The sequence below is a fragment of the Muntiacus reevesi genome, chromosome 1 (assembly GCF_963930625.1).
Source record: "Muntiacus reevesi chromosome 1, mMunRee1.1, whole genome shotgun sequence".
NCBI lineage: Eukaryota > Metazoa > Chordata > Mammalia > Artiodactyla > Cervidae > Muntiacus > Muntiacus reevesi.
The window spans coordinates 109,926,966-110,071,144 of NC_089249.1; the positions used below are offsets into that span (position 1 = coordinate 109,926,966).

Genomic DNA, 144,179 nt, shown 5'->3' on the forward strand with positions numbered 1-144,179 from the left:
TTTTTCTCTCCTGGCTGCCCTTAATGATGATTGGAACCTTATTCCTAAGGGATAATCACGTTTCTGATGAGAGGAAGAGAACCCAAGGTGAATTTTTTCCCTGGGATCAGACTCAGTTAGGGGTTCTCAGGCATCATCAACATTTTTCTAGGTAGCTTTAAAGGTGATGCAGAAATGACCACATAGGCAGGGCACAAAGCTAGTGACTTCAATAAGCAAGGAAGGCCTGGACATCCAGGCATTGGTGTCTCATGACCTGCTCCCAGAGGCAGGCTTGCAGAGTGGCATGAAGCAACCTGGACTGCGTTTGGGGAAGTGACACCCCACGGAGGAGTCAGTTCCATGGTGGAGGCGGCTCCTGTACCCCACGGTGGGAACGGAGCTGCAGAAGCCCTCGGGGGCTCTTAAGTAAAAAGGAATCATCAGATAGAGACGTGTGGAAATACAGGTGACTCCAACAAGCTCCGTCTTGAGCCTGGGTATTTGCATCATGATGACATGAATTTGTAAGTGCGAAAAGGCATGTAGAAGGCAGAAAAGTGGAGGTGATTATGGATTAAACAAACATGTTATCTCCATTATGCCATAAGCAAAAAGTAGGTCAGAAGTACCCTCCTGACTCAAACTCTTAATTTATTCATCATAATCATGACCTATGTTTCTTAATTGGCATCAGAAATGCTGAAGAACATTTAAATTCATGCCGTCAGGGCAAAATAAGCCATTTTGAGGTACAGTTTCTTTTTATATTGGTCTAGAGAGGAAAAAAAAATTGAATGTGGAAAAACGTTAAGGACAAAGTGAGTTGGAAATAAAGCAAAAGAAGCCCTTTATTCTCAAAGAAGGCCAGATTTTGGCTTGACTTTCTTTGGGAAATGCCCCCCCCAACATTTCCCCCCCCAACATTTTTTAAGCCTGGAACCTCAGAGAGGGTCAGCTTTCACAAGGTAGAAAATATTGAGGAAAAAGAAAAAAGGACTTGAATCCAAGAAGTGTTTTCCACAGAGCCTTCATGGGACATGTGCACATTTTAGTGCTGTCCCTGGGGAGGACAGCACATACCCCATAGCTCAACTGCCTGTGTTCAAGTCCCAGCTCTGCCTCTTGTCAGCTGCATAACCATGGACACATTCCTAAACCTCTCTGGGTTTTGAGTTAACTCAAGTTATAAAATTCTACCTACCTCTTACAGGGTTGTTGTGAGGATTAAATAAACTAATACCTAGAGGATGTTAGAATGATATTTTACAGACATTTTTACTAGTTGCAAATAACAGAAATAGATTGCTGATAAGGGCCACTGAATATTTCCAAATACTCATTTGCTTCTCCACTGGCATCATGACATCACCTAAGAAGAAATAAAAGGCTAATTATAGAGGGAACAAAGTTAAGTTGCAGATTTCCTGGATTCTCAGAAAGTGACATCATGTCAGAGCTATGTCTAGTGTGTTGTCCATTCATCTGGCAAATATTTGATAGGAGCGTCTAAGCGTTGGAGGTCCTGGCGGAGCAAGGCAGACATGTTCCCACCTGCATGATGCTTAGACCAGGGCAGAAGAGAATAGCATCCTCATAACCTCAATCCAGGGCAGTGACAGTGCAAGAGGGTAAGTATGGGATCCTGACTGCTGACCAGATGGAAGGCTGTGTCTTGACCAAACCCAGCTCCCTGGGTGCCCAGCATAGGCCAGACACATCGTAGGTGCTCAATAAACATTCAAGGAACTAATGGATACAGCACTTACTGTGCTGTACTGTGTCTCATGTTGTCCTTTATTTCCTAATCTTCAGAGCAAATCTCCTTCATTTTTTCGACCCCAGCTTCTAAAATCATGCCTAGCACACAGGTGGTGGTTTAATCACTAGATCATGTCTGACTCTTGCGATCCCATGGCCCCTTGTCCATGAGATTTCCTGGGGAAGAATACTGGAGTGGGTAGCCATTTCTTTCTCCAGGGGATCTTCCCAACTCAGGGATCAAACCAGGTCTCCTGCATTACAGGTGGATTCTTTACTAACTGAGTGTGCCACTAGGGAAGCCTCCTAACACATAGGGTACGGGGGTGATAAATGTTTGTTGAATTGATGTGAATGACGAATATGCCTAATGCGTCTCTCTCCCTGTTCAACTGTGGAGGCCTTTCTTGCTTTAATCCAGAAGTGAGAAACTTGACAAGATCAGTAGCCAAGTTATTCTCAGGAGTTGAATCTTTTCGTACCATTAAAATTGCATACCTTACTGGTTTTCTGTTCACTCTCAGCTGCCATGACCTCTTCTTTCTTACGAAAACTCTCCTCCTTTAGGGTTAGGGTCCCACCTGTTCTCTTGGATTCCTCTGGAAACTTTTCTATCTCCCCTTGCTCCCAGGTCATCAGCCTCCCCAGCAAAATAGCATGATCACCTCCCAGTCTCAGTCCTAAGCCTAGTGGTAGCCATTGTTGCTGTCAGATCACTAACATTATCAGCCTGCTCCCTCTAGAAGCAGACCCACCCCTTGACCCCAGGAGTCGACAGGCAGCCAGCCTTGTACTCCTCTGGCAACAGCGCTTGGTCCAAGGAGGAGGCATGTGCCTCAAGCAGGGACAAAGTCCTTCCCCGTCATAATGGCTGGACCCTGGTGTGATGAAGCTGAGAGGATGTCACCCTGGCAGCAACTAGGCCCTACCACATGGAGTCCCCCCGCAGAAACAAATGGAACCCAACTGACGAGTGGGAGATGGGAGAGAGAATAGACAAGAGCGAGAGTGAGACACAGTCTCAGACTCTCGTTTCTGCTTCCGAGACTCATAAGCCCGTGCATTCCCCTGTAACATGAGCTAGGCGGGGCAGGGTGCTACTGCTGGTCAAGAGGTTTGCTGTCACCATAGACCCTCCTTCGAGACCTTGTCCACTTTTACACTTTGACCAAACTCCAACCCTAACCCTAACCTAACCCTAACCCTAACCCTAACCCTAACCCAACTCTCCATGCATGGCATTTTTCCTGGATGTCACTGCCCACCTCCCAACTTCAACTTGTGTAAAGCTCTTCATTGCTGAGCCAGCAACTTTCAGACGCTATCTTAACCTGTGGTACCACGTTCCTCTCCCCTAAGACCTTCCTCTCTCTCCTTCATGCCCCCACCCACAATCAGGCACTGCAGTTTCTTCCTTCACACTGATTCCTATAGCTCCCCTTCCTTCCTAATTGTCAGCCACCACTTGGGTTATGGGCTTAGCTTCCTGATGTGGCCCCCTGACTCAATTCTTCTGGCACAGAGTGACCAGGGGAGTAAGCTTCCTGAGGTTCTGTCTGCCGAATCAGGTCCAGGCTTCTTAGTGGAACCCACAAAGCTGCCCAGGAGCCATTGTCCTAGCTTTCGTCCACACTTCTCACCTACAGGATTTAGAACTATGAGTTGCTAAAACATTGTAACTTAAAGGGTGATGGTTTAGGAAGGCAATCATAACTAGCCAAACATTATAAATATGCTCCCAGTGTAGAAATAACTTGGCTTATTCAGGAATTACTTCCCAACTTGAAAGTTCTGTTTTGAAACAGGAATTGATAGAAGAGGATGGAGAATTATTCACTAAAGTCAGCAAGAGATTGGATGCTGCTGCTGCTGCTGCTAAGTCATTTCAGTTGTGTCCGACTCTATGCGACCACATAGACAGCAATCCACCAGGCTCCTCTGTCCCTGGGATTCTCCAGGCGAGAATACTGGAGTGGGCTGCCATTTCCTTCTCCAATGCATGCATGCATGCATGCTAAGTCGCTTCAGTTGTGTCCAACTCTGTGCAACCCCATGGACAGCAGCCTACCAGGCTCCTCTGTCCACAGGGTTCTCTAGGCAAGAGTACTGGAGTGGGTTGCCATTTCCTTCTCTAAGAGATTGGATGAGGGATGGGCTAAAATTTTAGAGTGTCTGTCCCCTATACTATTTTCTAAAATGTCTGCAAATGAATTATTTTTTAAAAATGAATCTTCTTATGCAAATGCTTTTAAACTGGTTATTTTGTTATTTAAAAAAATATTTCATCTGAGGTGGTTATTTCAAATTTTTTTTGCATTTTTCATCTGAGGAAATCCACACCTAATTATTTTTTACTATTAGACTTACCTTTTTAATAGAATTGTCTGGACTGCAATTCATTTTCTTCCATGTACAAAACTTTGAGAGTTCATCAACACATCTAACCTGATAAGTATATGTACTTCATTCAAGTCCACAGCTAATTTTTTGAGTTAAAGACACCTGTTTGATGGACTGACTATGATATATCTAGTTTTTTTTTTAATTTGCATGAAGTGAAATTTGTTAATAAATAACATTATTAAGGTTTTTCATATTCAATCCAAAATGCTGACAGAAAACCATACAAAACCATTATACAGGAGTGATTATATATATATATATATATATATACACACACACACACACATATGTATACACATATATATGTACATATATGTAACAGGAGAAGGATTATTTTTGTTTTATACCCAAAGTCTAACAGAGAACTCAGCATCAGGTAAGATACTCAAGCATTTATTGACTGACGAGATTTTCTATTCCTCAGGTTAGTGCATCTGTTACTGTAAGTCCAGGCCACTCAAGATGGCAGGTCTCTTGCTCTTGGTACATCCCCTGCTTGATCAGTACTTGCTTCTGTGCATGCTAAGTCTCTTCAGTCGTTCCCAACTCTTTGCAACCTCATGGACTGTAGCCTGCCAGGCTCCTCTGTCCATGGAATTCTCCAGGCAAGAATATTGGAGTGGGTTGCCATGCCCTCCTCCAGGGGATCTTCCTGACCCAGGGATTGAACCCACCTCTCTTACCATCTTCTACATTGGCAGGTGGGTTCTTTACCACTAGCACCACCTGAGAAGCCCCCAGCACCTGCTTGATCACACGACTATCCAGTCCTCTGAATTATAGGGCTTAATTAGTCCCTGGAAACTGATGAGACAACCTGATGTCAATTTCCCCTGTAAATAGTACCTCCTCCTCCCACAGGAAATGCTGCCATTTCCTGCTCACTGTTTGCCAAACATGGTGGGGTGTCTCCCCAGGACTCTTCGTGTAAGATTCCCCCATCCATTAAACCATCAATGTCTTTGTCACTGTCTCCTGGCTTTTTCATCAGTCTGCATCTCCAGGCTGGGCAACTGCAAGGCTTACAGTCCACACTGTCAGGTATAGAAGTGAGGAATTCAGGGATGTTTCCATAAAATGATACTATATAAAAACTTTTAAATCATCTGTGTTATATTAAGAAGAACATGTTAAAGGTTTAAATTTTAAATGACTGTTTGTTACTAAAACAATATCCACTATTTACATTTATGATTTATTTTGTCAACATGGTATGTAGAGAATGTATGATGAATATTTACTGTTTCTCAAAATGAAATATGTCAGGTAGTTTGATAAGCCTTAAGCTTATAAAGAGAGTTGTGTGCTGAAAAAATAATCTAGTCCAAGGTTTGAACTGGAAGCTTTTTCTCTAAAATTATACTTTTCAGAATACTGGTGCTATGGGATAGTTTATTTGGTAAAGTTGCTTGTAAGATATTCTAGACAGCTAATAGATGTATTTTTGAATGACCAGGATAATATATTCCATTGTATGGGCTGTCAACTATTTAATTTCTGTCTAAATGTTAACTGTTGGACTAGTATATATTTTCACAAAATGCAAAATCATGACTGTCAGTTTTTCCATGACTAACTATTCCCTGCCAGATGTTTTTTAGGTTCCGCTAAGTCACATTTTCTTCCCCCCAGAACTCTTGTGTTCCCACTCCTATTCCCTTTGGTCTTTTTCCTATTTTGCCTTTTACCTGAATTTTGGGCAAAATGGTTTTATTTCTCTTTTTACTATTTCATATGAATATAATAGTTTCACACAAATTACTCTCAATTTCACCTCTGTCATAAAGTTTAACCTATCCTTTTCCAGGGGAGAGATACATTTTGTGCAATTTATTCAAAGCAGTTATTAAGCCTTTCTATGCAAGAAAAGCTATCAGATGACTGAAAATCTTCTGAATCACTCCAATATTAAATCTTTAGGAAACTGAAAATGAAAACCAGTTCACAAATTTTGCATTTGCTTTCTGGTCTTCAGCTGCTTCTCCTAATTAACTTTTCTGGCCATAGCAAGGATCATTACCCATTAGTTAGATGGTTAGAGCTCACTGTAAAATGATGCTTTACAACACACGGTTGATTTGTATTTTCTTACCAAGTTGAGTTCCTATGGAATATTCATGTAGGCCAGTAGACAGAAAAATTCCAATGACAAATTTCATCTCTAGAATGCCAGTGAAAATATCTGACTGCATGCGTGGTTTCAAAAAGTGTTTATTGATTCAAAACATATTAAAAGCCTACCATATGATTGAAATTGTAAGAGAAATGTAAAGAAAAAACCTAGTCCTTATTGTCCCAAGGAATTGTAATGGGAAAGAAAGACAACAAACACAAGTTGAAATCAAGTAAAATATTTGATGAAATTAGGTCTGTGAAATCAGTGGGAAGTGCCATAAAAGTACAGAGGAAGCACTGGAACATTACCCCAGCCACTCTCAGACTCCTCATTGCCCACATTTCATCACTGGTTATGCAAAGGCAATGCAACCTCTTCTACATGACTCCACGCATGTGTGTTTGAAGGAGAAACCACCAGAATATTCCTGCTGGAGAACAATGCGGTCCCTAAACTGCAAATATTTTATACACCAACTGCAGAGCATTATTGGATGCCTATGGATGAATAAAATAAAGTGAGCCTGAGTTTACGACCTAATCTCACTTCCATGCTTTGAGAGAAGAAAGTGTGGTTGTAAAAAGCAAGCTCCTGGGGTCAGAGAGCAGATCTGCATTGTGAGATGACACAAGCAGGTTCACGCAGGCCAGCTGAGCACTGGATCTTCTGTCTGTGAATGGATGTCTGTGAGGTTGCATGTCTGTGAGGTTCCCTGCCCCCCTCCCCCAGTCATCTGACATTCTCAAATCTAATCATAAGTGGATTGGTCAGGCCAGCCTGATTATCATTATAGCTTAGGAACTTTTCTAACTACTGAATTTCCTAGGTGTATCATATAGGAGGAAACTTTGGTAACTGTTGAGCTCCACTTTATTGAAGGGGATAAAAACATTGTTTTAATAATTTCTCTCTGTGCAAAAATTACCAACAGTGAAATTTTAGGAATGTAGTTTGTGCACTACATTTAGCCACAGTCTGATCAACCAGGAAAAAAACTTTACTATGCAATGTTAATTTACCATAGCCAGTTGTCTTCCTCTTCTTGAAAATGGTAGCTTTTTTTTTTTTTTTAGCATTTTCCGAATCTTAGAAATTGTCATTCTATATTCACTCAAAACCCCATGCTGACACCCAACAAATTCATCTTCCCTGCCTAATAATTTTAGTGAACATGCAAAATATTCATCTACTTTACCAACCTTTATGGCACCTTTCGTATCACAATATAACATTGAACATAATTTTTCTTATCAAATTGCTGATCTTGACATTATTGAAAGCCCTTCATGATTTCAGGAGAGTCGGTGGCTCCAAATACAATCAATCACAGCGCAGGCAGAGCAACAATTCCTTGCCCCTTGTATGGCAGTGGTCCCCAACCTTTTAGGCACCAAGGAATGATTTTGTGGAGGACAATTTTCCACTGATTGGGGTAGGGGGTGGTTTCGGGATGATTCAAGCACATTACATTTACTGTGCACTTTATTTCTATTATTATTACATCAGCTCCACCTCAGATGATCAGGCAGTAGATCCTGAAGGTTGGGGACCCCTGTTGTAAGGCATTAGGTTGAAGTGCAAATTTTCTCCCAGCTGTTTTCAACTCCAGAATACAAAGAATCACAACTCAGGTGGCCAAAGATCTGTTAGGGAAAATGCCTCAGGCCGAAGACTGCAAAAAGCAGACTAGCATGGCTTAGTTTTGCAAATACAAGCTTTGTGGGTTTTAGAGGTGGAAGAGAGCTCAAAGAGGAAACCAGCAAGTGGAGCTTTCAGTTTCTAGGAAGGAAGGACTCTGCTAAACCTGGACGTGCTATTTCAGTTCAAGGATAGGAGAAAATTAAATTTTGCAAAGTTGTATGTCTTTTAAAGTGAGTTTAATGCTATGCCTCAATAGGCTACATGATAATGTGTATACAGCGTGCACTAAAATGAAGGGCTAATTTCCCTGGCAGGGAGGAAAATGGGAGAGGAGAGAAAACAGATCTATTCTAAAAACTCTCCAGTCTGTCTCGGAGGCAACTACAGAGTAACAGTAATGATAGATGGCAAAAGTTTGACAAGACACGGTACAGAGACACTCTACCTTCTCCTGCCTTATAACTTTACAGCAAAACTCAGAAGAGGAAGCCAGGAAAATCAGAAAGCTTGACTGATTACATTAAAATTTTTCATTTAATGGTTTCTTTAATTTGAGCGGAACTAACTCAGTCCCACAAATGTCTTCTTCAACGTGAGAACAATCCTTTCGGGAACCACAGGGCGGCACAAGTCCCGCCGGAATTCTCCCTGAGGCAAACTGCCAGATTTAGGACAGTCCCTCGGTCACTAACACGGACTGGCCTGCGTTGTGCCTGGACTGGCTGACCTTCGGACCGGCCGCAACACTTGCATTGGCCCCACCTCACAGAAGACACCTAGGCTAGGGGCCCCGGGAGGTGGGCAGGCCAGGTATCATTGCCTTGAGGGCGAACGACGAAATTGCCGATGCTGGCAGAAGGCTCTGCTCCTCGTCACGCTGTTACTTGGCTGCAGATTCCAAGCTCAGCCCGACGTGGGCAAAGCGCCCCAGAAATGCTCCCTGGGGCCAGAGAGGAGCCCGCGGCCAGTACTTTCCATTAACCTTGGTAGGTGCTGCGCTCCCGCCGGCCTGGACAATGCATCGCCAAGTGGAAGGGAGGGAATCCCCTTCTTCCTCCCCAAACTCCTTCCAACCGCCTTCTATTCCTTCCCCACAGACCTGCCGCCCACTCGAGCGGGACATCTGGATAGGTGATCCCGGGGCCAGGAAGCTAGGGAGTCAGGGGATCTGAGCGGCTGGGGACCCTGGTTGCCCTCTGCACCTGGACTGGTCAGCAGCCGAAGGACACTCGCACTCGGCGGCGGGTTGAATCACGGGTGAATCAGTCCTTGCAGGGTCTCGGAGTTTCCTACTGGGAGGAGGCGGGGCGGGGTGTGGACTCGCCGGGGGCCGCCCACCCAGGCGACGAAGGCGGGCCGGGGGCGGGGAGTCGGGAGGAGAGACGGGGGCGGACTCCGCGCAGGCGGAGGCGCAAACGTGCGCCCAGCTCTTTAAAGCGCGGCGGGGACGGGCTCCCACAAACTCTGGGCTCCCCGCGTTCCTCCCGCTTCATCCCGCAGCCCCAGGTGCCTCCAGCCCAACCTCCGCAGCATCCTCGCTTCTCCAGCCTCCGGGGCGCAGCAGAATCTTTGAGACCTCGCCATCAGCTCGGGGACATGGCGACCCCCAACGGGCCTCGGGTACCCTGCTCCCAGGCCGCCGTCGCTCGGGCTCTTCTATTCGGCTTAGTCCTCATCCAGGTGGCCGGAGTCGCCGGTGAGTGGCACTCGCCCCGCAGAGCCCTGGGGCGAGCCACGGGGAGGAGGGAGGACAGGCCTGGCTGACCGCCGGCTCTCCCTGCCGCCCCGAGGTGCGGCTCGCCCGGGACCCGCCGCCCCTTCTGGTCGAGATGCTTGTTCTGGACATCCATTGTTGCTTAAGTGCCTTGGAGGCTCTCGCTTTAAGTTTAGTAAACGAGTTCCCCAGGGAGCCGACACCTTGAAAGTGACGGGACCGGCTCCGCACCTGCAGGGGTCGACACACAGTGTTTGTGGACTTTCCTTAATGAGAAACGGCTCTCGGCTCGAGGTCTTCTCTTGATCGTCAGTATTTTAGATTGGGTTAGTCAGTCCTTCCAAAATGTCGCTTGGATTGGAGCAGGCGCCACATTTTGCATTCCCTATAAGCCTGTTCTGTGTGAGACGCAGGGCAGAGACTAACCTTCTGAGAACTGGCGAAGAAGACCTTAACTAAGGCATCCTAACTGAATACAGCCGACGGTGTACAGGCTTATTGTCTGCAGGGGTGTCTGTGGAAGTTAACGTATAGTGACTGAAATTATTGATGAGGGTTAGATAAGCGTGAAAAAAGTCAAGGTTTTTTTTTTTTTTTTTTTTTTTTATTGGATGCAGTCCTAACTCTTCTGACACACGTGGGCCCTTTAACATCATTTACAGAAACCCATCCTAGCTGGCTTTCCCTGCTGTTAAACCTGGAATCCTGCCCTCCCCACTTCTCCGGTTGGTCGGTGGATAGCCTGGGCCACTGAAGGCCCCTGAGCTATGCTTCCAGGTCATTATCACAGGGCTTTCCCCGTGAATTATTTCAAACAAGGACTTCAAGATCCTTGTGTGTTTCCTTAGATCACCAGGTCGTCTTGCCAGGAGGAAACTCTGGGTTTAGGAAAATATTGCCGATTTTTTTTCTTATGGTAATTCAGTTAAAGCTTTTGTGGTTAGGAAAATATTAATGTGAGGTTTATGATGATGTTGGGGAGTGGGAATGTTTTATACCATCAACAGGAAATTGTGTGCTGAGAAGTTCATGTAAACATTAATAACTGTTTCTCTGTTGTTTAAAGGCACTACAGATGTAGTGAAAGCATATAATATAACTTGGAAGTCAACTAATTTCAAGACCATTTTGGAGTGGGAACCCAAACCCATCAATTCTGTCTACACTGTTCAGATAAGGTAAGCTAGGTACCAAAAAAAGAAAAATAAGATTGTTGTTGTTTCCACTTTCCTGTGCTGAGTACAGATGTCTCTAAAGCTGATTGATGGATGAAATTATTTAACAGGTAACAAAGAAAAAGAGAGCATTCATGGTAATTTGCTGGCTGGAGTCATAGTCATCAAGTCTGTAACACTGACAGACCTTAAACTGATAGAATGTTTTGTTTTCAGAGATGATTGGGGAAATTTGTAAGTAGAGTATAAGCTGTGGAGATGAGAACTTTCTTGAGCAAGCCATGGTGGCACTGATAGATGTGATTGTGGATCACTGATAACTCATCTCTCTAAGTACACACAGCCTTTTCCGTGCTGTCTAGACTGCCAGCCGGATCTAACATGTTAGAAAAGATGTAGGGAGGAGTTCGGACACATATGTTGCCCTTAAGCAGTGTTTGATTCATTAATCTTTGGATTCATGATTCAAAATTCCGTTGCATACATGATCTTGGAGGAGGTTAACTCCGTGACTCACTGAGCGGGGAAGGAATACACCACCAAGTTTTTGATTTTAGCAAGTTTTTTGTTTCTGAAATGTTCTAGGAGGCTTGGTAGAGATCTTATTAAGTATAGGACAGCAGCTATGGAAACTAAGACTCGTTATAGAAGGTACAGACATGTCACTGACTAAAAGGCTTTTTGTTGTTTTGTTTAACTTGTACCAAGTCTTTTATAGCGTTTAAAATGCAGTTCTTAAGTATGGAGTGGGTCTTTTAGGCTGATGTTTTTTTCTTTTTTTCCCCCAACATCAACTTGATGACAACTATTGCCAAGCCAACAGGCAAGAAAATTTGTGTGTGCATGCATACATGCTTGTATATATACATAGAAAGATTTAGAGGAATTTAAAAGTCAAAATAATAATTACAATTATGGCCAAACTTGTCAAAACACATTCCACTTGATGAAAGTTATTAATTCTACAGATGCAGGCAGGGTTCAAGTTTACCTTACTAGACACTTAGTTTCTGGGTAGTGAAAAGAAGATTTTAGGAAGGATGCTTGCCTCCCAAATATATTGAATCTTAAGTTTGGTGAACATGAGAAAACATATTTCTGATTTACCAAATTTTTAAATATTTAGACTTTGTCAATTCTAAGTTCTCAGACTGCAAGGCTACTGCTATTTAAGCGTGTCAAATCTAAGTTCTCAGCTGCTGCTGATAAGTTGCTTCAGTCATGTCTGACTCTGTGTGACCCCATAGACGGCAGCCTACCAGATTCCCCCGTCCCTGGGATTCTCCAGACAAGAACACTGAAGTGGGTTGCCATTTCCTTCTCCAATGCATGAAGGTGAAAAGTGAAAGCGAAGTCGCTCAGTCGTGTCCGACTCTTAGCGACTCCATGGACTGCAGCCTACCAGGCTCCTCCGTCCATGGGATTTTCCAGGCAAGAGTACTGGAGTGGAGTGCCATTGCCTTCTCCTCTCCGCTGCTAGGCTGCTATTATGTAAGCGGACATGGCCCCTGTGTGCAAACAACTTAGCGCAGAGCTGCAGCTCGGGGGCGCCCGCGGGCCCTGGGTGGGGGTGGCTCCCGCCCAGCGGTCCATCTCTACACTTGTGCTGGAGGAAATGTGAGTGGTCCCTCCCTCCTGCCGGAGACCTGCACTCTTCCGTTACCAGCCCACGGGTAAATGGGATTCCTAAGTAAAAGGGACCATAGTAGTCATTTTATAGACGAGGAAACTGGCCCTGGAAAGGTAAGGGACTTACGTTGGTGTGCGCACAGCAGGGTCAGGGAGCAAGCGGCAGCGCGCACCACCGCCGTCTCTGTGGGTCTGCGTGTGCCTTACGTGAGACTCCAGAGCCGGGAGGAGGAAAGAGAGATGGTCCCAGCGGTCCCCTCAGTGCACCGTTCTCCCTTCCGGCCGTCTTCCCTAGAGAAAGCATCTTGACCCGCCGCTCCTCCAGATCCAGCCGCCCCACCACCAGCCTGTCCCCAGACAGGGCGCCACAGCTGTGCCTGGAGCTCCAACTGCATTTTTCCCTTTTGGAAACAGTTTTCAGTCGCAAAGTGTTACTGGCTCATGCCTTACCACCCAACCATCCCCTGAAATACTGGTTCCATAATTTCTAAATGGAAACTTCCAGAGCTTGTAGAAAATAACCTGCTCCGTAATTGATGGGTCTGAATTCTGTTGGGATTTCTTAGAAGTTCAGGCGGGACTTTCATTATTTCCAAATCCGGAGATTTTGCAATACCCAGAGGAACCTCAGAGGCGTTTATAGTGTTAATGCTGATCATAGCAGTCAGAGGAACTGACTGCAGAATTGCTCCTTCCCAACCAGTTTGCAGCACTTAATAGCTCTATTACTTTTGGTGATTGTTACTTGTGCTGAACTTTTCCAGAGGTCTGTGGTTCCTCGTGTGAGCTGAAGGAACCACAAATGCTATCTCTCAGATGGAATGTAGCCACAGTACCCAGAAGGGTTTCTCCTGTTATCTGAACAACTTGTTTGCCATAGCAGTGGAGAAGAATCATCAGGTTCTTGTTCACTTTTTAAAATAGAAATGATGCAGTTTGAAAAAATGCATTCTGGTCATTCTGGAATTAAGGCTGCATCTCTACTTTTATCACAGAAAATTAGAGAAATCTAAGAATATATAAACATATTTCTGTCTTAATCTTAGTTTGTGAATTTAAGGACCAAGAGTGTGTCTATCCCACACCCTCTTAGCCTGGTTATTTAGTTCAGACTTTTAAAAGATTTTTATTTATGATTCTTATGCCTGGATTTAGACAGTTCAATCCATACGGCAGCTTGTTTTGCCCCCAGTTCAACCTCTAAATGTAAACCATCTAATGCTGCACAAATCCTGGCCATGTGCAAGCCCTAAAGCCGCACTGCTTGATGGAGGAGCACAAGGGCGTGGAAGTGCAAGGCTCACTTAAGTGCTTTAATGAGATATCAGTGCTGGGGCCAGGGAAGGGAGAGATCAGTTCTGAGCAAGGAGATCTGGAGTTTCTTGTAGAAGGTGGGATTGGAGTGTGGCCTTGAATAGTGGGTAGGACACTCTGGGGGTTGATGATGGGAAACCACGGGGCAGCTGTCACCTTCCGTGGGACAGCTATGCGTGCATCAAGTGGCAGTGGCACTTTCCCAGGAGTTGTTTCAGTTCTGCAGAATAGTTTCATTTTTTTCATAGAAGTTCTTTGTATCATTTCAGGATAATTTCATTTTTAGTGGTTCTTTAAATCATTTTCTCTTCGATGATGTCTTACAAAAGGAAAATCTGTCTTTAGTCAGATCTGTCTCTTAGTCTAAGACTTTGACAGACACTACCTGTATTGTCACTCTATAATTTTTGATGACTCATCCTGCGAAAGTGAGAGAGGCAAGTATTGATCGTATAATGAGAGGAACAGACCCAGCTCTCATATCAAAAGCTGTAAGACCTTATACAAGTTACCTAGCAGCTCTGAGCTTCAGTATCCTCATATGTGAGAAAGATCCAGTACTTTCTTTAAAAGATCATACCAAATGAAGTAACATGTTTAAGGGTCCAGTAGAGCGTCTGGCTTATGGTAGTTTTAATAACTGTTAAATAACCACACCAATAATGGTCACAATAGAATGTAATAGAATAGAATGTATTATTAGATAGACTCTATGACTGCATTGACTATATTTGACATAGAATACAGAATGTGATAAACAGAATATAATGATATAATATGTAGACAAATAAATAATTGAGTCTTGATGGAAAACTGTCCCTTCTCCCACATAGTCATGACAAATCATCTACATTTTAAGAAAGATATTTAACAAAATGATTCAGAGCACAGACCCAGTAGTCAAACTGCTGTCTGGCTCAAAAATCCAGCTGTGTGACTTTGCGCTGGTCACCCAACCTCCCTTTGCCTCAATGGCCTTATATGTAAGGACAAAGACAATTACAGAGCACCCCCGCACCCCCCACAAACCAAAGGTTGCTGAGAGGACCTGAAGTGCTCAGCATAGCAAACACCTCCTCAGGATTGCTTGTGGAAGTCAGCGTTGGAACACAGCACCCCAGCCAAAAAACAGTTATCTTGTTGGATGCAAATCATAATGTTCCATTTCTCTTCCTTCTTTTCCTCAGCCATAGATTAGGAAACTGGAAAAACAAATGCTTTTACACAACAAACACGGAGTGTGACGTCACTGATGAGATTGTGAAAAATGTGAAAGAGACATATTTGGCGAGGGTCCTTTCCTACCCAGCAGACACTAGCATTTACGCTGTGGAGCCTCCATTTACCAACTCCCCAGAGTTCACACCCTACCTAGAGAGTAAGTAGCTCGATTTGTAGTAACTTTTCATTCTTGTTTTCATAAACTTCTAAATATTCTGTGAGCTTGTGAGCCTTAGGAATGATTACATCAAAATATGTTTATCCATAAACACATCTTTTTTTTCTCAGAAAGTAGTAAGTGCCACAGCCCTCTTTGCTCATTCTGGATGTGGTAGGAGGTTCATGGGACGTGTGTTAGAGTTGATAAAAATGTCATCAAGTAGCTTTCTCCTCTAGTCTGTCCCCAGACCCTACCAGTAACTGGCCGGATAGAGGGCAGAGAGTAGGAAATTCACAAAGGCTGGCAGTTCCAGTATTTCCCCATATATATTGGTGACCAAAAAGTTCCATAAGATCTTATGGAAAAGCCCAAATGAACTTTTTGACTGACCCAATATTTAGGAGATTTTATATATCTTCTGAATTTTGTCTCCCATCATCAGACCAGAAGTCCCAATTAGGGTTTTTCACAGAGGGTTACAAATCCACGGGGAAAGTTCAGCTTCCCTCCCATCTCGTCATTGGGCTTGCTGACCCTTTTCCTCACTTGACCAGGATTTGAGTCCTGTGATGTGCTGGCACTTGCCGGGCCAGCTCCCATCCTACTTCCTTCATGCTGGTCTTGAAAACACAGAATGCTTTTCTCCCCAGCCTTTGCTAAGGGAGTACAAAGGATTCCTGCCAAGTAGGAGATGCAGATTTTTCATCATGGCTATGTTTCTGAACTAGGTATTTTATTGTATTTTATTTTTTTGAACTAAATATTTTAAATAAACACACATGTAGCATGTTGAGAAGAGTGAAATCAGTGGCTCTAGTAGAAGATTTAGCATGAAAGTGTTGTGTTATTGGTGTTTTTATGTTTACCCCGTGGAGTTTCTCGAGGCAGGGGTGGAGAGAAGGGGGCAGAGGGACAGGCAACCCCCTTTCCCCTTAGTGTCTCCTCTGGAAATAGGGGGCAGCCTCACCCCAGGTGAATCGGACTACCTGCCCTGAGCCTCTGTCTGCCAGAACCTGTCTTCAAACTCCTTAGTGCTTTTAACTGTGTGCCTCTCCCGGTGCTGGACTTAGACCCCACCTACAGTAACTACAGGTTCATTGATATTTATTCTCCCTCCTTGGGCAGCATCCTCACAATTTCTTTTTCTAGTTCTTGAAGATTTTTTAAAATAATTTTTATTTGTTTTTATTTTCGGCTGTGCTGGGTCTTCCTTGCTGCATGGGCTCCTCTCTAGTTGCGGTGCACAGGCTTGTTATTTCGATGGCTTCTCTTGTTGTGGAGCATGGGCTCTAGGGTGCATGGGCTCAGTAACTGTAGCTTCTGGGCTCTAGAGCACAGGCTCAGTAGTTGTGGCGCAAGGGCTTAGTTACTCTGAGACATGTAGGGTCTTCCCAGATCAGGGATCGAGCCCCTGTCCCCTGCATTGGCCGGCAGATTCTTTAACACTGAGCCAACAAGGAAGCCCCGTTCTTGAGCTTTTTGTAAGCTACTTCAAATCCTTTTTTGGTGCAAGAGAGAAAATAATGTCTATTTCTGTGTGCTCATACACACACATCCTTGCCTATAACTCCTATTGAATTATGAGGATTTTTTTCACTATTATTCAACCAAAGCACATGAGATAATTGAACCATCTATGAGACCTGGTGGTTAAAAGTGATTTTTTGAGATACCAAGGACATTTCATGGGCTTTCCCACAGCCTCTATTGTATCTAAAATATGGAATCTTTTGCAGCTGTTTGGTTAACCACATGTGGCTGTTGAGCACTTGAAATGTTAGTAGCTAATGCTATACGTGTAAAATATGCACTGGATTTTGAGAAAGATCTCAAAGTTTTCATATTTATTAAATGTTAAAGTTATACTATTTTAGCCATATTGGGTTAAATGAAATAGATTAACTTCACTCATTCCTTTTTACATTTTCTATCATGACTACAAGGAGATTTAAAGTGACATCTTTGGCTCCCAGTACATTTCCGCTAGACAGCACTGCTGTAGAATGTCTCGTGGTTCAGCTCTGGTGCCAGGGAACTGGTTCTTTGAGGTATTTCATGAGGGATGACTAGGTAGCTATTAACCATGATAAATCAATGGGGTTCTACTTCATATAGAACTCTTTGGTCCCAACAAAGCTCATTTTCTGTGTTTTAGCAAATCTTGGACAGCCAATAATTTGGAGTTTTGAACAAGTTGGGACAAAACTGAATGTGACCGTACATGATGCACGTACGTTAGTCAGAGTGAACAGCACATTCCTAAGCCTCCGGGATGTTTTTGGCAAGGACTTGAATTATACACTTTATTATTGGAAAGCTTCCAGTACGGGAAAGGTGAGCATTCTTTTATTTTTATGACTTGTTTTAAATTGCAGATCCTTGATTTCACTTCTTCTCCAAGTATAACATCAAAGCAGGTGGTTGACAGGGCAGTGTTGTGGAGTGGGAGGCAGACTGCTATCTTGGTTCTGCCTGTGACTTCCAGCTGCTTTGGACTGGCCTGCCTCGGGTAGCCACATTCCCAGCCAAGGGGCAGGACCAGTCTCTCTAAGGTTCCCACCAGCTCCCACATTTCTTCTTCTATTGAGGATCCCAGAGACAGAATTTGTTTTTCATTCAACAATTAGTACTTCTTTCCTTTTTTCCTTTCTTGCAGATATCTTCTAAAGGGGCTAAATATTGGGTTGACTGTGTCCAAAGTGGATGTCTTCATCCTTGGGGAAAAAAATCGTTAGCAGTTATCAGGGGGAGCTTGATGAGCCAGCTGACTTCCAATCTTTATGTCAGATGTGTCCACATAGGCTGGGTTTCCTTGGTGGCTCAGACTGTAAAGAATCTGCCTGCAATGCAGGAGACCCAGGTTCTATTCCCTAAGCTGGAAAGATCCCCTGGAAAAGGGAATGGCTACCCACTCCAATATTCTTGACTGGAGAATTCCATGGACTGAGGAGCGTGGTGGGCTACAGTCCATGGGGTCGCAAAGAGTCAAACACAACTGAGCGACTAACGCTTTCATTTTACTACCGCAGTGACTTAGTAAAGGCAACAGCATTCATTGTGAGCCTGGATGAATAAAGAACTCTTATCTTTTAACAGAAAAAGGCCACGACAAACACTAATGGGTTTTTGATTGATGTGGATAAAGGTGAAAACTATTGTTTCCATGTTCAAGCAGTGATTCTATCACGAAGAGCTAACCAGAAGAGTCCAGAAAGCCCCATCGAGTGCACTAGCCACGAGAAAGTTCTGTCCACAGGTGAGAGGCTCTGCCCATGATCTGGGAGGCAGGGCTGCCTTCCACAGGGCTAGCACCACCCTCAGGACTGGACATACTATCTTCAGGGGAAAACTGCCTGGGTTTTTTGTGGTTTGGGGGTGGGGGGGTACTCATAATTTTAGACATTTAATTTCTGTGTCGTTCCCTTGTATTAGCAGATGTTTTTTTAGTTTTTTTTCTGTTTTTTTAGCACCTAGCATGCACTAAGCTCTCTGCTGAGTGAGCTCTGGGCCCATGGTAGACGTTTAGGATTTAGTATCAAATCAGAGATTTCTCTGGGCATTTTTTCATACTTCTGGTTTGTGGGGAGCTTCACCAGCTCACCTGGGGAACCGGGTTCAGCAACACCCCATAGACGTTTGTGAGCACCTATTATGGGCTGCTGTTACCCCAGGCTCCTCATAACCCGTGATGCAGAGGGATTGGGTCTATCAGATATCCCATGTGTACATGTGTGTGCCTCACTGGCATACTTGTGTGCACACCTGTGCCACACCAGAGCACAGATGCCAGGTGAGGAGTGGATCTTATCTGGAGGTTCCATGGAGGCTCAGACATGTGCACGAGGCTGAGAGCCCAGGAATCTGCCTCCAGGCTTGATTGGGGTGGTGCTCTGAGTGCTTTAAGGGAACGGAAGAGTGAGAGGATAGTAATAATGACCTAGTGCCCTGCTGAGAGGTAGTTTAAATATCTTAAAGTCACTTTAAAAATTCTCTCCTGTTAACTGGCCTTGACAGAAGGAAAGGGCTCTCCTCCTCCCAGGTCCTGCACCGTTTGGGCCATCACACCCGCCACCCTCACATCCATCTTCCTAAAGCCAGCTTGAGTTCCCCTACCTCACTGTCTTCACGCACACCTAGATCATTGCTTCCCCTGCCTCCTCTCTCTGCTGAAATGTGTCCTCTGAGAATCGTTTCACATGCTGCCTCTACCAGGAAGCCTTCTTATTGCCCCAACCAGTTCTCTCTCTTTATGTGAACCTGGGTAGCACTCTGTATCTCTCTTTGCACTGATAGTTCATCTACTATAATCATTGCTACCCGACTTGGCATCATCTTTAGCCACTTGTTTCTATCAGCTGTTCTTGCTTCCATCTACATGTGTCTTTCTAGACTGTGAGCATTATCCAGTTTGTTAAATGCTTTTTCATCGTTGTCAATTGCCTGCAAACACCTAGGGTTTGAGAGATTCTTTCCTAATAGAAATGTGTGGTGGAGAAGAGAGATTTCAAGTTACACAAAAGCTGGATGGTGTAATCTGGGGGTATGCCTTGGGTTCTGCCCACTGAAAAATGGGATTCAGGGTCTCTGAGTTGACTTGATACCTTTTATTTTTCAGAACTTTTCTTCATCATTGGAGCAGTGATGCTTGTGATCATCATCTTCATCGTTGTCCTGTCTGTGTCTCTGCACAAGTGCAGGAAGGCGCGAGCAGGGCAAAGTGGGAAGGAGAACGCGCCCCTCAACGCTGCGTAAGAGATCCTGCGCCTGGATCTTTCTGCCGACTCTGCAGAGCTCGTGCCGCACCGTGACCAGGAACTCTTACGGCAGCAGAACACATGGAAACACAAGTGACTGTTTTGGAGCATACAGACCCTGGGGCTCAAAGAAAGTTCGTATCTGACCTTTTCGTGCAATTAGCATCTTGGTTTCAACATCAGCATTAAGACACTTTGGAATGTAATGAGCGGTACAACCCACTCCAAGTTTTTTAAATTGCTGTTTTAACACTAAGGCACCTTTTGCACATATCATGCTTTCAGACTGTACATTTTCTACATTCAAGTTGAAGCCAGATTATCTAAGGAAAAGCAAGTGAACAAATGCCTTCAAAATTCCTGCGTGGACTTTTGGAGAACTTTTGAGAGGCTGATATCAAACCATGTGGGAAAGTAAGGTGGAAATTGGGTGGACTTTCTAACATATGTCTGTCTTTTTATAATATGGTATAAGGTCTTTTTGTTTTTTAGTACTTTTGGAGGTTTGAACAATTAGCAAATGTTTATATGAATGTGTTAAAAGCAGAAGACTTGTATTTGGGGCACATTCCTAATATGCATTACAGTTTAGCACTTTAACTGACAACGCTGTTGATGAAACACTTGACAGCTAACTATATTTTTATAAGACTACTCTACCAACAAATCGTACTGAGTTTAAGATTTAAGGTACTTCAAACTTTATGGTCCACATTTTATGTATTTATATAATTTGAAGAAAGGTTTTATATATGGGGATTTTCTATTTATAGAGGTAATATTGTTCTGTTTGTATATTTTGAGATAATTTATTTAATATACTTTTATATAAATAAAGGTGACTGGGAAATGTGACTGTTACATGTTTCAGTTATTATTTATGGTTTGGCCTTTGTATTATTGGTTGATTCTACTGTAGTACCAAGTGACACTGAAATTTTTAGTGGCTTATGACAATGATATCTTTATGTTACACTTACGGTTTGGTGGCTGTGGATTGACTGCAGCTCTTCTTAATGTCTTCTCATTCATTCTAGGACCCAAATCAAAGGTGAAACCCCTTTTAGGATCAGGACAGTGAAATGAATGTGGCTCAGTCATGTCCGACTCTTTGCGACCCCATGGACTATGCAGTCCATGGGATTCTCCAGGCCAGAATACTGGAGTGGGCGGCTCTTTCCTTCTCACAGAGGGCAAAGCAAAAAACAGAACAGGCAGCCATGTCTTCAGGCTTTATGCTGCCTCCTAGGGCTTCCCAGGTGGTGCTAGTGGTAAAGAACCCAGCTGCCAATGCAGGAGACTTAAGCTGCCTCCTAAAACTTCTGCTCCAGAGTGGCAATATGTCACTTCTGCTTACGTACCATTGGCCCAGGCAGGACATATGGCAAAGCCTGACACTACCCTGTGGGAGGCACCACAGGTCACACGGCAATGGGCAGGGATGTATAGTTTCCAGGGAAGGGAGGAAATTGCCTGCCATCCTCCGCCAACTTAGCAGGAGAGAGTTCTTCCCTTGGGCATTAGTTTAAGTTGCACATGAAGGTTGGAGAGGAGAACAGAAGAAAAACTTTTTGGATTGTTCAAAGAAAATTGAATAAAAGGACAATGTAAGGAAGAGAGAGAAGTGGAGTGGAGTTTCTAGAATTAATTAAAAGCAAACTAGATTGAGGGGCATCCCAGGTGGCGCAGTTGGTAAAGAATTCCCCTGCCAATGCAGGAGACACAGGAGACATGGTTTTGATCCTGAGTTGGGAAGATCCCCTGAAGTAGAAAATAGCAACCCACTCCATTATTCTTGCCTGGAAGATTCCATGGACAGAGGAGCCTGGTGGGCTACAGTCCATGGGGTCACAGAGTCAGACATGACTGAGTGCGCACGTGCAGACACGCGCGTGCGTGCACGCGCGTGCGCACACACACGATTGAGAGTCCTTTGTGAGCAGGATAGGGCTGCTCCTTGACGGTGGCCTTTCCAAAGGGCTGTTAGACACAGCTGTGTCGAATTGACTTCACTACCTCTGTCTGGAATATAGAAAGTGAGTCCTCCATTCAAATGCAAATAAATCTAACACACTGGTCCTGATCTCACAACTGTATTGACAGAGGATTCTAAGTAGAGATGAAAATGAGACTCCTGGCACCCCGTTGAGCCACAGCCTCTTTGCTTCCTGCTGGGGGGTGGGTGTAGTGCTGCCTAGGGAAGGTCTCGGAGGGCACCCCCGCCTGCACATGGCCCCACAGAGGAGACCCTCAGCAAACAGCTCACTGCCCACCTATTCACAAATTTTAAGTGCATTTTGTCCCTTTGCTCTAAAGAACTCTTAAGCATTGTCAGTAAAATTCTAAACATGAAATGCTCGATATGACACCATATTCTAAGGAAGCACAGGCCAAACAAACCTTTCACGTCTTCTTAAAGATGGCAGCCTGAAAGAAAGGGGAAAACAAGGTAGATATTTTGGAGAAATGAAGGGAAGCAGGCCAGTGGTTGGTTCACTGGGCTGGTTTGGTTGGGTTGTTTGCCGTAGTCAGTCTGGGTCAGTGCTGGAGGGGCATTCACACCAGAGAAGGAGGGTGTGCATTTGCAGCAGAGAGGTTGGCATGGGGGCACATCCCGAAAGAAGTGTGCGCTGGCTGTTATCTTGAATTCCTGCTCCCATGGGGCTAACTGGGACAAAGAGCTTAGCGCACGAGGTAGAACAAGCTCCCAGAGACGGCATCTGGCTGCTCTCTCCCTGCCAGGAATTAGCACCGCGTTTTGCAATCCCGTGGCCTCATAATCTAAGGAATGTGAATGGTCCCACTAAAGAAAGTACTGGTAGACTGAAAGCTAGTCTCGGTAGGAATGAGGTGTCTGGCTGTTCACAGGGAAGGAATTCATTATAGATCCAAACAAGGCTACAGTGCAATGACTGGGAAGCTTCAACACTGCAAATTCTAACCACGACTCAGGTTTCCACACCGGTCCTTATTGCTGAGACTAAAGAGCTACTCCGAACACCAACATCGTAGTTAGTGCTGGGGCAGAAAAATAAACTGTTGACTGTTCTCCAGGATCTGCTGCCCTCCAGTGGGCCAAATCATACTTCGTTATTTATTCTGGCCCCTTCAGTTCAGTTCAGTCACTCAGTTGTGTCCGACTCTTTGCAACCCCATGAATCGCAGCACGCCAGTCCTCCCTGTCCATCACCAACTCTGGGAGTTCACTCAAACTCATGTCCATCGAGTCGGTGATGCCATCCAGTCATCTCATCCTCTGTCGTCCCCTTCTCCTCCTGCCCCCAATCCCTCCCAGCATTAGGGTCTTTTCCAATGAGTCAGTTGTTCGCATCAGGTAGCCAAAGTATTGGAGTTTCAGCTTCAGCATCAGTCCTTCCAATGAACATCCAGGACTGATCTCCTTTAGGATGGACTGGTTGGATCTCCTTACAGTCCAAGGGACTCTCTAGAGTCTTCTCCAACACCACAACTTTTTGGCGCTCAGCTTTCTTCACAGTCCAACTCTCACATCCATACATGACCACTGGAAAAACCATAGCCTTGACTAGACGGACCTTTGTTGGCAAAGTAATGTCTCTGTTTTTTAATATACTATCTAGGTTGGTCATAACTTTCCTTCCAAGGTGTAAGCGTCTTTTAATTTGTCCTAAAAAGCTAACTGCTAGTAAACTAAACATTCGTGCTTTGAAGACAGGTTTTTACGATCTTAAATCATTAACCAAGTTTGACTTACATATAAAAGACTAATATTTGTGAAATTCAAAGATATTTTACCTTAGTTACAGTTGACAGCCAATAACCTAAGGACTTTTCTCAAATAAACAAAGGAAAAAATTCAACCACATAGTAAATAAACACATTTCCAAATGCAGTTTTCATCTATTCTAAGATGTGTATATTTAGCATGTGTGATTTTTCTCCAGTAGTTACCTGAGAAGCATCGACAGTTACAGTGTGACTTTCATTCATACCACACGCGTTCAGTGGACTCTAGTTCTTTCCCACACCCCTGCTTTTCAGCTGCGGACAGAGGTGATTCTGGCTTTGCCATTCAGCACATTCCTTCCTCGTGGCTACAGAAATTGGCACATGTGCTAACCTGGTCTAGGAACGGTGACTCTCGGGGTGCTTTCTGGGAATGTTGGGATGCTCTCTCTCTTGCTGAACATAATGAAGAAATGTGTTAGCCACAATGTTAGCTTAATCCAATGGTCCTCGAAGTGTGGTCCCATATCGCAGGTGATGGAATAAGAATGAGCATCACTTGAGAACTTGTTAGAGGAGTAAATTCATAACCCTGACCTCAGACTTACTGATTTAGAAGCCTATATTTTAACAAGAAGTCTTTCAAGTGGTCTAATGCCCAGTAAAATTTCAGAACCATTGACTTAATCTCTAATTTACTGCCATGAGAGACTAGGAATAGTTCCATTCTCAAACGGGACATTTCTGAGCCCTGAGAGAGGTCAGAACTCAGCCTGCTGTGAAGCCTAAGTCAAAGGAAGAATACATAGGGCCTAGATAAATCCTCAGCCTGCAGCTGCTGCACTGGAAGGTCTATCATACATGGTCTGTTAGGACTTTTCCTGTAGCAAGGTGCTGAAACTCAGGAGAACTTAAGCAAAATTGGGAAGCCTATTCTCTCTTTTGTCAAGTGAGCTAATTGTTTGAAAGTTCAATACTTTTTAGCTTAAATTCCATGATTATGTGTTATTAGATACAGCACATATAATTACCAACTGAAAGATAATTACCTCTGGCAGAAATGAAAATACTTTATAACAATCCAGGAGTTCTGTAACAGAAATTGCAATTCACCTTGAACACACAAAACCCAGCAAACATTTAAAACAGGGTTCTAAAAAAGCCTTAAGAAAGGTTTTTGTCATAATGCAGCCTGAATTTCAAAAATCACTGGAAAAATATGCTCCATCTACGAAGCAACATGTCTTCTCTAAGTTCTTAAGGTCAGAGAACAAGAAACTTTCAGAGGGGCAGGAAGACGCTTTTCGTTTGCATAACAGTTGCATAAAGGGTGGGAAGTACCCTTTAAGACCAAGATTGTGGCGCCATCTTCGGTTCCTGAGAAGGAATGCAACTTGACCAGAATGCATGAACTGGGCTTCCCTGGTGACTAAGCTGGTCAAGTGTGTCTGCCTGCAATGTGGGAGACGTGGGTTCAGTCCCTACGATGGGAAGATCCCCTGGAGAAGGGGACAGCTACCCACTCCAGTATTCTGGCCTGGAGAATTCCATGGACTGTATAGACCATGGGATCGCAAAGAATCGGATACGACTGAGCAACTTTCACACATAGATAGTAAATAAAACCCAGAACACCTATAAATGATTAAGAATGAAGGAACATGGGGGTTGGAGTGGTCAGAATCACCGGACCAGAGAACCTACTCCGAGGTGCTACAAGTCTACCTGTGATGGTCTCTTTAGTCCAAAGCTAGAGAACTCCAGTTCAGAATCTGCTTTCAACACTTAAAAGTGTGCTCTTGGGACATCGTTTGAGAGGTAGAGATAGAAATTTTCGAATCCTACCCCCATCCTACCAGAATCTGCGTTTTCCAGGCACTTTGTAGGCACATGAAAGTCTGGGAAGCTCTGCGCTCTGTGCTTTCCCCAATCATTTAGCCCACTCTTCTGATTTCACAAAGGCAGGGTAGGGGAAGGAAGGTGGAGAAGGGAGAGAGACACTTCAGCAATGGATAGAAGTGCACGGCCCTGACAGGAAGATGCCGTTTAGTAACCTTAAATATCAGCAAGTTATTAATACATGCCAAAACTAAAAGCAGAGACACGATCATATTCAAATACTACACATTTCACTAGGATAGTATTTTGAGGACCTCTGCTTTAATTCACAAGTTTCTTAACACCAAAAACTTTCCTGCCTTGATTTCTCGGACTCATGTGCCCTGTTTCTGCCTACCCAACCTCCAAGACTGTGAATAATAACTCCTGGTCTCACTCAGGTGCCTTTCTCTCCCAGATGCCTGGTATACTCTTCCTACCTCCTTCCCACACTCTCACAATTCTTTCTTCCCACGCTTAATGTTGTATAGAATAGATATTTACTTGTCATGGCCCCTTTCTATATGGTAATTTTTTCTGGCAAGAACCATGCTTATGGATTTGAATTCATTCATTTATTCTAATACTGTGTGTACTCAGTCATGTTTGACTCTTTTGCAGCCCCATGGACTGTAGCCCACCAGGAACCTCTGTCCATGGGATTTTCCAAGCAAGAATACTGGAGTGCGTTGCCATTTACTTTTCCAGGGGATCTTCCTGACCCAGGATCAAACGCACATCTCTTGCATCTCCTGCGTTCTAATATTAAGCACCTACTCTTTGATAAAATATAAATGGTACAATCTCAGCTCTTGTGGAGCTCATGTATTTGTGGGGTAAAATGACAAACAAGTAATGACAACCGAACATAAACATTATAAGAGAAGTCTAGGGTGCTGTGGGGAACTCAGGTGGAGCCCTCTAACTTGGACTTGGAAGGGCTATCTAAAAATATCAGTTGAAGGACAGAGTTAACCAAGTGGATGGAGGAAAAGGAGAGAAGGAAGCCTGAGAAGGGTTCCAAGAAGAGGGAAGGCTTGATCACAAACAGTATCTTGAACATAGGAAAAATGCCAAAAATAAATGCGTGTTTGACAAAATGTGTAGTTTTATATTGCCTTCAGCACCCCAAAGTCAAAGCCATTTGGCCAAATATCTTTGGCTAAATTAAGAGTTGGGCCAATTAATTTATATGTTTAAAATTTATCTTTCTAGAGGATATAACAGATTCACTTTGCTGTATAGCAAAAACTAACACAATATTGTAAAGCAACTATACTCCAATAAAAATGAAAGAAGAATACACAGCCTCTGTCCTCTAGGACTTCATAGTTTGACATGGGAGACAGATACAATGGTAAATAATTGTCATGCAGTACACAGAAGAGATTTTCTTCAACCGAGCAGGTGCAGAAGTAGCACTGATTAGGAGTTTCCTCCCCTGTAGAAGAGCATCATTACAGGGTGTGGTCAATTCTTAGTTACTTAGCTGCAACAGAGCTTCCTCATTTCCCCACACAATCTCTAATTAGAAGACTATTATCTAAAACAACAAAGAGACCTTTATCAATTCAAAAATAAAAATATCTTTTTAAAAAGTTTTAGAAAGTACTAGCTCTATTTTTTTTAATTTAGGATGATTATTAATACTTTAAGAAGCACTTTCAGAGAACCAGAATGACCAGATCACAGAGCTTGCTCTTCCATTCTAAGAACTAGCAAAAAGAGCTTTACCTGAGTCAGCAGAACATTCTAAAAAAATTATACATCTTGGGTCTGCTCTACATAATCACTGGAAATATGATACTCTAAAGAAAACCTCAGAATCATGGCCCAATTTTTCCTTTTGAGTTTTCTTAAATGTATTATCCTCTTCATTGCTAAAATAAGCAAACTTTTGTGGGAAAAAATGAAAATATTGACTTTTAAAAGTCTTTATGGACTTACAAAGATTAAACATGCTTGTCTTCTCCTTCCCAAGACCCCACTACCATGATACTAAGTAATATTAAAAGGTTATAATCTATAGGGACAAAGAAAAAAAGAGAGAGGAAATTAATGGACTCAGTTAACAATGCACTGAGGCATAGAAAAAGCTTCTACACAGAAAGCGGAGTCATACCCTACTGTGTGCAGAGAAGGGAAGGAGGAAAGGAAAATTAATTTGCCTTCATAGAACTCTCAAGAGGCTCAGACACTCCGACTTGCCAGATATGGTAGAGGATATTCTTGAGACTATATTCAGTGACTATAAATAGAAGGACAGTGACTATAAAAAATATTTAGGGGAAAATGATCTTAAGCTTAAATTCAAATATTATAGCTGAACTTCCCACCAAATATAACAGAACAAGGATATTTTCAGACATAAGGGACTTCACAGAATTTTCCTTCCATATTTTCTTTCCCAGGATGCTGCTGTAGGACATGTTCCACTAAACAAGTGAGTAAATCCCAAACAGAGGAAGACGCCGGATGCAACGCAAGAGAGCTCAGTGTCAGGCTGATAGCTCGGTGGGCCTGCAGAACCACAGTGAAGAGGGACAGAGGACCCAGGAGGACTCTCTCTGGCAAGTAATAGAACACTGACACGGTGGCACAGCTGGGAATAATTGAAGGTTGTTATCTGACAATTACGGCAGATGGGGCAAATTTCTTTTTTTAAAGGAAGGCAATCAGAAACTAGAGGGAAAAGACAGTAAGAAAGGGACACAGTTTTCTGCTTGGTTCTGCAGTAAACAGTATTACAGACTCATTAGAGAAAAACACTGGAAAAAAGCGAAAACAAACACTGATCATTAATTTTAAATGACTTAACTGGAACTTCTGCTATATTCTATCAATTGCAGAAGTATTCTATAAATGAGCCAGAGACAGCTCTTCAGTAATCACCTATAAGGGCTCCTGTGTTGCTTATTTCTTCACAGGAAGTTAGGATGATTAGCTAAAAGCCCACGTGTGACAAAGTCAACCCCTCACACATCGACTGCTTTAAATATAGTCCCAAGCCATAGTTTTAGCCGATCAGAGCCTACCTACTTTACATATTCCATGAAACTGTATTGAACATCTGCTGACCATAGAGAAGATAATCCTGTAAGACCTCAAACCACTGCTGTCCCAGAGCCATTGCTGCTGAGGGACATCACCCAGACATGTGAACCCTTCTCTGATTTCCACGATCCCCCTGGGAACCCCCTTGTCCTACTGCCTTACCATCTCTGGAACTAATTTTTTCTTAGTTCTGTCAGTTTTCATATGCTGAAGGACTTCCTCTCTCATGCAATTCTGTCCAAGTGCTGCCCAAATAAAGTTTATGTGTTACTGCCTCCCATGATCTTATCTCCTTGATCAACTGCCAAGCCCCCGAACTTACCACCAGAAGTTACAAAGGTTTACAGGCACAAGGGAAGGGAACAGAGACCTTACTTCCCGATGCAGTATGTTGATCCCACACTGCAAAGAACATGTGGGGTGGGACCATCCTTGGAAGACACTATCTGTCACAAAGGGACATTTATAAAAATTAACAATTAGGAAATAAGACAGATACAAGAATCAGAAAATAAAACAGGATCAACAAACATCAAATGCCTAGCAATAAAGCTAATGAAGATATGTAATACCTCTACACAGAAAAAAACAAAACATTCAGTTCAGTTCAGTTGTGTCCGACTCTGAGACCCCATGGACTGCAGCATGCCAGGCTTCTCTGTCCATCACCAACTCCTGGAGCTTGCCCAAACTCACATCCATCGAGTCAGTGATGCCATCCAACCATCTCAACTTCTGTCATCCTCTTCTCCTCCTGCCATCAATCTTTCCCAGCATCAGGGTCTTTTCAAATGAGTCAGCTCTTTGCATCACGTGGCCAAAGTACTGGAGCTCCAGCTTCAGCATCAGTCCTTCCAATGAATATTCAGGACTGATTTCCTCTAGGATTGATTGGTTGGATCTTCTTGCTGTCCAAGGGACTCTCAAGAGTCTTCTCCAACACCACAGTTCAAAAGCATCAATTCTTTGGCTCTCAGCTTTCCAAATAGTCCAACTCTCTCATCCATACACAACTATTAGAAAAATCTACCTTTGACTAAACAAAACTTTGTTGGAAAAGTAATAGCTCTGCTTTTTAATATGCTGTCTAGGTTGTCTAGCTTTTTTAATATGCTGTCTAGCTTTCCTTCCAAGGAGCGTCTTTTAATTTCATGGCTGCAGTCACCATCTGCAGTGATTTTGGAACCCAAGAAAATAAGTCTGTCATTGTTTTCATTGTTTCCCCATCTATTTGCCATGAAGTGATGGGAGGATGCCATGATCTTCATTTTTTGAATGTTCAGTTTTAAGCCAGCTTTCACTCTCTTCTTTCACTTTCATCAAGAGGCTCTTTAGTTCCTCTTCATTTTCTGCCATAAGGGTGGTGTCATCTCCATATCTGAGATTATTGATATTTCTCCTGGCAATATTGATTCCAGCTTGTGCTTCATCCAGCTCGGCATTTTGTATGATGTACTCTGCATATAAGTTAAAGAAGCAGGGTGACAATATACAGCCTTGACATACTCCTTTCCCAATTTGGAACCAGCTTTTTGTTATATGCCCAGTTCTAACTGTTGCTTCTTGACCTGCGTACAGATTTCTCAGGAGGCAGGTCAGGTGGTCCCCATCTCTTTAAGAATTTTCCACAGTCTGTTGTGATCCACACAGTCAAAAGTTTTGGAGTACTCAATAAAGCAGAAGTAGATATTTTTCTGGAATTCTCTTGCGTTTTCTATGATCCAACGGATGTTGGCAATTTGATCTCTGGTTTCTCTGTCTTTTCTAAATCCATCTTGAACATCTGTAAGTTCTCAATTCACATACGACTGAAGCCTAGCTTGGAGAATTTTGAACATTCCTTTGATAGCATGTGAGATGAGTGCAATTATGTAGTAGTTTGAACATTGTTTGGCATTGCTTTTCTTTGGGAAGGGAATGAAAACTGACCTTTTCCAGTCCTGCAGCTGCTGCTGAGTTTTCCAAATTTGCTGGCATATTAAGTTCAGCACTTTCACAGCAACATCTTTTAGGACTTGAAATAGCTCAACTGGAATTCCATCACCTCCACCAGCTTTGTAGTGATGCTTCCTAAGGCCCACTTGACCTCACACTCCAGGATGTCTGGCTTTAGGTGAGTGATCACACCATCATGGTTATCTGGGTCACTAAGATCTTTTTTGTATAGTTCTTCTGTGTATTCTTGCCACCTCTTCTTAATATCTTCTGTTTCTGTTAGGTACACCTGTTCCTGTCTTTTATTGTACCCATTTGTACCCATTTTTGCATCAGATGTTCCCTTGGTATCACTAATTTTCTTGAAGAGATCACTAGTCTTTCCCATTCTATTGTTTTCCTTTATTTCTTTGTATTGATCACTGAGGAAGGCTTTCTTATCTCTCCTTGCTATTTTTTGGAATTCTGCATTCAGATGGATATATCTTTCCTTTTCTCCTTTGCATTTGCTTCTCTTCTTTTCTCAGCTATTTCTCCTCAGACAACCAAATTTTTGCCTTTTTGTACTTCTTTCTCTTCAGGATGGTTTTGATCACAGCCTCCTGTACAATGTTATAAATCTCTGTCCATAGTTCTTTAATCCTTTTAATCTATTTGTCACTTCTACTGTGTAATCATAAGGGACTTGATTTAGGTCATATCTGAATGGTCTAGTGGTTTTCCCTACTTTCTTCAATTTAAGTCTGAATTTGGCAATAAGGAGTTCACAGGAATTGAAAAAGTCTTAAATAAACAGAGGAATCTATCATGTTCAGGAATTTTGCAGTTGCTGGGTGCACATGTTAATTAGGTCAATGTGGTTAGCTGTGTTCAATATTTATGTGGGGTTTTGTTTTGTTATTGATTGATGAAGCCTTTATCATTATGAAATGTCCTTTTTAATGTTTAGAAATGCTCATTGTCTTAAAAGTATACTTTGGGTTCTGAGACAAGATGATGGAGTAGAAGGATTTGAGCTCACCTCCTCTCACGAGAACACCAAAATCACAACTATCTGCTGAAGAACCACTGACAAAAAAGATTGGAATCTACCAAAAAAAGATATTTTACATCCAAAGACAAAGAAGCAGCCACAATGAGAGAGTAGGAGAGATCTGTGATATAATCAAATCCCATATCTTCCAGGTGGGTGACCCACAAACTGGAAAATAATTGTATCACAGAGGTTCTCTCACAGGAGTTAGAATTCTGAGCCCCCATCAGGCTCCCCAGGCTGGGGGACTGGCATCAGGTAGAGGAGCCCTCAGAGCATCTGGTTTTGAAGGTCAGTGGGGCTTGATCAAGGGAACTTTACAAGACGAGGGGAAACAGAAAATCCACTCTTGGAGGGTACACACAAACTCATGTGCATGGGACCCAAGGGGAAAGCAGTGACTTCCTAGGAGCCTGGGTCAGAACCACCTAATGGTCTTGGAGGGACTCTGGGAGATGTAGGGGCAGGGTGCAGCCATGGCTCATTGTGGGGACAAGGACACTAGTGGCGGAAGTACCCCCAACAGCCTGTAGGCTCTAGTGCTGGGATGCCTCAGGCAAACAAGAAATACCGTGAGAATACAGCCCCACCCAACAGGGGATAAGCTGCCTAAAGTCTTCCTGAGTCCACAGCCACCTGCAAACACACCTGTTGACACAGCATTGCCCACTAGAGAGACAGACAAGACTCTGCTCCACCCACCAGTGGGCAGGCACTAGTCCTTCCTACTAAGAAGCCTACACAAGTTTCTAGATCAGCCTCACCCACCAAGAGGCAGACACCAGAAGCAAAAGGACCTACCACTCTGCATTCCAAGGATCAGAGGTCACACACACAGAAAGTAAGACAAAATGAGACAGCAAAGGAATATGTTCCAGATGAAGGAACAAGAGAAAACCCCAGAAGAATAACTAAGTGAAGCAGAGATAAGTAGTTACCTGAAAAAGAACTGAGAAATGAGCATAAAGATGATCCAAGATTTTGGAGAAAGAATGGGGTCACAGACTGAGAAGACAGAAGAAATGCTTAACAAAGAGCTATAAGATATAAAGAACGTTGAACAATACAATAACTGAAATGAAAATATACAAAAAGGAATCAATAGAATAAATGAGGCAGAAGAATGGATAAGTGAGCTGGAAGACAGAACGATGGAAATTACTGCTGTGGAACAGAATAAAGAAAACAGAATGAAAATAAATGAGGACAGTTTAAGTGACCTCTGGGACACAATGAAATGCACCAACACTGACATTATAGAGGTCCCAAAAGAGAAGAGAGAAAGAGCCTGAAAAAAATACCCGAAGAAATAGTAGCTGAAAACTTCCCTAGCATGAGAAAGGAAACAGCCACCCAAGTCCAAGAAGCACAGAGAGCCCCATACAGGATAAATCCAAAAAAGAACATGCCGAGACACATGATAATCAACTTGACAAAAATTAAAGACAACATTAAAGAAATTAAACAACAAAAATTAAAGAAAAAACATTAAAAGCAGCAAATAATATATAAGGGAATCCCCATAAGGTTATCAACTGATTTTGCAGCAGAAACTCTGCAGGCTACCAGTAAGTGGCACAATATTTTTTATAGTGACAAAAGGAGAAAACCTACAACCAAGAATACTCTACCCAGCAAGGTTCTCATTTAGATTCAACAGAGAAATTGAAAGCTTTACAAACAGGAAACATCTAAGAGAATTCAGCACCACCAAACCAGGTTCTCAACAAATGCTAAAAGAACTTTTCCAAGTAGAAAAGAAAAGACCACAGCTACAAACAAGAAAATTATGAATGGGAAAGCTCATTAGTAAAGGCAAACATACAGTAAAAGCTGGGATGGTCCACACACAAGTATGATATCAAAACTAATAACTGTGAGGAGATTACAAATGCAGGATACTGGAAATGCCTTTGAAATTAAGAGACTAGCAACTTAAAACAATCATAAATCTAAGCACCTATGGTTAGTTAATCTAAAACAAAGGAGGCAGGAATGTACAGTGGAGAAAAGATAGTCTCTTCAATACGTGGTACTGGAAAAACTGGACAACTGTATGTAAAAGAATGAAATTAGAACATTCTCTAACCCCATATACAAAAATAAACTCAGAATGGATTAAAGACCAAAATGTAAGACTGGATACTATAAAGAGGAAACACAGGCAGGACACTCTGACATAAATCACAGAAATATCTTTTTGGATCCACTTCTAAGAGTAATGAAAATAAAAACAAACATAAACAAATGGATCCTAATTCAACTTAAAAGTTTTAACAAAGCAAAGGAAACCGCAAACAAAATGAAAAGATAAAGTATAGAATGGGAGAAAATATGTGCAAGCAATGTGACCAACAAGGGATTAATCTCCAAAATATACCAACAGTTCATGCAGCTCAGTATCAAAACAAACAACTCAATCCAAAAAATGGGCAGAAGATCCAAACAGACATTTTTCTAAAGAAGACATACCATAACTTGAAAATATGCATGCACCTCAATGTTCACTGCAGCATTATTTACAACAGCCAAGACAGGGGAGCAACCTACACACGCATGGACAGATGAAAGGATAAATAAAACGTAGTACATATACACAGTGGAATATTACTCAGACATAAAGAATGAAATAACACCATTTGTTACAACACAGAGATTATCATACTAAGTGAAGTAAGTCAGAGAAACACAAATATATATCATTAATATGTGAAATCTAAAAAAAATGATACAAATAAATTTATTTACAAAACTTAGACAGACTCACACACATAGAAGACAAACTTATGGTTTCCAAAAAGGTCAGGTTGGGGGGAGAGGAATAAATCAGGAATTTGGGATTAACATATACACACTACTATATATAAAATAGATAAGAAGGACCAACTGGTCTAGGTTTTGTAATCAGACAATTTAGGACTCAAATTGTTGGTCTGCCATTTACTTTTTATGTAAGTCCAGTAATTTACTTTGTGCTATGAGTCTTAACTTACCTTTCTAGGGATCATTATAACTATCTTATAGTATAGTTGTCAAATAAACAATAAACATGTAGATCTGGCAAATTTTAAGAGTCTACTTTGATATTTAAACATTCATCTACTAAAGGACTCATGTTCAGAATATATAGAAATCTCTAACATCAATAGCACAATTCATAAAAGGAGGCCCAAAGATTTAAATGGCCCCTTCAAAAAGGAGGCTATCCAAATGGAAACATGAAATGAGTTCAATCTTGTTACTGGTCAGGAAAATGCAAAATGAAACCACGATGATTTACTGTTGATGGCTAAAAATACGTAAATAAAAGAGAAAAAGAAAACATTCATAATACCAAGGACTGGGAAAACTGAGATTCTCATACACTTACAGTGGGAGTGTCAAAATGGCACTTCAGTGAACAGTTTGGTGGTGGTGTACGTACCAAAGTTGAATACATTACATTCCAAAAATGAATACATGTGTGCACCAAAAGATATGCATAAGGTTTATAGGAACTATTTGTAATAGCTCCAAAGAGAAAGCACAATGCCCATTGATGGTAAGATTAATGAAGTGTCATCTATTCGTATAATTAAATATTATACAGCAAATAAAAATGAAGGCACTATTGCCACTTCTAAAATGTATCAGTCATTTTCACAAGGTTGAGGGAATGAAAACACACACAAAGGGTATTTAATTACGTATGAAGTTCAAAAACAGGTAACCAAATTTATAAGTCTGAATAAAATGGTTTTACAGTCATGATCAAACAAAGACATGAAGGTGGCCTTGAAGTGTGACAATGTCCTATTTCTTGATCTGGGCGGGGATGGTAATGAGCATGAACACTTTCTAAAAATTCAATGAACCTAAGATTTATGGGTTTTTCTGTTTACATAATACATTGCAATAAAGTGTTTACAAATTTTTTTAAATGATTTAACTATATGTGTGGGTGTGACAGGAATAAGGCAGTAGGGAATGCCTAAAACTGATAAATTAAGGAACAGTTATGTAACACACTATCTTAAAAATAAAACCACCACAAAACAATTAGAAGTTAAAAATGGTTGCCCTCAGGGGATGGGAAGGGACTGTTATTAATTTCTGGTACTAGAATTTATTAAGTGACATGCATGTTTATAGGTTCAGTTCAGTCGCTCAGTCGTGTCTGACTCTTTGCAACTCCATGAATCGCAGCCCTCCAGGCCTCCCTGTCCATCACCAACTCCCGGAGTTTACTCAAACCCATGTCCATCAAGTCGGTGATGCCATCCAACCATCTCACCCTCTGTCATCCCCTTCTCCTCCTGCCCCCAATCCGTCCCAGCATCAGGGTCTTTTCCAATGAGTCAACTCTTCGCATGAGGTGGCCAAAGTACTGGAGTTTCAGCTTCAGCATCAGTCCTTCCAATGTTTATAGGTAGGAGCATTTCAATTCTTCACAAAGGAAAAATCACTGACGTAGGGAAAAATGTAAAGTTTCCTACAGTTAACAATGCTAAAGTCCATCCATTAGGAGAAGAAAATTCATTCTGCTTTTAGGCAAATTATGGTTTTAAACATCAATTTTTTTTTTTTTTTGGGGGGGGGGACCAAAACCTGAGATTTTATTCAACTTTGGGGCATCAGTTGACCCCATATTTGTAACTGCTAAGTCTAGTACTGGTAAACATCAAATTTAAAAGTTAAAAAATTATATAAGGAAATGACATGTTATAACATCACCGCAGTTTTAAGTCAAATGCTAATCATTAAGTAGGGTGGAGGTGAAGGGTGGCACGATTGTCATCCCAAAATACCCACTTTGCAATAAAGACTAGTTTGAGTTAAAGGCACTTAAAACAGCTGGTGCAGGGAGGTCACTCTGACTTTCCCCCTTTTCTTCCTAAAAACAGGAGGTCAAACCCCCATAGACAAGATATCCTTCCTACACCAGAAGTAAAATAACACTTTTATCAATGACAGGATGTTGAGGCTGAGAATTCTATACAAACCTTATTAAAATAATGCTTACCTTCCTCTAACCTCTCCACAGTTACATTTCCACAGTCACTTTTCCACAGTCACCTCTCTTTGCAGCATCATTGGCTTTAGTTTTGTCACTTCTTTGGGGCTTCCTTTTCTTATAAGGGCTCCCGTAAAACTTAAAATAAATGTGTCTGTTTTTTAATCTGTTAATCTGTCTTATGCCAACTTAATTCTTAGGCCCAGCTTAAGAATTTTACCTCTAAGAGGGTAGAGATAAAATTTTACCTCCTCTATAGAGGTGAACCCCAGGTACATGCTATTTTGTTAGTGCACAGCATACAATGCTAGTTGTTTACATCCCCGTTTTCTCATATAAAAGTAGAAGCTTGCTACGAGAACCAAGTGATAAACTTGATATGCAGTGTTGCTCATGGATGAAAGCCCTTTTCTTTAGCTTCAGTTAGTTTAGTTCAGTTGCTCAGTCATGTCTGACTCTTTGCAACCCCATGGACTGCAGCACGCCAGGCCTCCCTGTCTATCACCAACTCCTGGAGTTTACCAAACTCATGTCCATTGATTCAGTGATGCCATCCAACCATCTCATCCTCTGTTGTCCCCTTCTCCTGCCTTCAATCTTTCCCAGCATCAGGGTCTTTTCAAATGAGTCAGCTCTTTGCATCAGGTGGTCAAAGTATTGGGAGTTTCAGCATTAGTCCTTCCAATAAATATTCAGGACTGACTTCCTTTAGGATGGACTGGTTGGATCTCCTTGCAGTCCAAGGGACTCTCTAGAGTCTTCTCCAACATCACAGTTCAAAAGCATTAATTCTTCGGCGCTCAGCTTTCTTCACAGTCCAACTCTCACATCCATACATGACTACTGGAAAAACCATCGCTTTGACTAGACGGACCTTTGTTGACAAAATAATGTCTCTGCTTTTTAATATGCTGTCTAGGTTGGTCGTAACTTTTCTTCCAAGAAGTAAGCGTCTTTTAATTTAATGGCTGCAGTCACCATCTGTAGTGATTTTGGAGCCTCAAAAAATAGTCTTTCACTGTTTCCACTGTTTCCCCATCTATTTGCAGATTAAACTGCCATTAATTTCCCACTGCAGTCTATGGATGATGCTAACAGGAATTATGTGGAAAAAGATGTCCCATGGTCAATCACATCCTGGAAACACTGGATTCCTTTACTGTAAGCCTTCCTAGAACTATCAAATTAATGTACATGGTGATTCTCCAGGGAAGGGATCTTCTTCACACCTCAAATGTGAGGTGAGGCAATTTTTAATTTATAGGGAAGAAAAAAATCAAGGAGAAACATTTTTTTTTTTAATGCAATAGGAATAACTGGGCAGTTAGGAAAATACTTCTATTTAGTAGGTTTAGGGTAACTTAGAAATCTGATAATCTGAAACTTCCCCACGTTATAAAATCTTCCCTAGGACTGATATGATCTTTCAAGGTCCCCTGACTATTTGGCAGCATTTGTGAAGTATCCCTAAAGTTTTTTCATGACTTTTCTAAAAAAGGAATTCATTTCAATAAAGCCACATTTGACAAAACTTTTTGAAAATGAGACACTGGGTGCCAAAAAGGGCTTCTGAATTTTTATTTTTGTATTTTTCAAGTCAAGACTGTATGAACTCTGAACTATCTAGGATTTATGTACCAGAATAAAAAGAATGAGCAAAGATTGTATAGGATATCTGATTCTTTTTTAATCTGAACAGAAAATAAGTAAGTATACAAGTTTGCTAAACAGAAGTTGTAAAAACTGAATGTTATGTATTATGGAATCAGTACAAGTTTTACTTCGGTAGTTGGTGATTCTTAAGAGTTAATTCTGCAAAAAAACCAAAACCAGTTATGCAAAAACAAGAATATAAAAAGCCCCTTTCTGAATCCCAGTTTGATAAAACTGATTTCATATCTAGCTTATTGATAAGACTCAACTGCAGTTCTCCCTGTGCAAGTAATACACACAGTCATTAATGGTGGCTTGGTGAGATAAAATTGATTTCTCTTAGGACAGAGTTCAATATAATAACCCAAATATAAAAAAGTTATTAAAGATTCACAGAGATAAACCAGTGCCTCAGGAAACATAATTCACCCACGTGCATAATTGTATAACATATTTCTTAAACATACAATCACGGTCGAGGACAGTGATAACATTGCATACTCAGTGCTTCACTTCATGTAGTGCATTCTTATGGCTCATCTGGAGTTTAACACCATGTAACCACCATGCATCTAATGAATGGGCTTCTAACATACACAAATCCACTCAATTCATTAAAAATTCTAAAAATCTTAGAAGACTTTGAGCTTGACATGTAAGGACTTTGTGTCTTAGTATCCCAATCACTGAGCAGATTAGGTGGAAACACAGTAACCTTCCCCTGTAAAGCAAGACTGCACATGTACTTTCGTTGCATCATCACAAAGAACCCCTAAAACAATTCAATACTGAAGATTGTGAGGGGCATATTTATTACTTAGGCAAAGAAAATTCAAATGGCTTTCCTGGAGTCCAGTGTACCCCATGACATATGCCAGAAATGAGGATAACTGCGGCAGCCAACGGAATCTGCCAGAGCATCATAAATGCAATCATGTCAAGATGCACATTTTGATAAAACACTGTGATTTGTTTCCCGCTATCATGGGACACAAGAAAATGAAACTCAAGACTCTGGTTAGAACAGGACAAGTGATGACCCCAGTTTTAAATAGGGTTCTTCATTGAAGGAAAAGATAGAGCCATAAAAGTCAAAGTAGCTGACTTCAAATGGTTTACATCCCAGGATGAATCAGGTTATACTGATTTAAGCCCAATTTAATTTAGGCAGGTTTTTAACCACAAGAATAAGGACATTCTTAGTACATATTAATAATTAAACCAACATATACACAATTAGCAATATCCTATATAATATTAAATGTTTCAATAACTTGTTCTCGATTATTTTGTACCTAATTTGTTGCTTTGTCTTAAAAAACAAGCTCAACTTTATTTTACAATGTACTTTGTATTTCTAATTGTATTCTGTAATTATTTCATTGAAGCTGGTACAATACATTTCTCCAGATTCTAGGAGCCAAATTCAACTGTATCTTCTGTTATCTGTTTGAATTCATAATTGCCTCTGCCATCCATATGCAGGTAGTACTATGGGAAAGAAGGGAGAAAGAAATCAATAACTGAGAATCTTCTTTCAGTCAGGAATTTACGTAGAGGTTATCATACAAGAAAATGACTGGAAACAATCATTTTAAGCCACTAAAATTTTCAAAAGTTTATACTCAGAAATGCAAACCATTTTCCAAGGAGAGACTAAATGACGAAGTCTGCTCTTTTTAAAAAAAGTCACAAAATACCTCTGCTCATAGTGGATATAGCACTTTCCATTATGAGAACTAAAACACCAGACTTCCTTATTTATTTTAAAGGGACCAAATCTGTAAGCATCCCACTAATTAGAAGGCTTCTGTCACTCCACAACCAAGGATCTGCTCAACAGAGGTGCAGCTGCAATATGTGCAAGCCTATCAGACAGGACAGCCTCTAAAACATTTACTTTAGCTGGTTTCCCAGATCAGTTCGGAACCTCTGACTTAAGGCTTTTTGTTCATTTGTTGACTTGGCAAAGGAGGAAAAGAGCCCATATAATTCCATCTTACAAAGATGCTTAGGATAGCAGCTACAAAGCCTTCTGTTTTATTTAGTGGTTTTCTGTTTACTAAAAAGATCTTCTTTTTCTCAGTTTTCTATATTGTTGTTTTAAGCTATTTTGGACTCAACACTGCAGTTCTTTGTGTCACCCCCTCCATCACATGGTCACTGATCCGATGGTTACTTTGCTACTTGTCCACACCTCCAGGAGAAGAGGAAAGGGGAAAGCCAAGTCCTTTCACTGTCCTATGGTCGTAATGTTTATGAACTTCTGTGAAAACACAAAGGCTTGGATATATTTTAAACTACTTTGATATCCAGTTAGTTTTCTAGTCAATTAACAAAAAAGGGAAAATTATAATGCGCCATTATAAAACTATCTTTAAAAGTCAACAGCTATACACAATTTCATTAAAGTTTATTAAGAACTTTCATACAGGCTATGTCTGATCCACATGGTAAACTATGAGCCAGCTGGGCAAGGACCAGTAACTCTATTACACAAAGGAAACACTGTCAGAAACGGTGCTGCCTGAACCCAGGTATTCTGACTTCAAATTCCACGATCTTCCTTTAACCATCTGGACACTATTGTTTGGACCATAATATTCCGGAAAGCAAGACAGTACTCTGTATCCCTCATAACACTTAGCCCAGTATTTGGCTTTTTTTTAAAACAGGAGCTCAATCAGGTGTATTTTATGGGACAAGATAGCCTTATCATGTTCCAATTTTTCTCAAACCCTTTCTTTCACCTGAAATTTCTGTATCATTTAGGAAGGAAAGGGGGAAGGAAGGAAGGAAGGAAAGAAAAAAGAGAGGGAAGGAGGAAGAAAGAGAGTGAGAGAAAGAAAGAAAAAAAGAAAGGAAAGGAAGAAAAAAAGAACCAAGCTGGGTTTATTCTTCGGGGTTGATCACTTGACATTAGGCGAGGGAAAAAACTGCCATGGTGAGAATGGCACTATGACACTGCCGGCGAGCCTGAACCGCTGTAAGTCTCACTGTAGGACCTGTGTAAATCAGAGTGACCACTTAATGAAGTCTGTTTTATTATTTTATTATAGTGTGTGATGATAAACCAGCTGACATTATAGTTTCCTCCGTGTAGTCCTGATGTCTACTAAAAGTGTCCCTAAACTTTTTGCCATCTGATCCTTCTTAAGACTCTCTTTCTTTTTGGTCAATAGAGAATGGTTAAGAAAAGGTTGTGATCAGATTATGTACATTTTAGTCAGTAACAGTGTATTATGTAACAGTGATTTATAAAACTGGAGAATCATTAACTGGTTCTCTAATACCTTTCCTATATAACTAAAGACTATCCATATTAATATATATTATAGCCCTCAAAATTGACAACTACAATAATATTTATAAAAATGCTATTTTATAGCAATGAATTAGAATCACCTTTTCCCTTTAAATTATATATCTATAATGGAACACATACCAAGAAATCTAAAGTCATAATCACCTAAATTCATATATGAAAATAAAACAAACTCTCACTATACCATTCAATATAAGAAATACAAACCTCATGGTGTTTCCAAAGAGATTTTCTATGTGACACAGTGAAGAGGGTAATGCCAACCTAATACAAGGAAAATGATTTAGGTTTACATCAATAACACAGAATTACAAATTAAATTAGTCTGTATAATTTAAGCTGTTAAGATGACTGGCTTCAGTAGCTGTAGTTAAAAATCAACTGATACCAAATGTTTAAAGTAACACAAAGTATAGGCCATCAACTACATAATAAAAACTAACAAGTATCAATAGAGTCTAAGAAAGAAAAAAAAAACTAAACTAACAGTTACTAGCTTAATTAAGTGTATTATTTTGTTTTGGGCACAAAATACATATCCTAGCATTTTTTCTATTTTATTGTGAAAAATATATGAAAAGAGCATAAGGATGGTAAAAATAGCAAAAGGTCAAAATCAGGAAAATTAAATCAATATAATATTGCCTACAGTAAATCTGTTTTTCAAATACAGTATAATCTTTACTGGAACCCCTTATTGTGGAACATGTCTTAGAATTTAGATTTTGGAAAAGCAGCATTTACCACTCCGAGAGGGTTCCGAGGTAGAATTCTGAAATTAAACACATCAATGTTTCTGCAGCAACACATATGGACATGGACATTCAGTAAGATAAATATCAATAAAAGGGCTTAAAAATATTCTATTAGTTCAGGCCAGCTCTAGCTACCCAGTAAGCTTGCCACGAAATAATGAAAAATCTTTTTCAGTTTTAAAAGCTTACTGGGTTTTAGACTGTGAATTAAGATTTATGGACCATTCTTCAGATTTTCAAAACGTGAAGAGACGTAGCTAGTTGCTCTGGATCAGTGATTCTCAACCGGGGAGAAGAGGCAGGATATTTTGCCCCGTAGGGGACACATTTCAAGGTCTTCTGATTGTCAAAACTAACAGTGCTAGAGACATCTAATGAGTTGAGGTCAGAAATGTTCCCAAACATCCCACAAAGCAGAGGACAGCCTCCCACAACTAATAATAATCCACCCCAAAAATGTCAGTAGTGCTGAGACTGAGCAACCCTGCTCTAGGATCACTGTTTCTCAACATAGGTCTCTCGAGGCTGAGAAACATGCTAGGGTACCAGGAAATCTCCACCATGAGTTCCAAATCTTATTTTCATTTTGATAATTAAAAAGAATTTGGGTAAGTATATTCTTCTTATCACTTCTATCATGAGATTTAAGTGTCCAAGTTCGTGTATACACTTCTGCTGGTACCATGTGATGACTTAAACTGGTATCACTTAAAACTTTTAATGTGTAGTAAGTTCGGGTGCCAAAGGAAAGGTTATCAGACAGGTCAGAAACTGCATGACAAGTATACTGTCAGTAATTAATAAAACATATATTTCAATGGTGCAACACAGATGTGATTTTTAAAAGCTTATTTCAAAAAAAAATGTAAGACCAGAAACTATAAAACTCCTAGAGGAGAACATAGGCAAAACACTCTCCGACATAAATCACAGCAAGATCTTCTATGACCCACCTCCCAGAATATTGGAAATAAAAGCAAAAATAAACAAATGGGACTTAATGAAAATTAAAAGCTTTTGCACAACAAAGGAAACTATAAGTAAGGTGAAAAGACAGCCCTCAGATTGGGAGAAAATAATAACAAATGAGGAAACAGACAAAGGATTAATCTCAAAAATATACAAGCAACTCCTGAAGCTCAATTCCAGAAAAATAAACGACCCAATCAAAAAATGGGCCAAAGAACTAAACAGACATTTCTCCAAAGAAGACATACAGATGGCTAACAAACACATGAAAAGATGCTCAACATCACTCATCATCAGAGAAATGCAAATCAAAACCACAATGAGGTACCATTACACGCCAGTCAGGATGGCTGCTATCCAAAAGTCTACAAGCAATAAATGCTGGAGAGGGTGTGGAGAAAAGGGAACCCTCTTACACTGTTGGTGGGAATGCAAACTAGTACAGCCACTATGGAAAACAGTGTGGAGATTTCTTAAAAAACTGGAAATAGAACTGCCATATGACCCAGCAATACCACTTCTGGGCATACACACTGAGGAATCCAGATCTGAAAGAGACACGTGCACCCCAATGTTCATCGCAGCACTGTTTATAATAGCCAGGACACGGAAGCAACCTAGATGCCCATCAGCAGATGAATGGATAAGGAAGCTGTGGTACATATACACCATGGAATATTACTCAGCCGTTAAAAAGAATTCATTTGAATCAGTTCTAATGAGATGGATGAAACTGGAGCCCATTATACAGAGTGAAGTAAGTCAGAAAGATAAAGAACATTACAGTATACTAACACATATATACGGAATTTAGATAGATGGTGGCGATAACCCTATATGCAAAACAGAAAAAGAGACACAGAAATACAGAACAGACTTTTGAACTCTGGGGGAGAACGTGAGGGTGGGATGTTTTGAAAGAACAGCATGTATATTATCTATGGTGAAACGGACCACCAGCCCAGGTGGGATACATGAGTCAGGTGCTCGGGCCTGGTGCACTGGGAGGACCCTGAGGAGTCGGGTGGGGAGGGAGGTGGGAGGGGGGATCGGGATGGGGAATACATGTAACTATATGGCTGATTCATGTCAATGTATGACAAAACCCACTGAAATGTTGTAAAGTGATTGGCCTCCAACTAATAAAATAATATTAAAAAAAAAAAAAAAAAAAAAAAAAAAGCTTATTTCAGATATTATTTCTCATAATTGTAAAATAATCAGATCAGATCTCAACTGAATGAAGGCATTCTTTATTAGAGAATTACTTAAGTCAAAATACACAAGCAAATTTCAAAACATAAGATCTGGACCTCATATTATATTTGTATCTCACATTAAATCCAAACTAGTAGTTTAGTTTCAGCATAATAGTATCAAATGTCTTTCTAATGCTGCAATTTTGAAACTGTGTTTTAAAATTTCTTCTGTACTTAATTTGTAAGATTGTATTGGTTTTGTAGCTGTAAATGAGTTTTAAGTTCATACCTCATTTCATGTTTATCCATTTTCAAGTGCCATTAAAGTAATACAATTTATCAACTGGGGGCCCCACAGGAATTTTTTTTCTTTTAAATGGAATCTATACACAGGAGAATTGCATATTTTATGGGGACTTGCAGCCTACAGCTAGATACAAGAGGAAACTGCATGGAGCTTCTAAGTCACTAATCAAATAGAGACTACATTGTTTATGTATAAGAGAATTCCACAAACACCTCTTAATACCTTTAAATCTGAAAATCTGTATAGATAAATGGATTAAAAGAAAAAAAAGGCTACTATACTAAAAGAAGCCTTGGGTTTCATCCATCTCATTAGAACTGATTCAAATGAATTCTTTTTAACGGCTGCATAATATTCCATGGTATATATGTACCACAGCTTCCTTATCCATTCATCTGCTGATGGGCATCTAGGTTGCTTCCATGTCCTGGCTATTATAAACAGTGCTGCGATGAACATTGGGGTGCACGTGTCTCTTTCAGATCTGGATTCCTCAGTGTGTATGCCCAGAAGTGGTATTGCTGGGTCATATGGTAGATGGATGAAACTGGAGCCCATTATACACAGTGAAGTAAGCCAGAAAGATAAAGAACATTACAGTATACTAACACATATATACGGAATTTAGAAAGATGGTAACGATGGCCCTATATGCAGGGCAGAAGAAGAGATGCAGAAGTACAGAACAGACTTTTGAACTCTGTGGGAGAAGGGGAGGGTGGGATGTTTCGAAAGAACAGCATGTATATTATCTGTGGTGAAACAGATCACCAGCCCAGGTGGGAAGCATGAGTCAAGTGTTCGGGCCTGGTGGGCTGGGAAGACCCAGAGGAATCGGGTGGAGAGGGAGGTGGGATGGGAGACCGGGATGGGGAATTCGTGTAACTCTATGGCTGATTCATATCAATGTATGACAAAACCCACTGAAAAATTAAAAAAAATAAATTAAAAATAAAATAAAATAAAATAAAACATGAACAAAAAAAAAAAAAAAAGGAAATAAGCTAAAAGATAGAGGATCTGTAGTGTTACTTCTTGATTAGTCCAGGATCATGGGACAAATTTAAAATGCCTTTTGATATCTCTGGTATTTTTCATGCATAAATCATCAATAAATAAATAATAGTTGAATATTAAAAAAAATAAAAAAATAAAAGAAGCCTTGGTAAATATTGACCAGGCCAGACAAAAAAAATAGATACATTAAAAAGTTGCCAAATAATTAGCCATTTTTTTTTAATTAAATTTTTTAAAAATTTTCTTTATAAAAAAACAAACAATGTTTAGGTAAAGCTAATGGAACAAATTAAGAAAAGATCAGTTTATTAACACCGAGGATAGGGAATGAGATAAAAGGGGAAAAAATTTAAATATTTATTTTATATCTAACACATGGCTAAAAAGAATTATATACAGAACTCACTGACAATTTTCTCTTCTACTCGTATCTATTTATCAGTTTAAAATCTTTATTAAAGCAAGGTACCTTCCTTTGATAGTAATTGTGTCACTTCATAACTTGGAATCTTCTCTTTGGATAGATATTTGGTTGGACACAGTAAACTGGGAGCAGGGACTGAGAATTTATCACACTTACCTTTCGACAATGACTGTAAATGTAGTCTTCCACATCCACACTAACTGCACTTGTACATTCATCCAAAATAGCAAACTGGGGCTTATGATAAAATAATCTTGCCATCTGAAGCATGAAAGGAAATACTCTGTATAATCAAATATCACACTACTGAATAAGCAAGCTAAAACAGATTTACTTTAAATTAAATAGGCATTTATATTCTATGTAATTCTATATGTTTACATATATGTAAACAAAAAAGGAAACATATTCTAATTCAAAAAAATCTACTTCTCAGAAACAAAAACAACATAAAGAAACTTGATTGCTTTATTGTCTTCCCAAGCAAAGGGAAAAATGTAACACATGGGAAATGCTGTTAAGAGTAAAGCAAAAGCTGATAGGAGATGAAGTTGAGTTTTAAATTAATAGTAAAAAATTCTCTAGACAAGATTAGAGGATACACATTTTAATGAAATCGTAGAATTCAGACTATAGATAACTCAGATGCAAAAACTGACTATTTTTAAGCAGTCTGTTGCTTAAGTAATGCCAACTAATATTAAGTTGCCAATTTATACTCCTACCAATCATGTCTGAGTGCACATGTTGTATATACCCCTGTGGTCAATATTGGGCATGCTCATTTTTAAAAGTCTATGCAAATTTTATAAGGGAAAATTAACATCAAGACTTAGAGTTTAACATTTCTTTGATTAGCAGGAATGCTGAACATGTTGCTGTTTATTTTCCATATGTATTTTATTTTCCAGGAATTATTTATCCCGACCCATTGTCTAACAGATATTCCAAATTGTCACCTGCCTCCTGACACCAATCTCGATGATATAAAGTGGGCACTTTCTATCCTTGCCCAATTTATCTTCTCTGCAACACTGAACTCAGGTAATCATTCCCTCCTTGAGAAAGTGAGAGTGAGACCATGGAGTTTCAAGTGTCTTAAGCTGTTTTCTCAAGTTCCTTTTCCAGCATTTTCTCTTCTGCTGGACCATTAAATGTTGGGGCCCCTGAGGGTTAATTTCTAGGCTCTCTTCTCTTTTTCCTATTTTGTTTCTCTGAGTGATCTTTTCAAGTCTCATGATTTTAAATATTATTTACATTTGTAAACTCCCCCAAATATCTCTCCCACCAATGCCTCTGTTCTAATTTCCAGGTTGATACATACAAATTCCTATTTAATCTTTCTATTTGGGTATCTTACAGGACTCACAGACTTTAAACATCTAAAACTCAATGGATTTTCTAGATTTCCCCCTTAAATCCATTCATCCATTTCCTCCACCCCATAGTGAACACTTCAGAGCAGCTGCTCAAGCTAGAAAGCTGTCAGTCCTCCTTGTTCCCCTCCTCAACCCCCAGCCCCATTTTTAGTCCAAGTCAGCCCTGTGACGTCTACTCACTTTCCCGCAGCTTACAATCATGCGCAATCTTCTGCCTGGATAACCACAAATAGCCTCCTGCTTCCTCCTTTGTGCCTCTTTAATTCTCCATGTAATCAGAGATGATCTTCCAGAAATGTGAGAATTTCATTCTTCTACTTAAAACCCTTCAATGACTTTCCATTTTGCTTAGAATAAAATCCAAACCCCTTACCATGACCTACAAGATGCTGCACAACCTTATTCCTACTCACTCGCTAACCTCAACATTCCAGCACCATCATCTCCTCTCAACGACCAGGAGACAAGTTGTCACAGGCCTCAGAGGCTTGGAACATGTCACTTTCCTCCTGTCTCAAACACCTCATTCTGCTTCTTGTATCATTCAAACTTCTGCTTAACGTCACCTCAGACAAACCTACCTGATCCCTCCCAACCCAGGTGGATCCCTTTTGTAACATCTCTGTAGTTCTTCACACAGCATAAACTACACTGTCTGTTTCTTCATCTATCCCTTAGGCTGTAATACTCACAAAAGCCAAGATTCCATTTTAATGACTACTGCATACCTAACACCTGCATAGTATAGCAGATATTCAAATATTTGATCAATGAATAACCAAAACAGCCTTCTTGGGAGTTTACACTTTATTTATAAAGGGTGAGGAAGGGGAAACTGCAACGACAGACTATCAAGAAGTTCAGCTGTGCAGAAAATGAAAGGTATAGACAACCTGGGACCTTTGGTTAAGGGAGAGAGTTTGGTTTTTAGATCACAGAGACCTGAAACTATCTTTCTGAAAGAGAACTAGAAGAAATTAAATATAGGTGGGTGTGTGTGTCAGGGTGGTACAGAACCGAAGGAAAGGGATGTGATAAAAGTTGGAGGAGGGAGGGTCCAAAAACACAGATGGAAACAGTTAGCCTACTTAGGCTTTCTCAAGAGGAAGGATGACATATCCTTCACAAATAGAGGAAACAGGAGTTCAGGACAGCCCAGTGCAAAGTTATTAAGAGTAGTGGTTATTTGAAAGCATTCAAATGCCCCTCCTCTGCGTTCCCAAGGAATGCTCTGCATTCCTTTGTCTCCACACTTATCACACTATACGGAAATTTTCTCATCGTGTGTCTTTCTCTCTCCTACTATGTGGTTAGCCACTTGGTATTGCAGTACAAGGAGATTTTGAAGACTATGAACACTGCAGTCATACTGCAAGCCACCCACCACCTTCTACCAGCTGTAACATTTACTAGATATCTTTGCCTGGCAAGCCACTTAACTGTTCTACAGTTCTATTCCCTCTGTGGAATGGGACTCTCATAGCTCTCATCTCACAGAACTGCTGAGAGAACGAAGTGAGATAACCTGTGTAAAGTGCTTGGCATATTGCCTATCACCTATTAAGCACTCAATAAAAATTAGCTGTTTCTTAACTGAAATAACAGCTTCTCTTTTTTCTTTAAGGAACAGGAGGTGAGTTATTCTGCTGAGAGCAGTGGGGTAATAATGGGGAAGAAAGCCTGAAACTGGTAGTTCTCATATGATTATCATGAAAAATGAGACAGAGGGACAAAAATCAGTAAAATGACTGCCAAGACATGCTGTGAGTGCCTGTAAGACTGGAAACCATGGAGGTGCAGTGGCAGCAATCCATCTCTTTCTCTGACTTTTTTTCCAGCAGTGCTCAGAAGCCCATGCACAAAAATGCCAAGGCAGACAACTGCTCTTGGGTCAGTATTTAAATAATATCAGAAAACAAAAAGTGAAAAAGGAAGTTAAGGGAAGAGATCATTTGTTCATTTAAGAAATATCTCCTGTGTACCTCCCATGTGCCAGGGCCTGGATTATTAAGTCTGCTGGATAGGAAAGAAGGCAGAGTCAAAAGGGAACTGATCAATTGTAGAAAAGGAATGGGTCAATATTAGAGAGATCTCAGTGAGTTTGAGGAATGGGAACAACTGTCAATAATGTAAAAGAAATAATTACAAAATGGACTTTAAAAAACACTAAAAATCTTATGACAGTGGAATCTCTGGTAAGAGGCTTTGGGCCTTTCTTCATACTTTTATAAATATTTCAACTTTTCTATCATATATACTTTTTCATTTAAAAAAAACCACTAAAGAGGAAGAGGAAGGAATAGTGGAGCAGAGGGACTTCCCTGGCGGTCCAGTGGCTAAAACTTCACGTTCCCAATGCACGGGGCTCAGGTTCTATCCCTGAGCAGGGAACTAGACCTCACACACCACAACTAAGAGCTGGCATGCTGCAACTTAAAAAAAGATCCTTCATGCTGTGACTAAAGATCCTGTTTGCTGCAACTCAGACCCCATGCAGCCAAATAAATATTAAAGAAAGAATAGTGGAGCAGAAAAGATGACTATGAGTCAAAGAAATAAAGCAGACCAATCTATAATATTATTTGGAGCAACCCTGGCTGATGGTGCCGGACCCAAATGAGTGTAATGAAGGAAAGAGACATGTCACCCAATCACTCAATGCCCAATCACTTCAAATTCTCACTCCTCCAGCCCAATATCTACCTTGAGAATGGCTGATATCTCTCTTCTGTTCATGATTTATTCATCAGTCTAGATTAATTTCATCTTATAGCACTAGCCAAATGAATCACAATATTAGGTTGATATTAAGTTCATAAAGAATGGGTATAAATTAGGGGAAAACAACATGCAAAACGTTCCTCACAGAGTGGGAGGTAACCATAAGGCTGAATATAACCCGAAGATAAAGAGTAAGCAATTTAGCAATACGTCAACTCTTTTGCTAGGTTTCCTTGGCTACGGTTTTCCCTAATTTACACAAAATTTACACTCCCTCCCTCCAAAATTCCTCTGGATCTGCTCAAATTATGGTACTAGTTAGAAAATGACTCTTTAAAAGTTATCCCTCTTTACAGAGGACTCCACGAATCACTCTTTAATATGCTGTGTTTTATAGCCATGTTGGATTGGGATAAGTTTAGTCAATTATAGAAAAATTAAAATAATTCCTTTCAAATGTTTCTTTATATTCTTATATTAGGAAATTTTTGAAATTCTAAGTAACTTTTAGTAAATATTGAGCTCTGAAACAAGAATACATATAATGATAGAGGGAAAGGGCAAGAACAGAACAAAGAATAAAAAGAAAATAAAATTAACATCTCTAACACCTTCAGTTACTTTAGAGAGAAGAGCCTGAGTAAGACAAAGAGATGTCTACAGGGAAAAAAGTACTAAAAGGGATCTCACAACCCAACCAGGACCAATGTGCTACAAAGTTCCCCTAACTTTTAGAAAAACAGATTAATGGTATATAATTGGATCTGCATCTTTTCCTTTCAAGGGAATATTTATGAATTTTTCAGAACTCTAAATTTACATGCAAATTATTCTTTTGTTATCATATAAACAACTATACCATTATCATCGATAAATAAAAAGATTAATAAAACGGTATGCCTTGATTATCACAATGCTGGATTCTAGGAGTGGACTTCACGCAGGCAGCTGCACTGCCGCGCAGGGTCCTCAGAGCGCACTTACCGCCATCCTCTGCTTCTCTCCACCACTCAGCACATCCATCCAGTCCTGAACACTGTCCCAGCCACCTTCACGTTCAAGGATGTGACTCAACTGGACATTATCTAAGTATTCCTTCAGCACCTTTCAGCAAAATGATTAAAGATGGAATCGTGTTTAATATAAACAGACATTCTCTGTCTTGCTTCATTTTTGAAACTAGAATTGCTATAATTCTATTGCCAATATCACTAAAAAAGGTACATTTCACCAAAGAATGTGAAAGGTAAACCAAAAACTCTTTTATTTCCTATATATAGTAATTTTGACAAAATAAACCTAGCCGCTTAAAAAGAATAACATTATTGTGCATAATTAAGGGATGAGGACAATGGGGAAACAAATAATAGTGTAAAGATGACGTTAAACATTCAACAGTCATATTTAAGCAAAATGGTTAACATCTTACCACAACCTGTAAAGTTATAATTATTGATAAAGTTTTAGAAGTCTTTATAAAAGGTTAGGATTAACCACTTGGCATCTAAAATACTTAATTGATTAAGATAAAGACTCTGAAATGGAGTGTTTTCAGTAAATCTAGTATATAAACATTTCCTTACGAGGTCAGAAATCCCCTTCTTTTTCTGATCTTCCTTTCCATCTGGATATATCACTTGGTCTCGAAGTGTTCCAAGGGTCATATAAGGTCTCTGATAGTAAAAGAGCAAAAATCATTAGAGTAAACTTATTAAAAACAAAGGATCTTTAAACCAAAGATTATAAAATAGCTCAAGCAAGGTCTTACCTGAGGAACATAAAATAACTTTCCTCTCTCAGGTTTAGTTAGACGTCCTCCAAAAAGAGGCCATAACTATAAAAGCAGAGGAAGAGGAACAGTTGTAAATTTCACAATGTGGTATAGATGATAAGGCAAAGCAAGACTGCAAAATCCTAAGGCCAGTTTTTACTTACTTCACCAAGAACACGGAAAAGTGAACTCTTTCCACAGCCATTTGGACCACAGATTAGAACGTTGGCCCCAGATCGAACCTGAAAAAAAATTAGTCTATGAATTAATTAAATAGAATATACACACAATGAACATTTCCTTAGAGTCAAAGAAGCTAATGATAAGCTTTCCATTTTGTCTACAGATGTGATATTAGATAGAGGCAGTGTACGGTATGGATGAAGAGGCCTTTTACTTTTGTTTACTTTCCATTTTTACTCAGTAACTTCTTTCCCTCACTTAAAAATCACTATTGATTGACATCAACTTAAATCTCAATCAGAATACAGCTTGAATTCTTGAAAACAGCAATTGTGTATATACACAATCTTTTTTTTAAATGCAGTTGTACTATATATACTATTCTATAACTTGTTATTATTTAACAATCTATCACAGATATATTCATATTCTCCCCATTCTTTTCTTAATGCCTGCACTGTATTCCATAGTAAGGATGTATCAAAATTTATCTAAATACTCTCCTTTTGTTAAGTATTTAGGTCATCTGCATTTTGTTTGCTTTTTAATAATACTGCAATGAAACTCCAAGTCAGCAAGCAAACCGATACACTAGTGAGAAATATTTCTATAGATCAGATTTTTAGAAATTATAAGTTGCATCTAAGTATATGTATATTATAAATATTTATATGTTCACCAAATTGTTCTGCAAGAATGTAAAGATGGAAGTTAAATGCAAAAATGTCAAGAAGGACTGAGTTCTAAGTTTACATAATGTGAGTTAATCAAACCTGTGATGAATCAAAAACCCTGGGTCATAATTCTAGCTTTCACAGCGATGGAGCACAGCAGGAAAGACATCAGAGAGAGATGAGGTACCCTAGCAGCGGGACCTGCCTTTTTAAAACTGTTGAGTCTTAGGTTCCTATTACTTAACTCAATGAATATGTATTGAATACTAAGTGTCAGGCTCTGTTCTAAGGCAATACAGACATATTAGTGAGTAAAAGAGACCAAAAAACCCCCAAACAACAACAACAACACATAAAAATCCTTACCCTTACCAGTATACATTCTAGTATATAAGTAAATTATATAAGTAATTTACTTATAAGTAAATAAGTAATTTACTTATAAGTAAATAAGTAAATTAAACAGTATGTCAGAAAGTAAGTACAATGGGGGAAAAACAGATCAAGGTGAAAAATAACAACAAAAACACCTAGGGGTTTGGGGGGTGTTGCACTTTTAAGCTCGTCAGGCCAGGCCTCACTGAAAAAGACAACTGGGCAAAACTTTTGAAAGAAGTAAACTAGAAGTTTATTTGGAGGAAGATCATTATAGTTTCTACCCACAAAAAGGAGCTACAAAAGCTGAGCAGGAACGCACGTGTCCTGTTCAAAAACCAGAGAGGAGTCTACTAAAGAAGAAAGGGCAGGAGAGAAGAGCGGGAGAACTGGGCTCAGAGAGGTGGATGTGGTCCTAACGGGCAGTCCTACAGGGCGCTGTAAGCCACCGACGGAGCTTCTCCTGACGCGATATACCGAGCCACCCGCATTACTCACGCCAGTCAGAAGGTGGAAGCTACAAAATGTGGCCTACACACACAATGGGATATTACCATTCAGCCTTCAAAGGAATCAAATTCTGTATGTGTCACAACATACATCAACCTGAAGACAGGATGTTACGCAAAAACTGCCAGACACAAAAGGACAATATGATGACTCCACTTACATGAGGTACGCAGAACAGGCAAATTCATTGAGACAGAAAGTAGAACAGAGGTTGCGCAGGACTGAGGGGTGGGGAGGAAAAGGAGCTGTTGTATAATGGGTGGTTTCTGTTTGCTGTGAAGACAGTGGTGGCGGTTGCACCATACACTAAATGGACTTAATGCCACTAAATTGTACATTTAAAAATAGTTAAAACAGCAAATTTTATGATGTGTGTATTTTACCACAGTTGATCTCTAACAAAATGCCACAACTTATGCACATCAATATTACAGAAGGAGCTATTGTGAATGACTTTTACAAATGATGAGCGGTCTCTTTTTCTGAGAAACTAGAGAGTCATTTTGATGGGACTTCTAAATACATACTTCTTGCTTCTATACAACTGAAAATAGTGAATGCTCCTAATAATACATTACATATAATAACTGTACTCTATTATAATAGTGATGCCTTGAGGAGTGCCTGAAGTTCAGAGAACTGTTAATTAAATGGATCCCTATCACCCTGATTTATCTAGATAATGTTAGCCATAAGTATATTTTTCCTGCACCTAACTACTTATTGTGGTTTTTCCGCCATTCTATAGCTCTCCACATTATTTGGTGCAACATGCCAGGAAACCTAGAAACCAAGTTTGTAATGATGTGTATAAATAATCACTAGAGTTACTGAAATCCTTAAATACTCTTATGGACAAAAGTCTTGAAACTCAGCATTAACTTTTCTTTACTCCACGGTAATAATAATGTTGGACAAAACTTCTAATTATGCCATCAGCCATGGTAAGCCAGCGATAATTTTTCCAAATTAAAGAGCTATAAGACCGTATTTCATTCCCCCCACCCCCTGCCCCCCGGACTGAATTACGACTAAAAGCCAAGCATAACTTTCACTGAAAACCAAGTTCTTAAGAACACTCTATTACTGAGGATCCTGGATTGCTTTACTAGGGCAATGAATGCTTTGAACCACATGTTTTTCTTTATTTTCAAGCAAGCCAGATAGGGAGAAAACAATCAGATGCTACCAAAAAAAAAAAAAAAAAAAAATGAAGGATGTTTGTTGAATTTTAAAAAAAACTACGTTAAACAAATGTTGGAAAAGACAAAATAAATGAGAAAAAGGCAAATCTAACTTAAAATATCTTAAGTCAGAAACAGACAGAAGAAAAGCTTTTAACAGTGGACCAAGAGGACAGATGTCAAAGAAAGCTCCCAGTGGAGAAGAACACAATACAAGAATCATAGAACAGGTAAGAGCGGTATAGAATATGATCACAGAGTAAAAAAGCTTAAACAAGCAGGATTGTAAAATAAGACTTTCCAAAATGAAACCAAAATAAAAGCAAAAAAGTAAAGGCCTCTCTGTGGCTAAAAAAAGTGAAGTTACCAGGACTGGCCAGGAGTATACTAAAATTCAAATATAAAGGTTTTAAAGGGAAGGGCTTTGAACTAGAATGTAAAGGGCAGCAGTAGTGTGGTCACCTTATGACAAAGTGAGCAGATCAAAATCATGGTCTATTTTCTCCACGTATCTGTACACACAGATCCCACATCTCTCCTCACTAGGCACAAGACAGGTGTGCATCGGTACTGCTGGTGCATTCTCTGTCTGCATAAAGACAGAAGTAAGGGAAAGCAGGAGAAAGGGCCCAGAGGACTCTTCAGTGGAGAAAATCTCACGGCTCTTTCTATGCGTGGGTGATAACAATAAAGGGGCGACTGGAAATCTATCAAAGATGGGGTTTTGAGCTTTTTATTCCTGATACCAAGCCCTGCAGGTGGCCACGTACTCTGCCAATGGAGCCTATGTGACTGTAGCACCCAGAGCTAAATGAAAAACACATTTCTGTAATACTTGTGCCATTAAACATTTATCAACCTCACATTTTCAGTACTTCCCTTTGTGCTTCCTGGCTTTAAAACAAACATGACAATATATAATATTCAATACTGAGTAAGTCCCAAGTACTTTACAAAACCAAGTGGAGACGTACATAATAAATATACATTCCAAAAGTAGAAAAACTTACCTATAACACTTTGAAAACAAATCCAATAACTCTACTTCTATTTTGTAAACTATCAGACAACATTCTTCAATGCAAGCAGTTGGAAATAATCTCCATATACAACACAAATTACAGAGGGCCATAAACACAGGGCATGAGGAGAAGAATTCTAGAGTTGTGCTTTCCAATACAACAGCCACTAGTCACATGTAGCTATTTAAGCGCAAATTTATTAAAATTAAGTAAAACTTAAAATTCAGTTCCTCAACTGTACTAGCCACATTTCAAAAGAGTACAATAGCCACATGTGGCTACTATACTGGACAATGCAGATACAGACCATTTCCATATCACAGAAAGTTCTATTGGACACTGTTAATTCTAGAGTAATGGTATCTGGAACTAGAGAGACAGCCCATGTAATAGACACTGATTACTGTCTTCAAGATTTTCAGATGTAAACTACTCATAAAGTCACAATAGATACAAACAAAATAATAACCCCTAGGTCTGTGAGAATCTTATAAAATCACACAATAATTCTCATGTTTTGCTTTTGCTTTTTAATTTGGTCTGCTCTTTTGGTTAACAGACTCCTCTGAATCAGCATCACAGTTCACTTGGCTCGAGCTGTTTTGTGCCTTGGGTGAGAGCCAATCTGCAGTGCTATTGTGCTGGCCTCGTATGGTTTTCATCAGTAATATAAAAAACCGTATTTTGTTTTTATAGGTACGGATCCTCCTGTACCATCAAAACAATACCAACTCATAAATTATTTTGTTTTAAAGAGACTAATGTTATATATGCAAGTTTAAATATTCATCTTACAGTGAAGATTCCAATTATCTATATCTTCTGTGGCTTTCTTGAAAGGGACTTTATTTGCAAAAAGATTTTTTGATAGCAGTATTTGAAACTTTAAAGTCCTGTCAAATAAAAATAGATTTCTGTTTCAAAGACTTATTCTTTACTTTTTCTTCCAATTATACTAAGATCTCACTGACATGCAATACTGTTTAAGGTATACAGCACAGTGATTTGACTCCCATTCACCATGAAATGATTATCATAGTAAGTTCAGTGAACATCTCATATGGATGCCAGATTAAAGAAACAGAAAAAAAAAGTGTGTGTGTGATGAGAACTCTTAGGGTTTCCTCTCTTAACAACTTTCACATATAACATCCAGTATTGTTTTTATATTTTGTTTCTATATTTATTATGCTGTGTATTACACCCCTAGTACTGATTTATCCGGTAACTGGAAATTTATAATACCTTGTAACTACCTTACTCCAAGGCAGTCCTCCTTTACAAAGGCTTACTTTTTAAAGCAATTTTGTGGATTCAGAGACTAAGAGAAGCCTTAAAATTCTTTTAAACATTCAGACAACAGTTTCTCAGTTCACTGTTTGAAGATGATTTAAGCTTTTATATAACCATGTAAAAACTTACTTCAAAATTAAGGTCTCGAATCAAGATATCTCCATTTGGCGTTGCTAAAGGAACATGATCAAATCTATAGAGGAAATTAATAAAAAGAGAATAGTTTGACATTAAACACTAAGTAGATGTAGCTGAAAGAGAAAGGCTAATGTGTAGTTTAACAAATGTTTATGGTGCTGAAGAACGTACTTTATAATGTTATCTGTATTGATGATTTCTCCAATTCCAGGTATCAAGGGAATGTCTTGTGCTCCTTCAACACATTAAATGGAAAAATAAGCATTAAAGCATCAAGTCATGTCAGCAAAAACTTATGTGACTGAGTGCTTTCATATTTACCCTTTTCCTGTTGTGAGACCATAGTGCGTTCATATTTGCCCTGATTTAAATCCTTTAGTACTTGCATTAATTCTGTAATCCGAGCAGTAAAGCTGGAATTAAAAAAGAAAAAGAAACAAAGAAAGCCATAATCAAAACTCCAAAGGCTATCTTATCTTTTATTTTTATTATTTATTTGAATATAATGACATGTAACATTAAGTTCTTTTATCTTATACAAACCTGACTTAAGTTTATAAACTTATTATGCAGTTTCAATGAAATCACTTAAAAGAGGTCTCACCAACATTAGTGATATTATACAAGTATTAGTGAAACCATACACATTTTACTATTATGCTTTAGTAGGAGAGCAGGAAGATGGGACTAAGAAAAGTGGTCTCAGGATCCCACCTCAACAGATACTGACTTTATTAACAGGCAAGTCAAGAAGGTTGTCTGCCACTAGAACTTCAAGGAATTTTTCAATAAATACTAAAAAAGGACACACACTAGTGCATTTCTTAGGCTGATGAAGCACGAGCCCTGGGTTCCTACTGGGGTGAGCTACATAGCCTTGGATAAAGCTGGCCTTTCTCTCTATGAGGACATCATTTAAGTATGCCGCATGCACACTACTTTCTTGCAAACAGGGAAGAATTGGGGAGATCCTGCTCCTTCTTCCTCTGAAAAGGGGAAAAGATGAAGTGTTCTTAATATTAGAGAGAAATCATTGTGGTGATAAGAGAGAAATCAAAAATACTGACAAGAAGTTGAAAAGTATGAATGGCATGATGGTCGAGGAGAAAGCACTCTAACCAGAGAAGCAAACAGTATTGTTCTGTGAATAACAAGCAGAAACTTCCTAAAGGAATGGAAGCATCCTCTATGCCAGGAAACGTAAAGGCATGAGGAAGTTATTAACAAGTTGGAAGAAAGTCAGCATTCTCAAGAAAGACTCCTCACAGTAGTTACAGCTTCTTCTATCTTGTCATGAAGACCTCAACTGCTAAAGGAGTAAATAAGAAGGAATAGAGGAAATATGCAAATTAATCACGGAAAAGATCCAAAGTCTGGAAAAGATCCAAAGTCATTCAACTTCTTTAGATAACCTGAAATTTAAGGTGTTTTTTTATATTATGTGTTGTGTTAAATAACATACCAAGTCTTTTATACTAGACTTTGAAATTTTGAAATATTTAATTCCATTTGATGGTCTAAGAATAATTTTTACCAGACACCCTGACCGGTTTACAACTGAACTTACAGCTACCACAAGGTAACTTTTCTTTTTTTTTTTTCCCATTAAAATAAACTTTATCCTTGCTTATGCATTACCAGTATCAAAGACCTAAGGGGAAGAAAAATATGGTAGGGGACAAAAAAGTCCAAATGAAAAACTTTTATTCACTAACTTAATTTTCTGTAAATTAAGGAAAGACTGTCATGATCTAACATTTCCCATCTTATTGAATACCAGTATTCACAGAGCAGACGGCTTGAGAACAACTAACCTAGTTTAAGGCTCAAAACAGCTATCTTAAGGAAACATGAAAAGTACACGATCAGAAAAAAAATCTTCCTAATTTTCTATCAAAACTAGCTTCCAAGAGTGGGAAATATGGGGTCAGTTGCTCCTTATCTCAACCTCAATTGGTCACAATCATTAAGGATAACATTAAAAAAAAAAAGATTCTCTGCAGTTGCTCTGTATTAACAAATCTTAACTTACCCAGCCAATCGAGTCATCTCACGGCCAGCCAAAACTATCCGACCCAGAGCTTGAGACATTCGCAAAAGCATTCTTCCACTTTGGTAGTAATCCTGAAATAGAAAGAAATTTTAGTTTTCACTTGTATTTCAAAGATTAAAACTAGCTTTTTAAAATTTTTATATTTAAGATGTCAATGGAGTCTGACTACCATTACCACTTTACCTCCAGAAGTTCCGAATGTGAGCTCTTAAGATGTCGAGGATGCGACAAATCTAAGAAAGGACGACTGACGACCAGGTAACCAACCACAGTGGCGAGATCTGGAACCAGACAGCTCAGATTGAGAAACACCAATGACACCTCACTCTCCCCACAAATTCCACTCTACTATCTCTTTTAAAGCATACTTACATTTGGCAATTATGCTGTCAATGAAGCCCATAGAAAACCGAAACAAAATGAAATTATGTAGGTGCTCCACCTGACAGAAAGCAAAAACAAAAAATATATATACTTCCAATGTATTAAGAAAAATTAATCTACCATGAGGACAAAAGAAATTGTGTAATTTATGTATTCAACAAATATTTACTGAGTACCTATAGTTTCCAATTACAGTATACATCACATTTCATTGAGCACAACGCTGATCATAGAACGGGTGTGAAACAAAGCCTTCATGAATCCATTTTTTTGCAAACAGTGGAAAACATAAAGAATATGTGTGGTGTCCCTTGCATGAAATAGTACAGTGACACTGTATTCATAATACTGTCAGATACATATATGCAAAAATTGATCAATAATCAAAACAAACAAAAAACAGAAACAGAAAGATAATTTAGGTGAAACACTAGCTGTCTGGAAATGGCATTCAATGCTTTGCTTTAGCCGGAAACACCTGGTCTTTCTCTAAGACTTGTACTACACTCAATTTGAGCCAAGTGCTAATGTAACGCCACACAGCTTGGGTCTGTAATTTTAATCTCAGCATGCATTATCCCCAAACTGCAAGTCTAAAAATGTATTTTATTCTGCATTTTTAATGTTCTTGACTTTTTCATCTATCAGATTACTCAAGCCCTGCATGATCTGCCACCGGGCTCTATCTCCAACCTCATCTACTTCTTTGCTCTTTCTCACTGAGTTCCAGAAATACTGGTTCCTCAAACAAGCTTCTGCCTCAAGCCTTTCCTCGCCTTGTTTCCTAAATTTACTGATTTCCTAGATATAAATGCCACCTTCAAGAGAGACTTTCTTGCTATCCTAAATTGCTTGGCAATAGCCCCCATCACTACCACTTTATCCCACTTTATTTTTGGTCACAGAATTCACTATGACCTTAAAAGCATATAAAATATTTGTTTACTTGTCTATTGTCTCCCCCACTAAAATGTCGGTTTCCTAAGTACAAGGTAGCTTGCTCTTAATATCTTCCGCAAAAGAACAATGGCTGGAACATTTATTCAGTGAATGCCAGATGTTACATACTGAGTTCAATGATGAAGATGCAACAATGAATAAACAGACAAGGATCCTGAGCTCATGGAATTTACATTCTAATGAAGAAGACAACCAGTAAACAAACAAGATAATTACAAATAGTAATGTATGCTTTTAAGAAAAACAGATCATTAAAATGGGAAGTAACTGGTGAAGGTCATTTTAGATGGATTCATCAAAGAAGACATGGTCTCAAAAGGTGTTAACTTTGGGGCTGAACTCTAATGCATAAGCATGGGCAAGCCATGTGAAGAGTGAGCTAATTAACAGCAGTCCCTTAGACAATTACCTTAAATGCATTTTATCAGTGAATGCTATCAAATTTCAGTCATGTTAAATATAAAAAAGACAAAAATTCAATTTCTTTAACCTTAATTTAAATAATTTAAAATAACAACTTCTTTAACCTTTAAAAATCACCTCAAATAGGTATTTGATTTCAAAACTTTCCACTAAAATGTAAGCTCCTTAAAGGCAGGATTTGGTCCATCACACACCACTGTCACCTGGACAAGCAACACACCTTTAGATGGTGCTCCCTATCTTCTGAATGAATAACCAACAAAATTAACTAAATTAAAATCTTCCACGTGGCAAGTAGATAAAAACTGAAGCATAGTTTGCATACAGTTTGCATAAGAAACAATGTTTATATTCTAGGTAAAGGGTCAGCAAACTATGAGCCACAGTTCATATCCAGCCTGCCACTTACTTTAGTAAATAAAGTTTTATTAGAACATAACCACATCCATTCATTTACATATGGCTACTTTGAAGGACAGAGTTGAATAGTTGCAAGAGAGACCATAGGGCCTGAAAAACCTAAACCATACATGGTACTTATCCTGCACACTACAGAAAATGCTTGCTGAACTGTGCTCACAGTATTCCCAGAAATACTACAGGAACAAATTCTTTCTGTAATTATCACTAAATTTATCATTAAATAAGACTCCTAAGTAACCACTTCAAAAATACACTGACAATTATTTTAATAAATCTACCCATTTTTATAACTGGGCAGCTTAACATATTGGTTTGACAGTTTTTAGGAAAACAGCATAAGAATTCTTTACAGCTATTTAAAAATAAATGTTTTAAAGATTAAAGGTATATAAGTATCCTGGCATAGGTCAAAAATTTTTTTCCATACATACATGAGCCTCCAACATGCTATCTTACCAGTTTTTGGAAGACTGAGTGGATTGTCTGCTTTTCTCTTTTATTTCCATTGTAAAAGGCAACTTCTTCACTATTAAGGAAAATAATTTAGCAATTAACTTTAATGTCACTTAAGCCTAGAAAATAATTTAAAATACCATATTTATTGACTATTTGTATATAAATGGACACTCTGTGCCTAACAGTTTATTGGGTACTTCTCAAGCCATGATCTGTACATAGCTCAACTGATCAGAGCACTGGAATATACACCTGACCGCATCACAGGCTGCACTGCTGACGTGAGTTGCATATCCCACATGTAGCCTGGCTGGAAAAGATGTGCTGAGCTAGTTTTGAGAAAAGTGAATAAAGAAACAAGAAGGAAGATGCCATGACATATAGGAAGGCAGGACTGGGACAGCCATCTTAGACTACAAATTGAGTGAAGATCCAGCCAGAAAGGAAAGGAGACAACAAGAGTTAGGAAAAAAACAGGTAGTGATGCATGACATATAGCCTTTAAAGGACAGAAAAACAAATTAATTCCTGCCCGCCTGACAGTTGCCAGCTCCCAGGAGGCCTAGCTGCACAGTTGTTCTTATGCTTGGAACCCCACCATATCCTCACCACAATTCCTCTTTCCTTGAGCTGATCTGAATGGATACACAGGGGCCACAAGGATCTTAACTAAGGAAAAAAGGGCATTTTATGAGTGAAGAAAGGTTCAGTGTAGTTAATTTGCAGAAGTCATGCAGCTGGCAAGTTAAACAGCTGAGATTATAACTTGTATCTGACCCTAACATCTAGTTTTCTACTCTACCCAGAATGATGCAAACTGTCCTAGCTAGCAAAGTACCTCTTATAGCAGAGGAAACGAAAGATTTACATACGAGTCTAGAAGGCAGAGTTAAAACACACAATACTTCTTAAAAGTCTCTTCCTCCACCTCAAAAATTTACATGAACTTTATATTCTAGTCTAAAATGTACCTGTATTTTTTTTCCATCATAAAAACAAGGTAGCCCCTACCTCAACACCTTTAAGGAAATTAACTTTCCATATAGTTGCATCATGTTTGACCAGCCTTTCACAGTTTCCTTTACACAATAATAGAGAGCCCCAGGGTACCAGAATCCTAGTTTAACACAACTCTGTATCAAAAATTTCTTAATGCCTTCTGCCTCCTCCGCACATTTAAGTTCCTGGAGAAAGCTAAGGTGAGAACTCTACTTCTCCTGAACATTTTACCCTAAACTTAAAACCTGAAAGTTCAGAAGTTTCAAAATACCAACAACTGCCTATTCAGCATCTTTTCTCTTCCGTATCCTTCCTCCTAAGAGAATCCCAATTTTCTTAAAGTTCTGTATCCTTTTCTAGGCACCCAAGTGGTTGAGGAATAGCCTCAAGCCCCCATCCAAAGGGGAAAGAGTTCCAACTGATCTAAGCCAGTGACTTTGCTGTAACTGCTTTAGTGATAATTCTGGCCAATGAGATGTGAAAAAAAAGTCTGTTGTGGGGGATTCCCACTCTTAAAGAGACAGCAAAAGTAGTCTGCTTTTGTTTCTGGACTATTAGCAGGGGACGAGGGCTGGTGGATCTAGATCTAGAACTGCTTTTGCCATCGTGTGATCAGAAAAAGAATTAGCCAGAGGAAAAGGGGAACATATAGAGGAGGACAGAGTCAGAAGAAGAGCCAGACACCCTGATCATGCTGTGCCTGGAGCTGGTCCATCTTGAGAATTTCCATGTGAAGTAGTAAATTTTATTGTTGGAGCCACCCCCAGGGTTTATTGCGTTGGAAAACATCCTAGCTAATACTTCTTTCATTCATTTGGCAAATCACCTCTGTACACAACCTTCTATTCTTCTGCTTCCCTACAACACAAAAAGCCTATGTAAAACCAGTATGTACTGTTTTATCAATTGAAGGAAATAAAGGAAGAGGGAACTTTTAAAAGACCATTTCCTAAATAATTTTGTAATGCCAACAGGGTAGTAAATAAATATTAGGACCCTCAAAATGACTTAAGGCTGACACGTCATCAATACATGAGAAAATTTATTGAGTACCTGCTACACATTAAAAACAGTGCTGGAAGTTGTATGTATATATTATATTTAATCCTCATGACAACCCTGTATTAGATAGTATAAATAAGAAAAGTGAAACTATAAACAACTTTCCAAAAGTCATATATTATATAATTGATAGGTGGAGAAGGTAGATTTGCCAACTAGGCAGGCTGGCTCTAAAGCCCAATACTTCTCCCTATTTTGGATTTTTAAACTATCTGGAAAACAGACAGAGACACATGCAATGAGACTGCATTAATTTTGAGTGCTCCAAACATACAGTCAAACAAAAAATACTTGTGAATAAACTGAGATAAAATTTTCTTTGAAGAAGTAAGTAAATTTGAATTTAAATTCTGACTTTGCTTTATGTGAAATTAACAGAAAATCAGCCAACAGAAGACATGAAGAGGTCAATCAGGGATACTAAATAGTTAATAAGAAAAAGGGTTAGAAATGTAGTTATTAAGATAGCTACTTAATAAAACCAATATTGTTCATAATGTATATTTTCAAAAGAAGTAAATACACAGAGACATAATTTCAGTAACAGTGTTACTAGATTTTTGAAGTTGTTTTACATGACTTCAATATCTACACAAAGGAATTTTTAGTACAGTTAAATACATTTAATACATTTGTCCTTACCTGTTTGTGATGAGCCGAGAATTAACGTATCTATACTCTCCTTCAAGTTTTTGCTCAGTTATTGTCATCTTACCAATGGGTCTTCTAATTCGAGTTAGGAATAGCCCAGAAACAAGCAAGTAGGCCATCATGCTTGCTGGGCCCTGATATTATTAGAAGAGAAAGATATACAAAGATTGAGGATACAATAAATTCACTGAATGCAACATGCCCAATATATAATAAACTCCAGTTACTTTCAAAGAAATCACTCCTTTGACTTTTCCTCTTGTTTCTTTTCTAAGAAGATACCCACTGGGCCTCTTTGTTTTTACTACTCATTTACTTCTCCTCCCACCATGCGTCTCTCCCCCAGCTCTCCCAAATTTGCTCATTTAAAAACTAATTGCAGTCCTTACTCTTTCTACAGCATCTAAAAACTCTTCTGACGGAACTCTTCTTGACATACTCAATTCCACAATAACTTGCAGAACTCTTTTTCACCTTCTCACTGACCGTTAGTATTGCCTGAGGTTTCCTTTTCTTGCTCTCTTTGCCTCCCAAATTTATATCTCAAATTCCATGACTCCTAAGCACCCAAGATACTGTTTCCAAATATTTACTGTACATCTTCTCTGTAGAACCTCAAGCTCAATTCCCTCAAATGAGCTCAATTTGTCTTTCCCTCTTCCGGCGTCTTGCTTCTAGCTACCATACTTCCTAATGTGGTAAAGTACCTCCATATGCATCGACCCTTCCAAGAGAGAAGCTTCAAGCTTGCCTTTTCAAACTCTCCATTCCCATACATATCCTTATGTTCTGCCATATTGAAAAAATTGCTTCCTGAACACGCTACTCAATGAAGATGTTCTGTCTAGCAAGCCTGACATATCTAAAAAAGGCCGACTCATCCTCAAAGCAGCACCAATATCACCTCCAATTCTTCTGGACACTAAAGACATTATTCACACTTCCACTACTGGGCTTATCACTCTCCATTACAACTGCTGACTATCTATCCTTTCACCAGATCATAACTCCACTTCAGTAGGAACTGTGTCTTACTCATCTTTTTATTCAGACAGTGTATATGGAATATAGTGTGTATTATAATGGAATATGGTGTGTATTATTTTTAAATTCAATGTGACTGATTCAATGTATTTCAATAATTACTAGAAGTACAGACGAAAGAAATAACTAAAGCAAAGTTTCTACCTCTAAGAAACACAAAATCAGAAAATAAGAATATATGGAGACATTTTTAAATACAAATATAATACTTAAGTGTTACAAACATGTAATAAGTACCATAAAAAATTATACCAATAAGAGGCATTAAGACTATTTACATATTTATAGTAAAAACAAGTTATAAAAATGATTTAACCCAGCTTATGAGGTATCAAAAGGTTTAGAAGACAGACAAGAAAATTAAAATAAAAAACTACTTTCCCCAATGTTTTGAAATGGAACAAAAATCACTATATAAATTATTTATTAATAACTATAAAATATATAAAAATATATACATACATGTGTATGCATACATAAAACAACCACATTATTATATGATTGTATTATAAATATATAACAATAATCTTACATATTAAATGACTAAAGTTAGATTTCAGTAAGAATACTCAGAACATTTAAAGGTCTTACCAACACAAATGTCAGAGACCTAATAAGAAGACCTCATGGGACAGTCAACAATTTATATTATTATAAAATCTTACTGAAACTGTTATAATCATTCTAAATGTAATTAAACATTCATATTTCATATTAAAATAGCTGTCTCCAAATCTCTTTTTCAGCACTGAAATTAAAAAGAAAGTGAAAGTCGCTCAGTCGTCTGACTCTTTGCGACCCCAATGACTATACAAAATTCTCCAGGCCAGAATATTGGAGTGGGTAGCCTTTCCCTTCTCCAGGGGATCCTCCCAACCCAGCAGTCAAACCCAGGTGTCCCAAATTTCAGGCAGATTCTTAACCAGCTGAGCTACCAAGTAAGCCCAGGAATACTGGAGTGGGTAGCCTATCCCTTCTCCAGGAGATGATCCCGACCCAGGAATCAAACTGGGGTCTACTTAATTACAGGTGGATTCTTTACCAGCTGAGCTACCAGTGAAGCCCCTTTTAGACATTACCTTGCAACAATAAATACAGGTGTGTTCAATGTTTAAGCATTTCTGGTTATTAAAACCACAAAAATTTTCCAAGTGTCTGGCTTAAGAAAAACTGAAAAGCTGAATCAGAAAACTTTAAAAATCTCTAGTAGAGTATTATTTTATAACCAGACTTTATTAGCTAAACTTGTAAAATTATACTCTTTGAGATACATAAAAATTCCAACAAACCATCCAGCTATTCAGAGCACAGTATTATAGCAATTTAAAAGACAGAAAATGTAAACTCACCTGAGCTCCTATTGCACTGGTTAACCTGAAGATATACAAAACTATGTCTAAAAATGGCTGTAAAATAAACATCAGAAAGCACAAAATTAAAAAGAACAAAACTGCCTACACTGATAGCTAATAAACATGTTAAATACAAAACGCTAGTCAACATTTAACACATAATTGTCAACATGTAGAGTTCTCACTATGTATAAGGTACTGTACAGTATGTAGCTCGATGAATATATAAAAGACACAGTTCTTATTGTCAAGAAGCTCAAAATGGAGACGGCCTGATCAATGTCTACTGACCATCAATTAGGGAAAATATTTACCACTTTCCATCAACTAAGATAGCTCTACTGTGACAACTAACCATTACTTACTTAGCAATTTCTCAATGTAGTATAAAGATGCAAGAAAATGATCTGAATTATAACCCCAAATCTACTACCCATTTTTCTGGTTTCTATATATCTTCATCTGAAAAATGAGACTCTTTCTGCTCTTGATGTTGGACTTTATCACAGCATCTGTATGTTAAATATGTTGAGTAAGCTTATAAATCTAATTTTATGATCTAAAACTCAAGCTCCTAAAATTAAAATATCATTAATTTACTGCTCTTCACATAGAGACAATTCAATTGACATACCAAAAGTTGTACATATTTTGAAGTGTTTTTCAAGAAACCCAAATCATGTTCATTTAAGTTCACAGCCACCTTTTCTAATATCTACATCATTACCAGGATAGGTGGGTTGGTTCATAATTTGGCTTGTACTAAGATGAACCTTTTCTTTCCTATCTTATGAACTATCAAAAAGTTAGGTGTACTTACCTATACATATAAAGTTCAAGTGTACTTAAATTACTGACAAAAATAATGATTCAATTTAAGTCAGAGTTCGAACAATTACATATCTTGTAAAGTAAATATACTGTAGTATATAGCACCACTACAATTAGTTAATTTGCTAACATTTTTCTTTATTGCAGATGTGATAAGTCCTGAGCTATGGACTAACTCAAGCGCCAAGACATAATAAAGAATACACAACAAGGTCTACAGTATTACAAGAATAATGTACACAGCACCTCTCCTTCCCAACCCCAACCACCACACACACATGGAGAGCAAACTTTAAAATGTCATAATGGGAAGAGGAAAAAGGCAGCTGGATTACTGAGCAATTTGTTGCTACCTCAGTTTCTAGACTTTGGATCAGTAAAGACTTAAAGAGAGCTAAATAAAGGAAAAAGTTTGGCATGAAGTGAAATGCCAACTTACTAACTTAGTAGTAAGTAGGCCTGTCAAGAGGGGTAAAGTTCTTGTGAATACACATTATTTTTCTAAGACCTGCCTATCCTACCATTCACATGGTTGAAGAAGAAGCATTCCTAGTCTTCCATTGTGACCCAGCCCCTTGTATACAGTCTTCTGTCTCAAAACTGGATACTTGGACCAACTGTGGCCCAAAGCAAGATTCACTAAAAGTGGTCCACTTTGAAACAAGCTCTGAACACAGACCAAGAGCAGTCATGTGGATCAGATGAGAAATGGGGCATCTGAGAGGAAGAGGGGAGGGAATGCTAGGCAGACAATCTTCTAGATGCCCACTGCATCTCCCAGCTAATGCAGGAAGTAAAGGCAAACAAAATGGCTTAATGAGAAAATCATAGCAAAAACTGTAAGGTTGGTGAAACAAGAAGAGTAAGAGCTGATATAACCAGCATGAAAAAAACTGGCTAAGGTCAGAGTCAAAGCTCTGGCAATATTCTGGAATGGGGGAAAAACAGTAATTAGAAAAACTGAAATATACTAACATCTTGTGAAAATTGTTTGACTTAAATGAGCTATTAGAATTAGAATTACTGAAGCAGAGAAATGGGTAGGAAGACGTCTACGCTCAAGGTTATGGTTGTCCATTAAAAATAAATTGACCATTAAACTTTAACAACTGCCAGAAGTACACAGGTCAAAAGATAAAAAATCCAAGTTTCTGCTATTTTACTGAAATCAGCATGCAAAATTCTCATAAAATCTTTACGAGACACTAGATCCTCAGTTCTTGGCCATGGCACCTCACAACAATAACTTAAAAAATTAAGCAGTTAGTTAAGACCATTATAAGAACTTCATAATTTTTTTTATAAAAGCATTAAATACTTTTAAAAGTATTTAAATAGGCTGCTGTTCATCATATACATTTGCTTAGAGTCAAAATTTAGCAAATTAACAACAAAAACAGACAAACTTACCTTACTAAGATTTGAATACAGATCAACTACACTGTTACAAAACTTTTCTACATCTTGTGTAAGTAGCTGGTCTGGATTGGCTATTCTGTTGTCCAGATTTCCCATTTTATAATATGTGAAAGCTCTAAAATAACAAGAAGAGGATGACTTTAAAACAAATGATTCTAAAAAACAACAACAACAAAAATCACATTGTTATGTAGTGCATATCTGTGGAAACAGAAAAATTTGGAGCTAGAAGAGGACCTAAAGATTGTCCTAACATTTTAGAGATACAGATGCTAGTCTAGAGAAGGATGATTTGCCAGTTAATGGAAGAGTCAGGATTAGATTCCAAATAGTTGAGATCTTTCCCTATATGCTTCTGGTTCAAGAGCAATTCACTTGAAAAACATATCTAATAAAAAAGAAACACTTCTATATCTCATTATCATAAGTATTATTTTTTAAGTATTTTTAATATAAAATTAGGTTATCACTTACTGGAGATACTCCTCATAGAGGTACTTGGTTAATCTTACTCGGAAGCACAGTTTGAGCTCATTTAACCCAAACTTCAAGAAGTTATTAACCAGAGAAATCTAAAACAAACAAACACACATTATTAGTTTTGCTTCATTTCTACTTATGAAATCATAATTTATTTCCCTATCATTGGCTTTGTCCCAAATCCTATAATTTTTTAATAACTGATAGTTTAAATTGATATAATTCAGTTCTGCTTTACTTAACATTCCCAAACACATGGAGAATATGCTACATCAAATACAATCAGCTTTTACCCTTTACTTGAAAATTAATTTTAAAATATATTAGTATTAATTATGAAAAGAATCTTGCAACTTTTTGCAGTGGGGAAGGTGTGTGTAAACAAACAAAAGGCCAAATTTGTCACCTTTTTATTTGATGTAAAGAATTTGCTTCAGGAGCACTGACATATATGCTTAATATAGCTTTTCTTTGCTGCTACCAGCACTACAATCCTAGCTAATGGAATTCTATACACACTGCATTTGCATCTGTTAAAAAAAAAACTACAAGTTTTACACCAATTAATGCCATTTTCTACATTATTTCTGGAGTCACCTTTACTCTTTTCCACCACTGTATTAAAATTAATTCTTCCATAGTTCTAAAGTCACATTTACATAAAAATTTTGTCAAGAAAACACTGGTCTGCTGAATCTCAGTCTTTGATTGATACCAACTCTGCTTAATTTTCTCTTTTAGAAAGTTTTCCATGTATGACTATCCTCAAGCTTTATTAAATCCGACATATTTTCTAATAATTAGATTTTACAATCAAGTAAATTTTACAATCAAGCTCCTCCCTATTACTCTTACACAAACAATACTAAAATTCTTATTGTGCCAATAAAATAAACACTCAAGCTAAGAAAATTACTTATGATTTGGACCACTTATCTTTATTTTTAGTAAATCCAGGCAATAAATTTCAATTCAACTTAAATCACGTTAGTGAGCCCTCAGCTCACTGCCTCCACAACTTCACCTTAGCCCTCACAGGAAATCTGGCAATGTTTGGAGACACTGAAGACATTTTTTGTTGTCACAGCTTCGGGAGGGATACTACTTCCATCTAGTGAGATGTTAGTATGAGAAACCCTGGCCTAATCGTCAAAAAACATCATCTACAGTTGTACACACCTACATATGATGCAAAGAAACTGATCCAAGCATAATTCCTTTAAGTTTTCCATCTAGTATAAAGGTTTGCATTGATACATTTCCTATAAGTTACAAAACTAAACTTGAAAAAATTTAGCATATAAATCTTTAAAGAACTTAATAAGTAAAAATTCTTAAAAGATTTTAGTAAGATGCAATTTTTTCTATGCAAAAATTTTTAAAGAAATAACACTTACGAGAGGCATAGCAGCGATGAAGTTGAATAAGTATTTCTTGAAATCTTTTCTGCTACGACCAATGATACCACTGCAAACCACCACATGCAATGCATTAGTTGCAAAAGAAGCAATATTTGTCACAAAAAACCCCTCTGTAAATCTCTAGAATTATTTTCAGAAAATTTTATTGAATCGAATGAATCAATAAAAAAAAGATGCTAAAATCATTTTCTAACAAAAGCATGAACTTTTGAAATTTTATCATTTTAAACAGCTTGCCTGGAAATCACTCTATAAATGGCAAAATTAAATAAGAATAATAGCTAGTTCTTTCCTTCATAAAAATGATAATTAAACAGCAGGCTTAATTAAGCAGTCACAAAAGGGGTTTTATATGGTGAAACAATTAACTTTACAGACCCAGGAGTGGATTACTGTGGATAAAACAGACTAGTATTTGTTTGTTTTAAATATTTTAACATCCTGATTGTCATTTGTATGAACTTATGGCAGGGAGACAGACTAATGAGAGATCAGCAAACCCTTCTTATTATAAAGGGCCAAGAGCAACCGTCTTAAGCTTTGCAGGCCATAAGATCTCTGCTGCAACTACTCAATTCTGTTACTGGAGAGCAAAAGAAACTAAGAAAGCAATTAACTGTGGTCCTAAGAAAATTTTATCAAAACAGATGGTAGTGGGATTTCAATGAAACAAGACCTTTTATTCTTTTTTAATCTATTTTAAATATTTACTGTTTTTAAAATATCCACTAAGAATTTAAGGATTCCACTACTTTTAACCTAGAAAGCCACGATATCATTATAAGTAAAGGATCTCTGACTACCAAATACGCTAGTGAAAAAAATATAATTTATTTGATCATGTACTCTTTTTCCAAATAATACTAATATTCCCAAAAGCAAATTAAATGTACTTTGAAAAACAACTGTGCCAAATGATTCAAACCTAGCTCCACACACACACACACACACACACACACACACACAAATGACTGGGATACACACTGACAGAGAAATAATTTGCTTTTTATGAGGGAGTAGGTGAATAATGCCAAGTAACATGAACTGATCTTTTAGGGCAAAAAAGTTCCACAGTCAAAGAAATTTGGGAAAACCTGAGTTAAAGCTAACAAATTTCTTCACCAAAGAGCCTCTCAAAGCTCTCAAGTGTATTATACATTGTAAAACTCTCTGAGACAGTTTTGTAGCACTGTAGCATTTCCTTCACCATAGTTAAGATTCCAAAGAACATATTTTGGGAAATGTTACTCTAGACCGATAGAAAAATTAATAATCTAATCTTGACATAGCTGCTGAAAATTTAAACAGAAAAAAAATTTAAGCTGAACTAGAAAAAAGTTAAAATAGAACCACACAAAAATGTTGTCTACAGCAGTAAGAATATTAGAGATGAGAAGCAATTAAGACAGCACAAAAGTTTAGAGGTTTAAATTAAAACTGAACCAAACTTCACATAAAATCAAGTGCTTTAGTGCTGCCCAAGCTGTGAAACACACAAGATTATCAAACACTGGTAAAGCACATGCCATCATTCAGCAATGGTTTACCATTGGAGTAGCAGCTATAAATTTAAAAAATGGTTTCTTGAATAAAGCTTTATTTCTGCTTATTATTCCGCTGCAAAAGAAAAATAATAATCAATAAAGAGTAATTTTACAGTAGTCCCAATCATAATTACTTCTAAAACATATAGAAATTAAGATAGTTTTGCAATTTTAAAGTGTTACTTACAGCCAAGTGGGTGAAAATAAAATATACATTTATGATAACATATGGCAGTATAGGGGAACAAAATTTGCCAAAATGCGTCTCTTTGGCCTCAGGCTAGTTTTAGGCTGATTATTTTAAAGAAACAGAAGTGTTAGGAAGCCTTTCTTTTTTGCCTTCCCCTTAGCTGCCTAAAGAATTTAGAAAAAAAGGCCTGCTCCCAGGACAGAGCTATGACCACATCTATCTGCAAAGCACACGGGCCAAATGTGCTGAGGGAATCAGATATCAGTCTACTCTGAGTCCACTCTAAGTCTGGGCCACAAGGCCCAGCAAGCATTTGTTTACCAAACATTTAGTTTTCCATCTTCATGTAAATTGTCTGTCTACTCTGTAAAGTCCCAAACCACTACCCCTAACACCCTCTTTGTTTTTAGCTGAAGATGGTCTTTAAGATGAGGGCTTTGGCCATTTTGGAGAGTTACTAAGTTCTCCAGGGTTTCTCCCATGTATATATGTTATTAAAGTTTTGTTTCATTTTCTCCTGTTAATCTGTCTCATGTCAATTTAATTCTTAGATTAGCCAGAAGAACCCAGGAGAGCAGAGGAAAATTTCTTCTCGCTAGCAACAGCAACAAGATATGAAGGATTACCTTCCATATCATAGAAATGTCAACCTCTACCTTAAAGAAGGGTATGCTATTAAAATTTGCCCCATTCCAAAGACATTAGTCACTGCTAACAGGTAAGCCTAAAAGATGTAAAGGACACTAAAATTAAGCACATCAAGGATCTTAACAAGTCTCTTTGAGACTCAATTTTAGCAGAAGTGTTTATGAATCTAAACACACCTTGGAAGAGTCAAATGGAAAAGACAAATTTACAATGCAGCTTTAGTAGCAGGTTAAAGAAATGTGTTAATTTTTCAAATCAAATTGTTTCATATTACAAATTCACAGTATCTTAGAACTTTACGTTTGACCAAATATCAAATATCTCATGCACAGCAGAAGCTCAAAAACATTCAGGAGAAAGTTAACAATTAACTTTTTTTTAATTTTTAGAGCAGAGAAAGGCTTATCACAGGGTCAAGCAAGGAGAATGGGTGGCTCATGCTCAAAACCTCCTGACCTCAACAATTAACTTTAAAACGGCTGCTTTAGAATCCATGAGTGTTAAGAATATAATGAGAAATGCAATATTTCCTGTCCTATCAGTAAACAAAGGATGTCACAGTCATCAGCAGCTGAAGCCACCACAGCTGGTTAAGCTGCTGAGCCCTGAGGGTACTCAGGAAGGAAGGACTACGTGCCACCTAGCAGCCATCAGACTGCGGCTGCTCCTTACAATGAGCTCTGAGGAAAGGAGGCTCAGGTCGTGAAAACAGGACACTGGCCCCAGATAGGTGAGGTGCATGTTAAAGGAATGAATTCCTCTGAGCCCAGACTCTTGCATTTTCCCATACATAGAAAAGCACTAAATTCCTTAACTTGGGATAGTTGGTTTTCTTTAAGTAACAATAACCTCTTGATGTTCAGACTACCTGCCCTTTGTTGCAAAACGTCTATATAACCTGGCTCCTCCCCTCGCCTCCTTGGAGCAGTTCTCTCAGGGTCACTGGAGATGCTGTCTCCTGGGCTTGAAGTCCTAAAAATTCCCACAGACTAAAACACAGACTAAAATTCCCACTAAAATTCCCTAAAATTTTAAAATTAATTTAAAAATTTAAAATCCCACTAAAATTCCCTAAAATTCCCCTAAAAATTCCCACAGACTAAAACACAGACTAAAAATTCCCACAGACTAAAAACTAAAACTAAAACTCTTAACTTTTAGGTTGTGACAAATTTTTTTAAGTCCACAATAAGAAGATCCTTGTATTATTCTTGCAACATCTCTGCAAGTTTAAATTACAGCAAAATAATACGCTTTTTAAAACTCTTAAAATTTTTTGTTTTCTTACCTTTTCTACATCTCATAACTAAAATTTAAAACTGAGTATCCAACAAGTTGATTACTCAGGCAGAATTATAAGCTGGCTCATGCTACACAATTTCTTCTTATCCACCATCACCAATTAATGCACCACCTACTCTTAGTCTAGTCAAAGCTATGGTTTTTCCAGTGGTCATGTATGGAGTTGGACTATAAAGAAAGCTGAGCGCCGAAGAATTGATGCTTCTGAACTGTGGTGTTGGAGAAGACTCTTGAGAGTCCCTTGGACTGCAAGGAGATCCAACCAGTCCATCCTAAAGGAGATCAGTCCTGGGTGTTCATTGGAAGGACTGATACTGAAGCTGAAACTCCAATACTTTGGCCACCTGATGTGAAGAGCTGACTCATTTGAAAAGACCCTGATGCAGGAAAGATTGAGGGCAGGAGGAGAAGGGGACAACAGAGGATGAGATGGTTGGATGGCATCATTGACTTGATGGACATGAGTCTGAGTAAACTCCAGGAGTTGGTGATGGACAGGGAGGTCTGGTGTGCTGCAGTCCATGGGGTCGCAAAGAGTCAGACATGACTGAGTGACTGAACTGAACTACTCTTAGTAATGCATTTTTCTCCAGAGCATTCAGTCTTTGAGAAAATTAAAATAAGCATCTATTTAATTAAAGTTGGAAATCCCTAGATAAAAATTATTCTTTTAGGTTACAAAAACACGAAATCACAAAATCTGAATAAAAGGGAAAAAACTTTTAAAAATAATCTTCTATACTATACCATGATTGTGCAGGGTTCTTTATACGTATCATGTGACATATTTATCACATGTGTCATGTGATACATTTATATGTATCATGTGACATACATACATATCTAATATAATGTTCATAGTGGATGTAACCTGTTATTTTTGCCACAGATAATTAATAACGCTATAGTTAGGAAGACTATTTTTATTAACAGATATGGCAGTCAAATAATAAGTAAAGCCAGAGGAAAAACAAATAAAATTCTATAGTTTGTAGAAGGACATAAAAGTCTTCTCTATATTAATTATACAAAGGACTCAAATTACTTGTGCACAAAGCTCACAGAAAGATAACTTAGCAATGAAACTGATCCTGCTAAGGCAATGGATTCTTTAGAAGATTTCTCACTGGGACACGCGCACGCACACACACACACACAAAACTGACTAGACTCTCCCTACAAATTCCCTTCAGGGAAACCAGACAATCAACAATCCGACAACTTGGCTTCTAACAAGTTAAATATGAATACACAGCCAAGAGTAAGGGCTTGAGGAAAGCCCTAACATGAATGACAGAGATCAGAATAACAAAGGACAGTGAAAGTCAAAGACTTGAAAGAATGACTACTACCAAAAATGAACATTCATACAAAAAGATAGTACTTGGAAATAAATTAAAACGAAAATTCACTGGATGATAAAAGAAATCTCCTAGAATATACAATAAAATGTCGGAGATGTAAATAGAAGAGAAATTACAGTCAGATGATCAGTCCAGGAAGTCCAACACTCAGCTAGTAAGAATTTCAGAAGAAGTAAAAAAAAATGGAGAGGAAGAACTTTTTTAAAAACACAAGAAATTACTTTGGAATGAAGAATGAGACTGAAAGAGCCTAGCACAATGACAAGGAATGCAAAAAGAAATTCACACTAACATTCAGTGAAATGCCTAAACACTAGCAATACAGAATCAATACTAAAGAAATAATAAAGCTACCAAAGTGGGTCAAAGCAGATCTGCTACTAAGGGTGGGCAACCAGCATAGGATTGGGCCCAACACCCAATGTGGAAACTGGATCAGTAGTTTCTAACCTTGGCTACACAGTAGGATCACCTGGGATGCTTCAAAAAAGGAATAACTAATTGAATCAGAATCCCAAGGGGTAGGCCCAGGCATGAGTAGTTCTCAAAATTCCCCAGATGAGTTTAATTATTCTGCAGCCAGGGTTGAGAACCACAGAAGACAATAGGGTGATGCTTTCTGCATGACAAAAAGTGACTTCCAATTTAGAATGCATAAATAAAGCTAAATTATCAATCAAGTGTGAGAACAGAAGACTTTATCAGACCTACAAGGTCTCAAAATTTTACTTCCCTTGTAACCTTTTCTCAGAAAAAGACTGTATCTGCCAAAAAGACAAAGTAAACTGAGGAAGAGGAAAACCAAAGATCCAGAAGACAGGAGTTATTTAATGCAGGAGAGGAAGATTAAAAAAATTCCTAAGATCATGATAAAAGTAAAATCAAACATGACTGCTATTTAGTGGAGCTAAAGTATAATCAATCCTGAGGAGAGCATGAAGACAGAAAACTAAAAGAGGTATGGCGAGGGATGGTAATAGAAGTAAAAATCAATAAGTTATCTGATGTGTTTGACATGTTACAAAATTGAGATTTTAAAGTGTTGAAATAAGCTTGAGCTGAATTAGTAAGTAGGCAAAAAATTAATGTATGCAAAAACCTGCAGTTTATAAATGCCAGGAAAAACAAAAAGTTGTATGTAAAAGAAACTACCAAAGAAGAGCATGTGGCTCAGCTGTAAATAATAATCAAAATTATGTAAACAATAAACTCTGGTTTAACAAAAAACTGTGATACAACATTGCAAGAATGAGCATGGACACAGTGTAGGAGTGTAAAAGAGCTAACTCTCATCTTCTAAGAGATAAACAAATATACATAGTGTCTAAAGCTGAAAAATCTAGAGACAGTAACGTAAGCATGTTACAATGAAGTGGAGAGACAAAGAAAGAGATGAAACAGCAAGAACAGAAAGTTGGCTCCAGGAATCACAGAGGATTGATGGTTTTGTGATTAAGTTCTGTAAGGTTATTTGATATTAAACTATATTCATGTTTTACTTCTTAAGCTATCCATACATTACCTTGATTAAAATAAAAAGGCATGGGGCTAACCAAAGGATTCAGGGAGTCCTGAGTTGAATATTAGCATCTATACCCCACTGATAGCCTGCCAGACTCCGCTGTTCATGGAATTCTCCAGGCAAAAACACTGGAGTGGGTAACCCACTCCCTTTTCCAGGAGATCTTCGCAACCCAGGGATTGAACCCAAGTCTCCTTCACTGCAGGTGGATTCTTTACCATCTGAGCCACCAGGAAAGCCCCAGGACACCCATACACATATTCTAAGGCATGTGGAATTTACATATTCAGAGATCTGTGGTTGGGGCTTTACTCCCATGCAGACAACCTTCTTCGTTTTTCTAGACATAGGATTCAGAAACTATCTGCATAAAACATTCTTCCTCTCCTACAAATCCTCTCAAGTCATGAATCAAGGATGTCAAAGAAAGAAAATACTTTCAAAATTTGGGAGCATTTAAAAATTTTAAGTACTGTCATTTAAAAAGTTATCTTAAATGTTTTAAGAAATTTTCTGATAAAATACTACATACCAAGAAACAAAATACCAAGAAAAATTTTTTTACTGACATTCAAATTGGTATTATCACAAGGAATAGATCCTTTATTTACAGATAAAAGTTAATATCATAACTGTTATTTTTGTTTTCAAATTCAAAGTCATCTATTACAGTGATTAATAATACGTACAAAGACTGTAAAAAAAATATACACAAAGACTAACTTCAGAAATTGAAGGAAATGCCTTATAATTTTTGTTTAATAAACATTCTCAACATGATTCCCTGAAATGCTTTGATATTTTCCTCAAATTATCTCATTAATATCAGACATCCAATTTGGTGACTTAAGTTCCCATTAGAGAATTTAATATAGAGCACATTCCTTTTTTTTTTTTCTTTTTGGCCATGTCACACAGCATGGGGGATCTTAGTTCCCAACGACTCAGATCAGTGGCCCTGCAGTGGAAGCACAGACTCTTAACCACTGGACCGCCAGGGTTTCCCACAATTTTCCGTTTACTTGTCTCTGACCCCTCTATACACTGCCAGCTCTGCTAGGGTCTCTCCTGTTCACTAACTGGTACATCCTTATCTCTGCCTATGGCACAAGGGAGACAGTCAGTCAGTATCTACTAAATAAATGAACAAAGACATATTTTGACTTACATTATTTATACCTAATTAGAATCTATTTCTTGCTTAAGATAACTCTTAAATATGACACAAGTTAGTATTTCATACAAAAAGGGAGGAAGAAGAAAAGTACCTTTCAATGAGTGTCCCATTTTGGATCATCCAAACATCACAGTATGTTCGAGACACCAGCATAACAGCAATAAGTATCAAGTAACCTGTCTAAAATAAACCAGGTACAGTAAATTAATTAAATGAATTTTAGAAAGTTAAAAGAAGCATTACTTTGGTAAAGATTTTTGGTTTCTAAATTCAAAGTTTTACTCTAGCTTTACTGTAGTTGGCTGACATTTTACTGATAGGTAATTTTTAAATATAATTTTGAAAGAAGTTTAAGTATATATTATAAATGGAAATGGCCTTGTAGATCAGTTAATCTAACTTTTTCATCCAGAATTAAAAAGTGCTTCCAGCTCAAGATGGTGGAGTAGAAAGACGTGCCCTCATCTCCTCCTGCAAGAGCACCAAAGTCACAAGTAGCTATTGAACAACCATTGACAGGAGGATGCTGGAACCTACCAAAAAGAAATACTCCACATCCAAAGACAAAGAAGAAACTGTAGCAAGATGGTACGAGGGGCACCGCAATCATGATAAAATCAAAGCCCATACCCGCCAGGTGGGTGACCCATAAACTGGAGAAAGTGAAAGTGAAGTCGCTCAGTCATGTCCGACTCTTTGTGACCCCATGGATTGTAGCCCACCAGGCTACTGCATCCATGGAATTTTCTAGGCAAGAGTACTGGAGTGGATTGCCATTTCCTTCTCCAGGGGATCTTCCCAACCCGGGGATTGAACCCGGGTCTCCCACATCGGGAGCAGACACTTTACTGTCTGAGCCACCAGGGAAAATAATACCAAAAGAAGTTCTCCCACTGTTGTGAAGGTTCTGAACCCCACGTCAGGCTTCCCAGCCTGGAGATCTGATAAAGGGACTGGGAATCCCCAGGGTATCAGACTTTGAAGGCCAGTAGGATTTGATTACAAGACTTCCATAGGACTGGGGGAAACAGAGATTCCAGTCTTGGGAGGACACAAACAAAACTTTGCATGTACCAGGACTTATATGCTGAGTACATCATGAGAAACACTGGGCTGGATGAAGCACAAGCTGGAATCAAGATTGCGGGAGAAATATCAATAACCTCAGATATGCAGATGACACCACTCTTTTTTTTTTGTTTGTTTTTTTATTTATTTATTTTTTAAATTTTATTTTATTAGTTGGAGGCCAATTACTTCACAACATTTCAATGGGTTTTGACATACATTGACACGAATCAGCCATAGAGTTATACATTTTCCCCATCCCGATCCCCCCTCCCACCTCCCTCTCCACCCGACTCCTCTGGGTCCTCCCAGTGCACCAGGCCCGAGCACTCGTCTCATGCATCTCACCTGGGCTAGTGATCTGTTTCACCATAGATAATATACACGCTGTTCTTTTGAAACATCCCACCCTCACCTTCTCCCACAGAGTTCAAAAGTCTGTTCTGTACTTCTGTGTCTCTTTTTCTGTTTTGCATATAGGGTTATCATTGCCATCTTTCTAAATTCCATATATATGTGTTAGTATGCTGTAATGTTCTTTATCTTTCTGGCTTACTTCACTCTGTATAATGGGCTCCAGTTTCATCCATCTCATTAGAACTGATTCAAATGAATTCTTTTTAATGGCTGAGTAATATTCCATGGTGTATATGTACCACAGCTTCCTTATCCATTCATCTGCTGATGGGCATCTAGGTTGCTTCCATGTCCTGGCTATTATAAACAGTGCTGCGATGAACATTGGGGTGCACGGATGACACCACTCTTATGGCTGAAAGCGAAGAAGAACTAAAGAGCCTCTTGATGAAAGTGAAAGAGAGCGAAAAAGTTGGCTTAAAGCTCAACATTCAGAAAACTAAGATCATGGCATCCGGTCCCATCATTTCATGGCAAATAGATGGGGAAACAATAGAAGAATTTATTTTCTTGGGCTCCAAAATCACTGCAGATGGTGACTGCAGTCATGAAATTAAAAGATGCTTACTCCTTGGCGGGAAAGTTATGACCAACCTAGACAGCATATTAAAAAGCAGAGACATTACTTTGCCAACAAAGGTCCGTCTAGTCAAGGCTATGGTTTTTCCAGTGGTCATGTATGGATGTGAGAGTTGAACTGTGAGGAAAGCTGAGCGCCGAAGAATTGATGCTTTTGAACTGTGGTATTGGAGAAGACTCTTGAGAGTCCCTTGGACTGCAAGGAGATCCAATCAGTCCATCCTAAAGGAAAATCAGTCCTGAATATTCACTGGAAGGACTGATGCTGAAGCTGAAACTCCAATACTTTGGCCACCTGATGTGAAGAACTGATTCATTTGAAAAGACCCTGATGCTGGGAGAGATTGAGGGCAGGAGGAGAAGGGGACAATAGAGGATGAGATGGTTGGATGGCATCATTGACTTGATGGACATGAGTTTGAGTAAACTCTGGGAGTTGGTGGTAGACAGGGAGTCCTGGCGTGCTGCAGTCCATGGGGTCACAAAGAGTTGGACACGGCTGAGTGACTGAACTGAACTGAACTGCAGACTCAGAGGAAAGGAGCAGCAATCCCACAGGAGATTGAAACAAAACTACCTGTTAGTGTTGGGAGGGTTTCCTGTGGAGGCATGGGTCAGAGGGGTGACCACAGGGATGGGGGCACTAGGATGGGAAGGTCCCCTTTGGTGTAAACCCTCTTGGAGATCACCATTAACCAGAATTTAATTAAAAAGTGAATCCTAGGCAGGTCAATGATTTGCCTTCACATAATTAGTCAGTGACAGTAAGACTACCTAAATTACAATGTATTGTGATTGTCTTATATTTTTAATATACAACTCTAATGAAAAATGACAACTACCAATATACAGTTATCAACAAATATTGAAGCCTAAATTTTGCTCAAGTAGAATAAATTTGGTTCAATTTGTTAGAAAAATCTTTAATAGGCAGTGCCCCTGCTCAAGCAGGGCTTTCAATTTAGTTATTAATGCAAGATTTACACATAACAAGTAAGAAAACAGACCAATATAAGTAAGTATATTTGCATCACTTCATGCAATAAGTGGCAAACTGAAGGTGTGAAGTAATAAAAGAGGGTTATGACATTAGAAATACATCAAATAAACCAAGTAAACCAAAAAGAGAATGAGGATTAAGAGTTTTTAAAAAAATGATTTAATGGAAAATAAAAAGTAGATTAAAACCATATGAATTATCATATCCAGCAGAGCTTAAAAAACTACTGCAAGCTTTCAGGTAGAACAAAATATTAAAAACTCTTGTTTAAAGAACATTACTTAAGCAATGCTGGGAGAGGTAGATTACTGAGGAGCAATGAGAGGCTGAGTCACTGGTAAGGAGTCAACTGTCTTGGGTGTGGGACCAGAATCTACACTCCAGCCTCCAACTCCCACACACAACCACTCAAAATTGACCTTAATCTTTCTAAATTGGAAGAATATACACACCAACACAGAAGCCAACATCAGAGAGGAGGGGGATGGCAGGGGAAATGTTTGCTGGATAAAGTGTTTGATTTTGAATTTACAGAATTGAGGGGCAAATGCATCTACGACTTCTGCAATTTTTGCAAACAAATCTTGTTTTCAGAAAAGGTGAAGGTACTAAAAATGTGAACGACAAGACAGGGAGTCAAAAACACAGAAGTAATAAAGGAATCCATAAGAAAAAAAACAACGTCAAAAAAGAGTCTATGGGACTGAGTTGTGACAGCTGCTCCCCCAATGCTTCCCAGAGTTGGCTGGCAAGAAGGGTTCCATCTTCCTACCTTGTCCCACCATCTCAAAGTTAGGTATTAAACTGACAACAGAAGAACCCACTGATTTTTAATAAGTGGTCTCTGTAGATGACACTTACTATAATGCTAACTTTTAGTTCAGACCTTAAATACAGTCTCAATCCTAAATTAATCATTTGAGGAATAAAGGTAACATTAGACAAAGACAGTTTATATATTCCTTTATTTTATGTACTTTGCTTCAGTGCAGTTCAGTTTAGTTCAGTCGCTCAGACTTTGCTTAACTTATTCTTAAAATAACTACCAAGTTTATTTGGCTCACTTTAGCAAAATCTACTAAACTTTTGACTACTGACCATCCGGAAATGCATTTCTTGTGCAAAAGATGTCCTTAGAATCACCATAATTCCATTCCTGGATTTGCAGAATATGTCAGAAACTAAAGAGCAGCCTGATTTAGGCAGTCCCTCACCTCATGATATAGATGAACTTCCATATATTCATATGCAGTATTTTTATTTATTCCATAATCTCTATCTCTACCTCTAATTATCTGTGATTTCTACTAGAGTTTATTTCACTTTCTTGAACTGGGATTAAGCCTGCCACTTTTCTGTCCGTCAAAGATGATTCATAAAATGGCTCTGTGACATGGATACACCTTGACAGAACTGGAAGGTTGGCCAAGTTAGGCTTGTCAAGCTACTTACTAACTCCCAGAGATCTATCCAATGTCTCACATTCACTTTATATTCAGCAAACCCCTGCTAAAAGGTTAATTAAGCTGGAAAGTGATGGAGGGGGAGGGGGACGTGTAACACAAATCTTTCCAGCGAAGTTTATATTTTAAATAAAAATTCTTCAAAGTCAGGTAGGTTTTGGAATGAGGAAACAATTAACTATCCCCAGAAGATACATGGCGCGCCTTCCCGAAGAAGATAGTGAGCATTAAGCTGTTTTCAAAACATATTTTTTGTTGTGGGTGTTGTCATAAACATGGTGTCATTAAAAAATGAGAACACAGGGCCTGGCTATAAAACAGCAAAGACTCTTATAAGTATATGATATTGAATAGAAAAGCAAAGTCCGGGTGTGATTTATAAGATAAAAGAAGCTAAATGTTCTTGTAAGTGTTTTAGAAAGAAATATTGGTTAAAAAAGAAGACCAATTAAGAGATTATAATAATCCAAGTAATGGAGAACAGTATAAAAGGGAAGTAAGGGACTAATCAAGGAGAAACTCAAGGGTACTTGGAAAAAGACATTTAAAATATAAGGGATGAAGCAGATTTAAAAAGCGCATATCCAATTTTCCTCCTTGAAACACGCTGCTGTTCAGTCGCTAGGTTGTGTCTCTTTGCGACCACGGATTGCTGCACACCAACTTCCCTGTCCTTCACTGTCTTCCGGAATTTGCTCAAATGCACATCCACTGAGTGGGTGATACTATCTAAACACACATTATCTAATTAGGAAAAAAACAAGTGTTATTAAATTACTCTTCAGAGTTTCTTAAGGGTAGAGTCAACAAGACATGATGCTAAAGAGAGGGGAAGGAGAGCAAGCACAGTAGATGGAGGAATGTGCCTTTTCTCTGAGGACCACTGTGCTTACATGTCCTACCCTTTTCTTGCTGTCACTAGATTATAAAGCTAATGATTTTTAAAATGTGAAGAGTAGGAAACAATTATGTTTGAAGAAGACAGATCTGGCTGAAAAGATTTTAAAAGGAGAGATTCTTTGAAATGAGGCTAATTGAAAAACACTGTAGTATCTAGGGAAGAATATTTAGAAAGAAAAATCAGCAGATACCAATGACTAAAAGGATGACAGGCATATATGGAGAGGAGGAAGAGTCAAAGGTGATAATATTTCCAGTTGTACAAAAGGAGAATACTAAGGTAATTAAAGATGGAGAACGCAGTATGATTTTTTAATCATTAAAAATAATAAATAGTGACAAAGATATCTTGATAGAATGGCAAAGAAAATAATAAAACTTTATTCTGACAACCAGTTCATTTCCTAAAAATAAAGAATTCAGGTATCTTAAAAACATTAAATCAAATATGAAAAAGCAACCTTCAAACATATTTTGTATCAATGTTACTTGTTAACATCTTAAAGTAATAAAAAGATCTAAGTTTAACCTTGTCTTCAATATAATAAAGTAACACCATTTAGGATAGCTGTACTGAAGTACTCCAGTATTTCACATAAAATATAATAAAATAATATTTCACAAGCAATAGAAAATCATTTAAAAACTGGCAGTGAACAACAAGGGTATTTGCAAGACAGGCAATGACTTAGACAAAAATTTAACTGGAAGAGACAGAGGAGATATTTGACCTGTAGCAGAACAAAGGCTTTATAATTCTGTTGTTCTGACCTCATGTAACCATTTAAGGTGAACACTGAACAGTTTCATAAAGCAATAACTTCATGAGACTTACCTCTTTACAAAATGTTTTAGGTACCATGATTTTCAGAATTCGTATGAGTCTTGAAAAAAACACCCTGTCCACCATAGCTCGCTCTTTCTTCCCCTCTTTCTACATTAAAAAAAAAAGAAAAAAAAAAGAAAGAAAGCTTTTTAAATAGCTATAACAAAGAAGATTTAAAAACTGTTTCATCTAAGTCAATATAAACAATTATCAAGATGGACACTGTATTTGAAGAACACAGTCCTATACTGTTCTTCATATTCAAACGTGCTTTCAAAAAAATAAGATGTTACCAAAAACTGAAAAAGGAGATGATAAGTTCTGAAACTGCAGAAAATATATGGAAAAAGAACACTGCAAATGGAAAAAAACAGTAAGTGCCAAATACCAAGGTGAAAGCCCATTTAACAACAAAACGCCCAATCTGGCTGGAGCAGTGAGCAAGAGATAGCAGCAGCAGATGAGGTCAGAGGACAACTAAGAAATGGTCAAGTACTTCCTGTTTGTTCATTATCCACTTCCTGATTAACAACAGAATTTAAAAAAAAAAATCTTGAACAGGAATTTTCCTTCTATCAACTACAGGAAACATTCGGATTCCTAGATTGATCTTTTAGCATTTCTAATGTGCACTCTCTTCCTTAAGAATTCAAAGACAGACAAGGTTCCCTCACTCATCCAGTTCATATTCTAGCAGGGGAAACACAGGTAAAAATAAGCCAATAAACAAGTTACTACAGACAGACCAGGCAGGGTCAAGAGAAAAAGAAAAGCCTGAGAAGAAAGATCTCTTGGGGTGAGGGCAGTAGAGCGCAGGAACTCCAGGCCCGGACCCACTCAGGACTAAACCTGGCGCGCACGCTGAAGGGCAAGATGACGGGGCAGAGGGGACGGAGGAGAGGAGGGCTGGGCAGCCTGCGGAGCAGAGCCCGAAGCCACAGACAGGATTCAGAGTTCACTGTCAGTGAGGGGGGAGGCCGCCGAAGACCGCGAAGAGCAGCAAGCCACCCTACTAGTAGCGTCGGTCACTCAGTCGTGCCCGACTCTTGGCGGCCCCATGGACTGCAGTCTGCCAGGCTCCTCTGTCCATGGGATCCTCGAATACTGGAGTGGATTGCCATTCCCTTCTCCAGAGGATCCTCCCACACTAGGGATCGAACCCAGGTCTCCTGCACTGCAAGCAGATTCTTAACCATCTGAGCTACAGAGACTACGCTCAGGCATTTCTTCATTTCCACTGGTCCATGAAAATCGAGATACAAACCACTTGTAAGGATAAGAAAAAAGTGATGTGAACTGGGTATAGTGGACGTTATTTACCTTATCATCTCTGGGCTGTCTGGAAGAACCGGCAGAAGAAACTTGTCAGAACAGGCAAGACTTTCCAGAAGGACCTCGTCCTCAATTTAGCTCCTTTCCCCAGCTCCCATAATCTCTGCTCACTTATTTACTAACCACTATGCTCTTGATACTATGCCCGTGATAAACAAATAGCCATGGTACAGTAAATTCTATTAGACAAACTTTGCTGTAAATGTGCTTTAACTAAATTGATATCTAACTTATTAATAAACCTTAAGTGAGTAGTCTGTAAACTGAATTAGAATAATAAGCTACCATCCACATGTCAGACACTGTACTAAGAGTTTTATATATGTAATCCTAATGAACAGTCACTGCATAGAGTACAGAAATGAAGGCACTGAATGTGCAGTTAGGTCAGAAAGACTAAGACAGAAATAATTGTTTAAGAATCAACTTATGTACCTTTGATTCCTGTTAGAACAAAGTTCAGGTCTTTCAAAACTTAGAAAAGTTATAAACCTCATCCTGAGTCACAGGCCAAAGTCTACTTCATTCACATGTATATGCATTCATTCATTAAATATTTACTTGGTCCCAGGCATTATTCTAAATCATAGGGATACACTAGTGAACAAAACTTAAAATGCCCTATTCACAGTCGATTTACTCTAGCTAGTTGATTCTCCTCAAGCCAAACTTTACAACTTCAACCTAAATTTCTCCTTTCACTCCCCCACCCAAACTGAAAGTACAGGAAGAAAAAAGAGAAAGCAATATAACATCAACTACCTTAAAACAAAAAGTTAAACTGCCTCCCGACCTCACTTCATCCCACCTGTAGTCAATACCTTCTCCATTTCTAACTTGAGCCTTAGAATAATTTCAAGATAAAATAACCACTTCCTATTTAAACAAAGGACTACTATTTCTAGCTGCTCTAAAGAAAGGATCTAGGGCAAACCATGAGGAAGGTTTAAAAAAAAAAACAGTTATAAGAAAGTAACAATGAGGTACCTGGTATATAATTAGCACTTTACCTGGTATATCACTTCCCCTCCTCTTTTTCTTCTGTTCCTATTGTCACTGCTCCTATTTCTTATGCTGTCTGAAAGCTGACTATTATTTTTGTTAATTTGAATCCATGAAGGGAACCATATAGTTCCTAAAGTCAGGAAACACCAGACACCTGGACTGGAGGGCTGACTCAGAAAGGCTGAAGAAATATCAAGGTGCTCCACCATTCCTGACACATAATAAAATTCATACCTGAAACCAATCTAAATGCAAATAACTACAGAGACAGTACATCTCATAAACACTACGTCTCTTCTAAGAATTCATTTTAAATTCACAACTGACTTCCTCCACCTATAAACTTCCCAGTAATTTTTAAAAATATTAAAAAAACACTTTGATGACATGCAAATCACAGGGGAAAAAACCACTAAAGACCATTTAGGAAACTAAAGTAATAATGCAATCAGAAAAAAAAAAAAATATCCCTAACATTCAGGAGGCAACAATGCCAAAGGGCAATGAGACTCTATTGATGTGTCAATCAACTTAGAAAGATGACATGAACTAGAGTTGACCAAAAAAGACAGATGCTTGAAACAGCAAATAAAAGGTCATAGGGTACTGACAAAAGTGTAAGCACCTCTGTATATTGTTAGAGAAACTGTACATCAACACAACTATTATGCTGTATCCATCAAAATGTACAATGTATACTCACTGTTATAGGCAAAACAATCCAGCAAATTTACTTTCAGAAACTTATCCTAGAGGTATTCCTGCACATGTGCTTAAATACATAAATGAAAAAATTCATATGCTGTTTTATAATACTATAAAATTAAAAACCTAAATGTGCATCAATTATGAGATACTACATAAATCATGGCAAATTTATGCAGTGAAGACTACACAATTGCAGAAAAGGGAGCAGCTCATATTCATACAAGAGAATACTACAGAGTGGTTAAATTAACTAGGTCTATAGCTATCGACATAGATGGATCTTAAAAAAAAATATGCTGAAAAAAGCAGAATAAATACAATGATTTGATTCATAAAATTTTCCCATAAGCAAAATAATTCTACCTATAGTGTTATGGAGCTATACACATACCTCAAAAGGATAAAAATATGCATGGGAATGCTAAATGCCAAACCCAGCACAGAGTTATCTTTACATATTTTGAATTTTATATCCTGTGTATTATATCAAAATTAAAAGAATATTTTAAAATCAAGTCAACACTCTTTATATTCTTCTCTAAAATTTTTTCTCCTTAAATCTCGTGTCTTATGAAAATTGTCTCACCTCAACCCATCCTACCAAAGACTAAAAATTTCAATGAAAGAAATTCTAATTGCTTCCCCTCATAAGAGACACATTCACTGTAGAAAAATTAGAAAATTCTGACAAGCAAAAACAGAGCCTAAATCTACCATTTAGAGATGTCAACTATTAACATTTGGCACAGATCTTACCAACATGTCTGTGTGTGCACTTCCTATAAATTTTACAAATGTGGTACCAATATGTGATGACTGTATACCTCTGTAAACATACTAAAACCACTAAATTGCACACTTAAGTGGATGGATTTTATGGTATACGAATTACATCTCAATAAAACTGTCACACACAAAAAAGAAATAACTGATGAATACAGGTGTCTGTTAAAAGAGCTGTTTATCAGAAAGATACCTCAAGCTTACAATTTACCATAAACTCCACTTAATGTAAACAGAAGTAATGGCCAAAAAAGTAAAAGCAACTTTAGGCTGAATTTTAGCAATATGGTATTCATATCAAGAGATGTAACAGTGCAGATGCATTCCATGCTAGTCAGACCATTTCTGGACAACTAATTTTATCCTAAGCATAGTGTCTGGAGGAACTAACAAGTACAGATCCAGAGGAATGTATACATAATTGAAGAACAATCAGAAACGATGTTACCTGAGAAAAACTTGAAGGAATGAGAATTGCTTAGCATGAGGGGAGAAAAAGATTCAGGAAATACAACTATCTTCAAACAACATCAGAGTCTGTTAGAGAAAACAGAATAAACTTGGTCTGTGTCTCTACAGAAGACAAAATAGAATCTTAGAGAGAGAAGATTAATTCTACCTTGGGTTTGAACTAACAGAATTACAGCTATCTCCTAGGTAGTACTTTCCACCAAATGAACAGATTCAAGTAAATATTAAAAGCCACCTATCAAGGCTTTCTATTTTAGGAATAATTTCTATAATATGTAGTGGGTTTGGGATGATACTTAAGTTCCCCTCTAATCCTAAAATTCCATGACTTTATCCTAGTTCAAAAATATATAATGAAACAAATGAAGTAAATGCATGAAATCCCAAAGAGTAGATGATATAAATTTTACCTCATTGTTCTGTAATGGTGGTTTTCCATTTTTCTTACTGCAGAGAAAAAGAAAAAAAAGCAAAAGAGCTTTATTTGCAAACTGCTTCCATCATAAAAAAATTATTTTAAGAAATAAAAAGAATATATCAAATTCTCCGAATGAGTTTCTTCTTTTACATGTCACACTGAGACAGAATATATTAAATACAATAGTCCAACTGCCTCTTACTAAGTATAATTCACAGAAAATGCTCAATAAATGTTAACTACCACTCTCTTGTGTCAGGTATTACATTGTAATTTTTTCATACACACACAAATACATTTATTCTACAATTTCTGCCATGAAGATATGGAATCTATCTTTCCATCCTTGAATCAAGGCTTGGCTATGACATTAGCAAACCGATATAAACAAGGGCCTGAAAACATTTGTGTACTAGGCTCACTCTCTTGCTGCTGGGAATCCTTTCCCAGCCATGTGAGCGATCCCAGGTTAGCAGCCTAAAGGATGGGATACTATGTCATTTCCATGTTACAAGTGAAAAAACCGGCTTGGAAGAATCAGTAGCACGACCAAGGTTCACACAACTCAAAGTAGCTAATCTACCACTTGAACCCAGATCTGACTACTAACCCAGGCTTCCTCCCCTAAACAATATAATAACCAAACTTGGCGTCTGTTTATATATACTACCACCTCACCCTATGCTTCTATATAATACTGATCACAGTTAAAATCTCTTGTTTAATGTACGTTTCCTCCCAGTAAATTAGTTCCATGAAATCAGGAGCTACTGCAGGTTGGTCTCTCCAAAGTAGAGTACAAAATGTCTATTAGAGATCAGCATCTGTGAAAGAAAGGCAAAGAAGGAAAGCTAGGCAGAACTCAAAACTGTGATGCACACCAACAAAATCTCGGCCAACCAGGTGGGAAGCCCTGAAGCAAGAAATGTTCATCCTGGTGCTCTGAGCTGGGATGAAATGGTAGGGTTTTTTAGACCTCTTCCTAACTCAATAAGCAGCAAATCTATCCCACCCCAGCAAGATCACGACCTTGGAGCAGGTAGCTCTGCAGCTGAGGCAGACCCTAAGACGTGTGCAGAAGGGGTTACCTGGTGATTCTCACTCCTCACAGCTGGACAATAAGCCCTTCTTTGAAGGGGAATCTGGATAGCACATCTCCTTTTCTACTACAAGGGTCATATACTACCCAACCCTCTATGTTCAATACCTAGTTGAGCCCTAGCGATTTGCAGATTGAACATTTTCATTACAGGACACCATGTCACTGAGTAAGGCCAGAAAGACACACAACTACAATGCAGTGAGTGCTGTCATTTTTAAAGTGCTTAGGCATGTTACTGTTTCTAATTTCAACTATACAGAAGGATTGCTCATTTGTGTTTAAATTTTCATGAGACTACAAAACCGTTTCAAAAGATGCCTTTTATTTGTATATACATGTTCAAGCAGGCACAGTTAATTATGAGCCCCTTTCATAAGACTTTCTAAATTCCTCTTTTTAAAGAATTCTTTAAAGTTTCCTCAGTTTTGAAGATACCAGCTATATGTGATTTAGTCACTAAGTCATGTCCAACTCTTGTGACCCCATGGACTATAGCTTGCCAGGCTCCTCTGTCCATGGGATTCTCCAGGCAAGAATACTGGAGTGGTTTGCCATTTCCTTCTCCAGGGGATCTTGCTGACCCAGGAATCGAACCTGGGTCTCCTGCATTGCAGGCAGATTCTTTACAGACTGAGCTACCAGGGAAGCCTTTACCAGCTATACAAACACATAAATTGCTTAGGATATATGAGAGCCGTATATCAGAACCCTGTTTAATGGATTACATTTTTTTTTCTACTTCATATGTCAAAAAGATTATTTATTTTTTTTACTTCATATGTCTAAAGGGTGGAGAGAAGTTAATGTACTTCCAAAAACAAGATCTACTAGTAGGCAGAATCAAGTCTAAGAAAAATTCAGTATTTTCCTATTTTTGATTTTTATCCTATGAAACTAGAAAGGCTCTACAACAGACAGGTCTTCTACTCTTCTATGTTTCTTTTGACTACCAAAAAAAAAAAAAAATCAACTTAGCAGCTAAATTAAATTCATTAAAATAAAAGCAGTCAACATGTTCAAAATATATTACCAGTATGAACACAAAATGGTGAAAGTGAAAGTCACTCAGTCACGTCTGATTCTTTGCGATCCCATGGATTACACAGTCCACAGAACTCTCCAGGCCAGAACATTGGAGTGGATAGCCATTCCCTTCTTCAGGGGATCTTCCCAACCCAGGGATCAAACTTAGGTCTCCTGCATTGCAGGAGGATTCTTTACCAGCTGAGCCACCAGGTGAAGTATCTGTAATCTGATTTGGAGCAGTCACTAAACGTCAGCTATTTTGTTACATCTCAGGGTATAACCGACTGAAACTATCTTTAAGTCTAATTTTGTGACTATGTGAATGATGACCTTAAACCAGGTTATTATATCAAAATGGATGCTAAGTTCATCTATTTTCTTCTTGCTCAATAAATCAGCACACTGGATGGCAGTCCTGCATCGATCCTTTTCATTGCCTTCCCAATAGCTCAGCCTGGGCAGAGGGAAGGAAAAGAGAATCCCAGTACCAGGATAAGATATATAAAAACAATTTGGTTCCTAGAGTAAGAAACAGAGGCACACAGAAAAGATACATTATCAAATGCAGGTGTTACCGAAAAGACAGGTAAACTATAAAATAACATGGTCAAGAATCATTCAGACATCTACTAATTGCTTACTGCATGCTAAGCACTGTTCTAGATCGGCACTTCTCGAACCTTGTGGTCTCAGGATCCTCAAGAACTTTTATTTGTGTTACATAAACACTTATCACACAGAATTTCAACCTCAGAAAATTTTTAAAAAATACTTATTTACTCATTTAAAGATAATAAACACCTTACACATTAAGTAAAATTTTTATTTTAAAAAAAGCTGTATTTTCCTAAAAAAAAAATTTACTAAGAAAAGTGGCATTGTTTCATATTTTGACAAATCTCCTTAATGTCTGGCTTAACAGAGGACATCTGAGTCTGTATTTACTCTATCTACCGCAATACAGATTCTGTTGTTGCTGTTTAGTCGATAAAGTCGCGTCTGACTCCTTGCGACTCCATGGACTGTAGCCCACCAAGCTCCTCTGTCCATGGGATTTCCCAGGCAAGAATACTAGGTAGCTTAAAACAGGAGTATTCTAGTAAGTGTGGATATTCTTCTGTGATACTATAATGTGGCAATGCAGTCTGAAAACTGTATCAATAAACTTACACTCTGATACAATAAAATTCACTAATCTATATTACACTTTCAATGGCTCTTTTTACCCATTCCAGATTTTCTAAGATCATGTATTAGTCATTTGGACAATAAGCTTCACTAAGTTCAACTGCAGGCCTTCCAAAGGCAATACATTGTATTATACAATATTTTTCAAAATTACACTTGTTAATATTGCCGCCAATCTTACCAGAAAGGCCTTCAGCACTGGGAAGCTAGCAAGCTCATGGTAGCAGAAAACTTTTCCAAATTCTGATTTTTCACTTGAAAGCTTAAATTATAACATTAACAACAAACAGTGCCAATTGTTTTTCCTTGAAGGCAATACAAGAAAATGTCTGCAATATTCAAGGCTGAATAAACACAGCTATTCAGTTTTTCTTCCAAGTAAAAATGATGTTACACACACACACACACACACACACACACACACACACACAAAGTAGCCAGTTCAGTTCACAACTCAAATAATTGAACAGTGCTTTCTCTGAAGACAACCTCTGTACTTGGTACACTGCAAGAAGTACTTCTGCAGATTTCTCATTTTTCTCTGCCAAAGACATTACAAAAAGAAAGACAATAGTAACCAACTATTTTAAAAAGTCTATGAGGGTTTTAACCAAGAACTGCAAGATCAGGTTAACTTTTGAAAAATCAATGCAATTCATCCTATTAACAGTTTAAAAAAGAATAAACATATGATCTTATCAATAGATACAGAAAAGGCCTTATGACAAAACCCAACACCTGCTCATCCTAAAAAAGCTCTCACCTAGAAACAAAAGAAACTTCTTCAATAAAACAAAGGACATCAACAAACACCTACAACTATCACCATACCAAATAACAAAAGACTTAATCTCTGTAACATCTGGAAGATGCCAAAGACGCCAACTCTCAGCACTTTTATTCAATATCATTACTGAAGTACACACTACAATAAGGTAAGGAGAAGAAACAAAAGGCACACAGAATGAAAATGGATAAGTGAAACTATCTTTATTGCAGACTCTATTAACATCTATATAGAAAACCCTAAAGAATCTACAAAAAAGCTAAGGGAGTTCAACTAGTTTCTAGGATATAACTATACATAAACATCAATTGCATTCTACATATGAGTGAAGAACAACTGGAAATTGAAATTTTAAACATATCATTTTCAAAAGCATCAAAATATTAAATATTCAGTATTAAAATGAAAACAAAAAAGATGCACAAGACTTGCATGCTGAAAAACACAACACCCTGCAAAGAAATGTGCAAAGAAGACTAGAGAGATCTATCATGCTCAAGGATAAGAAGAGTCAATACTATTAAAATGTCAATTCTTCCCTAATTGATTTAGAAATTCAATGAAATCCCAATCAAAATCCTACCAGACTTTTCTGTAAAGAGTAACAAATTGAATCTAAACTCCATATGTAAACGTGGAGGACTTAGAACAACCAATAAATTCTGACAAAGAACAAAGTTGGAGGAATTGGACCTGATTTCAAGACTTATCATAAAGCTATACTAATTAAGACAGTTTGACATCAGAGTATAAATAAAGGTCAAAGAAATAAAAAAGTCCAAAGTAGACCTATACATATATGGTGCAAAGGCAACTCATTAAGGAAAGGATAATCTTTTAATCAATGGTACTGGATCAACTGGGCTTCCCAGGTGGTGCTAGTGGTAAAGAACACTACTGCCAATGCAGGAGACATAGAAGACTCAGGTTTGATCCCTGGGTTGGGAAGATCCCCTGGAGAAGAGAATGGCAACCCAATCCAGCATTCTTGCCTAGAAAATCCCATGGACAGAGGAGCCTGGGGAGCTACAGTTCATGGGGTTGCAAAGAGTTGGACCCGACTGAAGTGACTTAGCACACACGCACACACTGGATCAACTGGATAGACATATTTGGGGGGCGGGGGAGCAATCTCAAACATTATTGCATTCCATATACAAACATTAACCTGAAGTGAAACAGAGACCTAAATGTAAGAGTTAAAACTACAAAATGTCTAAAAGAGAACAGAAGATCTCAGTAATCTTGAGTTAAATAAGTGAAAAGAAGTCACTCAGTCGTGTCTGACTCTTCGTGACCCCATGGACTGTAGCCTGCCAGACTCCTCCATCCATGGGATTTTCCAGGCAAGAGTACTGGAGTGGTTTGCCATTTCCTTCTCTCAAGACTTAAATAAAGATAAAGATTCGTTAAATAGGATAAACTGCGCATGAAAAAATAATCAATAAGAGTTCATCAAAATCCTAAATGTTTGTTTCTCAAAAGATGCTGCTAAGAAAATTAGAAGACAAGCCACCAAGTGGGAGAAAATATATGCAAAATACACACCCAAGAAAGAAACTGTATTCAGAATAAATGACAGACTCTCACAATCAAGTAAGAAGGCAATTCATTTAAAGATTTAAACAGATATGCTGCCAAAGAAAATGTATGGATGAAAAATAAACAAGAAACATGCTCCATATCATTGGTTCTAAGGGAAATTCAAATTAAAACCACAATGAGAAACCACTACATATATCCACTAGAATGGCTAAGATTAAAAAGACCGATCATAGCAAGTGTTATCAATATGTGGAGCAACTGGAATTTTTTTATACTGCTGATGGGAGTATGAAATGGAACACTCACCTTGGAAAAGTTTCTTAAAAAGTTAAACATTGAATCAATGCAATCCCTATCAAGCTACCAACGGTATTTTTCACAGAACTAGAACAAATAATTTCACAATTTGTATGGAAATACAAAAAACCTCGAATAGCCAAAGTAATCTTGAGAAAGAAGAATGGAACTGGAGGAATCAACCTGCCTGACTTCAGACTCTACTACAAAGCCACAGTCATCAAGACAGTATGGTACTGGCAGAAAGACAGAAATATAGATCAATGGAACAGAATAGAAAGCCCAGAGATAAATCCACAAACCTATGGACACCTTATCTTTGACAAAGGAGGCAAGGATATACAATGGAAAAAAGACAACCTCTTTAACAAGTTGTGCTGGGAAAACTGGTCAACCACTTGTAAAAGAATGAAACTAGAACACTTTCTAACACCATACACAAAAATAAACTCAAAATGGATTAAAGATCTAAATGTAAGACCAGAAACTATAAAACTCCTAGAGGAGAATATAGGCAAAACACTCTCTGACATAAGTCACAGCAAGATCTTCTATGACCCACCTCCCAGAATATTGGAAATAAAAGCAAAAATAAACAAATGGGACCTAATGAAAATTAAAAGCTTTTGTACAGCAAAGGAAACTATAAGTAAGGTGAAAAGACAGCCCTCAGATTGGGAGAAAATAATAGCAAATGAGGAAACAGACAAAGGATTAATCTCAAAAATATACAAGCAACTCCTGAAGCTCAATTCCAGAAAAATAAACGACCCAATCAAAAAATGGGTCAAAGAACTAAACAGACATTTCTCCAAAGAAGACATACAGATGGCTAACAAACACATGAAAAGATGCTCCACATCACTCATTATCAGAGAAATGCAAATCAAAACCACAATGAGGTACCATTACACGCCAGTCAGGATGGCTGCTATCCAAAAGTCTACAAGCAATAAATGCTGGAGAGGGTGTGGAGAAAAGGGAACCCTCTTACACTGTTGGTGGGAATGCAAACTAGTACACCCACTATGGAAAACAGTGTGGAGATTTCTTAAAAAACTGGAAATAGAACTACCATATGACCCAGCAATACCACTTCTGGGCATACACACTGAGGAATCCAGATCTGAAAGAGACACGTGCACCCCAATGTTCATCGCAGCACTGTTTATAATAGCCAGGATATGGAAGCAACCTAGATGCCCATCAGCAGATGAATGGATAAGGAAGCTGTGGTACATATACACCATGGAATATTACTCAGCCGTTAAAAAGAATTCATTTGAATCAGTTCTAATGAGATGGATGAAACTGGAGCCCATTATACAGAGTGAGGTGAGCCAGAAAGATAAAGAACATTACAGTATACTAACACATATATACGGAATTTAGAAAGACGGTAACAATGGCCCTATATGCAGGGCAGAAGAAGAGACGCAGAAGTACAGAACAGACTTTTGAACTCTGTGGGAGAAGGGGAGGGTGGGATGTTTCGAAAGAACAGCATGTATATTAACTATGGTGAAACAGACCACCAGCCCAGGTGGGAGGCATGAGTCAAGTGCTCGGGCCTGTTGGGCTGGGAAGATCCAGAGGAATCGGGTGGAGAGGGAGGTGGGATGGGAGACCGGGATGGGGAATTCGTGTAACTCTACGGCTGATTCACATCAATGTATGACAAAACCCACTGAAAAATAAAAAAATAAAAAATAAAAGAAAAGAAAAAAAAAAAAAAGTTAAACATACACCTACCATATAACCCAGCCATTTCACTACTAAGTATTTGCTCAAGGAAAATAAAAGCATATTTCCAAACATAGGCCTTACACAAATGTTCACAGTAGCTTTATTTTTAATAGCCAAAACCTTGAAACATCCAAATGTTCAACAACAAGCAAGTGGATTTTAAAAATCAAAGTATTTCCATAAAATGTATTCAACAATTTTAAAAAATTGATGCATGCAATATGAATATATCTCGAAATCACGATGCTGACTGAAAAGTAGCTAGACAAAAATGTACATAGTTAGATTCCACTTATATGAAATTCCAGAGCAGCCAAATCTCATGTAGTTTTATACAGTAGGTCAGTGGTGCCTTTAGGCTGGTGGAGGGGAGAAGACTGACCACAGAGGGGCAAGAGGGAACTCCGGAGTGATGGAGATGTTTGTTATCCTGATTGGAGTGATGGCTTCACTGATGCTTACATGTGAAAATATACTAAGTTGTGTTTTAAATATAAGCAGTTTATTATACATCAATAAAGCTTTAATAAAACTCTAAAGGAAAAAGATGACCAAAATCTAGGAGAGACATTTTCCTAAGAATACAACATAAAAGTAAATTTTGTTTGTTATTTTACTGTTGGAGAGGTGAGGGAGAAGGAGAAGGAGTTAACTGTTGTTTAATAAAGTCAACAAAATATGTAAAATTAATAAGCAGAAACCTCCCCCAACAAACTATGAGATTACGAAAAAGACTGACAAAAACTGAAGAGAAGCTTTCAGATAATTTCCAGACTAAGCAGAAAAAAGAACAAAATTCTGAAAACTTTAGTCAGAGTTTAGTTATCCAGAACAATAATTCTGATCCTAGAATTTCTCACTTAATTCATTCTCCTAGACCAGTGTTTTCTAGACTTTAACCTGTCCTGAAGGAAAAAAAACTTACAGACTCCAGCATTGCCTTAAGTTGGTTCTTCCTTAAATATGTGTAAGCATAAAATTAAGTACAACTGACCCTTGACATGACGTTTAGGAGCACTGATCCTCCATGAAGCTGAAAATTCACTTTTAACTCTACAGTAGGCCCTCCATATCTGAGGTTCCAGATCCTTGGATTCAACCAAGGATTGTGTAGTACTGAAGTGAGTATTTAGTGAAAAAAATCCACACGTATGCAAACTCCCGCAGTTCAAACCCATGTTGTTCAAGAGTTAGCTGAATATATTCCTTTCCTTTACAGCTCCTCTATGTTTATAAAATAAAATGTATCACTTAAAAACAAGCAAAAACTAAAGCCAATAGAAATGGAATCACTGTTCATTTAAAGCTATAGGTGAGACAGCACCGCTACAACTCATCACCAGTGCTGGGATAAAAGAGTAGAAGCATTGATTCATGTGTTACGTACGCTAGTTAATAACCGAGAGTTTTTAATAATATTATTTTTCCTTTGTAAACAATGAACGGGTTTTAAATCACTGCTTTATTAATGCTGATGAGACAATCAATTTATTACTATATCCCCCCCAAAAATTCTAAATATCAAAATAGAGAAAATATCATAAGTCTTATTGCAAATAAATAATACAAATTGGTATTTATAGAGATAAACAGGGATTCATGTAATATAACTGCTCACAAAAAGAGAATTCTGCATAAATAAAACATACATACACATATATATACACACATATATCCACCCACACAAGCATATACATATACACACCCACAACAGGTCACATGATCAGTCCGCTCTGCCATCACTTTTCTCCCTCCAAGCTTTCATAAAATATCTTATTCAGTGTGTACTATGACATCTTATGAAGCGTTCCCTTGCCCTCAACACATCATCTACATGAAAGCCCTATGTGCTTTTATCAGTTTATGACAGTAATACACTGCTCAGCTGCTCTATGTCTTTTTCATTATTTAAATCCAAAGCTTCATTATAGTAAGAGTTCAGTTACTTAAAAATTCTGTGAAGACAAGTTTCACATCTAATGATCTTTACAAAAGAAACTTTTAACAGCAAAAAAATTCAGTACAAATATAAAGACTTGATGGTTTCGAAATGTGGTGCTCTTAGAGAAGATTTGTGAGAGCCCCTTGTACTGCAAGGAGATCAAACCAGTCAATCCTAAAGGAAATCAACCCTGAATACTCAATGGAAGGGCTGACACTGAAGCTCCAACGCTTGGGCCACCTGAGGCAAAGAGCCAACTCACTGATGCTGAGAAAGACTGAGGGCAGGAGGAGGAGGAGGCAACGGAGGATGAGATGATTAGATAGCATCACTGACTCAATGGACATGAATTTGAGCAAAGTCCAGGAGACAGTGGAGGACAAGAGAGTCTAATGTGCTACAGGCCATGGGTTAGCAAAGAGTCGGACACAACTTAGTGACTGAACAACATGAATGTAAAAGTTGAAAATGATTTTCTTAGTTTTACATTACTACATGTCAACCTAATACAGGTTTTAAGGCAGCAGGTCTGTTTACTGTTTACATGTGGTCTCTTTGGAGACAATTAAACAACCATTCAAACACAAACAGAGACACAAAAGTCTGCAATAGTAGTCATTCAGATGACCCAGAAGGTGGATACATTCTTTTATTTATAACATCACTAAAATGAAAACCCAAAATTAAAAAATTATCAGATTCATTATGGCCAAGAGATACCACTCTAGAACACCTCAGTCAAAACCATGATATCAGCTATCACCTGTACTCTAAAGATTCCCCAAACCTCTAGTTCCCTCATCTTTCCTGAGCTCCTGACTTGAATATCCATTTTTAAAAATAAGGTATTTGTACTTGTATCTACTGAAACTACTTTAAACTTTCCATGTATTTTTATGTCTGAACTTACTGTTCCACCCCAAATCTACTCTTCCATTTTCTCATACTGAAATGGACCCTAACTCAGTGAATGTACTTTTTTCTACCCAAACCCAGCCACAAACCTGAGGATGATTCTTAGGTAATCTCCCTTCCGCACACTCTTTTTATCCAATCTCTCTCCACGTTCTCCTCTTCCTCTATTGCCCCGACTTCAATTCAGGCTATGGAAATTTCTCATGTACCAACAATTTTCCCACCTGCTTTCTAAAAAGCATCTTCCTTGTCATTTCTATTCTCTCCCAATTCACTTCCAGAACCATATCAAACACTGCGTGTCTGTAACGCAGGGGACGGAGGGTGGTTTTGGGGGAAGCACATGTGCACACACACAACCATGGTCAATCAGGGATCAGAAATAATGAAGAGCTGAACAAAGGTGGTGGCTAAGGAAATGGAAAGAAAGATGCAAAAAAAAAAAAAAATGCTAGAAATCATAGGGTTAGGGAACAGATAAGAGCTAAGGCCTAACTAAATATGGAAATGAAAGAAGAACAAAGATTGAAAGAACATGTAAAGATACTAGAGGTATTAGCTCCAAATTTATGCCCTGAAAGGCAAAGATCATTTTAACTCTTGCCTCACAAATAGTTTACACCTTGAGTGACCTGAGGACAGTGATTCTATTTACCACAATAAAGAATCAACGCAGAAGCATTCAGGGAAATAATAATATGAATGTGCTAATTTTCAGGTTCCAATAATACAGGAAACCAGAAGATGACGGAATCAAATCTTCAGGTTCCAATAAGATAACTATATGGAACTGTCCAGAATAAAATTTTTTTTTAAGTTGAGACTTGAAGTTCAAAAGTAGAGATGTTAATTTTAAGGGAATTAACATGACAATGGACTCGACTTAGCCACTAAACAACAATAACATGACAATAATGTGAATATTTAATGATATAACTCCTTTGGGAAACAAAACTATGAAACCTGAAATGTGAGTCTAGCATCTGCTTAAGATACTGTATTAAAAATTTTAGTACGTTCTCTTAAGAAATTTGGTTTAAGTTGTTCCCTAACTAAACTAACACTGCTCCTAGGCACTTTAAGAAGCAAACGTTCCTCTTAAAATGAAAGTATGTTTACTATAAGCCTCAAAATTATTCCTACAAATAATTTTAAATAACATGTCCAGATTATAATCAAAAATAACCAAGCACACAGGAAACTAAACTCCATAACCAAGCACTAGCAGAAATTAGAGAAGACAGAAGCAGACCTAAAAAGATTTCTGATACTTGAATTTCCAAACATATCCTATAAGACAACGCAGACTGTGTTTAATGAAATAAAATAAAACAAAGATATCTACCAAGACAAGGAAATAATAAAAAGCTACACAGACTTAAAACCAAATGGAATTCTTAAAAATAAAAAATACAACAATTAAAATTAAATATCTAATCAATTGGTTCAACAGATCTCAGATAAAGGCTGAGAATGTTCCAAAATGGAAGAAAGACATCAATCCACAAAAGTTAAGAGGCTTGTGAATCCTAAGCAAGATAGATAAAAAATAAATCCACACTTAACCAAATTATAGTGAGCTTCAGAAAACCAAAGACAAATATAAATTCTTTAAAACTGCTACAGGAGAAAAAAAGAATAATTACCTTCAAAGGAGCAACAGTTACAAACTGACAGGTGACCTCTTGACATTAATACAGGAAACCAGAAGATGACGGAATCAAATCTTCAATGTACAGAAAGAAAATTACCACCAATTTACACTTAAACATTCATGGAAAAAAGACGCTGACATGAATGAAGGCAAATGAAGACATTATCCGACAACATGGAGAGGCTTCATCAGGAGCAGACTTGTACTAAAGGAATTTCTAAAGGACATATTACGGGAAGAGGAGGGCTAATTCCAGCTAGAAGGCACAGACTGCACGATGGAATGGAAAGCAAATATGGCAAATATATAATTACCTCTAAGTGAATATTATATAAAACAACAACATAATGTCTTATAGTACTAAAGAACAACAACAACAACGACAACAAATGGCATCTAAATCAGGGGTAAAGCTAATGGTGTTGCTGCTCTGAAGTCCTTTTACTGCCTGGGAGGATGACGAAGTATTTCTTATTGATTAATGTTTAGACTTGAAAAGGTAAGCAGATGTCAAAATCTCTAGGGTAATCAGTAAAAAAAAATTTTTTTATTTAAATAGAGAATAACTTCCAAACAACTAAAAAAGGTAAAAACAAAATGATGAAAAAACAAATCAATACTCTAACCACAAAGCAATTTTGCTGGTAATTAAGAGCAAAAAGAAAAATACAAGAAAAACCCCTAAATGTTTGTAAATTGTGGTAGATTAAATTCCTAAATCTAAATCTGAGACAAATTCCTAAAATGGAGGAATCTTCTCCCATCCTTGAATCTAGGCCAGGCTTGTGACTTGCTCTAGTAAACAGAATGTGTGGAAGCCTTTCTGCTTTCACCTTGACTTCTCAGAATGCTGACCTGAGACTACCATTTGAGCAACTGAAAGATACAAAGTCACTAAGATGAAAACTGGGGCATCCCAGCCACCAGCCAGCACCAGCTACCAGATACGAACCACAAAACACCGCCAGTCCTCTACTGGATACAGCTCATAAGGGAAGCTAGGCAAACCTAGCAAAGGAACTACGCAGCCACTCAGAAATAACTGCTGGGATGGAGTGTTACAACTGACATAAAGAGACTCACTTTCTCTTGTGGAAAGCCATGGGTCTAAGAAATTTTTTTAAATATTTGAAATGATTGACATATACATCAAATGACATGTTTACAAAGTAAGAGTTTACATATCAAAACACCTGTGGGATGCAATGAAACAGTGCTTAGAGAACTTTATAACCTTAAATGCACACATTAGAAAAGACTGAAAATTCATTATCTATCTGAACATTTGAAAAAGAACAAAATTAACTGAAGAAAATATAAATAAAAGTATTCAGATGAAAGCAAATAATGAAACAAAAGACAATAGAGGTAAAGCAAAACTAAGAGTCAATTTTTTTTAAAAAACGGACACATTTTACAATCATAGCAAGATTGATCAAAAAAAGGCAAGGGCAATAGAACCAGTATTAGAAATTAATCTATAAATGAGATGAAATTATCATCAATATCCCAACATGCTGATTATAAAATTTAAATAGAAATGATGCCAATGCAATAGTTGATAACTGAGGCACATTTCATATATGTATAACGTTCACTGCATTCATAAACGTTCCTCCAAAGCATCTAAAAAGAGAGTATTAAACTCTTCTTTTCAAGGAGGAAATCAATAAGTTCATAAGGACACTTATGAAACACGCACTGATCACCTTTGGAAACTAATAAGAAACTAATATTTTTTTTTAATTGGAGGAAAATTGCTTTACCATGGTGTGTTGCTTTCTGCCATACAAACTGTATTATTTTAAAAACTAATAAAGAAGAAAACATCTATCCTGCCTTTCCTAACTGAACTGTGTCACTGGATAACCAAACAGACGAGGAAAAGTTTCTTTTTATGGAAGCATTCCACCTTACAAATGAAGTAATAACAATTCAAATATCACCATTTTGTAAACCCTAATAATAAGCTCATTGTTCTAGGCATCAAATATCAATGGCTGCTCAGATTACAAAAAGAGAAACAACCAGACATTATATACCTTGCAACAGTGAGTATACCACATCAACACCTAGGAAGCATTCTTGTCCAAAGAACAAAATCTAAACTTGGTCAAGCTCTTCGATTCAACTACCAATTTAGAGGAAATACAGAGAATGAGGAAAAATGACACAACTGGCATAATCCAGATTACCAAATCTGTATATGTGAAAATATCTGGTTGCTTCAACAAATAAACTATAATAAAGAAAAGAAAAGAAAGGAAGTGAAGTCGCTCAGTTGTGCCCGACTCTTTGCGACCCCATGGACAGTAGCCTGCACCAAGCTCCTTGGTCCATGGGATTTTCTAGGCAAGATTACTGGAGTGGGTTGCCATTTCCTTCTCCAGGGGATCTTCCCGACCCAGGGATCAAACCCAGGTCTGCATTGTAGACAGACGCTTTACAGTCCGAGCCACCAGGGAAGTCTAAAGAAAAGGGAAAGAGAAAGAGCATGGGGACACAGAGGTTAAGAGACATTTGAACAAAAAAAACCCCACAAACACAATTAAATTACAGTGCTCAGGAGTGTAGCTTTGGATGATAAACATTATAAAGAAATACAAAGATGCCATTACCAGAGAAGTCACGACCATAGAGGGAAGGGGCTGTGATTAGGAAGGGCCAAGTGGAAGGCTTCTGGGTGGATGGCCAAGATACTTCTTGACCTGGGTGCTAGTTACAAAAAAAAAAAGACATTAATTCATATATGTATTTCACATACTTTTTCTACATTTTGTTGTATAATGTACAATAAAAAAGCTTTAAAGACCTTAAACAGTATTGCACCATGACCATAATGTGCTCAGTGCCCAGCTGTGCCCCACTCTTCTGCGACCTCATGGACTGTAGCTCACCAGGCTCCTCTGTCCATGGGATTTTCCTGGCAAAATACGGGAGTGGGTTACCACTACCTCCTCCAATGATTATAATACTTCGATAGTAATGTACTATGATAAAACTGTTAATGTAACAATTAACTTCAGTTTGAATTCAACGTGAGACTTCTTTTTAACTCCTGAATAATTCTTTCCCCTCCCCACCCCACCCCCAATGATTCTTGGCTGTTCTTTTGAATCTAAGGTCCCTTACTGAGTTTATGATTAATCTCTCTATCCAATTCTTTACTCCTTTTTTTGTCCCCTTTGACTTCAATCCTGTGCTAACTGAACACTAATCAACCAGTCAGATGACTAAATCTGCTGGTGTCGATAACATCGTTAATGTACTAAAATCGCTAGTCTGTTATCATCATTAACATACTAACCCAGGTTGTTTCTCCAGGGCAAGATGAGCTAACAGACCCCCAAGCCGTGGACCACCTGGTCTGGGACTCCTAAACTAAAACATCCTGACTTCCAAAACTATGATTAAATGTCACAGATGATGATTCAGCCCATCCTCTTTGTTCTTCCACTTTAAAACAATCTCCAACTCAAAGAACAAGATCGATCTGAGGACAGTCTCTCACTCCCCGGCCTGACCCCTTGCAATAAACCCTCACTTGGCTGAAAACATCTGCTGTCAAGAGTCTGGCTTTCTGTGTCAATGGGCATATGAGGCCTTGCTTGGTTATAAATCTAAGTCAATCTGAAGGACTGATATAAATGTTTTACTCTGTCTTTTACCCTCTACATGGCTAATTCAATCATAAGAACTCTTATCATCAGGGGTCATTTTTACCTTTCTGATTACTCCCCAATAAAATAAAGATAATAAAGCAACTATCTCAAAAGATTGTTGTAAGGAATAAATGCAAAATATTTAAACCTATAATAATGACGAGTACTCAATAAACAGTTAATAATGTTACCAGCTTCGTGTCTTGAAATTCCTTCTTCTCGAATCATAATTCCACCAACACCATGCCTTTTGCTCATGCAACTTTCCCTGCCTGGAATGCCTTTTACTCCTTATCTCTTAAGATCAGGTACAAGAGTGAAACCTCCCCAGGTAACAATCAAAACAATCAAACACTCTGAGCTCAGAGCTACCTCCCACAGAATTATTATTAGACCAAATGTCTAGTGATATTGATTTGTACAATAAAAGTTTTCTATGTGTTTGCATTTCCATAAGACTGAGGTCAGAAATGATGTTCATCAATTTGGTATCTCAGTACTTACCTAGACTAGTGACGTGTAACAAGCATTAAGTAGAATGTACTGGATCAACGTTTTATTTCCTCCAACACTGAAACTTTCTCCAGTAATGGGGAAGTGCTGTTTTGTTGAGCCAGTGATAAAATTCACAGAGAAATGTATTCACCCATCAATAGTTAAACTGGAAGTAATCTGATATATTAAAAATGGGGATCATTTCATTGATTTTCTGACACTTGCTTCCTAAAAAGCACATCTTGGGCATTACTTCAGGGGAAAGTAAATGTTTAAAACGTTGAAAAGTTGAAAACACTTGAAATCTAATTTCCTGATACAACAAAACTGTACCTACAGGTAAATGGAAAAATAATATTTTAAATAAAATATACCAGATGTTTTAAACTAGAAATTCAGTGTGAAATGTTAAGACACAGGATTCTTTCAATAGTTTGTGAGTTTCTTAACAGCAAAAATTCTAAAGTGCCCAATACAAAACTAAAATGAAATAGGTCTTCTCCCACTGTAGGATCCATCTAGGAAACAGACCTCTCTCATTTACTACTGTGTGTCCTCAGTACCTGGCACTAAGTGTTGAATGAAGGTACAGACTTGTATCACACCCCCCAACTCCTGAGAAGAGGAGCTTTTATTCATCTCTATAAACCCAGGACGACAGAGGATGAGATGGTTGGATGACATCTCCGACTCGATGGACATGAGTTTGAGTGAGCTCCAGGGGTTGGTGACGGACAGGGAGGCCTGGCGTGCTGCAGCCCACGCGGGCACAGAGAGTCAAACATGACTGAGCGACTGGACTGAAAACCCAGCATCTAACAAGTAGCAGGCGTGCAACGTTTTAGGAGTTAGTGCATGATCTTTGGGCTCCTTTCTTCAAGTGGTTCCCTGACTCCCACGCCAACCTACTCCTCCAGTCCGTGTTCTGAAATGAGGAAAAGATCTGACGTGCCTCAGTTCCTTCTTCTGCTAGAACCTAAGTTCACTTCTAAGATACAATGAGGAGAGAATGACAGTGACACTGACTTTAGAGTCAGAAGATTGAGTTTGACACAAATTATTATGAAGCATTTTTTACAAGCAAGTTGAAGATATGCATAATAATGCATTCCACATAACTGATTTATTTTTAATGCCAATTGATAACTTCTTAAGCAGAGAATAAATCATATAACTCACATTTATTTCTATTATTATAGTATCATTATAGTGGTGATTCACAGATATCAATCAATATAGCTGAATGCTTTGATAAGCTTTATTTTCAATTTTATACTTTATTAACTGCATTCATTTAGGACTGCTAATTATCCAAAGGACAACAAATGAATGCTTTTTAAAAAAAAAAACAAAACACCTTTAGCACACTTACTAGTTTCACCTAGCAGGACTTCAAACTATTTTACATATGCATTAATATTTCCCACAAGTATTGGGAACAACCAGTAGCATTTTATCCAACCATAGCATTTTATCCTAATGCTATGGAAGGTTATATTCCTGACAGAAATGCCTAAAACAAAAGTTATTTCCTCATAAAAAGAATGTTATGATAAAAGCCATATTCTTAACCAAGGGCCTTATGCCTAATTTTTTGTAGAAACGACTACAAATGTCATTTTTAAACATCTCTAACATTCTGTAAAGAATCATTCCCAAAAAAATAACAATAGAGAAATACACTACCCATTTTGAATAAAACTTAATTTGGTATATATAACTCTATAAAGAAAATTACAAAGAGTGTCTATCTCTTCTTCATAATTCCAGTTTAGTGAATTCCCTGGTGGTCCAGTGGTTAGGATTCTGCATTTCCACTTCAGGGGCACAGGTCTGATCTCTAGTCAGGGGACTAAGATCCTGCAGGCTATGTGGTGTGGCCAAAAATAATAATAATAATAATTTCAGTTTATATTTTATTGCAGCAGAGTAGAATGTGGTGATATTCATCATCTATGACCAAAAAAGAAAGACACTTCACCATTGACTCCAGCAGAAACATCACAGAGTAGGAAGGACTCTGACTGGCCCCGATGCCTAGCCCTGTTGTCAGAGGGCCAAATCATCACTAGAAGAAAACATGTGAAAAGGTACCAGGTTAAAGATGAGAACCAACACCCAAAGGGTATCATTTAAAAGAAAGGTTATAGTGCTATAAATATATTGTTCTATACTTAGTCCTATCCAATAACTTAATTTACTGACAAAATATACAGAAGGAATACTAATTAAATGTTCAGGATGAAAAAAATTTAGGAGGAAGTAACATGCCAAAAGATAACTTGTAAATACCCATACCCAGGTTTAAAAAAAAAAAATCAAATCAGCAAGTTGAGAAGGGGAAAGAAGGGAAACAATTGTGAAAGCTAAAATATGAGTAAAGAATACTTACTGCCACAATAATGAATGCAACTTCATCTATTTTAACAAACGTTTTGGATCTACAAAGCAGGTAACAACCTATTCCACTCTATCAGACCACACTTAGAATAATGAATTCAGTTTCAGACCTCCTCTTCAAGGGACTGAGAAAAATAGTATCATATTCAGGAAGCAACAACTGAAAAAACACAAAGGCCTGAAACCATGTCACATAAAAGTAACTTAAATACTTTCCAACTCTGATTCAAAAGGTTTCTTTAGGGAGATTTTTGTGGGCATATTTTTTTTGTGAGGAAAACTTTTAGGAAGGCTCAATAATTATTGAGAACCTAACAATGGGATGTTTTGCTGTCTGTTAGCGGCAAAGGGAAAGTTAAAGTTATTTTTTATCCACTGAACTTTGTTCCCTCTACTGAGTTAGGACATTTTCTCATTTAATCCTCACAACTACTGAGCTAAGTAAATACTATTATTCATGTTCTACAGATAAGAAAACTGAGGCTCAAAGAAGTTGAGTAGCTGACCAAGATCACAGGTCCAGCAGACAGTTGAATAAAAACCTGAACCTGTATCTAACACCAGTGACTGTTTTATACTACGCCAAGTATCTCCACAATAAAGATGTTTCACATGTAAAAATATGCATTCATGCAAATTAAAATAAGTCTGCAACATTATTTTACCCCTCTAAAATAATCCCCCTACCAAAAAAATTCTAATATCCCTTAATGATTAGAGAATTAAATTAGCACTCATTCATAGTATTCTATGGCACAATGCTTAAAAAGTAATATGTAGAATTTGTGTAGCTCCAGAATGTTTATACCTTTTCTGGAAAAGGAAAGGTATAAACTATACTAAGGAAAACTTATAACTTTCCTTCACTAATCCTATTTCTGGCAATTATTCCAAGGAAATAATTCATCAGAGAGAGAAATGTTCACTCAAAATATATATAGTATTGTCCATAAAAATTACAGAAGCAATCTAGATATCCAATATTTAAGTGTAAAATAAATTATGATATAGTCACACAAAGGAGTATTTATATATTTCTTTTAAAATATAGTAATGAGGTTCATGTAAAAACACAAGAATGATGTCTATGCTTTAAAATGAAAATAGCAAAGCATGCATTCAGCTACGTAAAAATTTATGCATATAAATAATAAAGGTAATACAAATAAAACAATATATATATTATGGTGATGACATTATACATGATTTTCAATTTTTTAAAAATGTTTTTAATGTTTTCACTCTATTGCTAACTTTCAAAAGCAGGTTATAAGATATAATAATAATGATACTATTATAAATTTCTAAGATATGCTGTCTTATATCCCTTCATGCATATAGAAGGGGCCCAGCTCCTAAAGAGTTCATAATATACTTAAGGAGACAACATTTACATTTGTAATGCTGCAAGAAAAAAACTGTCATTTAAAACAATAGTAACTACAGCTCTAAGAAATGAGCATTTGAGAGGTAGTCATCTAACAAACTTTTTTGAGTGCCTATTATATGCCAGCCATAGCTCTAGCTACTGGAGTTATAATAATGAACAAAACAGACAAAAATTTCCTGCCCTCATGGAACTTACATCCCAGCAGCAGAGACACAATAAGTAAGTTAATATGTAAATTAAATAAGCAATTGACAGTGCTAAGTGCTACGGAGAAAAATAAGAGCCAAGAAAGTGGGCAGTGAGTGTGTATGTGAAAGATGCAATTTTACACTAAGGGCCAGTGGAGGGTCTCACTGAGAAGACATCTGCTAACAGACTGAAAAATGGGAGAGAAAACAGTAGTGATAAAAGGGGAAAGAGAATTCCAGGCAGGGGAATGGCAATAGCAAAAGTCCTAAAATAGACTGCTTGGCCAATGGTGCTAATGTACCAAAAACTGAGACACGTAATTCATTGAGCAGTCTGTACCCAGTTACCTGAAGCATACCACAGACAGCTACACAATTCTGAGAAGACAAACTGCATCAGCTGCTTTCTGTACATAGCTGCTTTCCTGGCAAATCCTTTGAGGTCTTCTTCACCTATAGCTACTTAAGCATCTCCTTTTTATTCTGAGGATCCATACTCGGCCAACCCCTAGAGCACCCAACAAAGCTAACAAATTTCCAACAGGGGGAATGAGACCCTTAGGGTGAACCACGAGAGTGGATGGTATAGGGGTTGCCCCCATATGGGAATGTCCAAGAAACTTGTAAATAAAAGAACTTCTCCATTTTAAGTTGTTCTCTGTGTCGTGATATGGTGCTTCCCCGATGGCTCAGAAGTAAAGAATCCGCCTGCAATGCAGGTGACCTGAGCTCGATCCCTGGGCTGGGAAGATCCCCTGGAGAAGAGCACTCCAGTATTCTTGCCTGGGAAATTCCATGGACAGAGAACCCAAGCAGGCTACAATGCATGGGGCTGCAAGAGTCAGACACAACTGAGTGACTAAACAACAACAACATGTTGTGATATAATCCCTGCCACTACTTCCAAATTTTCAAAAACCTCTACAACAAAACCTAATTTGTGAATTTGGAGAAATCAAGGCAGATACCAAAATGACAGGCTCAAGAGACAAGATATAAGTAGAATCTAAAATAGAGCAGAAACATGGAAGTGAAGCAAGTCATGACTAAGAAAAACACAACTTTCTGAAACTCTTCAGAAACATCTGCCTATCCCTACCATCTACAGACTTTGAAAAAGACAAAGGACCACCCCATAAGCTGGTGGACATGCCTACACTTTGATGGCCAACAACTAGATCACACTCAGTCAAACAATTAATAGATGAAACAAAAAAAGTACCTAAACACACGGTTCATAAGACTAAAGGGGGATGCTTATTTGTTTAAAAAAACTTCATGGAAAAGGTGACCTTGACCTAACCTTTAAAGGATAAGAGTTGAAGAACAGAGAATATAGGAAGAGATATTCCACGTACGGCTAAATCATGAATAAGACTCCAAAGCCAAGAAGCAGGGTGGCCTGTTCAGAAAACAGTGCAGAAACTGGTCTATTTGGAACAGAGTAGTTGCTGGCAGGTAATGGAATAAAAGATTAGCCAGGTAAGGTGAGACCAGATAAAGGCAGATTCTGAAATCCAGGATGAGAAATCTGAACTTTGACAAGCATTCACGGGAAGAGAAAGAAAACTGCTTTGTTCTGCTTCTGTTCTTTGTTGTTTGCTTTTTTTTTTAAGATCATAAAACAGCTTAGCAATGTTGACTGGTCCCTTCCTTGCCTTCTAAAACTGGCCCACTGATTTCCTACCCTCCCCTACCCCCAGTTCCTGTTATATAATCTCAGGCACACAACTATCACTTCTCTGAAGATAATGCCTTTAATTCATGTTTGTGCTAGTACCCCATCTCCAACTGCCTGTCAACTATCCTTTAAAAGTCTATCCTGTATCACTTGTCCATCCTATAAATGCTTCTGAATGTCTATCCTGTGACATATGCAAAATAGGAATGTAAAGATGACTCAGTCCATAGCCTCCAGAAACTCACAGTCTGATGCAGGCAGAAGCCAAGAAAATAAATTGGTACAATATAGAGCAGAGGAATGCTTAGAGCAGCATGAGCGAAGAGGACAACAGTTTGGAGATCAGGAAAAGACAGACGATATTTAAAAGAAAGTGCTAACTGAACTGAGTCATGAAGGAAAATAAACATCAAAGGGTGGGAAGAAGTGGTGGGGATGAGAATGATTACAATTAGACTGCAACAGCTGGGCAGAGTCCATCCCTCTCAGAGACTGTTAATTCTATATGGCTGGCTGAGTAAGCAGTAAGGGACCAGATCATGGACACCATTCTCTCATGCTAAGAATTCTGTATTTTAGAATAGCTGAAAGAGTTGAATGAAGAAATAACATGACCATATCTGTGTTTCTTAAAATGAGCTCTCATGGCAGTGGACAACGGACTGGAAGAGCATGACCATGCCTCATAAAATGGAACAAAAATCTGATAAAGGCTTCTGCTAACATTCAATTTATCTCTAGTCATTCATTCCTATCCTCATTCTAGGCTTAGCTCATATCCTTCATAAAACCTTCCCTAACTCTTCCCAACCATATTACTCTCTTCTTTCAGAAGTTTCTAAGGCCTGACTGTCTGTACACTGCATTGTCATCATCTTACATTTTTAACTAATTCACACTTAAGATGACATATATTTTTTAATGTATGTGTGACACATACATACAAACACCTCCATCTCACAGTACCTAGCATGGTAATACATTATGAAACAGATAATTCCTTTGAATTGAATACATGGGTCTCCTTTATCCATGAATAAAATGATTCCACCATTCCCCATATAAGTAATAAACAAATAAGAGGTATGACTAATCAAAACTAGGGTGAAAAAGTTAGTACAGTGGTCATATAGAACAAGGGAGCTTTCTGGGGAGATGAAAACGTTCTAATTTTATGAAAGGAATGTGTTAAACTGTTGCATCTATTTATTTTAAAAATACACAGGATGTGTATAGCTCAACATATACAAATTTTACCTAAAAATCTTTAAAAAATAAGGGGTAGGGAGCAAGGAGCTATAGATCAAACAAGAATGGTAGAATGTTGATGGTACTTTTTGTGTAGAGTGTATGGAGGTCCACAAAATTATTCTGCTTACTTCAAAAGCATGTGAGGTTTTCTGTAATAAAAGTATGTTTCTCCCAGTCAAATCATATATAACTAAAAAACTACCCAGAAGATTAAATTACTCATTCTCCCAATGTCTGGAATAATGTAATGTTCTATCTTTTAAAGTGATTTTACTATCTTTATTACCTATCTGGTTCTAAGGAATATCTTCTACGACAAATTTGTTAATAGCACAGACAAGCTATAAAGGTCAAGCAGTCACAATTTCCTTAACTAGGCACTATGCTGCTGCTAAGTCGCTTCAGCCATGTCCGACTCTGCAACCCCATGGATTGTAGACCACCATAGTAAAGTTAATTAGCCCTGTTACCAAAGATACCCAAAAAGCCAGTAAAATATAAAGTTAGAATGTTCTAATCTCCAAACTATTGAAGGAGGAAACAGACAGAACAGGCTCCATCTTGAAAGCAGGACTCCATCTTGAGCCGGACTGTGGACTTTGAGCTACATGACCAGTATCTGTGGAAACCACAAACCAACTGGAAAACCAGGTCCCCGGGACAGAAGAGCCCCAGGGCTCATTCCTAGACTCTCCGTGGCCTAAAAAAATACCCTAATTATGTGTGTAACCAAATAGAATCATAAATTTTATTATGCTTATTGGGCTATGGCCACAGGCCTATTGATAATTGTCCACTGTTAACTACCTAGGCTTAAGGCATATGAATCACGGATTAACTTTGACTGTATCTTTCTTTTCCTTTTTTCTGACTAGTTTCAGGGAATTTGGGGAGGTGGGTTTGGACACGTATACTTAAGAGTATATAAGGTTTCCACAAAAACTGGTCAGGGTCCTTGGTTAAGAGGAGACTCTGCCTTGGGCCCGCCAGTGTAAAAACTGCACTCCGCTATCTGCACTTTCCTTCTGAGTGAGTCTGTTTGCCGGAACGAGTGGCTACAACACTATGATGCCAAAGACAGCAACTGAAAGATATCCAAATGATTCTGGAAGTATCTTATCTACAAAGATAGATTTGACACCATTCTTCATGGCTTTAAAATAATCCAACAATTTTATCTCTGTAATTTAAAATTCAAGCTTATCTGCTCATAATTTGCATTCCCCTCCCACACTATTTAATGTGTAAAATAAAGATTTTCCTTAGTACTGTACTGCCAGTGCAAAAGATTAACAAGACTCTTTTGTTCAGTAAATTAACTGCTGCATAGTTTAATTCCCTCCAAAGTTTACAAAATTTCTCAGAAAGAGATCTATAGAGCATTTTACATTAATAATGAATAAACACCCAAAATTATTTAATAAGCCAGATTATATTATACTGTTATGCTATTATTGCTACTATTTCCCATCAGATTATGCTTAAACTACTTTAGCTGTGACTGGAAGGGACTTGAAGGACTTGGAGAGTGTTTCTGGGATGCTGACAATGTTCTTAACTGGGTGCAGATCTGGGTGATGATTACATGAGTGAGTTTCATTTGTGAAAATTCTTCAAGCTCTACACTTATGTGTACTTTTCTTCAACTATGTAATTCTACAATAAAACAAAGTTTTTATTTTAAAAAAATCATAAAAGCAAACCAGAGCTGTTAGGGCAGTCCTTAAATCCCCCTCTCCCATAATAAAACACCTGTTCCATGCCCTGAAATACTTCTCCGCAAAAATGTAATTCAAAGTTATTTTACGACATTCAACATTTTCTACTGGCATATTCCCAGATAATGCATAACTTCCATTTGCAACTAGGGGCTCAGAAAACATACAATCTCATCTAAAATTTTGTTTATATACATTTCCCAGAATAAGTCATTTTAAAAGCAAACTGGATAGAAGAAAAAGCTCTGTTCTGTTCTGATGAAGATGCCAATCATTTTCAACTTTGTTAAGCAGATTTACCAAGGAAAAGAAGGGCCACTGCTTCAGACTTTAATAAGATAAAGAAATCAGGGACAGGGGAAGGTTTAGGAAGAACTTCAAGGGAAGGAAGCCCACTTGCCAATGTTTTAAACCAACGTCTATTACTAATCAGATATAATAGGCAAATCAAAAGAGAAGGCAACAAGACCTGCCCAAAGAAATGAATGAGATAAAATGCATGAAAACACTGTGCCAATATTCAATACTTTCCCCGCAGGCATGCTTGACATAGCCTTTCCTCATGCATCTGCTGAAGCAAATAAATTATATCTATAACCCCACAACAAGTAACTCAATTCTCTCTTCCTTCTCTAATCTTATGATCTCCCAAAGTTAAATTTAAACATCAAAATTCTCGAGGGAGAAGCAACGGAGTATAATCAATAGAGCTCCTAACCCTTATCTAAAGCACACTTGCACCTTCCACCTGCGAGCCAAGAAAGGGAACCTTGCCCTCCAAATACCTCGGAACCGATTCAGCCTTTTCGGCTGAAATGCCAGGGCGTCCACTGACCAACTCCAAAGGGACACCACTTTAGAAAGCAACTTTGCAAGTGGATCCGGGATAGTTCACAAGAACCATCCTAGCGACTTTCAACGGCAACTACTAAGGATTCATGCCAAACCTCACCCACTGACTTAAACAACAGCCTCCAGCCTGTGCGTCCAATCCCCATCCTTAAATCAAACATAAACGACCACAAAGCAAACCCACTGACAGATGAGATGGCAAAACTACAACACACCCAGAAAGTTGATCCAAAAAAGGAGGTGATGCAGTTGATGTAAAAAGGGGGAGGATATGGGGGGGGGGGGGCACACTCCTCGGGTCAGAGGCACAGGTTTGCTAGCGGGTGCAAGAAAAAGGTTCACACCCCCGGGGGCAGAGTGGGCAGCTGGACAGGCAGGCGGAGCGTAGGGAGCACGGGGAACTCTCGCGTAGCGGGACACCCGGACACCCTGACATTGGAGCCTGGCAGCGCCCGCGGCCAGTCCCGGCTCCACTTGACCCCGCGGGGCAGAGGGGATCGTCCGCCGGGCGAAGGAGAAGAGCGCCCGGGGAGCACCAGCTCGGGCCCGGGAAGGCGGCGCGGCCACGGGCCTTCTTACCCGTGCAGGCCGAGGGCGCGGCGCCGCTTGTGGAGCAGGCAAAGCAGCAGGAACGTGGCCCCCGCCAGCGAGGAGTTTCGCACGGTCAGGTACTTGCTGAAGGCCGCCATGGCACAGCCAGCACGAGCGAGACAGGGAAGGGATCGGGGACGCGGACGCGGCGGCGACTACCGTAGTGCAGGAAGCGCGAGGGAGACTGGGAGGAGAGGAGCGCGCGGAGGGAGGGCGGTGCCGACCGCGCAGGGCCGCCCCATGGCGCGCGCCGCGGCGCCGGCCGCGCGCCGGAGCCCACCTCGGACTTTGGCTCGGCGGGAGCGCGCGCAGGCGCCACCGGGGCCGGAACAGACGCGGGACGCGCTCTGCGCACGCGCCTACCCTCCTGGGTTCGCCGAGCCGCGAGCGGAGAGACGGCCCTGAGGCTCAACTTGCCCCTGGTTGCTCTTAACAAGCCCTCTGTGTATTCCGTGGTCTCGCCCTTACCCCCACCTCCGCGCGCGCACACGCACACGCACAAGCCTTTCACAAGAACTGGAAAAGCCGCCCTGGGCTGCGCCACGGGCTTGGTGAGACTTGCCCCTCCGCCTCCACTGTTGGGCAGTTACCACCCTCTTAAAGGAGCCAGGAAGAAGGGGACCGGCCCCATCACAGATCCTTTACACAAAACTGAGGGCGCCGTAATCCTTTAGAGGAAAACAACTGTAGGAAGCTCTCAGAGGTGTACGGAAATGTGGAAAAACCGACTACAAATCAAAAGTCTTTTTCCAAGCCAGTGTTTTCTAAACCATAAATTTTCATCTCTAGGGGATTATATATCGGTCTGGTAGATGGAGACCACTACTTTTTTTTTTTTTTTTTTTTAATGAAATCTAGAAGAATAGAACAATCTCAGGGTGCTTTACGTGCAATGGAGTTGTTCTGAGAAAATTTTATATCATGTGGATCTATGTGCCCCGAGAAGTGAAACAAAATGTATTTCTTAGTGTGGCTCTGATCAAACACATTTGCGAAACACTGTCCTCTGCAGAGGGACATTCAGTCATAACAAGAGTGCATTGTGATCATGCTGGCCTTCCTCCCGGAATCAGAAGGGCATTACAGATTACAGCATTCTTCAGCCAGGGCCTGTGATACAGAAATCCCTAGCATTTAGACGGGTATGTACAGTGACTAGTGAGTCCCTGTCTTTAGTTGAGGAAAGGAGAAAAAAGCAAGTGTGTCAATAAGAAAACAAGTTCATATATTAAAGTAGCCCAGTTTGAAGTAGCCCACAAAACAGTGGTTTCCTAGGTGTTTTCTCAATATAAATTGGCAATTGCTTGATACAGATTACAAGTCAGTCAAGAAGGCAAAAAGGAAAATTACTAGTTCATTAAAAAATTGCAGAGCACTGTGAAAGTGTTAGGGACTTGGGAGAAAGTGATTATCATCTTGGATTTTCTATGCAAGTTTAGTCCAAAATATGTCTATTTAGTAAATAGATTGTATTTTAAAAAAAGAAAAGATACATTTAGGAAGTAGACTATAGCTCAGAGAAAAGACGAGAATGATTCACTGGGCAAGATATTCTAAAAATACCCTTGTTCAAGATGCATCAGTGGACTTCCTTGGTGGCCCAGTGGATGAGAGTCTGCCTGCCTATGCAGGGGAAACAGGTTAGATCCCTGGTCTGGGAAGATTCCACATACCTCAGAGCAACTAAATCCATGAGCCACAACTTCCGAGCCCAGATGATGCAACTACTGAAGCCCACATGCCTAGAACCCAGTCTCCTCAACAGGAGAAGCCAGGGCAATGAGAAACCCATGCACTGCAATCAAGAATAGCCCCCGCTGGCAGAAGGGATTATTAGGGACTTTGGGAAGGTCATGTACACACTGCTATATTTAAAATGGAAAACCAACAAAGACCTACTGTATAGCCATGAAATTAAAAGATGCTTACTCCTTGGAAGGAAAGTTATGACCAACCTAGACAGCATATTAAAAAACAGAGACATTACTTTGCCAACAAAGGCCCGTCTAGTCAAGGCTATGCTTTTTCCAGTAGTCATGTATGGATGTGAGAGTTGGACTTTAAAGAAAGCTGAGCACCGAAGAATTGATGCTTTTGAACTGTGGTGTTGGAGAAGACTCTTGAGAGTCCCTTGGACAGCAAGGAGATCCAACCAGTCTATCCTAAAGGAGATCAGTCCTGGATGTTCATTGGAAAGACTGGTGTTGAGGCTGAAACTCCAATACTTTGGCCACCTGATATGAAGAACTGACTCATTTGAAAAGACCCTGATGCTGGGAAAGATTGAGGGCAGGAGGAAAAGGGGATGACAGAGGATGAGATGGTTGGATGGCATCACCAACTCAATGGACATGGGTTTGGGAGAATTCCGGGAGTTAGTGGTAGACAGGTAGGCCTGGCATGCTGCGGTTCATGGGGTTGCAAAGAGTCGGAGATGACTGAGCGACTGAACTGAACTGAACTGAAAGCACATGGAACTCTGCTCAAAGTTATGTGCCAGCTTGGATGGGAGAGGGGCTTGGGAGAGAATAGATACATGTATATGTATGGCTGAGTCCCTTCCCTATATACTTGAAACTACTGCAACATTGTTAATCAGTTATACCCCAGCAGAAAATGTTTTTGGTGTTAAAATAATAAAAATAATAATAATTTTTTAAAAACGCAAAAAAAAAAAAAAGTATCACCCACACTGCAGCTAGAAAAAGCAAAGATGATCCAATGCAGCCAAAAATACAATAAATAATTTTAAACAGAAGTGTTACTGATTCTTAAAAATGAAATGAGTTAAATATGAGCTCAAATAATTTTATCCCATCATATAAATACCACCAGGGACAAGTCTGTAACCCAACAAAGTTATGTTTACTAATTTGCTACAGCAAAGGAAACCACAGAGCAAAGGAAACAGAGGAATTGTGGGTATGTCTCCAAAAAAGGGAAGAAGAGCAGATGGTTATATTATTAGGGGAAAGAAAGAACTTAGGTAGACTAAATGAAACAGTACTTAATAGAGCAAATCAGATCTATATGTAAAGGAATTGATATCAGACCTGCATCGAGAAGCAAACTAGGGGATCTGTTTCTTGAAAGGTAAGATTAATGTAGAATATTCGTGTGTGTGCAAAGTTCACTTCAGTCATGTCCAACTCTTTGCACTCTATGGATTGTAGCCCACCAGGCTCCTCTGTCCATGGGATTTTCCAAGAATACTAGAGTGGGTTGCCTTTTTCTCCTCCAGGGAATCTTCCTGACCCGGGGATCAAACCCAAGTCTCTTTTGTCTCCTGCATTGGCAGGAAGGTTCTTTACCACTCGTGCCACCTGGGAAGCCCCTCACTAATAGTATTCCCAAACAATGAATTTCTGTCAACCTAGGATTTTAAAAGAAGTTTCCTTAGTACTGTATCCTTCAATAATTAGCCAAAGCAAATTTTCAGATTCAAACTTTATAATTTTTTTAATGTGACTTTATTGGGCAATCTCCAGGAACTCTGATTTTTAAAGAATTTGAACTAATGAGAATAGGGAAGAATGGGGAATATGGAGCTAAGGAATCTAGAAAACCTCTTGAACAGATAGTGTGATAGACAGCCTCCAGCACTGTCACAGATGATTCTTGCTTCCTGGTATTCATACCTTTGTGTAATCTCCCTCATACAAGGGCTGATCTGTGTGAAAAAAAATTATGGCAAAGGTGATGATACGTGACTTCTGAGATCAGATCATGAAAGGTATTGTGGTTCCTGCTGTGATCTCTCAAGTTGCTGCTGCTGCTGGAGAAGCCAACTGCTACATGGAACAAACAGCCCTGGGAAAGAATTGAAGACTCCTGCCAAGGGCCAGCGCCAGGTCACTTAGCCCTGGAAGCAGATCTTTCATCTCCAGTCAAGTCTCAGATGACTGCAGCCTCATGAGCCATCACGAGCTAGAACGCTAAACCCAGATACCCCTGAATTCTTAACTGGCACAAACTGTGAGAGAGAATATATGCTGATCGCTGTTTTAAACTACTGAATTTTGGAGTAATGTATTATGCAGCTGATGTGATTAGGGCTAACCCTTGTAAAATGGATGGAGGAAAAGGACTCTAGGAGAGATACAGTAGGAGGAAAAAGACACAAAGACAAGAAGATACGAAGCAGAAAGATGATTAAGTCTGGTGTGGATGGAGATTCAAGAAGGAGTGTGAAATGACAGAAGAGGATGCAATGTTTAATGGAAGGTCTAAAACACCAAGGTAACCAGTTGGGACTTTATTCTGTGTATAAAAGGGAGTATTGCAGGTTTGGGGGCCTCAGCTATCATTTAAGAAAGAGTAGTGTGTAGGATGGAATGAAGGAGAAAACATCAAGTAGAGAGACCAGTTTGAACACTTTTGAAATAATCTAGGTAAAAGGTCATAGGCATCTGAGTGAGAGCAGCACAGAACAAACAGGAAGGAAAGCACTTTGTGGATTCAGATTGGATGGAGATAGGTGAGATTGTGGTTTAGTAGGATCATTATTTAGTTATTTTTTAATTAACTCTGAAATTTCCAGGTTGAGTTGCCTGAGAGGACCATAATATTTACCAGAAGGCAGAGGCACAGAAATGGCACCTGCTTGTCAGGAAAGATAATGAGATGCAGATAAATGAATTCCTCACTAGTTCCTCATCACCAAGATAAACCCCAAGATCCTTAGCAACCTATTCAAAGGCAATTATATAAGCTCTGTCTACCTCTCTGAAGGGAATTCTCTGGTAGCTTAGTTGGTAAAGAATCTGTCTGCAGTGCAGGAGACCAGAGTTCAGTCCATGGATTGGGAAGATCCCCTGGAGAAGGAAATGGCAACACACTCCAGTAATCTTGCCTGGGAAATCCCATGGACAGAGGAGCCTGGCAGGCTACAGTCCATGAGGTTGCAAGAGTCGGACATGACTTAGCAACTAAACCACCACCTCTCTGAATTCCTAACTTTGCACTCTTCCCCACCCCCAGCAGCTATATTCTACCCCTGACCCAGGGAACAAATGCATATTCCTATTCCCCTCTGTGGTTTTCCCTTGAGTATGTTATTCCTTCTACTTGAAATACCAATCCCATTTTGTCCTAACATCCTTTAAAATGAAGCTTTGATGGTCTCCTACCCCAAACTGTCTTTTCTGAAACCACTTTCCCACCATCATCCACCCCCACTCCCAGCAAAGTTAACCACTCCCTCCTTTGTACTACTTCTGTTTCATATGTAATTCTATTAATGTATAGCAGGTTAATGTATAGTAGCCATGAAATCAAAAGATGCTTGCTCCTTGGAAGAAAAGTTATGACCAACCTAGACAGCATATTAAAAAGCAGAGACATTACTTTGTCCACAAAGGTTCATCTAGTCAAAGCTATGGTTTTTCCAATAGTCATGTATGGGTGTGAGAATTGGACCATAAGGAAAGCTGAGTGCCAAAGAATTGATGCTTTTGAACAGTGGTGTTGGAGAAAACTCTTGAGAGTCCCTTGGACAGCAAGGAGATCAAACCAGTCCATCCTAAAGGAAATCAGTCCTGAATCGGTCCTGAATATTCATTGGAAGGATTGATGCTAAAGTTGAAACTCCAATACTTTGACCACCTGATGTGAAGAACTGACTCATTTGAAAAGACCCTGATGCTGGGAAAGATTGAAGGCAGGAGAAGGGGATGACCGAGGATGAGATGGTTGGATGGCATCACCGACTCAATGGACATGAGTTTGAGTAAAATTCGGGAGTTGGCAATGGACAGGGAGGTGTGGTGTGCTGCTGTCCATGGGGCTGCACAGAGTCGGACACGACTGAGCAACTGAACTGAACTGAACTGATAGTAGGTTATCAGGGAGGCAGATCTTAAAACTTTCTTTTAAGACAAACTGCTAGTCATTTCTCTGACAAAGTAAACCTCAAGTCACCAGGAACATTTCGTCTTTGCTTAGAAAAGAAACACTTGAAAGGCCCTTCTTAGTGACACATTTATAGGAGCATTTTGTACCCACTGCATTGGGGAAAGTATGTAACAGGACATCCGGACCAAGACCATTCCTCCAAATAATCCTAGTTAGCCCAAGTTGGTAATGGGAAAGTTTGCCTGGGATTGCCTCCTGGGAAGAAAGCTTGAGATGTCAACCTCTTTGCTTTCCAGGTTCAACATTATTACAACTTTTTGATAGACTGAGATAAACTTTGATAGACTGAGATAGCCCTGCCTCACAGCTCAGGAGCCTACAGAGAAACTCCCAGGGGAATTAGGAAGCCTGGGCTGGTGAGCCAGTTCAACAACAGAATCTCATGGCCGCAACACCTGTTTCCAGCACAGTACTTGGCTAAGCCATGCATGGCCCATGTGCTCAGTCGTGTCCGACTCTTTGCAACCCCATGGACTGTAGCCTGCCAGGCTCCTCTGTCCATGGAATTTTTCCAAGCAAGAATTTTCCATTTCCTACTCTAGGGTATCTTCCTGACTCAGGGATTGAACCTGCATCTCCTGCGTTGGAGGCAGATCCTCTACCACTGAGTCACCTGGGAAGCCATGAAAGCCATATGAATTTAAAAATATATATATAATGTAAATAAATTAAATAAATAAATCCAGTCATTTAGGAATACCCACATTCTTTGGGAACAGTATCCAAACATAGAAACACCTCGGGGATCCATGCTTCAGCTGCTCTACAAGCTGTGCACCCAGGATGTCACGACAGGGAGCAAGGACGGGCAAGAAAGAAAACTCGCAATGGCAACACCAGCTAGTAGCCAAAGATTTTTGGCAACAGTTTCCTGTCTTGTGTGGAGACAGAGGACTCACTTCTGGTGAGCTGAATTAGCACCTGAGGTGAAGTGGCTGAGAAAGGCAGTCTCAAATATAAGGTACTGGGTTTCCTAATAAGGACCTCAATTGGTCAGTTAACTGAAAAAATAAATGATGTGAAGTGATATGTGAGTATTACCCCAAACTGATGAAGCAGGTCATACTGATTAAAAGCACACACACGTGTGTGCAGACGCAGTGTCAGACTCCGAGACCCCAGGGAACGTAAGCTACCAAACTCCTCTGTCCACGGGATTGTCCAGGCAAGAACACTGGAGTGGCTGCCACGTCCACTTCCAGGGAATCTTCCTGACCCGGGGATTGAATCTACATCTCTTATGTCTCCTGAATTGGCAGATGGGTTCTTTACCACTAGTGCCACCTGGAAGCAACCCCCCCCCCCCCCACATAAACAGCAGTACTTTTTGTTTGCTATAGAGTAAGTATATTCCTAAGCCCTGTATGCTGTTGACATAGAGCAGACACATAGCAAATGTTTGCTAAATTGAACAAATATTGTCTAGTGTTAACAGGAATGCCCTGTGGAAAATGTCTAGCAAGTAATTACAAAATTAAGATCTAGTTCATAGGAGAAAAGACCAGTAATAAACATTTTTTCATGTGAAAATATTTATTAATGACTTACCATGGGCCAGGAACTGAGGCCAGTGGTGAGAAAAACAGAATAGTCCTCACCCTGAACAGATATTAAGCAAAAAATAAAATAATTGTAAAATCCAACTACAGTAAGAGTTTCAAGTATACATTTAGAAAGGATAGACAGTGGGACTAGTAGTAGAGAACCTGCCTGCCAATGCAGGAGACATAAAGAGGCATGGGTTCGATTCCTGGGTCAGGAAGATCCCCCGGAGGAAGGCATGGCAACCCACTCCAGTATTCTTGCCTGGAGAGCCCCTGGTGGGATATGGCCCATAAGGTCGCAAAGAATAGGACACAACTGAGCAACTAAGCACACATGCATACATGGATTTAGAAGCCTTCTGTTTACAAACAGATGAATCCTTGGAATGGAATAAGAATTAAAAAAGAAAAATGGGCAGTTGAGAAGTGAAGTATAATCTTATGAAACACCTACATTTCAGGGATAAAGGAAGGGAAAAGAGTTGGGGCAGTGAGAATAATTTATAAGGTAGTATAGGAGCAATGAGGCGTGATGCTCACGGAAGTCAAGATAAAAGAGAGTTCCAGAAGGGTATAAGATTGTTAATTCAGATTATTGGTTAAGTGTTGGAGATATATTCTTTTCTGAAGCCTTTCCTGGACTCTCTTTTCCTCTTTCCAGTGTCCCTAATGCACACTGTTCTGACTTGTGACAGCTCCTTTATAATACTTATTTATGTAAATGGAAGTAGCAAAGGGAGGAACTAAGTCTTATTTTTCTTTTTTTCTTTTTTAATGTGGACCAATTTTAAAGTCTTTATTGAATTTGCTACAATATTGCTCTGTTTTATGTTTTGGTATTTTGGCCCCAAGGCATATGGGATCTTAGCTCCCTCACGAAAGATCAAACCTGTACCCCTTGCTTTGAAAGTGAAGTTTTAAAACTCATGTCTATGTACCATAGCTTTCTTATCCATTCGTCTGCTGATGGGCATCTAGGTTGCTTCCATGTCCTGGCTATTATAAACAGTGCTGCGATGAACATTGGAACGTGGAACATTGGAACGTGTCTCTTTCAGTTCTGGTTTCCTCGGTGTGTATGCCCTGGAGTGGGATTGCTGGGTCATATGGCAGTTCTATTTCCAGTTTTTTAAGGAATCTCCACACTGTTCTCCATAGCGGCTGTACTAGTTTGCATTCCCACCAACAGTGTAAGAGGGTTCCCTTTTCTCCACACCCTCTCCAGCATTTATTGCTTATAGACTTTTGGATAGCAGCTATTCTGACTAGCAACTAATGGTACAATGGAATATTACTCAGTCATTAAAAAGAATACATTTGAATCAGTTCTAATGAGATGGATAAAACTAGAGCCCATTATACACAGTGAAGTAAGCCAGAAAGATATACACCAATATAGTATACTAATGCATATATATGGAATTTAGAAAGATGGTAATGATAACCCTATATACAAGACAGAAAAAGAGACACAGATATGTAGAACAGACTTTTGGACTCTATGGGAGAAGGCGAGGGTGGGATGATCTGAGAGAATAGCATCGAAACATGTATATTATCAAGTGTGAAACAGATCGCCAGTCCAGGTTGGATGCATGAGACAAGTGCTCACAGCTGGTGCACTGGGAAGACCCAGAGGGATGGGAAGGGGAAGGAGGTGGGGGGGGGGGGTGGTTCAGGATGCAGAACACGTGTAAATCCATGGCTGATTCATGTCAATGTATGGCAAAAACCGCTACAATATTGTAAAGTAATTAGCCTCCAACTAATAAAAATAAATGGAAAAAATAAAAAAATAAATAAAACCCAGGTTTCCCGAATTGCAGGGGGATTCTTTACTGTCTGAGCCATTAGGGAAGCCCTTGGATCACCAGGAAAAAGTGAAAGTGTTAATCGCTCAGTCGTGTCTAACGCTTTGTGACCCCACGGACTGTAGCCTGCCAGGCTCCTCTGTCCATGGGATTCTCCAGGCAAGAATACTGGGGTGGGTTGCCATTCCCTTCTCCAGGAGATCTTCCCAACCCAGGGATTGAACCCTGGTCTCCTACATTGCAGGCAGATTCTTTACCATGGGGCCACCAGGGAAGCCCCTTATTTTTCTTTAATCCCACGTCACCTCAATAAAAAATTGGAACCATACCTCATACTGCAAACAAAAGAAACAGAATAATTTCTAAATTACTCAAAGAATGAATAAAAAGAAAAAGGAAATTAAAAGAAACTATTAAAATCATTGAAAGAAAACAAAGAGTTATTCATGAAATAGTTATAATGTTGGCATGAGGAAGACCTCCACAAGTATTAAAATCCAGAAACTGTAGATGAAAATGATACTGGCTACTAAAAATTATGTTGTCTTGATTAAAAAAAAAAAACCATACATTAAGCAGAAACAAAACTGTAGGAAAAAAACTGTACTTTATTTCTTACACTAGAGGTTCATTTTCCTAAGAGTACATCAAATCAGTAAGAAAAAAGCCACAGCTAAAAAGAAAACTGGGTAAATAATATGAATAGTTCACAGAATAAAAAATTCAAGTGTGAAAACATACTTTTTATCACACATGATATGTGACGCAAAATAAAACTACGCTAAAATACAATTTTGACCCACCAAATAGGCAAAGATCCCAAATGTTTAAAACACACTATGTCATTTTTTAATGAATATTTCTGAGGGCCAGGTAAATTTGAGCAAACTGTAAGATAATTGGTCAAAAAGAACTCAGAGAGACAGCAATGAGGTCCTGAAGAGAGATCTTAGCTGCCTGTCCAGGGATTGACCCTGGGTACCCTGTATGAAAATCAGAAATCCTAGCCACCAGACCACAAGAGGCTATAGGCCAGAAGGAAAGTGTCCGTGGCTCTTTCTCCTGTGTTTCAAGGAGGCAAAAACTATAAAAACAGGTTCAAAGTTTATTATTAGAGACACAGTGTGACACGTGGGAGAGCACACAGAAAAGCAGTTTCGGTCAGAAGCAAGGCAGAAATACACGGCCAGAGAGGAGCGTGGGCGTCCTGAACGAGGAGCGCAGTAAAAAGGACATTTAAATCACTTATATAGGACAGTTCTTCTGAGGTTTTGCTTACCTTTGGCAAATTATCTTGTTTCTTTTTTCACACCTGGTCCTAGGACCACCCCTCCCCCCAAATACGTGTGCACAAGTCTTTGCTAAGACGGATCCCACTGCAGAGGCCTATGGGTGCATGTCCGCGCCTATTATGGGGGTAGTACCCTCTTCCTTTTTTGACCTCCAAGAAGCCTTCCTGCGCAGGTGCAGACAGGGAAGTTTTCCTTGACATCAGAAGTGGGCACCTTATCTCTTTACTTTAGCAGAGCTTAGCTTTTGCCACTAGCTTTGTCCTTGGAGTGTCTGGTTGAGAACAAAGCTTCAATTTTACTGCACTTGACAAACACCAGATGTCCAGTCCAAGGGCCCATCTATCTCCTACCTCAAAAAGTTTTAAAAGAGTCCCAAATATACCTACTTTCTGACCTAGTAATTCATTTCAGAGAATTGATTCCATAGATTTACTCTCACATAGATATAATGCATCTTTCTATAAAAGCAAGGAATGGGAATATTCTTTAATTCTATAATGTAATGTATTCCTGTAATGTAATTCTTATTAATAATGTAATGGAATATTATACATGCACTAAAAGAATGAAGCAATTTTGTATGTACTACGATGGTATGATACTAAAATTTAATGTTAACCAGGGGGGAAAAAAGCTAGGAGTAGAATAATTTGTAAAATATGTTACCATTCATAAAAGTAGCGAGGAGAGTTATATTTATGTGTTTATAGATAAATATACTACCTTTAAAAGGATACTTATAAAGTTGATCATATTGATCAGTTGCAGGAAGGGTAGAATAGAATTGAGAAGTAGGAAGAAATATTTGCACTGAATAAATTTGTACCTTTTATGTTTTAACCATGTGAATATATCATCTAATACATTTCAGAAAAAAATTCGATGAGGTGAAATTCGTATAACATAATATTAACTACTTTTAAATCAACAATTCAGTGGCATTTAGTATGTTCACAGTGTTATACAACTACAACCTCTGTCTAGATCATCATCATTTTCATTACCTGAAAAGAAAACCCCGTACCCATTAAGCAGTTCCTCTTCATGGTTCCCCTCTCTCAGCCCCTGGCAACCATCAATCTTCTGTCTCTATGGATTTATCTATCCTGGATATTTCATATAAGCAAAATCATACAATATGTGACATTTTGTGTCCGCTTCTTCCGCAGAGCATACTGCTCTCCCAGTTCATCCACATTGTAGCATTCGTCTTTATGACTGAATAATGTTACATTGTATAGATAGATGGCATTTTATTTATCAACTAATGGACATTTGGATTGTTTCTACCTTTGTGCTACTGTGAATAGTGCTGTTATGAGCATGCATGCACAAGTGTTGGCTTGAGTACCTGTTTTCAATTCCTTGGATGTATGCCTGAGAGTAGAATTGCTGGACATATGGTAATTCCGTTGAAATTTTTTGAGGAGTCACCAAACTGATTTTCACAGCAACTGAACCATTTTGTGTTTCCACCAGCAGTAAATGAAGGATCCAATTTCTCAACATTTTCACCAACACCTGTTATTTTTTGGTTTTTAAATTATAGCCACCCTAGTGAGTGCAAATACTCATTGTGGTAATAATTTTCATGTTCCTAGGGACTAATGACGGTGAGTATCTTTTCATGTGCTTGCTAGCCATTTGTGTATCTTCTTTGAAGAAATGTCTGTTCAAGTCTTCTGTCCTTTTAAAAATTGTCTTTTTGTTCAGTTGTAAGAGTTCTTTACATATTAAGGATATTAGATCTTTATCAGATATTTGATTTGCAAATAGTTTCTCTCATTCTTAAAGCTGTCTTTTCACTTTCTTGATAATGTCCCTTAAGGCACATTAGTTTTTAATTTTGATCAAGTCCAGTTATCTATTTTTCCTTTTGTTTCTTGTGATTTTGGTGACATATCTAAGAATCCATTGCCATATCCCAGGTCGTGAAGATTTATCTGTTTTATCTTATAGAGTAAGTTTTAGCTTTTACATTTAGACCTTTGATTAATCTTTAGTTAATTTTTCACACTGGTATGAAACTGTCTACTTTTGTTCTTTATTCTTTTGCATGTGAACATTCAGTTGTCCTAGAACTATTTTTGAACCTATTATATTTTTGAAATGAAATTTAAGTATGAAACAAATAGATAAACTTAGTCTTTTCAGTCTTTCCTCCTTTGGGGAGTGTCAATGTTTTGCGATCTCCTACATGACTAAGGAGTTTTAGAGGTACCTTGCTGTATCAGTCCTCTGTGCTAGCTATGATTGAAGCATCGTCTCAGCCTGCACAGTTCCTTCCATGCCAGGAAATCTTGGATGAGGCTGGGTCTTCTGACCTAGTATTTAACTGACCTGGTACATTATGCAGCTAAGAACCCCCTTCCTCTTCCAGTCTTGGGCATGATCTTTTTATTCTTCTTCAAACTCCAATCTCAGTGTAACCTTGGACAATCAAAAGTCATGAAGCCATCCTACCAAGCCCAAATGAAGCAATGAAGCAGAAGGTTTGTTCTGTGAATGGGGAAGGGAAAGGGGAAATGATAGGGAGAAACATAAACTGATGCCTCAAGAAATTATCCTGCTACACATGTATTGGGAACCTACTTACAAGAAATTCAAAAGTAAGTAAGATAGCTCCTACCCTCTTGAAATGAACAATGTAAGGACAAATGTAGGCTAGGGAATTATAAGGAGCCAAGTTTCTGATAACAATTATTTCGACACTTAAACTTTGCATTTACACTCACTTCAGTTCTGTGTCTAGTACACTGTGCCCCACACTTGGATGCTCACTTCCGATCATTTTTAAGCAAATCTTGATTCAAATAGCAGTTACAGTCTTTTTAAAAAGTTTATTTATTTTTGGTTGCACTGGGTCTTTGTTGCTGCATGAGGGCTTTCTCTAGTTGTGAGGAGGAGGGGCTCCTCTTTGCTGTGGTACACGGGCTTCTGATTGCAGCGGCTTCTCTTGTGTGGAGCACAGGCTCTAGGCACTACTCGAGCTTCAGCAGTTGTGGAGCACAGACTTAGTTGCCCTGCAGCATGTGAAATATTCCTGAACCAGGGATCGAACTCGTGTCCCCTGCATTGGCAGGTGGTTTCTTATCCACTCTACCACCCGGGAAGTCCATAGTTTAAGTCTTGATGCCCTATCTGACTAGCTAAATTCTCAGTCATCCATTTGTATAGGGAATCCAATCAAAGAGACACAGTTCTGGCCTCCGTAATGCTGTCTGACTCATTACTCATCTGGATACCACTGTCCCTCTTTCAGGACTAACGTGCGGGCCTGGCCCCAGCTGGGATCAGACACTGTGCTGAGTCTTCTTAAGCCTCCTGTGTGGAAATAGAACTTTGCACAGTTCCTTGCCCAGCCTAGGGTCCTGCTCCACAGCCTCTTTGTTTGACGATCAGCCACTGTCCGATTCCTGGATTCTCTAGCACTGTGTGCTACTCACCAGAACGGAAACTTAAGAAGTTACTATAAAAAGGCCAATGAACTCTTTATTATTTTCATTTATATAAATTTTTAACAACTGAAAATGTACAGTTTTACCAATACAATTGACCCTTGAACAACACGAGATTGAACTGAATGGGCCCATTTTCATGCAAATTTTAAAAGTAAACATAGTACCTATATCTTCATTTTATAGGTCTTTAAATTAGCAAGTATGGGGGAAAGTTAGTGTTTGATAAGGGATCACAGTACGTGTAATCAATATAACTAAAATGTGAGTCCTGCTTCTGTCCAAACCGACTGACTTACTTTGTTTACTTTAATGCTTGGTATTTATTTTATATTTATTTGGGTCCTACTTTGTGAAACAATTACAAGAAGATGATTATTTAAATCATAATGATAGCTATGAGGGGGAAAGCTGTAAAAAGGTAAGCATGAACAGAAGATTCTAAACCTGATGCTGATGCTTGTTTCTAATTGAAGTATAGTTGGCATACAATGTTATGTTAGTTTTAAGTCATGGCAAGATATATATATCTATGTCTATTCTTTTTTAGAGTATTTTCCCTTATAAGCTATTACAGAATATTGGGTAGAGTTCCCCGTGCTACATAGTAGGTCTTTTTTGATTATTATTTTCTACATAGAAGTATGTATATGTTAATCCCACCCTCCTAAGTTATCCTTCCTCCTCTTTCCCCTTTGGTAACCCTAAGTTTGTTTTCTATGTCTATTGACCTATTTGTTTTGTATATAAGTTCATTTGTATCATTTTTTTATATTCCACATGTAAGTGGTATCATATGATGTCTGGCTTATTTCATCTAGTATGATATTCTCTAGGTCCAGCTATGTTGCTGCAAATGATAAAATTTTATTCTTTTTTTATGGCTGAGTAATTGGAGAAGTCAGTGGCAACCCACTCCAGTACTCTTGCCTGGAAAATCCCATGGACAGAGGAGCCTGGAAGGCTGCAGTCCACGGGGTCGCGAAGAGTCAGACACGACTCATCAACTTCACTTTCACTTTTCACTTTCATGCATTGGAGAAGGACATGGCAACCCACTCCAGTGTTCTTGCCTGGAGAATCCCAGGGACGGGGCAGCCTGGTGGGCTGCCATCTATGGGGTCGCACAGAGTTGGACACAACTGATGAGACTTGGCAGCAGTAGCAGCATGGCTGAGTAATAGTCTATTGGATCTATATGATTCCCCAGTGGCTCAGCAGTAAAGAATCTGCCTGCAATGCAGAAGCTGCAGGAAACTCATGTTTGATCCCTGCATGGGGAAGATCCCCTGGAGGAAGGCATGGCAACCTACTCTAGTATTCTTGCCTGGAGAATCCCATGGACAGAGGAAGCAGGCAGGCTACAGTCCATAAGGTCACAGAGTCAGACACGAGTGAAGCAACTTAACACACACACACACACACATCTTATATATATATATGTACATCTTCTTTATCCATTCATCTGTCAATGGACATTTAATTTTTTAAAAATATATATTTCATTAAGCTGTGAGGGTCTTGGTTATGGCATGCAGCATCTTCAATCTTCGTTGCAGCCTGTGGGCTCTTTAGCTGCAGCATGCAGGACCTAGTTCCCTGACCAAGGAGTGACCTTGGGTTCCCATGCATGGGGAGTGTGGAGTCTTCACCATTAAACTGCCAGGCAAGTCGCAACATTAAGTTTTTAAAAAACTGAAAATAGAGCTACCATATGATCTTGCAATCCCACTCCTGGGCATATATCCAGAGAACACCATAATTCAAAGGTACCCCAACCTTCACTGCATTGCTATTTATAATAGCAAGACACTGAAGCAACCTAAATGTCCAGCAACAGATGAATGGACCTTTATCTAGACCTATGGCCTGTTTACAGATGAAGAAACTAAATTAAGGAGAGGTGAAGTACCTTGGCCAATATTCAGTGATTAATTAGTGATAGAATCAGTATAATCTTCCTTGTTCCATTTTTGTTTTGCTTGTTTTTACACCTTTCTCACTTCTTTCCTCTTTAATACAGTTATATTGAGAAGACAGACCCTTTCAAAGTAGTGTATTAATGTTACTACACACTTGAATTCAGATATTTCTATTTAAAGTTGTTAACTTGAGATATTAACAATCAAAGCAGGATTAACAGAAAATAAATAGTGAGATTCATTAAACAAATTAAGAAATTGCTAATTAAATAGTTATAGTTATTTAAACAGTTATAGCTAATTAACTATTAACTGTTACTATTTAATGATACTGAAGCTGAAGCACCAATACTTTGGCAGACTCATTCGAAAAGATTGAGGGTAAGAGGAGAAGGAGGCAATCGAGGATGAGACGGTTGGATGGCATCACTGACTCAATGGACATGAATTTGAATAAACTCCAGGAGACAGTGGAGGACAGAGGATCATGGTGTGCCGCAGTCCATGGGTTGGCAGAGTCGGACACAACCCAGCAACCACACAACAACAAATAGCTGATTAAATCATTTAAAGAATACTGTACATAGGAAAAAGGTGACTTGACTACCGATCACCGATCATTAAGAAGGTTTTGATCGTTTTGTTTAAAATTGTTATTTATTTTCTGCTTGGAAGGTTAGGTTCATCTTTTGGTCTGTTCATTCCTTTGCTCTTGTTTCCTAATATACCTGATAGCAGCTTTGTTCATAGTTTCATTTGTGCTACAATAATGGATGGATAGTTTTTCTTTTTAACAAATATTTATTTATCTGACTGCACCAGGTGAGAGTATACAGCCTTGACGTACTCCTTTTCCAATTTGGAATCAGTCTGTTGTTTCATGTCCAGTTCTAACTGTTGCTTCTTGACCTGCATACAGGTTATGCAGGAGGCAGTTAAGGTGGTCTGGTTTTCCCATCGCTTTAAGAATTTTTCAGTTTGTTTTGATCCACACAGTCAAAGGCTTTTGCGTAGTGAATGAAGCAGAAGTAGATTTTTTTTTTTTAATTCTCTTGCTTTTTCTATGATCTAACAGATGTTGGCAATTTGATCTCTGGTTCCTCTGCCTTATCTAAATCCAACTTGTACATCTGGGAGTTTTCAGTTCACATACTGTTTTTCTTGAAGATGTCTCTAGTCTTTCCCATTCTATTGGGAAGGCAAAGGAGAAAGGCAAAGATATACCCAACTGAATGCACAGTTTCAGAGAATAGCACAGAGAAAAAAGAAAACCTTTTTAAGTGAGCAATGCAAAGCAATAGAGAAAAACAATGGAATGAAACACAGCTGTGTCCACTCATTTGTGACTTGTCTGTGGCTGCTTTTGCTCTGCATCAACAGAGTTGAGTAGTTGCATTAGAGACCTTTAGATCCTCCTGTCTAACATGTTAACTCTCTGGTTCTTTGCATAAAATGTTTGCTGCCCTCTGCCCTATAGAAGCAATGACAAAATTATCTCAAACCATAAAAAGTTAAAAAGTTGTAGTAGCAAGATATAAAAAAAAAGACATAACTTTGTCACGCAAAAATCAATAACATTCATATATACAAATAACAACCAGTCTAGAAACTATAATAGATGAGAAAACTCCATTTACAACAGCAATGGAAAAGAAAAACTATTTCAGAATAAACTTATTAATAAAATATTCAAAACCCATATGAAGAAAATTATAAAGCATCACCAAAAGACACAAACATAGCTTTGAACAAATAGAAAGACATCCTGTTTCTTGGTTAGGGTGTTTCAACATCATCAGTACGTAAGTTCTCCCTTAGTAAATGGTACAATTTCAAGAAAAATCCCAGTGAGCTTTGTATGAAAGTGGTTAATTTTTCTGGAATTGAGCTGCAGGAGTTGCTTGTATATTTTTGAGATTAATCCTTCATCTGTTACTTCGTTTGCTATGATTTTCTCCCAATCTAAGGGCTGTCTTTTCCCCTTGCTTATAGTTTCCTTTGTTGTGCAAAAACTTTTAAGTTTCATTAGGTCCCATTTGTTTATTTTTGCTTTTATCAAAAAATGGGCCAAAGAACTAAACAGACAGTTCTCCAAAGAAGACATACAGATGGCTAACAAACACATGAAAAGATGCTCAACATCACTCATTATCAGAGAAATGCAAATCAAAACCACAATGAGGTACCATTACATGCCAGTCAGGATGGCTGCTATCCAAAAGGCTACAAGCAATAAATGCTGGAGAGGGTGTGGAGAAAAGGGAACCCTCTTACACTGTTGGTGGGAATGCAAACTAATACAGCCGCTATGGAGAACAGTGTGGAGATTTCTTGAAAAACTGGAATTAGAACTGCCATATGACCCAGCAATACCACTTCTGGGCATACACACTGAGGAAACCAGATCTGAAAGAGACATGTGTACCCCAATGTTCATCGCAGCACTGTTTATAATAGCCAGGACATGGAAGCAACCTAGATGCCCATCAGCAGATGAATGGATAAGGAAGATGTGGTACATATACACCATGGAATATTACTCAGCCGTTAAAAAGAATTCATTTGAATCAGTTCTAATGAGATGGATGAAACTGGAGCCCATTATACAGAGTGAAGTAAGTCAGAAAGATAAAGAACATTACAGCATACTAACACATATATATGGAATTTAGAAAGATGGTAATGATAATCCTATATGCAAAACAGAAAAAGAGACACAGATGTACAGAACAGACTTTTGGACTGTGTGGGAGAAGGTGAGGGTGGGATGTTTCGAGAGAACAGCATCGAAACATGTATATTATCTACAGTGAAACAGATCACCAGCCCAGGTTGGAGGCATGAGACAAGTGCTCAGGCCTGGTGCACTGGGAAGACTCAGAGGGATGGGATGGAGAGGGAGGTGGGAGGGGGGATCGGGATGGGGAATACATGTAAATCCAAGGCTGATTCATGTCAATGTATGACAAAACCCACTACAATATTGTAAAGTAATTAGCCTCCAACTAATAAAAATAAATGAAAAAAAAAAAAAAAAGAAAGTGGTTAAGTTAATTCTAAAATTCATATGGGAAAATAAACACACAAGAGTAACTGAGAAGAAAAGATTTAACCCTTTCAAATATTAAAACATACTATAATGCATCTATAATTAAAAGTGATGCCATTGACACCTGAATAGATAGACCAATGGAATAGAATAGAAAATCCAGAAATGGAGCTGTGTACAACAATCTAGCATTTGATACAAGTAGTATCTCTCATCACTGGGCAAATATTATATACTTTTAAAAAATAAATTTTATTCAGACAACTGGATAATGATTTGAAAAAAGATCATCTTTAATCCATTTCCCACACCATACACCAGAATAAATTCCAAATGTAAAAAATAAATTACACAAGTACTGCAAGTAAACATAGACAAATTTCTCTTTAACCCAGGTATCAGAAAAGTTTTTTTAACTGTGACTAAAAATCCAAATGCAATGAAAGGATTTATTGGATAAATATAAGTAATAAAATTTTAAAACTTCAGTATGTCCAAAAGACAGCATAAGCAAAGTCAAAAGACAAATGGTAAACTATTGATAGAGAAAAATATATATTTGCAACTTACATTCCAGTTAATAATAGTCCTAATTTATAAATAATGAATGTATAAAACTTTAGGGAAAAATGATCAAATGACAAAAATCAAACAGTTCACAAAAAAAGATAAAAAATGGTCTTTGAACATGTTGAAAAATGTTTAATAAGAGAAATTGGACTATAAAGAAAGCTGAGCGCCAAAGAATTGATGCTCTTGAACCGTGGTGTTGGAGAAGACTCTTGAGAGTCCCTTGGACTGCAAGGAGATCCAACCAGTCCATCCTTAAGGAAATCAGTCTTGAATATTCATTGGAAGGACTGATGTTGAAGCTGAAACTCCAATACTTTGGCCACCTGATTCGAAGGGCTAACTCATTTGAAAAGACCCTGATGCTGGGAAAGATTGAAGGCAGGAGGAGAAGGGGATGACCGAGGATGAGATGGTTGGGTGGCATCACTGACTCAATGGGAATGAGTCTGAGTAAACTCAGGGAGTTGGTGATGGACAGGAAGGCCTGGTGTGCTGCAGTCCATGGGGTCACAAAGAATCAGACACAACTGAGTAACTGAACTAAAAAGAAATTAGCTGGGGTACATTTCTTACCCATAACATTGGCAAGAATTCCAAAGCTCAGCAATGTTACTCTGTGACAAGAATTCAAAAGCTTAATAAGGTTACCCTGTGGCAATACTATGAGGGAAATGTTCTCATGTGTTTGTCCCTCATACATCACCGTGGGAGTGAAAAAAAATAAGAGAAGTTTGGCATAATTATAGACACATATTATTATACATGAATTTACCTCTTGCCCTACTTCTAGGGATAAGATGTCAGAGGAAATAGATCCACTTCCAGAAATACAAAAATGTATTTGCACAAAATCCTTTCTTGTAGCATTATTTGAAATTGCAAAATAATGGAAACTAACCCAAGATTCAAGTGTAGGACATTGATTGAAGAATCTTTGGGATGGGCACACAATGAATTCTATGCTGCTGTAAAAAATAATAATAATAGAAAAGATCTCTGTGACTTAAAACAGTGTAATTTTAGGGGATTACCTAAAATTAATGTGGAGTGATTACCCCATGTCCAAGGTAAGAGAAACCCAAGTAAGATGGTAGGTGTTGTGAGAGGTCATCAGAGGGCAGAAACACTGAAACCATAATCACAGAAAACTAGCCAGTCTGATCACATGGACCACAGTCTTGTCTAACTCAATGAAACTAAGCCATGCCCTGTGGGGCCACCCAAGACAGTCGGGTCATGGTGGAGTGGTCTGTCAGAATGTAGTCCACTGGAGAAGGGAATGGCAAACCACTTCAGTATTCTTGCCTTGAGAACCCCATGAACAGTATGAAAAGGAGAAAAGATAGGACACTGAAAGATGAACTCCCCAGGTCGATAGGTGCCCAATATGCTACTGGAGATCAGTGGAGAAATAACTCCAGAAAGAATGAAGGGATGGAGCCAAAGCAAAAACAGTACCCAGTTGTGGATGTGACTGGTGATAGAAACAAAGTCTGATGCTGTAAAGAGCAATTTTGCGTAGGAACCTGGAATGTTAGGTCCATGAATCAAGACAAATTGGAAGTGGTCAAACAGGAGATGGCAAGAGTGAACGTCAACATTCTAGGAGTCAGCGAACTAAAATGCACTGGAATGGGTGAATTTAACTCAGATGACCATTATATCTACTGCTCTGGACAGGAATCCCTTAGAAGAAATGGAGTAGTCACCATGGTCAACAAAAGAGTCCAAAATGCAGTACTTTGATGCAGTCTCAAAAACGACAGAATGATCTCTGTTCATTTCCAAGGCAAACCATTCAATATCATGGTAATCCAAGCCTATGCCCCAACCAGTAACACTGAAGAAGCTGAAGTTGATGGTTCCATGAAGACCTACAACACCTTTTAGAACTAACACCCAAAAAAGATGTCCTTTTCATTACAGGGGACTGGAATGCAAAAGTAGGAAGTCAAGAAACACCTGGAGTAACAGGCAAATTTGGCCTTGGAGTACGGAATGAAGCAGGGCAAAGGCTAACAGAGTTTTGCCAAGAGAACGCACTGGTCATAGCAAACACCCTCTTCCAACAACACAAGAGAAGACTCTATACATAGACATCACCAGATGGCCAATACTGAAATCAGATTGATTATATTCTTTGCAGCTAAAGATGGAGAAGCTCTATACAGTCAAAAAAAACAAGACTGGGATTTGACTGTGGCTCAGATCATGAACTCCTTATTGCCAAATTCAGACTTAAATTGAAGCAAGTAGGGAAAACCACTAGATCATTCAGATCCCTTGCCATCTCCTGTTATCCCTCAGGTCCCTAATCAAATCCCTTATGACTATACAGTGGAAGTGAGAAATAGATTTAAGGGACTAGATCTGATAGACAGAGAGCCTGATGAACTATGGACAGAGGTTCATGACATTGTACAGGAGACAGGGATTAAGACCATCCCCAAGAAAAAGAAATGCAAAAAGGCAAAATGGTTGTCTGAAGAGGCCTTACAAACAGCTGTGAAAAGAAGAGAGGTGAAAAGCAAAGGAGAAAAGAAAATGATATTCCCATTTGAATGCAGAGTTCCAAAGAATAGCAAGGAGAGATAAGAAAGTCTTCCTCAGTGATCAATGCAAAGAAATAGAGGAAAACAATATAATGGGAAAGACTAGAGATCTCTTCAAGAAAACTAGAAACACCAAGGGAACATTTCATGCAAAGATGGGTTTGATAAAGGACAGAAATGGTACGGACCTAACAGAGGCAGAAGATATTAAAAAGAGGTGGCAAGAATACACAGAAGAACTGTGCAAAAAAGATCTTCATGACCCAGATAATCAAGATGGTGTGGTCACTCACCTAGAGCCAGACATCCTGGAATGTGAAGTTAAGTGGGCCTTAGAAAGCATTACTACAAACAAAGCTAGCGGAGGTGATGGAATTCCAGTTGAGCTATTTCAAATCCTGAAAGATGATGCTGTGAAAGTGCTGCACTCAATATGCCAGCAAATTTGGAAAACTCAGCAGTGGCCACAGGACTGGAAAAAGTCCGTTTTCATTCCAATCCCTAAGAAAGGCAATGTCAAAGAATGCTCAAACTACCGCACAATTGCCCTCATCTCACACGCTAGTAAAGTAATGCTCAAAATTCTCCAAGCCAGGCTTCAGCAATACATGAACCATGAACTTCCAGATTTTCAAGCTGGATTTAGAACAGGCAGAGGAACCAGGGATCAAATTGCCAACATCCGCTGGATCATTGAAAAAGCAAGAGAGTTCCAGAAAAACATCTATTTCTGCTTTACTGACTATGCCAAAGCCTTCGACTGTGTGGATCACAATAAACTGTGGAAAATTCTGAAAGAGATGGGAATACCAGACCACCTGACCTGCCTCTTGAGAAACCTGTATGCAGGTCAGGAAGCAACAGTTAGAACTGGACATGGAACAACAGACTGGTTCAATATAGGAAAAGGAGTACATCAAGGCTGTATATTGTCACCCTGCTTATTTAACTTATATACAGAGTTCATTATGAGAAACGCTGGGCTGGAAGAAGCACAAGCTGGAATTAAGATTGCCGGGAGAAATATCAATAACCTCAGATATGCAGATGACACCACCCTTATGGCAGAAAGTGAAGAGGAACAAAAAAACCTCTTGATGAAAGTGAATGAGGAGAGTGAAAAAGTTGGCTTAAAGCTCAACATTCAGAAAACTAAGATCATGGCATCTGGTCCCATCACCTCATGGGAAATAGGTGGGGAAACAGTGGAAGCCATGTCAAACTTTATTTTGGGGGGCTCCAAAATCACTGCAGATGGTGATTGCAGCCATGAAATTAAAAGACGCTTACTCCTTGGAAGGAAAATTATGAACAACCTACATAGCATATTAAAAAGCAGAGACATTACTTTGCCAACAAAGGTCCATCTAGTCAAGGCTATGGTTTTTCCAGTGGTTATGTATGGATGTGAGAGTTGGACTGTGAAGAAAGCTGAGTGCCGAAAAATTGATGCTTTTGAACTGTGGTGTTGGAGAAGACTCTTGAGAGTCTCTTGGACTGCAAGGAGATTCAACCAGTCCATCCTAAAAGTTATCAGTCCTGGGTGTTCATTGGAAGGACTGATGCTGAAGTTGAAGCTCCAGTTCTTTGGCCACCTCATGTGAAGAGTTGACTCACTGGAAAAGACCCTGATGCTGGGAGGGATTGGGGGCAGAAGGAGAAAGGGACGACAGAGGATGAGATGGCTGGATGGCATCACCAACTCGATGGCCATGAGTTTGAGTAAACTTCGGGAGTTGATGATGGACAGGGAGGCCTGGCATGCTGTGATTCATGGGGTTGCAAAGAGTCAGATACGACTGAGCAACTGAACTGAACTGAATTTGAGGTGATCTGACTGTTTTAAAAAGTAGAACGGCTTATATAGGATATTACCTTTTATGTGCAAAAGAGGAAAAGTAAGGATACATACATATTTTTGCTTATCTTTACAAAAAGAAACACTGAAGGAGAAACCGGATAATAATGAAAGTGGTAGCACACAAGAATGGGAGGAAATAGGGTGGAAGGCGTGTGAAGAAGTATCCCTTCTCTGAGGTTACGTCCATGAATAGAGGAGAATGTTGGGATACAGTTCATGGGGTTGCAAAGAATCAGACATGACTGAGTGACTGAGCACACATACAAAATATGCATACGTAAGTATATGTATTTAAGTATCTATGTTTATGTTTTTAATTCTGTCCACTGCAAAGACCAAGAAGCAAAGATACTGGTACAATGATCATACCTAATACCCAAATCTTGGTCTTTAGTACCGTTCCGCTAAATTGAACCAGGGCTCCTCAAAGAAATGATTAATACTAGGGATGGAGCAAAGTAGGTATTAGATGAACCTGAAACATCTAGTTATGCCAGAAATAAGAAAGTGATATGACAAAAATCACGGAGGAAAGAATGTAACAAGAATACGACAGCCATTTTGAAGAGACTCGGCCAAATCTGGAATAATTTGTGTGCCAAAGTAAGTAATGAATTGTAAGCCATTGAGGAAATAAAAATTAATGAGCTTATACCTATAATAAATAAATAAAAGTGCAGAGGAAAGAGCTCTTGATTATAGTTTAATATTGAGAGCCAACTGGTAAGTGTGAAGGAGTTAGCAAGCTGGAAAATGATCATTTTGCAATAATCACAGTAAAGACTGTATCAGGTAAGAATCACCAATGATGCTACATCTAGGAGGAGACTTTCATAAGGAACAGGATATTTTCTTGATTCTAAGTTATCTCCCCATAGACACCTATTAGTTAGAGAAAAACAGTAATTTTATAGTGAATAAATTAGAAACATCTTGACTAGGAAATCCCAATTAGGATCACCAATGCTGGACAGATGAACAGTTCATGATTCTAGTTGTGCTATTCTGAGAAGGATATAGCATCTCCCATGCAGTATTCTGGTCTGCATAATATGAATCTAATTGTGAGGAAATATTAGAACAATCTGAAATGAGGAAAACTTTTTTAAAAAGAGAAGAGGTACCAATTTGTCAAATATATAGTGTCATAAAGACTTCAGAAAAATCTTTTAGAAAAAAAAAGGCTTTAGAAATATTCCAGATTAAAGAAGCCTCATGAGAGGTGACAATTAAAAGCAATAGCTGACCCTAAATGGGGAATTTTTTTAATCGGGGAAGTAGAGGCCTTTGTTACGGACCTTCAGTTCAGTTCAGTTTAGTCACTCAATTATGTCTGACTCTTTGCAACCCCATGAACTGCAGCACGCCAGGATTCCCTATCCATCGCCAACTCCCAGAGCCTGCTCCAACTCATGTCCATTGAATTGGTGATGCCATCCAACCATCTCATCCTCTGCTGCCCCCTTCTCCTCCTGCCTTCAATTTTGCCCAGCATCAGGGTCTTATCCAATGAGTCAGTTCTTTGCATCAGATGCCCAAATTATTGGAGTTTCAGCTTCAGCATCAGTCCTTTCAATGAATATTCAGTATTGATTTCCTTTAGGATGGACTGGTTGGATCTCCTTGTAGTCCAAGCGACTCTTAAGAGTCTTCTCCAACACTGCAATTCAAAAGCATCAATTCTTTGGCACTCAGCTTTCTTTATGGTCCAACTCAGTTAAGGATATTATTGAGTTAATAACTGACAAAATTGGAATATAATTGATAGATTAGAGTATTACATTGATGTTAAATTCACTGAAATTGGTAGCTATACTATGAACATATTAGAGAATATCATATTCTTGAAATTTTTAGGAGTAAAAGTCTGTAATTTTTGAGCAAAGGACCTTCAGATGGTTCAGGAAACACACACACACACCTGTAAAAGCAACATTTATATAGTTATAATAGACAAATCTGGATAAAGAGTATTTTGTTTGCAAGTTTAATTTTTGCTCCTATTGATAAGTTTGAAATTATTTGTTAAAAGAAGTTTTTAAAAAGAGAAAATTTAAAGATTAATTTGAGAATATCCATAGCAACCTTATTCATAACATCCTAAAACTGGAATTCCCCTGTGCCCGTTGACAAGAGAATGAGTAAACAGACTGCAATATAGCCAAATCATGAACCTCAGCAGGGAAAAGGAAGAACTACTGATAAGCACAGTGATATGAATATCCAAAATGCTAGATGAAAGAAGATACATGCACACACACGCACACACACACACATGCACTACTTGAGTCAGTGAATGTGAAGTGCAATAATAAGAAAAATAATAAATGCAATAGCAAAAATAGATGTATGAAAGAAGTCAGAAAATGGTTGTATTTGGAAGTGGGGTAAAATTGACAAGAAGGTAGCATGAAGAAGCTTTCTGAGGTGATAACATATTCTCCATTAATTGAGGTGGTGGTTTCATGGGTATTTACAAATGTCAAAACTCATCAAATTGAACACTTAAGATTTGTGCCTTTCGTGGTCTGTAAATTGTAACTCCAGTTAAGTGAATGAATATGAATGAATAAGCAAACAAATTAATTATTGTTTTTTAAAAGAAGATAATTTAAGGTAAATTTCATGTTGAAAGAGAAGTTAAATATCCCTGGAATTTGTTCCAGTATTAAGAGCATTATGTACTGAAAAAGACCTGGTTTTTCTAAAAATAGGAAAGGGAGATAATTCATCTTAAGAAGACCTAGGGTATCTGAAAATATGGAAGGGAAATAACTTGTCTTAACCTTTCCTCAAACAACCTTTAGAATATTTAAGAATATTTAAGAATTCCCTGTGGGATCAATGGTTAATTTCAAAACATAACTAACCAGTTTGTTAACCTCAAATGATGCGTATATTGCTAAACTTGGGAGGATGTCCAGATTTTGCCGCTCGGGTTTTTTTTCGCACATGTAAAAAGTGGCATGTCTTCATAGGTGCCTGTTAGGGTGTGTTCTCTTGGTTTGCCCACACTTGGCACTAACCAAGGCTGCAACTACACATGCTAGCTGAGTTCCACCCAGTCCAGGCATCTGTCTTTAAGCTGTACAAGAAGGAGATCATTTTATTCAAATAACTAAAGGGATTAGTTCACAAAATCTTAACTGCAAAATGGACGTAATGTTAAATATCTATGCCATTTTTCAAGCACTCACAGCTATAATCATATATAAAGATTTTTTACAACCCTCCACGACATAACACAGAAAATAAGAATCACCCCCTTCCAGCACATGACTGCCCCTTTATCTGCAGCTACAGAAGCTGAGGTCAAAGCGTTCTGCTCAACACCTCATCGTTGTTTTACTGGTTGTCTGTTTCATACTCACCCATATTTGGGTTGCAGGTTGATCTGAGCACATGCCTTTGAACAAAACACCAGGAAGTAAGAAGAAAAATGACCTGGGAGTATTGAGTCTGAGTTCCGCCTCAAGTTATGTCATAACAAAACTTGTGTGGCCTTAATCTCTGGTTCTCAGCTTTCTCATACGTGAAATAAAGGTTAATTCTGAGGATGGGGCTTGGAACCATAAACTACTGGGCCAAATAAGGACCTACCAATGGAGACAAAGGAACTACAGATGTAAACAAGATCTTACATGTTCACAAATGCAAACAACTAGGGGAGAATTGTTTTTCACATTATACCTTTCTTTTCCATTAAACAAAAATGTGTGTGTATTTTATAAATTA

The 144,179-nt window shown here is 38.6% G+C and overlaps 2 protein-coding genes across 2 annotated transcripts; one reads left to right on the top strand and one right to left on the bottom strand.

Annotated features, from left to right (window-relative positions):
• The first annotated feature begins 9,308 nt into the window (after positions 1–9,308).
• On the top strand, positions 9,309–20,722 carry F3 (coagulation factor III, tissue factor). The gene is made up of 6 exons (XM_065908410.1): positions 9,309–9,596; positions 10,681–10,792; positions 14,920–15,110; positions 17,269–17,447; positions 18,210–18,369; positions 19,729–20,722. The coding sequence occupies exons 1-6, from the start codon at positions 9,497–9,499 to the stop codon at positions 19,863–19,865; spliced, it is 879 nt and encodes a 292-aa protein (XP_065764482.1). The 5' UTR covers positions 9,309–9,496; the 3' UTR covers positions 19,866–20,722.
• A 17,405-nt stretch (positions 20,723–38,127) lies between these two features.
• On the bottom strand, positions 38,128–116,749 carry ABCD3 (ATP binding cassette subfamily D member 3). Its single transcript, XM_065908414.1, has 23 exons — positions 116,458–116,749; positions 90,032–90,068; positions 85,332–85,430; positions 79,161–79,249; positions 71,299–71,368; positions 69,896–69,993; positions 69,413–69,536; positions 67,169–67,225; positions 64,767–64,909; positions 62,064–62,133; positions 59,790–59,859; positions 59,601–59,698; positions 59,397–59,488; positions 57,686–57,777; positions 57,536–57,599; positions 57,356–57,419; positions 52,150–52,227; positions 51,983–52,048; positions 51,798–51,887; positions 51,199–51,318; positions 46,271–46,375; positions 41,651–41,707; positions 38,128–39,609 (listed from the first exon to the last, which is right to left on the bottom strand). The coding sequence occupies exons 1-23, from the start codon at positions 116,565–116,567 to the stop codon at positions 39,532–39,534; spliced, it is 1,971 nt and encodes a 656-aa protein (XP_065764486.1). The 5' UTR covers positions 116,568–116,749; the 3' UTR covers positions 38,128–39,531.
• Between the last annotated feature and the right edge of the window lie 27,430 nt (positions 116,750–144,179).

Excerpts from the sequence above, each read along its gene's own strand:
- ABCD3 (XM_065908414.1), bottom strand. The coding sequence starts at position 116,567 with ATGGCGGCCTTCAGCAAGTACCTGACCGTGCGAAACTCCTCGCTGGCG. Across the intron at positions 71,369-79,160 it reads AATGGGACACTCATTGAAAG|TGGTATCATTGGTCGTAGCA; the intron begins GTACTTTTCTTC and ends GGTGGTTTGCAG. Across the intron at positions 69,994-71,298 it reads TCATCGCTGCTATGCCTCTC|ATTTCTCTGGTTAATAACTT; the intron begins GTAAGTGTTATT and ends TGTTTGTTTTAG.
- F3 (XM_065908410.1), top strand. The coding sequence starts at position 9,497 with ATGGCGACCCCCAACGGGCCTCGGGTACCCTGCTCCCAGGCCGCCGTC. Across the intron at positions 9,597-10,680 it reads CCAGGTGGCCGGAGTCGCCG|GCACTACAGATGTAGTGAAA; the intron begins GTGAGTGGCACT and ends TGTTGTTTAAAG. Across the intron at positions 18,370-19,728 it reads CGAGAAAGTTCTGTCCACAG|AACTTTTCTTCATCATTGGA; the intron begins GTGAGAGGCTCT and ends TTTATTTTTCAG.